Genomic DNA, 144,179 nt, shown 5'->3' on the forward strand with positions numbered 1-144,179 from the left:
GGAAGTTTTAGCCACAGCAATCAGAGAAGAAAAGGAAATAAAAGGAATCCAAATCGGAAAAGAAGAAGTAAAGCTGTCACTGTTTGCAGATGACATGATACTATACATAGAGGATCCTAAAGATGCTACCAGAAAACTACTAGAGCTAATCAATGAATTTGGTAAAGTAGCAGGATACAAAATTAATGCACAGATATCTCTGGCATTCCTATATACTAATGATTAAAAATCTGAAATTGAAATCAAGGAAACACTCCCATTTACCATTGCAACAAAAAGAAAAAAATGTAATAATAATAATATGCATGTTTTCTATTTAAGAATATAGTTCTACTTGATTCAGAAGTCAATGAAAACTGAGAAAAGCTCAATTAAGAAAAAATGACCTAAAATACCAATATACCAGAAGAATCATCTCTTTGGAATGAACCCTTCTAAAATTTTGCCCATGTCTATGACATATAATTATAGTTAAACTGTGTAAATTATGTAATACATAAACATATATATATATATATAATGTGCATAAACACAGATCACAAAACCTACCAGTCAGCATATATATTATTTATAATTACCTTTTTCAAAATATACATGTACACATATGTACTCGAAATACAGTTCATACAACTGTTATTTCAATGTTTTGATAAGCAACAGCAAATAAATATCATGATCCTTTAATTTTGTATGTTTAAACATAATTTTAATGATCATAGTATCTTCCTACTTAGTCTAAATGATTTCCACATTTTTCATTTACATTTCTCCTTATTACTATAAATAATTGAAACCTTCCAAAGGCAGTGCATTTTGGAGCATGAATTTTTATCTTATCTTTAAACTTGGATGCTGATCAATGTCCAATATATATACAGAAGCCTTGAGAGACTAGACAATGTCAGAGTACCATAAGTTCCAATGACAGCTACCATTTCTATGTCACTTTATATTTTATACAAAATATTTTACAATCACTATTTAATAATATCTCTGAGGTAGATATTAATAGTAGCAGAACTGTATGGATTTAGGATAGAAGCAGACCTGGTTGACATCAGCACTGAAACTTTCTGGTTCTACAATCTCTGATAAGTTTATTAGTATCTCATATCCTGTTTCCCTCTCCTTAAAATAGGATATTACCCATCTCCTGTATTCATTAGAGTGAATTAAAAGTGCATATGTGAATTGCTAGCATGAGTAAGTACTCAGTAAATGTCCTTTGTTATGACCTGCCTTTTTTTCCAGATGAGGAAATGGAAGTACGGAGAGATAAAAATCACATATCAAAACTTACTGAGTGGTAGTACCAGTAAAGTTGAACCTTGAATCCCAGTCTTGTGCACTGCACGCCATTTTCAAATATTGCCCTTTTAATGTTTAGTACTCTTTACTGACAGGAGGTATGACAGAGAAATGGTAGATCTAATTGTGGCTCTCAGCTTGAAATTGGAGAAAGAGGAGAATTGGATACTTTCCCTACTAAGTCAAATATAAAGGAGATGGCTAGAATCTTCAGTGTTTAAATGGTTCATAAATATAAAAAGGGATTAACAGAAATGGAATAAAAAACAAAAATGAGAGTATTTAGTTTTAATGCTGGTTCCAAACACATTGTCCTAAAACAATTTGCAAGGGTAGGAGAGTTTTGTATGTATGTCACTCTGTCCAATACCAAAACAATTCTGCACAACATTTTTCATCAGAATATACATTTGTTCAAATTCTTGATTTGGAATATTTTGCCATGTATTATTATAGCTTAATTTTTCTCTATATTACTCTAAGCATTGAAAATAATTTAATGTGATATAATTTAATGTGAAATATAGAAAAAAAAACTTCTAATTCTCTGGTTAAATGGATTAATGGAGTCTTGACTAAATTTGACAATGGATCATCTCTTAAAGAGGTGTTAACTGGCCTTATTTTGAAAGCAGAGATGACTTTAAAATTAGATTTAAAATACAGATCTAAAAAACCACATAATAAGGCAAAAACTATGTGTCAATTCTGAAGGGAAAACTGTAGTAAGCTTCAAATAAATAAATAGTCTTCTAAAGCTGTCGGTCAGCATGACTGAGATCTGAAAATCCATCTAACCCATCTAAATAGGGATCTGTGCTTACGTCGGGTGATATAAAGACTCAGTTGTCTAGTTTTTACTATAAAATAACGTTACCATAAAAATGATTTTGAACCTTCCTATAGCTCTATATTCATTCTTAACTTTATTAAATGCAGAAAAAGCAGAAAGATAAGGGAAAGAAGCAACAAGCTCAACTTGGCAAAGCAACAACACATGTGGTGGCCCTGTGGAATCATCATTAGCCAGGATGTGGTCCTCAATGTTTCCAGATTTGAAACTCTATTTTTGGGTATAGCCAGACTGGATCTGGTCTGAAGAGGCTGAATCATGCTAATTAACAAGATAATGATGTATAAAGCAGATTCCAATTCATTACTTAACTGTGGAAGTTGTATCTTTCCCAGAAAATTCATGTTATCCTAACCCACCATGCTTTATGTTATCAAGATCACAGGGCAACAAATTCATAATCAGAATCTGTCAGTTGTGTTTGAACATAGTAGCCCAAAAAAGGGATACACATGGTTGTGAGCAGAAGGTCTCAAATGGAGCTGATTTGACCATGAGTCAATCTTCAACACACCTGGGGAGATAATATAGCTGCTTCACTTCATTCTCACCCTAACACTTCGTAGAAATTCAGGGGGGAAAAAAAAACAATTTTTTAAAGAATTCTTATACTGTAATCAGCACGTGAAGTTTGAAAAAAAAATTAGGTGATTATGATATGCAGTTTGAGAACTACTGGTTTTGAGAGATATTTCTTCCAGGTCATGGGGAAACCTGATTAAAATATTCTCTAACATAGCATAGTTATTCTAGTATAGTCATACTAATCTCTGCCAGATAGTCAGGTCATACCTTACCTGATCAGCATTTGATAAACCTGATAAACTTATTTCACTTTTATGGCACAACATTCCTTTTTATTGAGTATTTCTTTTTTTTTTTTTTTTGAGGTATGCGGGCCTCTCACTGTTGTGGCCTCCCCCATTGCGGAGCACAGGCTCCGGACGCGCAGGCTCAGCGGCCATGGCTCACGGGCCCAGCCGCTCCGCGGCATATGGGATCCTCCCAGACCGGGGCACGAACCCGTATCCCCTGCATCGGCAGGCGGACTCTCAACCACTTGCGCCACCAGGGAGGCCCCTATTGAGTATTTCTTAACTTCATTTTATAGATGATGGATTTGAAATAAAATATGTTCAGTAACTTGGTCACTGTCACATTGATAATAAGTACCATAACTAGGATTCAGACACTTGTTTGCTTAAAACTTAAATCCTTACAACCCACTTGCCCTCACTAGGAATAGTGTTTGATGAAACAAGTTATTTCACTGAGTACTATTTTTTACACCTGACAAATACTCTCTCCATATTTATTTACATATTTTCTGTAGACATCATCACGTGATTTTTTTTCATATAACACTATAATTGACATTTTGGTCATGTTTTAATTCTGATGATAAACCTTAGTTGGAGTCCAGGAACTCCTAAATTTTCATCACATTAAAAGTAGTTTTGGTTGGCAGACTAGCCAAGATGGTGGAGTAGAAAGACCCTGAGCTCATCTCCTCTCATGAGCACACCAAAATCAAAACTATTTGCAGAACAACCATTGATGAAGAAGACCAGAATCTACCAGAAAAGATCTTCTACAACTAAAGACGTAAAGAAGGAACCACAATGAGACAGGTAGGAGGGGTGGACTCGTGATATAATCAAGTCCCATACCCCGAGATGGGCAACACACAAAATGAAGGATAATTATATTGCAGAAGTTCTCCTCCAGGAGTGAGAGTTCTGAGCCCCATCTTGGGCTCCCCAGCTTGGTGGTCCTGCAATGGTAAGAAGAGACCCCAGAGCATTTGCCTTTGAAAGCCAGGGGGGTTTAATTTCAGGAGTCCCAAAGGACTGGGAGAAGTAGAGACTTCATGCTTAAAGGGCTCACACAAAATCTCACACACACTGGGACCCAGGGCAAAAGCAGTAATTTGATAGAAGCCTGGGCCAGACCTACATGCTATTCTTAGAGAGTCTCCCAGAGAGGCAGCAGGGTGATTGTGACTCACACTGGGGACACAGACACTGGAAGAAGCCATTTGGGGGAGCTCCTTCTAACCCACATGGACACTGGTGCTGGCAGGCACTGTTGTGCTATACTCTCTCTAGTTCATGAGCTCCAAAGCCTGGCTCCACCCAACAGCCTATAGATGTCAGTGCTGGGACACCTCATGCCAAGCAACTAACTGGGTGGGGACACAGCCCCACCCATCAGCAGACAGGATGATGCCTAATGACTTCCTGAGCCCACAGCTGCCTCTATACATGGTCCTGCCCACCAGAAGGCCAAGACCCAGCTCCACCCACCAGTGAGCAGGCACCAGCCCTGCCCTTCAGGAAGCCTGCACTAGCCTCTGGACCAGCCTCACCCACCAGGGGGCAGACATCAGACACAAGAAAATCATAACCCTGTAGCCTGCAGACCCAGTCTGCCCACAGCAGGTCAGACCTTGCCATTGTACCAGCTGGGTCTTTACGCTGTCCACTAGCAGGAAAACACAAGCTTCAAGACAACTTGGACCCCATACCCAACTGTGTCACAAACTGGACACCCACCACCAGCAATCTGACACTAGCTCTGGGAACCCTGGGCCCTGCAGCCAGACTCCAGGACCTGGCTCTGCCTGTCAATAACCTGGCACTAACCCAGGGACCTGGTTTCACCCACCAGTGAGCAGGCAACAGACTCAGAGTCTTCTGGACCCTGACACCACCCACCAGTGAACCAGCACTAGCCCCAGGGCCCCCTGGGGTTCTGCAGTCAGCCACCTCATGACCAGGCCCCACCAACAGCAGCTGGCAGCTTCTGCACAAGGCAAGGCCTGGCAACCAACTGGACTAGGGGCTAAAAAATACTACCAGACTACCCACAGAGTCAGCCTGCTACAACAGAAGGACTCACATGGCCTTCATAGGGAAAACCTCTAGACATTATAGCTTGGTAACAAGGAGAGTGCACTGCTGGGATGCATAGGATGTCTCCTACAGAAGGCCAACGTTGAGAAACATAACTAACCAACCGGATACATAAAAATACAAACAGCAACTTAGGCAAAATGAGGCAGCAGAGGGACATGTTCCAGCTGAAGGAACAAGATAAAACCCCAGAAGAAGAACCAAGTGAGGAGATAGGCAATCTACCTGAGAAAGAGTTGAGTAATGATTGTGAAGGTGATCAAAGAAATATTATGCTAAGTGAAATAAGTCAGGCAGAGAAAGACAAATACTGTATGACATCACCTATATGTGGAATCTAAAAAGTACAACTAGTGAATATAACAAATAAGAAGTAGACTCACAGTTACAGAGGACAAACTAGTGGTTACCAGTGGGGAGAGGGAAGCGGGGAGGGGCAATATGAGGCTAGGGGATTAAGAGGTACAAACTATTATACATAAAATAAGCTACAAGGATATATTGTACAACACAGGGAATATAGCCAATATTTTATAATAACTATAAATGGAGTATAACCTTTAAAATTATGAATTACTATAATGTACGCCTATAATAATTTTACATAAACTATACTTCAATAGAAAAAGCAATTTGGATGGATTACTCTTATAAGCAGAACTGAAAACATACCCAACTAAGGTTAAACATCAGTAAAACAAGTGATTAATATATTAGCAACCGGGCGTAATAGAATTGGGTAGGGGCTTGAAGAAGAAATCACTAGAAGACACTTCAGAGTACATTTTTGGCCTTAATCTTAGAAGGACAAGTGAACAGCATTTCTAATTAATTGTCACTTTCAGATAGCAGAAGAGAAACGGCAGTGTAGAATTCAGCTCTTCTGCAGCATTCTGAACAACTTCAGAAGACAATTTTTCCCCCTGAATTAACTATATACATTGTTAATCTCTGGAAAGCTGTTCACATTTACACAGTTCGATTGTCTATCTTGTGAAATGATAGATATATTCATGTCATTGGGAATAAGTAGGAGCACACAGGTTTTTCGGAGACCCACAAGAAGGTAGTTTAATGCCACTTCTATGTATCAATAAAACAAACTCTTGATCTCTAGCAACAATAGATTGTTTAAAAACATCTGTACTTTCAGTGGGTTATGTGAACTTTCATTAGGAAGGCTGCATTATGTCTTGTAACAAAATCCAGTGATAGAAGTACTCTGACAGTATCAAAATTCTCTTTGGAAAGGTTTCTGAAGTTCGTAAAAAGGTAAAGTCTAGGGCATTCTCTCTAAAGGGTCTTAGTCTCCACTGACTCTGACACCCCTGCCATGAGCGGATACATTCTTTCTTATGGCATTTGAATGCAGCACAATATCAATTTCACATAATTTAAATGAGAACCGTGTCTATTGCATTTGTGCTTATGCCGTAAAATCAAGATTCATGAGGGCTCAAGGAGAATCAGGCTATGAATGTGTTATAAGTGAGATTGCTAAAGGCTGTAAAGCTAAGGAAGTCATGTTATGGCAGTTTGTGATTCCCATTACAAATACAAATTTGAAAAATATATGCTATGTTGTTAAAGACTATAATAAATACAAAAATTATATTCATTTAATTAGACTTTTCTAGGATTTGAAAGAAAAACATTATTTCAAAAATCTTCTCCCAAAACTGACTGCCAAATATCAAAAGGTTTGTGATGATTTATAGCTGAGGTATTTTTGTTCTTCACAATGAAATGTGTGTGGGCTTTAGCTGACTTTCCTATGTAATTGATCTATACTAAAATATACCTTTTTAAGTAAGAAGATAGTTGCCTTAGGGTATAGCTTTCTGAATTCATACAGACACAAAAGAAAGGTCTCAATTCTTAATTCTACTTCCAGTGATTAAGATACTAACTCTTAGATTTTGTTAAACTTTTACATTTACTTTATTTCCTCTGCCAGAATCATACACTGTTAATCACAGAGCTCTTTTGTGGCATTTCTACTAAACAGAGTATCCTTGTTACTGAGTGCAATTTTGTTTTGTTGTTTCAGACACACAAAGTAGTAGAGTGCCTTTTCTTTTTTTGTCAATACGTTTTGAATATATTATATTGACTTTAAATAATGTATCTTTTATTTCTGTATTTTCCTTTATATGTATGAATAATTATTTATCACTGACATTGTACAGATCTTGCCAAAACTGCATTTGTTTTATTAGGATTGGTTTTGGGTGGAAGCTATGATATTTTAAGTCATTTTTTATTAATTCTGTTTATATGACCACAGGCAAGTGCTTTAAATCAACATATTTAGACAAAACATTAAATAATTATATTCTCCATTAAAAATATTTCAAACCAATATACACTGACATATTTAAAATTAATTTCCACTATAAGTGTTTACCAGTGGCACATGCTTGACATTGATAGTACTTAGTTTGATAATGGCCTTTGAATTTTGTAACTGCATATTGTGAAACAGTGACGGCTAACTAAAAACTTGATGGTCTTGCGTTGTCAAAATGGTTTAAATGTAAAAAATTCACATGTATAGCCTCTCAGTCTGCACTTTCTGCCCTCTCTTCTGACACCTGTGTCATGGATGGTTGCTCTAAGTCTCTCACCTATAGTCATAATAACCCTGTGCTCCTGCCCAATCCCTTTAACCTAATCACATGATAAACTCTCCTCCATCAAGATGATCTAGTATCATTTTTTTGGTGTTTTGTTGTGTTTTAATGTGTCTCATTACCCACTTCTTTCAAACTCAAGGTTTTTACAACCACTGTTTCCTCTGTGTAGACTTCTCTGACCCACTCTTCCCTTGGCTTTCCCTGCTCTTCCAGTAGGTATTTGGTTAAATATCACTTCCTTAGAGTGACTTTCCCTGTGTTCTCAATATTGAATCAAGTTTCTCTTGCTATCCCCCCTCAAATTAAACTGCTCTTTTCCTTTATATCACTTACATCATTTATAAGTACATATCTATTCAACTATTTGGTTTAAATCTATTTCTTTTACTAAAAAACAAAAGCCAAATGAAACAGAAAAAGGTCCCTGTGGACAAGTTCCATGTGTTTTGGTTTTACCATTGTACTGAATACTCAGCCCAGGGACAAACTGTGAATGAAAGAATGAAATAGTTTTGGTATGAACATTACCTTGATGGTCAAAACAATGCCCTGGGAAATATCTAGAAAAACTGCTTTATGGATTATACTCAAACATGATCCCTAGGGAGGACTAATAAAGTTAGGAGAGATTAAGATTTTTGATAGTCATTTGAATCCTAGTTATAGTAATTATTAGCTACATTAACACTGATGAAACAAACATTTTATTCTAGTCTCCTACCTATAAACGGAAAAGATCCAGCACAGTGCCTCAAATATAATAGGTACCAAATAATCAGCAGCTATTAATATTGTAGAAATGTATTACAATAGAACTATACTATAAGATCTTTGTCTTTTCCTAGATTTCACATTAATAACTGAAATAGACTCAAACTATTCAAAATTATTATGCTGGTCACTACTGCTTCAGGCAAGTCATTTAGTGATTTTATCTTACTTGTAATTTCTATTCCAAAATGATGATCTTAACTAAAAGTCAATGTTTTGTCAGGATTATGAGGTACTCTATTTTACAAATAGGTTTATAGATCAGGTTTTGCAAACCTGAAAAAACTATTGAAAAAATTAGTTGTGCTTTTTTTTTTATACTATCTTTCACAATGATCACCCTCTTTTTATTGTGTGAGCTTTCAGTGTGGGTGTATGAATGACCTGGGGTACATAACTGTTGAATCTGATGATTTGCTGAGGTGGCAAATGTTCTTCTGGGAATTTATTTCTTTTTGTTGGGATTTAGCTAAAAAAAATAAAATCAAGCTGATTTAAACATGTTTTAACAATGAATTTTTGTGCAAATTTCATGTTCTTAATCAATGACATATGACCTAGTAAAAATGAGAAGTGAAATGTTTAACATTTTTGTTTCAGTGATTGTTTTGTTTTAACATATGTTCCTAGAGTTGTTTGGAGAATTATCTGCTGCAGTTTCAGATATTCTACATACTAAACTTTTCTTTCTTCTTTACTCCAATTAAAATTCTCATTTCTGTTGTATGATCCCAGGTAGACATAAAGAAGACAGCAACCTGTATAAATGATTAGAGTAAGATACATTAAGATATTAAATCTTCTCCTACACAGGAGAATGCATTTAAAAAAAAAGAAATAATTTAAATCTAATAAAGCTGCTGAAAACTATCTGTGAGAAACTTTTTCATAAAATCTATCTGATTTACCTTATTATTTTCGGTCCCTTTAATATAAGAATGTATCACTAATGGGGTGTTGCACTTCTGAGAGACTTCTCAGATTACTACCTTATTTTATATAACAAGTACGTTATAATGCTTATGTTGAACTTTAACATGAAATTCATAGGTGATTACTTTGAGAATTTGTGAATTCCTTTAGCAAAGCAAAAGTAAATACATAAATATTTTTAAAAACTTAAAAAGGGGGAATTTCTTTTATTTTGCATTGTGTAATATGTTTCCCAGCAAGCCTAAGTCATTAAAACACACACAGGCTGCCACTTGATCTATTTTTTCCCCTTTGAAAAAGAGTTGGCAAATTGAATGTTTTTGTAGACAGACCCGTCAGCACTATACTGAGCTTTCTTTCTTTGGTTCTCTTATCAGACAATGACAATGATTAAAAGTGATGGATAGCAGATGCATTTGAATCTATAATTGAACTTTTTTAAGCATAATGACATTTTCATTTGGCTTGTAGGATCCTTCTGTTCAGCAAGAGCAAACATTCATCCCAGAATGACTTATCTGTGGTCCTAGGTTGACTCCTCCAAACACTCTTGTTGCAGCTGGCAACCTTTAAATGGGAGACTAAAGCCAAATCAGAAGAGAGCTGAAACTTGTGTCATATTGAAATGCAAGATATGTACTGGCCTCGAAGTACATATTATGCATTTGCTTTTTAGAGGATTATGTTTTCTCCTGCATTGATAGGACCAGATGTTGATGTTAATACATCTGGGAAACACATTTTTCTTTGTTTTGTGTCAGATGAGAGGAGGCTGTCAACTCTGGCAAAGTGCCAACTGATGCTTCTTAAGCTGCTGAAGGCACTAGGAAGGTAGACACTGATTAATCACAGAATGCAATTATGGTGTTTTGGGTTATTGGAACTTTGACCAAGGATTCACATCACTATACACTGCGTTAAGGGAATCCACAATCCTCAGCAATTTTCAGTGAGTACTGGGTGATGTGTCTTTTTCTGAGGTTGTCAGTATATTGCCTAAAGTAGATTTTGAACATGGCAATCATCTGAATTGATGACTGAATTGGATGCAACCAATGATCATTTATCTGTTTTCCTTCTACACACTGAGACTTAAGTGCGCTGGTTGTTTGTCTCTGTGAGACAACAGGGTACATTGGGAAAAGAAAGATATATATCTGTGTGTGTATGTGTGTGTGTGTGTGTGTGTGTGTATATATATATATATACACACACACACACACACACACACACACATACACACACATACAGGCAATCAGAATACCAGAGTTTTAGTTCTACTGTGAGACTTTGGCTAGTGGCTTTCTCAGTTCTTTGAATTATAAAAGAAGGAAGCTGACAAAATAATCGGAAATCCTTTGATTTCAAAGAATCTGTGATTTTCTTTATCTCTGACATTAAGACAGAATTGTAAACTTATAGCTCATATGTCTTTTGAACAGAAAACACCATATTTAGATGCTTCACATTTTCTGCCCCTTGTAACTATCTTTCATCCTTCTGTTTTGACATTTAAATTGAAATGTGTTTTCGATTCCATAGAATTTTTAGTATGCATTTTCTTATTTTCTTACACCAAAATCTACAAAAGTATGTATAGCAAAGATTAGTAGTATGTTATTTTGATTAGCTACCATTATTATTTTATGATTCTTCTTATAGAGATAAGGCAATTGAATGGTTAAGTGAATTGTTTAAAATTTCTCAGTTAATACCAGGACTAGAACACAGTGTTGAATCCAGGTCATTTGTTTCAAACATTCAAAGCATATTAGTTGCCGCTTTAACTCGGATCTAAATAAAGTAATAGCATGAAATTCATTACTCTGTCTAAATCCTGTCCTCTGGAAAACTGAAATCTAAGGTTCTCAATGCTATTCTTGATCTAGGTAAAGCATATACACAAACTCTAAAAACACTAAAGAAAAACAGATGCAGACAGTAAGCAATAAAATGGGTAACTGGTAACAGCAAAATGAAATATTAGGGAGAATTACAAGCTATAATTACTACAGCATTATTAGTCATATAGAGTTTTTTTCACCTTCTGTTAAATAGTGGAATCTTCAAGTAAGATTCAAAGTTCAGAAATCATTTATGAGAAGTTCAAGTAGTAGTTAAAGAAAAGCAAATTTGGAGCTCTAGACCTGTGGTCTCAGGCTAGGTGTTTGCTGCCCAGGGTAAGTTCAAGCCACTCTAGACTGTTTTTTTTTTTTCATTTACAAAATAAGGATTACACTAAGAAATATTAATTCTCCTTAACTCCAAAGTTTTGTGACACTTTTTTAAAAAAGCTCAGTAGCATTTCCCCTGACCTGGCTCTGATCCTTCTCCCTGACTCCCATGCTCATTGGGTTATTGCTTCAAGTGAATGGAAACTCCAAAAACACAGAGATCCTGTCTACCTTCTTAATGATGTATCTCTGACACCTAAAACAGTGACTACTACTAGTAGGGGATCAAAAAAAATTATTCTATTATAATGAATTAAATGTACTCAGATGTAAGGTATAAAAATAAACAGCGAGGAGGAGACAAGATGAAGAAGCAGAAGGATGTGCGCTCTCCCTTCTTACAGAAACACCAAAATCACAACTAACTGCTGAAAAACCACTGACAAAGAAATGCTGGAACCTACCGAAAAAGATATCCTACATCCAATGAAATGGCAGGAGGGGCTCAACTGCAATAAAATCAAATCCCACATATGCTGCATAGGCAACTCAGAAACTGGAAAACAATTGTACCACATAAGTTCTCCCACAAGAGTGAAAGTTCTGAGCTCCACACAGGCTCCCCAGCTTGGCGGTCTGGCAATAGGAGGAGGAGCCTGCACAGAATGTGGCTTTGAAGACCAGTGCGATTTGATGTCAGAAATTCCTCAGGACTGGAAGAAACAGAAACTCTACTCTTGGAGGACACACACAGGGTCTTGTGCACATCAGGACCCAGGGAAAAAAAGCGGTAACGTCATAAGAGAGTGGGCCAGACTTACCTGCTACTATTGGAGGTTCTCCTGCAGAGGTGGGGGGGGAAGCTGTGGCTCACAGTGGGGACAAGGACACTGGCAGTGGCAAGCAGGGAAGAAAAAGAAATAAAGGGAATCCAAATAGGAAATGAAGAAGTAAAACTGTCATTGTTTGCAGATGACATGATACTATACCAGAAAACCCTAAAGATGCTACCAGAAAACAACTAGAGCTCATCAATGAATTTGATAAAGCTGCAGGATACAAAATTAATGCACAGAAATCTCTTGCATTCCTATAGACTAATAACGAAAGATCAGAAAGAGAACCTGAGGAAACAATCCCAGTTACCATCACATCAAAAAGAAAAAAAATACCTAGGAATAAACCTACCTAAGGAGAAAAAACACCTGTACTTTGAAAACTATAAGATGCTGATGAAAAAAATCAAACATGACACAGAAAGAAAAATATACCATGTTTTTGGATTGGAAGAATCAATATCGTCAAATTGACCATACTACCGAAAGCAATCTACAGATTCAATGCAATCCCTACCAAACTTCCAATGGCATTTTTCACAGAACAAGAACAAAAAGTTTAAAAATTTGCATGGAAACACAAAAGACCCCAAATAGCCAAAGCAATCTTTAGAAAGAAAAACAAAGCTGGAGGAATCAGGCTCCCTGACTTCAGACTATACTACAAAGCTGCAATCTTCAAAACAGTATGGTACTGGAATAAAAACAAACATGTAGATCAACAGAACAGGATAAAAAGCCCAGAGATAAACCTACACACCTATGGTCAATTAATCTATGGAAAGGATGCAAGAATAAATAATGGAGAAAAGACAGTCCCTTCAATAAGTGGTGCTGGGAAAACTGGACAGCTACATGTAAAAGAATAAAGTTAGAACATTCTCTAACACCATACACAAAAATAAACTCAAAATGGATCAGAGACCTAAATGTAAGGCTGGAAACTATAAAACTCTTAGAGGAAAACATAGGCAGAACAAACTTTGACAAATATCACTGTCAAGAGTAATGAAAATAAAACCAAATATAAGCAAATGGGACCTAATTAAACTGAAAAGCTTTTGCACAGTAAAGGAAACCATAAACAAAATGACAACCCACAGAATGGGAGAAAATATTTGCAAACAATGGGACCAACAAGGGATTAATCTCCAAAATTTACAAACAGCTCATGAGGCTCATATCAATAAAACAAACAACCCAATCAAAAAATGGGCAGAAGACCTAAATAGACATTTCTCCAAAGAAGGCATACAGATGGCCATAAAGCACATGAAAAGATGCTCAACATCACTAATTATCAGAGAAATGCAAATCAAAACTACAATTAGGTATCACCTCACACCAGTCAGAATGGCTACCATCAAAAAGTCTACAAACAATAAATGCTGGAGCTGGTGTGAAGAAAAGTGAACCCTCCTACACTGTTGGTGGGAATGTAAATTGGTAAAACCACTATGGAGAACAGTATGGAGGCTCCTTAAAGAACTAAAAGTAGAGCTACCATGTGATCCAGCGCTCCCACTCCTGGGCACACATCTGGAGAAAACCATGGTTCGAAAGGATACATGTACCCCAATGTTCACTGCAGCACTGTTTATAATAGCCAAGACATGAAAGCAACCTTAATGTCCATTGACAGAGGAATGGATGAAGAAGATGTGGTACATATAAACAATGGAATATTATGAAGCCATTAAAGAGAATGAAATAATGACATTTGCAGCAACATGTATGGACCTGGAGATTATCATACTAAGTGAAGTCAGACACTTATCATATGATAAGTGTCAGACAAATATCATATGATATCACTTATATGCACAAACTAAAAAAATGACACAAACTTATTGTACAAAACAGAAATAGATTCACAGACATAGAGAGTGAACTTATGGTTACCAGGTGGGAAGGGTAGCAGAAAGGGGTAGATTGGTAGTTTGGGATTGGCATGCACACAGTGCTATACTTAAAATAGATAACCAACAAGGACCTACTGTATAGCACAGGAAACTGCTTAATACTCTGTAACAGGGACTTCTGGGGAAGATGGCAGAAGAGTAAGACGCAGAGATCACCTTCCTCCCCACAGATACACCAGAAATATAGCTACACGTGGAACAACTAATACAGAACACCTACTGAACGCTGGCAGAAGACCTCAGACCTCCCAAAAGGCAAGAAACTCCCCACGTACTTGGGAAGGGCAAAGCGGAGAGATTCCCGCACAGAGGATCGGTGCCGAACGGCACTCACCAGCCCGAGAGGCTTGTCTGCTCGCCTGCGGGGGCAGGCGGCGCTGGAAGCTGAGGCACAGGCTTCGGTGAGAGCGCAGGGAGAGGACTGGGGCTGGCAGCGAGAGCTCAGCCTGAGGGGGGCTACTGCACCACAGCTAGCCGGGAGGGAGTCCGGGAAAACTCTGGAGCAGCCGAAGAGGCAAGAGTCTATTTCTTCCCTCTTGGTTTCCTGGTGCGCGAGGAGAGGGGATTAGGAGCGCTACTTAAAGGAGCCCCACAGACGGGCGCAAGCTGCGGCTGAAAGCATGGAGCCCAGAGACGTGCGTGGGATGCTGGAGCTGCTGCTGCCACGGCCAAGAGGCCTGTGTGCGAGCGCAGGTCACAGTCCACGCCGCCCTTCCGGGAGCCTGTACAGCCTGTCACTGCCGGGGTCCTGGGATCCAGAGACGGCTTCCCTGGGAGAACGCACGGCGCGCCTCGGGCTGGTGCAACGTCACGACGGCCTCTGCTGCTGCAGGCTCACCCCGCACTCCGTGCCCCTCCCTCCCCCACGGCCTGAGTGAGCCAGAGTCCCCGAAGTGGCTGCCCCTTTAACCCTGTCCTGTCTGACCAAAGAAAAGATGCCCTCCGGCGACCTACATGCACAGGCGGGGCCAAATCCAAAGCTGAGACCCGGGAGCTGTGGGAACAAAGAAGAGAAAGGGAAATCTCTCCCAGCAGCCACAGAAGCAGCGGATTAAAGCTCCACAATCAACTTGATGTACCCTGCATCTGTGGAATACATGAATAGACAACAAATCATCCCAAATTGAGGAGCCAGGAGTCAGTGCTGTGCCTCTGAGGTGGGAGAGCCAACTCCAGAACACTGGTCCACAAGAGACCTCCCAGCTCCACATAATATCAAAAGGCGAAAATCTTCCAGAGATCTCCATCTCAACACCAGCACCCAGCTTCACTCAAGGACCAGCAAGCTACAGTGCTGGACACCCTATGCCAAACAGCTAGCAAGACAGGAACACAACGCCACCCATTAGCAGAGAGGTGGCCTAAAATCATAAAAAGTCTGCAGACACCCCAAAACACACCACCAGACGTGGACTTGTCCACCAGAAAGACAAGATCGAGCCTCAACCACCAGAACACAGGCACTAGTCCCCCCCACCAGGAAGCCTACACAATCTACTGAACCAACCTTAGCCACTGGGGACAGACACCAAAAACAACGGGAACAACGAATCTGCAGCCTGCAAAAAGGAGACCCCAAACACAGTAAGATAAGCAAAATGAGAAGACAGAAAAACACACAGCAGGAGAAGGAGCAAGATAAAAACCTACCAGACCTCACAAATGAAGAGGTAATAGGCAGTCTACCTGAAAAAGAATTCAGAATAATGATAGTAAACATTATCCAAGATTCTATTTCCAAGATCCAATATCTTGGAAATAGAATAGACAAAATGCAAGAAACAGTTAACAAGGACCTAGAAGAACTAAAGATGAATCAAGCATCGATTAAAAACACATTAAATGAAATGAAAAATACTCTAATGGGATCAATAGAAGAATAACTGAGGCAGAAGAACGGGTAACTGAGGTGGAAAATAAAATAATGGAAATAACTGATGCAGAGCAAAATAAAGAAAAGAAAATGAAAAGAACAGAGGACAGTCTCAGAGACCTCTGGGACAACATTAAATGCACCAACATTCGAATTATAGGGGTTCCAGAAGAAGAGAAAAAGAAAGGGACTGAGAAAATATTTGAAGAGATTATAGTTGAAAACTTCCCTAATATGGGAAAGGAAATAGTTAATCAAGTCCAGGAGGCACAGAGAGTCCCATACAGAATAAATCCCAGGAGAAATACGCCAAGACACATATTAATCAAACTGTCAAAAATTAAACACAAAGAAATCATATTAAAAGCAGAAAGGGAAAAACAACAAATAACACACAAGGGCATCCCCATCAGGTTAACAGTTGATCTCTCAGCAGAAACTCTACAAGCCAGAAGGGATTGGCAGGACACAATTAAAGTGATGAAGGAGAAAAACCTGCAACCAAGATTACTCTACCAGCAAGGATCTCATTCAGATTTGATGGAGAAATTAAAAGGTTTACAGACAAGCAAAAGCTGAGAGAGTTCAGCACCACCAAACCAGCTTTACAACAAATGCTAAAGGAACTTCTCTAGGCAAGAAACACAACAGAAGGAAAAGACCTACAATAATGAACCCAAAACAATTAAGAAAATGGGAATAGGAACATACATATCGATAATTACCTTAAATGTAAATGGACTAAATGCTCCCACCAAAAGACACAGAGTGGCTGAATGGATACAAAAACAAGACCCATATATATGCTGTCTACAAGAGACCCACTTCAGACCTAGAGACACATACAGACTGAAAGTAAGGGGATGGAAAATGATATTCCATACAAATGGAAACCAAAAGAAAGCTGGAGTAGCAATTCTCATATCAGACAAAACAGACTTTAAAATAAAGACTAATAGAAGACACAAAGAAGGACACTACATAATGATCAAGAGATCGATCCAAGAAGAAGATATAACAATTGTAAATATTTATGCACCCAACATAGGAGCACCTCAATACATAAGGCAAATACTAACAGCCATAAAAGGAGAAATATACAGTAACACAATCATAGTAGGGGACTTTAACACCCCACTTTCACCAATGGACAGGTCATCCAAAATGAAAATAAATAAGGAAACACAAGCTTTAAATAATAAATTAAACAAGATGGACTTAATTGATATTTATAGGACATTCCATCCAAAAACAACAGAATACACATTTTTCTCAAGTGCTCATGGAACATTCTCCAGGATAGATCATATCTTGGGTCACAAATCAAGCCTTCGTAAATTTCAGAAAATTGAAATTGTATCAAGTACCTTTTCTGACCACAATGCTATGAGACTAGATATCAATTACAGGAAAAGAGCTGTAAAAAATACAAACACATGGAGGCTAAAAAATACACTACTTAATAACGAAGTGATAACTGAAGAAATCAAAGAGGAAATTAAAAAATACCTAGAAACAAATGACAATAGAGCCACGACGACCCAAAACCTATGGGATGCAGCAAAAGCAGTTCTAAGAGGGAAGTTTATAGCAATACAATCCCACCTTAAGAAACAGGAAACATCTCGAGTAAACAACCTAACCTTGCACCTAAAGCAATTAGAGAAAGAAGAAGAAAAACATCCCAAACTTAACAGAAGGAAAGAAATCATAAAAATCAGATCAGAAATAAATGAAAAAGAAATGAAGGAAATGATAGCAAAGATCAATAAAACTAAAAGCTCGTTCTTTGAGAAGATAAACAAAATTGATAAACCATTAGCCAGACTCATCAAGAAAAAAAGGGAGAAGACTCAAATCAATAGAATTAGAAATGAAAAAGGAGAAGTAACAACTGACACTGCAGAAATACAAAAGATCATGGGAGATTAATACAAGGAACTCTATGCCAATAAAATGGACAACGTGGAAGAAATGAACAAATTCTTAGAAATGCACAACCTGCCAAGACTGAATTAGGAAGAAATAGAAAATAGAACAGACCAATCACAAGCACTGAAATTGAAACTGTGATAAAAAAACTTCCAACAAACAAAAGCCCAGGACCAGATGGCTTCACAGGCGAATTCTATCAAACATTTAGAGAAGAGCTAACACCTATCGTTCTCAAACTCTTCCAAAATATAGCAGAGGGAGGAACACTCCCAAACTCATTCTACGAGGCCACCATCACGTTGATACCAAAACCAGACAAGGATGTCACAAAGAAAGAAAACTGAAAGCCAATGTCACTGATGAACATAGATGCAAAAATCCTCAACAAAATACTAGCAAACAGAATCCAACAGCACATTAAAAGGATCATACACCATGATCAAGTGGGGTTTATTCCAGGAATGCAAGGATTCTTCAATATATGCAAATCAATCAACGTGATACACCATATTAACAAATTGAAGGAGAAAAACCATATGATAATCTCAATAGATGCAGAGAAATCTTTCGACAAAATTCAACACCCATTTATGATAAAAACCCTGCAGAAAGTAGGCATAGAGGGAACTTTCCTCAACATAATAAAGGCCATATATGACAAACCCACAGCCAGCATCGTCCTCAATGGTGAAAAACTGAAACCATTTCCACTAAGATCAGGAACAAGACAAGGCTGCCCACTCTCACCACTCTTATTCAACCCAGTTTTGGAAGTTTTAGCCACAGCAATCAGAGAAGAAAAGGAAATAAAAGGAATCCAAATCGGAAAAGAAGAAGTAAAGCTGTCACTGTTTGCAGATGACATGATACTCTACATAGAGGATCCTAAAGATGCTACCAGAAAACTACTAGAGCTAATCAATGAATTTGGTAAAGTAGCAGGATACAAAATTAATGCACAGAAATCTCTGGCATTCCTGTACATTAATGATGAAAAATCTGAAATTGAAATCAAGAAAACACTCCCATTTTCCATTGCAACAAAAAGAATAAAATATCTAGGAATAAACCTATCTAAGGAGACAAAAGACCTGTATGCAGAAAATTATAAGACACTGATGAAAGAAATTAAAGATGATACAAATAGATGGAGAGATATACCATGCTCCTGGATTGGAAGAATCAACATTGTGAAAATGACTCTACTACCCAAAGCAATCTACAGATTCAATGCAATCCCTATCAAACTAACACTGGCATTTTTCACAGAACTAGAACAAAAAATTTCACAATTTGTATGGAAACACAAAGGACCCCGAATAGCCAAAGCAATCTTGAGAATGAAAAATGGAGCTGGAGGAATCAGGCTCCCTGACTTCAGACTATACTACAAAGCTACAGTAATCAAGACACTGTGGTACTGGCACAAAAACAGAAAGATAGATCAATGGAACAGGATAGAAAGCCCAGAGATAATCCCACACACATATGGTCAACTTATCTTTGAAAAAGGAGGCAGGAATGTACAGTGGAGAATGGACAGTCTCTTCAATAAGTGGTGCTGGGAAAACTGGACAGGGACATGTAAAAGTATGAGATTAGAGCACTCTCTAACACCATATACAAAAATAAGCTCAAAATGGATTAAAGACCTAAATGTAAGGCCAGACACTATCAAACTCTTAGAGGAAAACATAGGCAGAACACTCTATGACATAAATCACAGCAAGATCCTTTTGGACCCACCTCCTAGAGTAATGGAAATAAAGACAAAAATAAACACATGGGACCTAATGAAACTTCAAAGCTTTTGCACAGCAAAGGAAACCATAAACAAGACCAAAAGACAACCCTCAGAATGGGAGAAAATATTTGCAAATGAAGCAACTGACAAAGGATTAATCTCCAAAATTTATAAGCAGCTCATGCAGCTCAATAACAAAAAAACAAACAACCCAATCCAAAAATGGGCCGAAGACCTAAATAGACATTTCTCCACAGAAGATATACAGACTGCCAACAAACACATGAAAGGATGTTCAACATCTTTACTCATTAGAGAAATGCAAATCAAAACTACAATGAGGTATCATCTCACACCAGTCAGAATGGCCATCATCAAAAAATCTAGAAACAATAAATGCTGGAGAGGGTGTGGAAAAAAGGGAACACTCTTGCACTGCTGGTGGGAATGTTAATTGGTACAGCCACTATGGAGAACAGTATGGAGGTTCCTTAAAAAACTACAAATAGAACTACCATATGACCCAGCAATCCCACTACTGGGCATATACCCTGAGAAAACCATAATTCAAAAAGAGTCATGTACCAAAATGTTCATAGCAGCCCTATTTACAATAGCCTGGAGATGGAAACAACCTAAGTGTCCATCATCAGATGAATGGATAAAGAAGATGTGGCACATATATACAATGGAATATCACTCAGCCATAAAAAGAAATGAAATTGAGCTATTTGTAATGAGGTGGATGGACCTAGAGTCTGTCATACAGAGTGAAGTAAGTCAGAAAGAGACAAATACTGTATGCTGACACATATATATGGAATTTAAGGAAAAAAATGTCATGAAGAACACAGGGGTAAGATAGAAATAAAGACACAGATCTACTAGAGAATGGACTTGAGGATATGGGGAGGGGGAAGGGTAAGCTGTGACAAAGGGAAAGAGCGGCATGGACATATATACACTACCAAACGTAAGGTAGATAGCTAGTGGGAAGCAGCTGCGTAGCACAGGGAGATCAGCTCGGTGCTTTGTGACTGCCTGGAGGGGTGGGATAGAGAGGGTGGGAGGGAGACGCAAAAGGGAGGGGATATGGGAACATATGTATATGTATAACTGATTAAATTTGTTAATAAAAAAATTAAAAAAAATACTCTGTAATAACCTAAACAGGAAAATATTTTGAAAATTTATATATATATGTATATATAACTGAATCACTCTGCTGTACACCTGAAACTAACACATTGTTAATCAACTATACTCCAATATAATTTTTTTTTTAATTTTAAAAATAAAAATAAAATCTTAGTAAACTTCTCAGAGAATATATCAGGAAGGCAGCAGAGAATTAACTATTAATAGTTCAAGCCCTGATTCTTGAATGCATCTGTTAGTAACTGTTGGACCGTACTAAGCTTTTCAAGCCTCAATTTCTTCCACGATGAAAATTGGGATGACATTAATATTGTCTCCCAGAGAGTTTTGTGATGATTAAATGAGATATTACACGTAATACTTCCAGAAAATTGTCTATAATAAAAATATCTAAGATTTAGTGAATGTTTACTAAAGACAATAATCTTTCAGAAAATTAGCTATTATTTTTACTTGGGAAAGAATATAATTTTATCAGCGTATTCACAGTAGATATACAAAAATACAGGCTGACTACCTTATGTAATGCTATTCCTTGTTCTTGGACCAGTCTTTCAGGCAAGCTTCTATCATTTTCTCTTTTCCTTCCCTCAATGATTTCTATAAAATATCAGTCAACTTGTAGATTTTCCTATGGTTTTGATACAAAAGGTGATTTCTTCCTTTGTCAGTTTTGCTCTGCACATAACATAATTTACCTATTCTTCTTTCAGTGTATTTGTTAGTTTCATGTTGGGCTTAACCTCTAAAATTTCCTCTTTAAAAAATTTTTTCATTTGTTGAAATTTCAAGGTAATTTTTAAATTTTCATTTTTAATCTACTTTCCACACTAAGAAGCAATTCATCCTTCCTGAAACCTTTTCTTTGGGTTTCTGTGACATTGGTTTCCTTTGGTTCTCTTATTTATCAGATATTCCTCTTCAACTTTATGTACTTGCTCTACTTTCCTCTTCCCAACTTTTGAGCATAGGCTTCCCTTATTTTGCAAGCTCTTTTAATCCCAAGACTTCAAATATTAATTTTAGGTAGCTGGTGCCAAAATCTATGCCTCTAACCCTTGGCCCATTCCTGAACTCAGATGTACATTTCTAAAAGCCTGTTAAACATTTTCTCAAAAATCTTATAGATGCCATTCAAGTATTTCAAGCTCAATTTATCCAAATAGGACTCAGTTTATTTTTCAATCCACCCTTTCCTTCAAATATTATCCTATTCCCTAATTTTCAATATTATTTAATGGCATTTTATTCTACTCTGTTCTGCATTTTGTATGTTCTTAAAAACCATAAGTGTTTAAACTGACTTAAAATATACAGTTACTTCCATTTGGTTATTCAATAAGTGATAATGACTGTAATAATTTTATTTATTCATCTTCTGGATTATTCTAAAAATATTTTAAAAGGCACCTACAAAGTACCTATGATAGAGTTAAACTAGTTTTAAAAATTAAAAAATGAGTTAAACTGTCATAGTGGTTTCAACCATATGCCTATGGTACAAATCTCATTATAATTTTAATTTTGTTACATAAATGCCCTTATAAGTAGATGTCTGATGTAACAGATACATTTAAACTATAATTGATGTCTTCCTAATTTTAATAAACTATACAAAATTATTAATAACTAAAAAATGTCAATAGTTATAGTTTATGTAATAGGTGGGTTCTAACCTATATATGATTTATGAATTCATTTTATTTATATAGCTTTGATTTATTGATTGATTAAAATATATTTGCTTTACAATGTTGTGTTAGTTTCTGCTGTATAGCAAAGTGAATCAGTTATACATATTCATATATTCACTCTTTTTTAGATTTCCTTCCCATTTAGGTCACCACAGAGCACTGAGTAGAGTTCCCTGTGCTATACAGTAGATTCTCATTAGTTATCTATTTTATACATAGTAGTGTATATATGTCAATCCCAAACTCCCAATTCATCCCACCCACCCCTTCCCCCTTGGTAATTGTAAGTTTGTTTTCTACATCTGAGACTCTATTTCTGCTTTGCAAATAAGTTCACCTGTACCATTTTTCTAGATTCCACATACAAGCAATATTATACGATATTTTCTTTCTCTTTCTGACTTGCTTCACTCTGTATGACAATCTCCAGGTTCATCCATGTCACTGCAAATGGCATTATTTCGTTCCTTTTTACAGATGAGTAATATTCCATTGTATATATGTTTCACATCTACTTCATCCATTCCTCTGTCGATGGACATTTAAGTTGCTTCTATGTTCTGGTGCTTGTAAATAGTTCTGCAATGAACGTGTGGGTGCAATGTATTCTTTCAAATTATGGTTTTCTCCAGATATATGCCCAGGAGTGGGATTGCTGGGTCATCAAAACAGTATGGTACTGGCACAAAAACAGAAATATAGATCAATGGAACAACATAGAAAGTCCAGAGACAATGGAGATATACAATGGAGAAAATATACAATGGAGAAAAGACAGTCTCTTCAATAAGTGGTGCAGGGAAAACTGTACAGCTACCTGTAAAAGAATGAAATTAGAACACTCCCTATCACCATACATAAGAATAAATTCAAAATGGATTAAAGACCTAAATGTAAGGCCAGATACTATAAGACTCTTAGAGGAAAATATAGGCAGAACACGCTTTGACATAAATTGCAGCAATATCTGTTTCAGTCCACCGCCTAGAGTAATGAAAATAAAAACAAAACAAACAAAAAAAAAACAAATGGGATCTAATTAAACATAAAAGCCTTTGCACAGCAAAGGAAACCATCAACAAAATGAAAAGGCAACCCTCAGAATGGGAGAAACTATTTGCAAACCAAGCCACTGACAAGGGATTAATCTCCAAAATATACAAACAGCTCATGCAGCTCAATATCAAAAAAACAAACAACCCAATCAAAAAATGGGCAGAAAACCTAAACAGACATTTCTCCAAAGAAGACATACAGATGGCCAGGAGGCACATGAAAAGATGCTCAACATCACTAATTATTAGGGAAATGAAATCAAAACTACAATGATGTATTACCTCACACCAGTCAGAATGGCTATCATCAAAAAGTGTACAAACAATAAATGCTGGAGAGAGTGTGGAGAAAACAGAACCCTCCTACACTGTTGGTGGGAATGTAAGTTGGTACAGCCACTATGGAGAACGGTATGGTGGTTCCTTAAAAAACTAAAAATAGAGCTACCATATGACCCAGCTTTGATTTACTTCAAAGAGTTTTCACTCATAAATGTGAAAATATTTTCCTTTTGCAGTTTAGATTTATAGTTTTTGAAGCCTAATATAATGCTCATCTTTCTTGATAGGCATTTAAAATATTATATTCATAGCCATATTTCTAAAAATATTCAATATTTTATTATTAATTTTCAAAGCACTTTCAAGGTCTTGTTATTTAAAACCACTTTGTGAATGGGCATTATTAAAATTTTTACACTTTTAATTTATAGATTTACATTTAAAGTGATATTAAATAACATGGCCAAACCCACACCATTAGTAAATGGCAGAATTAGGACTTAACATACATCTTAAGATTCCCATGCTCCATCTTAATACTCCAATGCTCCTTCTACTCTATATGTCAAAATATTCTGGGACATATGTTATCTCTTACCTACTTTATTTTTGGAAGAAAAATATCTTAAAAATTTTTCAATTACAATATGAATCTGGCACCATAGCCAGAATAATCATACTAAATCCTAAACCTAATCAAGTCACTTCACTTCTGGGTCCATTTTTGCCCTTAGATAGTCCAACCTCTGCAGCACAGGGCACCAGATCACTTCTCCAGCTTCCTGTAACACAGCCTCAACAAGTGAGCATGCTGTTACACACTAAACATTTTCATTTCTTTAATTTACAAGCTTTCCTAGCATGCAGATTTTTCCATATGTTTTCTTTGTCTGGGGGAGAGATTGAGAGATTTCCATGACTGGACTCTTCAAGCTTCATTTATATATAATTTGGGGGGAGTTCTTTCTTGACTACCACCTCTTCCGACTAACTTAAATCCTAGTATTTCATTGGTGGGCTCTCATAAGACTGTACTTCCTTATCATAGTACTTCTCACATTGTTTTTAATTCCCTGCTCACATTACTGAATCTTTACCTAGACTTTATTCAATTGTCCTTAGTGTCTAAGAGTACCTAAAGTAGGTACTGAATTAATATTCTTTGAATTAATTACAACTTTCTTAATCTGCTCTAGTTTTCTCATTCAAAGTCATTTAAGTATTGGTGAACTCATAATTTTTTGCTTATTCTCCAACTTATGATTTGACAGTTAAAGGATGAGTGATCTATAAACCAGAAACCTGTCCTTTGAGCTAGACATTAGGATCACATTTTGAAGCAAATACAGTAGAATCTTGTTATTCATGGGTTTAACATTGGCAGCTTCTACAATGTTGTGCTGATCTACAATGTTGTGCTGATCTACCAGAAGGTTAGTGAAATACAGTAACAACCACATCAGTTGAAGAAGGAATTGAAAGAAAATTCAATTTCAAGATAATGTGAAAAAAGGAGTCACTTAACTAGTTATTGAGCTATTGACCTCCCAAATTCTGCATCCCAATGTGGCTTTGTATTTCTATAATGTAAACATCATCTTTTTTTTTTTTTAATTGTCTGAAGAAAAATCCAGCTGTCAGGCTTTGAGATGGCTGAAGCAAAATTTAAGAGGTCTGGTTCTTAGCTTAAAGGAGAAGTTTTATGAAGAAAATAATAAGGCATAGATGGTATTAACTCACCTCTAGTCATTTCTGGAACAAACAATATAGATAAATAAGAGGGAAATGGTAATATTTTACAAAACTGATATTCACAAAGATACATCAACTACAGATATCAAAGGCGTATTTTACAATAGCACAGTTGGTATTATTTTTACCCCAAACAATAAATGTTATAAAGAGTGAAAAAAAACAGTATAATGTATTCTGATCATTTGTGTGGGTATTTTTTTGTTTGTTTTAAAATATTTTTGAATAGGTCTATAAAGCATTGTAAAGTCAGTAGTGTCAATTTTAATGTTAACTTAGCTGAATCTCTTTGTGTTCAACTTCATTTTCCTAATTTCCTCCTCTTTCTTCTCTCACTGACTTCACTCCCTTGCTCAGTGAACTATTCCTCCACTATCACTTCACCTACCACATGTCCATCTCCAGATCTGGACTGTCTCTCTGCTGCTGATATTCTGAATAAAAATCATACATTTCCTTCTCTACCATCTAAACATGTTACTCATTTCTTATTTCTTCCCTTGACTAATAATATCATCATTTATCCAGTTACTCAGATTATGAATTGTGATACTATCCTTGGCTGTCCATCTTTCTACTTGCAATTTATCAGCAAATAATCATGTCAGTACCATCCTAAATTGTCTCATATGTCTCCTTTCTAAGATCCTGTTTGCTAAAATTCATCATCCTTACAATCTTTCTTTCAAACAACTTACCATAATTTTCCTGTTGCTTTTTCCCTTTCTATTCCAGCCTCTACATTAATTACAGATTTTCCAGATGACTTTCCATTTTTAAAACTTGTTAGGAAATTTCATTCAGCTAACAGTATCTTTAACTCTTTCCTAAAATGTATTATCATTCATAGAATACACAATATATAACATCTGAAATCAGCCTATTAACAAAATATTCATGAAAGCTATGCAAAATGCATAAAAATGATGTAACTAGAAAGAAAAATACAACTGAGGACTCATGTATGTTCTTAATAAAATAGAGATTTGAAAAAAAGGAAAACAAAACAAGAGAAATAGACAAAAATGCTCCTGAAATACACTCTCATGTGGTACTACTTTTCTGGTGACCATGGAATTTTTACTCTGTCAGTAATGCACCTCCCCACCCCCTAATTTATTCAGAGACTTCAACTTTTGGCAAATAAAAAGGCATTAATTGGTGACTGAGTCAGGGATTGTAGGTAGTAATCTATTGAAACTTGGAAAAGGTTTATTAACTAAAGATTAAGTTCAACAGCTTAAGTGGTGAATGTGAGAGAAGTAGAATGGATTCTCATAGAAATGCAGATTTTATTTAAGGATACCAAAAACTCTACTTTGAAATTAAGAGAATGTCACTATCACACATGGATTCAGCACTTCTACATCAGGCAGAAAAAATGCTAGGCCTTAGAAGCTGGGTTAGGAAAGATGCATTTGACAAGTTATTAATTTGAGAAAAGCTTTCATCAAGTGATCAAAATTATAATGAGGACAAAGAATAGTCCATACATCTTCTCTGTTGACAAACTTTGAGCCATATTTGAGAATAAGCAAATAGAGTTGACCCATGAACTTGGGGGCTAGGGGGCGGTGACCCTCTGCACAGTCAAAACTGTGTATAACTTTACAGTCGGCCCTCTGTATCTGTGGTTTTGCATCTGCAGATTCAGTGAATCATAGATTGTGTAGTACTGTAGTATGTATTTAGTAAAAAAAAAAAAAAAAGAAAAATTGAATATAAGTAGACCTGCACAGTTCAAGTCTGTGCTGTTCAAGGGTCAACTGTAGGAAAAGCAAAAACAAAAGCAAACCAACAAAAAAAGTAAAGGATGTAAGTAAAAATGGCAGAGTAAGGGAATGCAAATATCTGCCTCACCACAGAGCAATAAAAAAAAAAAGGCAAAAACTGCCATAGTCAACATTTTGTAACTCTGAAAACTAACCAAAAGCTTGCAGCAATTTGGGAATTGCTCCTTTAAGAAAAATGGCTGAATCTCTGTAAGAACATAAGAGTTGTTAGCATTTTAACATGAACTTGTCCCTTTCCCCACTTCCCACCTCAGAGGTACAGTTGAAAATAACAGAAAACATTTCTGGTACCAAAACTGGAAAGAGCAGCATTGACATGGTTCCCAAATAATTGTCCTTATTTAATCTAACAACTCCCAGGAAAACCCACTCAAAATGTTTGTCTTTATCTTCCTTGATTCAGAACTCACCCTGCACTAAAACCATTACCTTGGAGGCATTTGTCAAAACATTTGTAGGTAGATATTTTAGTCACTGAGATAATGGATAGAAATTTTGGCAAACAAACATTAATCAAGAATGTTGGAAGACGTGTATACACTGCTATATTTAAAATACATAACCAATAAGGACCTACTCTATAGCACAAGGAACTCTGCTCAATATTATGTAACAACCTAAATGGGAAAAGAATTTGAAAAAGAATAGATACATGTATGTGTATAACTGAATCACTTTGCTGTACACCTGAAACAAACACAACATTGTTAATCAACTACAGTCCAATAGAAAATAGAAAAATTAAAAAAAGAATCTTGGAAGAAAAGGCTGGAGAATGAGATGATTTGGGGGAATAAGGACTTTAAAAAGTGGGAATCTAGAGAGCTACATGTATGCCCAGGTTCTGTGCATGCTCAGGAAAGACATGATAAGATGCTAAGCATTCACTTCTAGCAAAAATTGAGGCACTCTGCATGCAAAAATTGAAGACTAAGGCAGAGTTGTAAATTGCCTGCCTGAGCATTGAAGGTGTGCCCCCAGCACATTCACAGACTGCAAAGACTGGGAAATATTTTGGTTCCAGGCATATAAGAAAATCTCTCTCCAATTATTAGCTTACCATGAAGCTAATACAGCAGAGACTTCAGAGACTACACATGACAAGGAATACAGACTTCATAAAATTAGTTCAGAAAAGACATTAAACAAGGAAAGAACAACAACAAACTACATCAAAAACAAATCCTGGGGAAGAATCTTATTTCCAGAGTGGTCACATTATATATTCAAAATTTATGCTTCTCAACAAATAATTATGAGGCATGCGATGAAACAAGAACGTCTGGTCCATATGCAGGAAAAAAAGCAACCAATAGGAACTGTCCCCAAAGACACCCAGATGTTGGACCTATGAGACTTCAGATAATCTATTTTAAATATGTTCAAAGATCTAAAGGAAACTGTCTGAATAAGTGTAGCCATGGCTATATATCTGTATATCTGTATTTAAACCTTGAAATATTACACTGAAATACATGTGCACTCGCATACACACATGCACACTCAAATGCTATCCCCAAAATAGATATTTTATATTTCATTTCTAGTTTCTTTTTTAAAAATTTACATAGTTTTTATTTATTTATTCCTTTATTTATTTATTTATTTATTGACATATAGGTGATCACTAAGTATTAGTTTCTGGTGCACAGCAAAGTGATTCAGTTATATATATATATATATATATATATATATATATATATATATATATATATTCAGTTACATATATATATATATATATATATATATATATATATATATATATGTTACTCTTTTTTGTATTCTTTTCCATTATGGTTTCTCACAGGATATTGAATATCGTTCCCCGAGATATACAGTAGGACCTTGATGTTTACCTATCTTATATATAGTGTTTTTTTCTGCTAATACCAAACTCCTAATTTGTCCCTCCCCCAGCCCTTTCCCCTTTCGTAACCATAAGTTTGTTTTCTATGTCTGTGAGTCTGTTTCTCTTTTGTAAATAAGTTCATTTGTGTCCTATATTTGATTCTGCATATAAATGCTACCATATGGTATTTGTCTTTCTCTTTCTGACTTACATCACTTAGTATGATAATTTCTAGGTCCATCCATGTTGCTGCAAATTCTTAATGGTGCTTCTAATCCATGATATTAAAAAATTAATTAGAATCTATTTTAAGTGGGAAAATGTCACCCAAGACTATAAGATGGTGACATAGCTAGTAATAAATACTAGGTTTTTAGACTCCCCAATACAATGTGGTTTCAATAATATCACGTCTTCTTGTGACTTGTATATTATTTCTACAATCCTGTCTACTGTAGTATAATTTTTTATTTCTTCATTTATTTCAACTTGCACCTCTCAGACAGAAGATACTTTATAGTATAGTATCGGTATAGTAGAATTTCAGTCCTGACAATGTAGATCATCCAGTAAGATTTATCTTCTGAGACCATTCCAGTTATCTAACTGGATCCCCAAGACTGAATTTCATTTTTGTTTTGTTTTATAACTCTAATGATCTAAGTCTCAACAGCTTTTTAATTCTCACATAAATTTATTATAGATATTTTTCAAAATATATTTTTAAATATATTTCTACAAAATTATAATATCAATCTAAATTATAATAATTCTGTAAGCCTAGATTATACATACTATTATTATGTCACAACTATAATACTTAATGGGAGCCTGAACCCAAAGGATTGAGACCCCAATATCATTTTGAAAAAGAAAATACTTATATAATATTTCAAGGTTACTAATTTTAGGATTGCATTTGGTATCGTTTGGGAACTAGGCCCTATAAATGTTTCATATATTTCAAAGTTACTTTCTTTTCCATCTGTCAATGTGAATAATACCCAGAAGCAACAAAGTAAGATTCATAACCTAAATTTCAATAATAACTATAGTTGTTATTCAAGATTTAATACTTTAAAACAAAGGTCAGTATCCTGAAAATTAGGTTTTGGTGTTCCAACAGGGAAATTTTTATTTCTCTGTTACATTTCTTTGTTTTAATTTCAGGTGATATCCTAAAGGGCAGGCACACATTCACTCTTGAAGGAATGATATTTTTCCCCATAATTTCATGTACAGTTTTTCTTTTTTGATTAAAAAATGTACTTTAAATTATTACTCTTATATAGTTAAATAAATTGGGGTAAAATTTCCCTTGTAGGTATTCAAAGTGAGAAACCAATAACATTTTCTGTTTCTTCTTTGAGTCATGAAAGTATATGAAATGATACATCAAAACAATTTTATTGCTATTCTTCTCTCTTCATAATTTTGCTTACACAGTAATTACAGACTTCATACATTGTATAAACATCATCTAAGTAACAAACTCAAGGTAAAATTTGGAGGTTAAGTGGGTGTTTAAACTGCATTGGATGGAATAATATCAATTATAAAAATGGTATACATTAGATATTACTTTTCTATTGATATATACAATATTTTCATGACATAATTAAAAACTGTTAATCAAGGTCCAAATCTCTAAAATTATCTTTCTTATGTGTTTTATAATGTTTTACTTACTACTTTGAGATAGTATAGAAACTACACAAACACCAAACAGTATTAAGCTAACATTTTCTTAATTCATAACTAATTCTTCATAATGAGCAATAGTATATATTTCAATCAGTTATTGTAATTATTATGTTACAAGGACTTCTTTGTATAAATACATCGTATTTTTTTCAATTAATGAAATAGTTATTTCTTTATGGCTTGAACCTTCAAAATCACCAACTAGGTTAAAAACTGAACATCCTGGGTTTAAGGGTACCTAACTGCAACTAGTAAGTATATAAGGCTTGGAGATCTAACACACAGTATACAATAATTATAGACAAACTGTATGTAATTATACAATAATTATAGACAAATGTATTATAAGTATTAAAATTTCTAAGAGTCTATCTTAACTGTTTCTACCACTAGAAGAAATAATTACGTGGCATGACAGAGGTGTTAGCTAAAGCTAGAGTGGCATACATATTGCAATACAGCAAATGTATCAAATCAATAGGCCTATACCTTAAACTTATACAATGTTATGTCAATTACATCCTAATAATTTTTAAAAGAATGAACATCCCAGATAGGGAATAATATAAGAGAATTATGGGAACAAAGTCCTCCAACTTTAATTAGGCCCCACCATATCAGACAGCACCCATCTTTTATTTTAGACTAGAGAGACAATGAATACCAGTCCAGTAAGGTCAATATCAGTTGTTATCACTGAGCCCAAGACTTTTTCCATATCACAGTGTTATACAAAAAAAGAAGTCTGTTGTAAGTACCTAGGTTATATGTCTGGCAAATCCCAATATATCTCTTTGATGAATCAGTTTATAAATCCTGAGATGATGTGCTCATGTACCACCAAGTTTCCTGTCTCCTCCATATTTCCAACCAGATGTCTTTTGAGGGTCATGATTCAGTTGAAATTAGTGGCTTTCTTTGTTCCCCCTCTACCTTCCGGTAAATGAAATTGGAACATAATACAGTTAAGAAGTTAGTAATCTAAATGTATCCATTTTCAGCAAACTTATTTCTCTGTCACTTAGTTAAAATGGATAAGAGAAAATCATTGTCAAATAAGTACAATGTTAAAATGTTCCAAGATACTCTCCATTAAGAGTACCAAAAATAAATTAAAAATCCAAAAAGATAAGTCAAACCTGGCTTTTTCCACTTGCAGGAATATGACTTTAGGCAAGTGATTTATTTACCCTAAGCCTCAGTATTTTCATCTTTTAAAACTTGGAGAGGGTTATTTATACATTCCTTGAAGGTTTGCTGTGATAATTAAATAAGTCAATAGCACGTACAATGACATAGATAAAATGTATTATTAATTAGTCACTAATTTAATAATCATATATTCGAAAGAGACTCACTTATTAAAGATCTGTGCAAATGCTTACTAACAAGAAACATTTGGGGGAAAAAATGAAGGGTTTTCATGTATTTCTATGTTTTAGTACTGTTTTATTCTACAGAGGAATTCCTATCTGTACTTTCCTCATGGTATGTGGTTCAGCATCTACTGCTGAGTAGGGAGGAAATCTTTTATGGCTACATTAACATCTTATGGCCAGTAAGGGTTTTTTTTACTCTCTAGTCAAAATTTATTATATTAGCTTTTTATTAGTTTGAAGAAGTCAATACCAGCATTCCCAAAGCACTAATATGGTCAAGCTCATTGTTGGGAAATAGCTATGAAATTTTCAGTGAATAATATTCTATAAAAATAATTGATAATGTTTTAATAGCAAATGCTTGGTAATAATTATGCTTTCAAATGTGCTGAGTAGAAAAACTCTTTAATGTGCTCTTGAGATCTTAATTCTGCAAGATGACTCTTATGAAGTATCTAGCAGCAAGTCACCACCAGGAAGTTAACTTTATTATGTGAGTATGCATGCATTTTCCAAACACTGAATCATATTGCCTTATTTATAATAGATACAGTGGTTATACCACTTAATTACATGCTTATTAAGAATTAATATGACAGCAACTGCCACAGACACAGCAGTGGTAGATAATTTCCTGCAACATTCTTTATATCTGTTGCATTTAAGTTTCTCAAATAAAAAATATTCTAATAAGGTATTATGTAAAATCTTAAAACCTAGTCACTGAAATAAGAAAAACCAATTATTTATGAAAGTTGACACTTAATATTATTTTGGAACTCTAAGGAAAAGTCCCAGCCTTTAAAATTTATATCTCTATGTCTATATCTATACATACCATATTTAAGATGTTACACTAATTTATATATACATATGTATTTAATATAACATTTTAAATTTAAATTCCCTTTATCACTTTATCATACATTACCCAGATAATTTCTCATAAACATTTTTTGCCAACTATTAAAATAGAATCTACCCCAAAATAAAATTGAAGCAAATTTATTGTCCTTTGGTAAACACAACTTCTGTTACTTCACATATCAAAGGAAGCTTTGTATCTAATAATTTTAAAGAATAAAAAACTTTATTATTTAAAATTCCAAAACCATTTTACCTGCTTCCCTTAGGTCTTTAAATTTATACCATATTTCTTTCCTTTACTCCTTAGCACAATAGCCTAAAAACAAGTTTCTTAATTTTTAATTGATCTAAAAGATAGCTTTTAAAAGTAATAATAGTAACAGCTTATTGGGTGCTATAGCATAGGGATAAGTGAAATGAATGACAGCAATGTCACAAAAGCAAGGAGGGAAGAATTAGGAATACTCCATTATCTAGTACCTTCTGTACACATGAAGTGGTACAGTATTAGATGAGGGTAGACTTAGATTAGATAAAAATATATATATTGGAAACTTTATGACAAACACTAAGAAATACTGTAATTGATACTTGAAGGGAGAGTATAAAATAGAATCATATAAAATGCTTGATTAAACTAGGGAAGGCTGGAAAAGAAAATGAAGAAATAAACAAATGCAATAAACAGATATAAACACAGTGGATATTAATCCTACTATATCAATTATCATTTTATAAGTAAATGGTCTAAATGCAGCAATTAAAAGATAGACTGGAAGAACTCATTAACAATAAAGGGGATGCCGGAGGAAGATGGCGGAAGAGTAAGATGTGGAGATCACCTTCCTCCCCACAGATACATCAGAAATTCATCTACACATGGATCAACTCCTACAGAACACCTACTGAATGCTGACAGAAGACCTCAGACCCCCCAAAAGGCAAGAAACTCCCCACATACCTGGGTAGGGCAAAAGAAAAAAGAATAAACAGAGACAAAAGGATAGGGATGGGACCTGCACCAGTGGGAGGGAGCTGTGAAGGAGGAAAGGTTTCCACACACTAGAAGCCCCTTCGCGGGCGGAGACTGCAGGTGGCGGAGGGGGAAAGCTTCAGAGTAGCGGAGGAGAGCACAGCAACAGGGGTGTGGAGGACAAAGCGGAGAGATTCCGGCACAGAGGATCGGTGCCCTCAGGCACACACCAGCCCGAGAGGCTTGTCTGCTCGGCCGCCTGGGCGGGCGGGGCTGGGAGCTGAGGCTCAGGTATCGGCTTTCAGTCAGAGCGCAGGGAGAGGACTGGGGCTGGTGGCAGGAAGAGAGCCTGAAGGGGTTAGTGCACCATGGCTAGCCCGGAGGGAGTCCAGGGAAAAAGTCTGGAGCTGCCGAAGAGGCAAAAGACTTTTTCTTCCCTTTTGTTTCCTGGTGCGCGAGGAGAGGGCATTAAGAGAGCTGCTTAAAGAAGCACCAGAGACAGGCGCGAGCCACGGCTAAAGGCGCGGACCCCGGAGACGGGCATGGGACGCTGGGACTGCGGCCTGTGTGCAAGCTCAGGTCATGGTCCACCCCGCCTTCCGGGGAGCCTGTGCACCCCGCCACTGCCGGGGTCCCGGGACCCAGGGACGGCTTTCCCGGGAAAGCGCACGGAGTGCCTCGGTCTGGTGCAATGTCACGCCGGCCTCTGCCGCCGCAGGCCCACCGCACACTGCGCACCCCTCCCTCCACTCTGCCTGAGTGAGCCAGAGCCCCCGAATCAGCGGCTCCTTTAAACCCGTCCTGTCTGAGCGAAGAACGGATGCCCTCCGGGAACCTATGCGCAGAGGCGGGGCCAGGTACAAGGCTGAGACCCGGGAGCTGTGAGAGCAGAGAAGAGACAGGGAAGTGTCTCTGTGCAGCCTCGGAGGCAGCGGATTAAAGCTCCACGGTCCGCTTGATGTGCCCTGCGCCTGTGGAGTGCATGAATGGACAGCGAATCATCCCAAATTGAGGAAGTGGACTTTGAGGACAAGATTTAAGACTTTCCCCCCTTTTCCTCTTTTTACAACGAATTATCCCAAATTAAGGAGGTGGACTTAGAGAGCAAGATTTCAGACTTTTCGCCCTTTTCCTCTTTTTACAATGAATTATCCCAAATTGAGAAGGTGGACTTGGAGAGCAAGATTTTTTATTTTTCCCCCTGCTCTCTTTTTGTGAATGTGTATGTGTATCCTTCTGTGTGAGATTTTCTCTGTATAGCATTGCTTCCACCATATGTCCCAGGGTTCTATCTGTCCGTTTTTTTTTCAATAATTACTTTTTAATTTTAATAACGCTACTATATTTTATACTTTATTCTATTTTACTTTACCTGCTCTTTCTTTTTTTCCTACCTGCCCTTCCTCCCTTCCTCCCTCCCTCCCTCTGCCCCTCCTTTCCTTCTTTCTCTCTTTCCTTCCTCCCTCCCTCCCTCCTTCCTTTCACTCTTTCTTTTTCTTTCCTTCCTCCCTCCCTCCCACAATTCTTCCTTTCACTCTTTCTCTTTCCTTCCTCACTCCCTCCCTTCTTTCTTTCTTTCCTTCCTCCCTCCCTCGCTTTCTTCCATTCACTCTTCCTTTTTCTTTCATTCCTCTCTCCCTCCCTCCTTTCTTTCTTTCCATCCTTCCTCCCTCCTTCCCTCCTTTCTTTCTTTCTTCCTTCCTTTCTTTCCTCCTTCCTTTCTTTCTTCTACTAATTCTTTCTTTCTACTTTTTCTCCCTTTTATTCTGAGCCGGGTAGATGAAAGGCTCTTGGTGCTTCAGCCAGGAGTCAGTGCTGTGCCTCTGAAGTGGAGAGCCAACTTCAGGACCCAGGTCCACAAGAGACCTCCCAGCTCCACATAATATCAAGCATCGAAAATCTCCCAGAGATCTCCATCTCAACACCAGCACCCAGCTTCAGTCAACGAACAGCAAGCTACAGTGCTGGTTACCCTATGACAAGCAACTAGCAAGGCAGGAACACAACCCCACCCATTAGCAGAGAGGCTGCCTAAAAACATAATAAGGCCACAAGCACCCCAAAACACACCACCAGACGTGGACTTGTCCACCAGAACGACAAGATCGAGCCTCAACCACCAGAACACAGGCACTAGTCCCCCCCACCAGGAAGCCTACACAACCTACTGAACCAACCTTAGCCACTGGGGACAGACACCAAAAACAATGGGAACTACGAACCTGCAGCCTGCAAAAAGGAGACCCCAAACACAGTAAGATAAGCAAAATGAGAAGACAGAAAAAGACACAGCAGGAGAAGGAGCAAGATAAAAACCCATCAGACCTAACAAATGAAGAGGTAATAGGCAGTCTACCTGAAAAAGAATTCAGAATAATGATAGTAAACATTATCCAAGATTCTATTTCCAAGATCCAATATCTTGGAAATAGAATAGACAAAATGCAAGAAACAGTTAACAAGGACCTAGAAGAACTAAAGATGAATCAAGCATCGATTAAAAACACATTAAATGAAATGAAAAATACTCTAATGGGATCAATAGAAGAATAACTGAGGCAGAAGAACGGGTAACTGAGGTGGAAGATAAAATAATGGAAATAACTGATGCAGAGCAAAATAAAGAAAAGAAAATGAAAAGAACAGAGGACAGTCTCAGAGACCTCTGGGACAACATTAAATGCACCAACATTCAAATTATAGGGGTTCCAGAAGAAGAGAAAAAGAAAGGGACTGAGAAAATATTTGAAGAGATTATAGTTGAAAACTTCCCTAATATGGGAAAGGAAATAGTTAATCAAGTCCAGGAGGCACAGAGAGTCCCATACAGAATAAATCCCAGGAGAAATATGCCAAGACACATATTAATCAAACTGTCAAAAATTAAACACAAAGAAATCATATTAAAAGCAGCAAGGGAAAAACAACAAATAATACACAAGGGCATCCCCATCAGGTTAACAGCTGATCTCTCAGCTGAAACTCTACAAGCCAGAAGGGAGAGGCAGGACATAATTAAAGTGATGAAGGAGAGAAAACTGCAACCAAGATTACTCTACCCAGCAAGGATCTCATTCAGATTTGATGGAGAAATTAAAACATTTACAGACAAGCAAAAGCTGAGAGAGTTCAGCACCACCAAACCACCTTTACAACAAATGCTAAAGGAACTTCTCTAGGCAAGAAACACAGCAGAAGGAAAAGACCTACAATGAAGAACCCAAAACAATTAAGGAAATGGGAATAGGAACATACATAGCAATAATTACCTTAAATGTAAATGGAATAAATGCTCCCACCAAAAGACACAGAGTGGCTGAATGGATACAAAAACAAGACCCATCTATATGCTGTCTACAAGAGACCCACTTCACACCTAGAGACACATACAGATTGAAAGTAACGGGATGGAAAAAGATATTTCATGCAAATGGAAATCAAAAGAAAGGTGGAGTTGCAATTCTTATATCAGACAAAATAGACTTTAAAATAAAGACTATTAGAAGAGAGAAAGAAGGACACTACATAATGATCAAGGGATCGATCCAAGAAGAAGATATAACAATTTTAAATATTTATGCACCCAACATAGGAGCACCTCAATCCATAAGGCAAATACTAACAGCCATAAAAGGGGAAATCGACAGTAACACACTCATAGTAGGGGACTTTAACACCCCACTTTCACCAATGGACAGATCATCCAAAATGAAAATAAATAAGGAAACACAAGCTTTAAATGATACATTAAACAAGATGGACTTAATTGATATTTATAGGACATTCCATCCAAAAACAACAGAATACACATTTTTCTCAAGTGCTCATGGAACATTCTCCAGGATAGATCATATCTTGGGTCACAAATCAAGCCTTGGTAAATTTAAGAAAATTGAAATTGTATCAAGTATCTTTTCTGAACACCATGCTATGAGAATAGACATCAATTACAGGAAAAGATCTGTAAAAAATACAAACACATGGAGGCTAAACAATACACTACTCAATAACGAAATGATCACTGAAGAAATCAAAGAGGAAATAAAAAATACCTAGAAACAAGTGACAATGGAGACACGATGACCCAAAACCTATGGGACACAGCAAAAGCAGTTCTAAGGGGGAAGTTTATAGCAATACAGTCCCACCTTAAGAAACAGGAAACATCGTGAGTAAACAACCTGACCCTGCACCTAAAGCAATTAGAGAAAGAAGAACAAGAAACCCCCAAAGTTAGCAGAAGGAAAGAAATCATAAAGATCAGATCAGAAATAAATGAAAAAGAAATGAAGGAAACGATAGCAAAGATCAACCAAACTAATAGCTGGTTCTTTGAGAAGATAAACAAAATTGACAAACCATTAGCCAGACTCATCAAGAAAAAAAGGGAGAAGACTCAAATCAATAGAATTAGAAATGAAAAAGGAGAAGTAACAACTGACACTGCAGAAATACAAAAGATCATTAGAGTTTACTACAAGAAACTCTATGCCAATAAAATGGACAACCTGGAAGAAATGGACAAATTCTTAGAAATGCACAACCTGCCAGACTGAATCAGGAAGCAATAGAAAATATGAATAGACCAATCACAAGCACTAAAATTGAAACTGTGATTAAAAATCTTCCAACAAACAAAAGCCCAGGACCAGATGGCTTCACAGGCGAATTCTATCAAACATTTAGAGAAGAGCTAACACGTATCCTTCTCAAACTCTTCCAAAACATAGCAGAGGGAGGAACACTCCCAAACTCATTCTACGAGGCCACCATCACGTTGATACCAAAACCAGACAAGGATGTCACAAAGAAAGAAAACTGAAAGCCAATGTCACTGATGAACATAGATGCAAAAATCCTCAACAAAATACTAGCAAACAGAATCCAACAGCACATTAAAAGGATCATACACCATGATCAAGTGGGGATTATTCCAGGAATGCAAGGATTCTTCAATATATGCAAATCAATCAATGTGATACACCATATTAACAAGTTGAAGGAGCAAAACCATATGATCATCTCAATAGATGCAGAGAAAGCTTTCGACAAAATTCAACACCCATTTATGATAAAAACCCTGCAGAAAGTAGGCATAGAGGGAACTTTCCTCAACATAATAAAGGCCATATATGACAAACCCACAGCCAGCATCGTCCTCAATGGTGAAAAACTGAAACCATTTCCACTAAGATCAGGAACAAGACAAGGCTGCCCACTCTCACCACTCTTATTCAACCCAGTTTTGGAAGTTTTAGCCACAGCAATCAGAGAAGAAAAGGAAATAAAAGGAATCCAAATCGGAAAAGAAGAAGTAAAGCTGTCACTGTTTGCAGATGACATGATACTCTACATAGAGGATCCTAAAGATGCTACCAGAAAACTACTAGAGCTAATCAATGAATTTGGTAAAGTAGCAGGATACAAAATTAATGCACAGAAATCTCTGGCATTCCTGTACATTAATGATGAAAAATCTGAAATTGAAATCAAGAAAACACTCCCATTTTCCATTGCAACAAAAAGAATAAAATATCTAGGAATAAACCTATCTAAGGAGACAAAAGACCTGTATGCAGAAAATTATAAGACACTGATGAAAGAAATTAAAGATGATACAAATAGATGGAGAGATATACCATGCTCCTGGATTGGAAGAATCAACATTGTGAAAATGACTCTACTACCCAAAGCAATCTACAGATTCAATGCAATCCCTATCAAACTAACACTGGCATTTTTCACAGAACTAGAACAAAAAATTTCACAATTTGTATGGAAACACAAAAGACCCCGAATAGCCAAAGCAATCTTGAGAACGAAAAAGGGAGCTGGAGGAATCAGGCTCCCTGACTTCAGACTACACTACAAAGCTACAGTAATCAAGACACTGTGGTACTGGCACAAAAACAGAAAGATAGATCAATGGAACAGGATAGAAAGCCCAGAGATAATCCCACGCACATATGGTCAACTTATCTTTGATAAAGGAGGCAGGAATGTACAGTGGAGAAAGGACAGTCTCTTCAATAAGTGGTGCTGGGAAAACTGGACAGGGACATGTAAAAGTATGAGATTAGATCATTCCCTAACACCATACACAAAAATAATCTCAAAATGGATTAAAGACCTAAATGTAAGGCCAGAAACTATCAAACTCTTAGAGGAAAACATAGGCAGAACACTCTATGACATAAATCACAGCAAGATGCTTTTGGACCCACCTCCTAGAGAAATGGATATAAAAACAAAAATAAACACATGGGACCTAATGAAACTTCAAAGCTTTTGCACAGCAAAGGAAACCATAAACAAGACCAAAAGACAACCCTCAGAATGGGAGAAAATATTTGCAAATGAAGCAACTGACAAAGGATTAATCTCCAAAATTTATAAGCAGCTCATGCAGCTCAATAGCAAAAAAGCAAAAACCCAAGCCAAAAATGGGCGGAAGACTTAAATAGGCATTTCTCCACAGACGATATACAGACTGCCAACAAACACATGAAAAAGTGCTCAACATCATTAATCATTAGAGAAATGCAAATCAAAACTACAATGAGATATCATCTCACACCAGTCAGAATGGCCATCATCAAGAAATCTAGAAACAATAAATGCTGGAGAGGGTGTGGACAAAAGGGAACACTCTTGCACTGCTGGTGGGAATGTGAATTGGTACAGCCACTATGGAGAATGGTATGGAGGTTCCTTAAAAAACTAAAAATAGAACTACCATATGACCCAGCAATCCCACTACTAGGCATATTCCCTGAGAAAACCATAATTCAAAAAGAAACATGTACCAAAATGTTCATTGCTGCTCTATTCACAATAGCCTGGAGCTGGAAACAACCTAAGTGTCCATCATCGGATGAATGGATTAAGAAGATGTGGCACATATATACAGTGGAATATTACTCAGCCATAAAAAGAAACGAAACTGAGCTATTTGTAATGAGGTGGATAGACCTAGAGTCTGTCATACAGAGTGAAGTAAGTCAGAAAGAGAAAGACAAATGCCGTATGCTAACACATATACATGGCATTAAAAAAAAATGTCATGAAGAACCTAGGGGTAAAACGGGAATAAAGACACAGACCTACTTGAGAATGGACCTGGGGATACGGGGAGGGGGAAGGGTAAGCTGTGACAAAGCAAAAGAGAGGCATGGACATATATACACTACCAAACGTAGGGTAGATGGACAGTGGGAAGCAGCCGCGGGGCACAGGGAGATCAGCTCGGTGCTTTGTGACCACCTGGAGGGGTGGGATGGGGAGGGTGGGAGGGAGTGAGATGCATGAGGGAAGCGATGTGGGAACAGATGTATATGTATGACTGATTCACTTTGTTATAAAGCAGAAACTAATTTAAAAAAACAATAAAGGAACCATCTACAAGCAACTCATAAATATAAACACTCAGACTCACATACGTTCTAAACAACAGGCTGGAAAAAATACACTGTAAATGAATCAAAGAAAGTGGAATTGGCTATTCTAATTTCAAACATAGCATATTTCCAAACAGTAAAATTATCAGAGAATAGAAAGGTATTCCATAATAATTAAAGGGTCAATTATCCAACAAGACAATACTAAGTCTGTATATATCCAAGAGCAGAACATCAAAATGGATGAAACAAAACTGACAGAACTTAAGAAGAGATACACAAGTCTACTATACTTGGGACTTCAACACATCTCTTTCAGTAATTGCTATATCAAAAAAGCAGAAAGTCAGTAAGGATATAGTTGACTGAACAAGATTATAAATCAACTCAATCTAATTGACATTTATAGAATAGTGTTTCCAATAACAGCCAAATACACATTCTTTTTAAACTCACAGGGAACAATCACTAGGATGGACCACATTCTGTGCCATAAATCACACCTTAACAAATTGTAAAGGATGAAAACCATACAAAGTGTGTTCTCAGACTACAGTGAAATTAAACTAGAGATTATCAAAAGAAAGACAGCTGGATAATCCCCCAATATTTGGAGATCAAGCAACACACTTCAATATAAGATGAAGAGCAAATGAGGTCTCAACAGAAATTTTAGAATATTTTAACTAAATTATATGATAATGAAATTACAAAGTTTATTGGATGCAGCAAAAATGGCATGTAGAGGAAAATTTATAGCACTATATATTAGAAACAAAGAAATATAAAGTCTATAACCTATGCTTCCATCTTAGGAAACTAGAGAAATTAGAGTTATTTAATTCTAAGGCAAGCATTACAAACAATACAATTAGAGAAGAAATTAATGATAGTGAAAATAGAGAAAACAAAAATAAATCAATGAACCCAAAAGCTGGGTGTTTGAAAGAGCGATGAAATTGATAAACTTCTAGTTAGGCCAAACAAGAAAAAAAAAAAAAGAGGGAATGCAGATTACCAATATTAGAAATGAAATAAGTGTTAACACTACTGATCCTTTGGACATTATAAAGAAATTAAAAGAATATGATGAGCAAACTCTATGGCTACAGGTTTGTAACTTAAATGAAATGGACTAATTTCTTGTGATACTCTTCCAAATCTTACAGTGAGGCCACACCTACCAGGCTGCCCATAGTACTCAGCCTATGTAACTCATGTAGGGGGCACCCCTAGAGCATGTATCTCAGGTTACCAGCAAGAAGTGCACTGCTGGCACACATAAGATGTCTCCTACAATAGGCCACTTCTGAAAGGTCAGGAAATGTAACCAAATTCCAAATGCATATAAATAAAAACAGCAAATTAGGAAAAAGAGGTGACAGAGAAATATGTTCAAAATGAAGGAACAAGATAAAACCCCAGAAGAACTAAGTGAAGTGGAGATATGTAATCTACCTAATAAACAGTTCCAGGTAATGATCACAAGATGTTCAAAGAACTCAAGAGAAGATTGGATGAATAGATTAAGAAGTTAGAAGTTTTTAACAAAGAGATAGAAAATATAAAGAACAACAAAACACAGATGAAGAATAAAATATCTGAAATTAAAAATACACTAGAAGGAATCAATAGTAGATTAAATAGAGAAGAACAGATCAGTGAGCTGGAAGACAGAAGCAGAAATCACTGAAGCTGAACAGAAAAAAGAAAAATAATAAAAGGAGATGAAGACAATTTAAAAGACTTCTAGGACAACATGAAGCATATTAACATTTGCATTATGGACGTCCCAGAAGGAGAAGAGAGAAAAAAGGGGCAAAAACATATTTGAAGACATAATAACTGAAAACTTCCCTTACCTGGGAAAGGAAACAAACATACAAGTACAGGGAGCACAGAGAGTCCTAAATAGGATCAACCTAAAGAGGACCACACCAAGACACATTGTAATTAAAATGGCAAAAATTAGAGACAAAGACAGAATATTAAAACAGTGAGGGATAAGCAACAAGTTACACACAAGGGGACTCCAATAAGGCTATCAGCTGACTGTAGGCCAGAAGGGAGTGGCACAATATACATTTAAAGTGATGAAAAGGGAAAACATGCAATGAGGAATATTCTGCCCAGAAGGGCTTTCATTCAGATATAACAGAGAGAACTAAATTTTACAATCAATCAAAAGTAAAGATTTCCACACCAGCAAACCAGCTTTACAGGAAATGTTAAAGGGACTTCTCTAAGTAGAAAAGAAAAGGCTACAACTAAAAATATGAAAATTGCAAAAGGAAAAATCTCATTGGTAAAGAAAAATATACAGTGAAGTTAGTAAATCAGCAACATATAAAGCTGGTAGGAAGGTTAAAAAACAAAAGCAATAAAATCATCTATATCCACAATAATTAAAGGATACACAAAAAGAAGTAAAACATGATGTCAAAAATATTAAACATGGGGGGGTAAAAATGGAGATTTGTTAAAATGTGTTTAAATTTAAGAGATCAGCAACTTATAATGATCATGTAATACAGACTGCTATATATATATATATAAACCTCATGGTTACCACAAACTAAAAAGCTATAATAGATAGACACATACAAACAAACAATCCAAACATAGCATTAAAAATAGTCATCAAATCACAAGGGAAGTGGGCAAGAAGAAAGAAAAAAAGAAGAAAAACAACATAAAATCAATTAAAAAGTGGCAATAAGTACATACCTATCAATTACTGCTTTAAATGTCAACGGACTAAATGTTCCAATCAAAAAACACACTGGCTGAATTGATACAAAACAAGGCCCATATATATGCTGCCTATAAGAGACTCAATTCAGATCTAAACACACATACAAACTGCAATTAAGGAGAGGGAAAAAGGTATTCCATGAAAATGGAAATGAAAAGAAAGCCAGATTAGCAATACTTACAAGAGACAAAATAGACTTAAAAAAATACTGTTAAGAGACAAAGACAGACATTACATAATGATCAAGGGATAAAGCTAAGACGAAGATAAAACAATTGCAAATATACATATACTCAACATAGAAGCACCTAAATACATAAAGAATATATTAAAAGACAAAGAGAAAACTGACAGTAACACAATAATAGTTGAGGACTTTAATGTCCCATATATCAATGGACAGATCATCTACACAGAAAATCAATAAGAAAGCATTAGCCTTAAATGACACATTAGACAAACAGGATATATATATATATATATATATATATATATATATATATATATATATATATATATATATATATATATACCTTCCATCAATAAGCAGCAGAATAAACATTCTTTTCAAGTGAACATGAAACATTCTTCAGTATAGATAAAATGCTAGACCACAAAACAAATTTCAGTAAAATTAAGATAACTGAAATCCTATCAAGCATCTTTTTTTCACCATAATGCTATGGCACTGGAAGTCAACTACAAGAAAAGAATTGAAAAAAAGAAACATGTGGAGGCTAATAATATGCTGTTAAACAACCAATGAATCACTGAAGAAATCAAAGAAGAAATAAAAAAAAAATACCTTGAGGTAAATGAAAACAGAAACACAATGATCCAAAATCTATGGAAAACAGCAAAAGCAGTTCAAAGAGGGAAATTTACAGTGATACAGCCTACCTCAGGAAACAAGAGAAGTCTCAAATAAACTACTTAGCTTTACACCTAAAGAAAGTAACTAGGAAAAGAACAAAAACCCAAAGTTAGTAGAAAGAAAGAAATCATAAAGATCAGAAGAGAAATTAATGAACTAGAGACTAAAAAAACAGTAGAAAAGATCAATGAAACTGAGAGCTGGTTTTTTGAAAAGATAAAATTGTTAAATCTTTAACCAGATTCATCAAGAAAAAAAAGGGATCCAATCAATAAATGAGAAATGAAAAAGGTGAAGTTACAACCGACATCAATGAAATACCAAGGATCAAAAAGATTACTGTGAACAACTATGTGCCAAAAATGGACAACCTAGAAGAAATGGACAAATTCTTAGAAAAGTACAATCACCCAAGACTGAACCAAGAATAAATAGAAAACATGAACAGACCAATTACCAGAAATAAAATTGAATCAGTAGTAAAACAACTCCGAACAAACAAAAGTCCAGGATCAGATGGCTTCACGGTTGAATTCTATCAAACATTTAGAAAAGAGTTAACATCTATTCTTCTCAAACTATTCCACAAAACTTCAGGGGAAGGAATGCTTCCAAACTCATTCTGTGAGGCCAACCTCACCCTCATATCAAAACCAGACAAATATATCAGACACATACATGCAAAACATACAGGTTAATAACAATAATGAACATAGATGCAAACATCTTCAACAAAATATTAGCAAACTGAATTAAACAATACATTAAAAGGTTCATACATCATGATCAAGTGAGGTTTATCTCAGATATGCAAGGATAGTTCAATATCTGCAAATCAATGTGATACACCACATTAACAAAGAATAAAAAACATATAATCATCTCAATACATACAGAAAAACCTTTTGTCAAAACTCAGAAACTATTTATGAAAAAATGTTCAACAAATATGTATGGAGGGAACATACATCAACATAATAAAAGCCATATGTTATAAGCCCACAGCTAACATCATACTCAACGTGAAAATCTGTAATCATTTCCTCTAAAATCAGGAATAAGACAAGGATGCCCACTCTTTTCACTTTTATTCAACATAGTATTGAAAGTCCTACCCTTAGCAATCAGACAACACAAAGAACTATAAAACATCCAAATTGGAAAAATGTAGTTAAACCATCACTGATGGAGATAACATGATACTATACATAGAAAATCCAAAAGATGACACAAAACAGTTACTAGAACCCAATGGATTTGGTAAAGTTGCTGGACACAAAATATATAGAAATCTGTTTCATTACTATACACTAACAACAAACTAACAGAGAAATTAAGAAAACAATCTCATTTACAACTGCATCACAAGGATAAAATATGTAGGAATAAATCTAAATAAGGAAGTAAAAGACCTGCACTTGGAAAACTATGAGAAACTGATGAAAGAAACTGAAGGTGACACAAACAAATGAAAAGATATCCCATGCTCATAGATTGGAAGTATTAACATTGTTAAAATTACCAGACTAACCAAGGTGAGCTACAGATTCAATCCCTATGAAAACACCAATGGTATTTTTCATAGAACTAGAACAAATAATTCTTAAATGTGTATGGAAACCCTAAAGACTGAATAACCAAGACAATATTGAGAGAGAAAAGCAAAGCTGGATGTATCATGCTCCCTGATTTAAAACTATACCACAAAGGTACAGTACTGAAACCCTATGGTGCTGGCAGAAAAACAGACACATATCATTGGAACAGAATAGAGTCCAGAAATAAACGCACACTTATACAGTTTATTAATATATGACAAGGGAGGCAAGAATAATGGGGAAAGACAGACTCTTCAATTAACAGTGTTGGGATAACTGAACAGCTATATGCAAAAAAAAATCAAACTGGACTACTCTCTCATGCCATTCACAAAAATAAATTCAAAGTGGATTAAAGACAATGTAAAACCTGAAACCATAAAATGTCTAGAAGAAAAAATAGTCAGTAGGCCCTTTGACATCTTTCTAAGTATCATCTTTTTCTGGATAAGTCTCCTCAGCCAATGGAAACAAAAGCCAAAAATAAACAAATATGGCAACAATATAAAAAGCTTTTGCACAGTGAAGGGAAATATCAGCAAAACAAAATAGCTGCCTATTTAATGGGGGAAGATATTTGCAAACTATATATCCAATAAGGAGTTAATATCCTAAATATATAAAGAACTCATACAACTCAACATCAAAAAAATCAAACAACCTGATTAAAAAATGGGCAGAGGATATGAATGGACATCTTCCAAAGAAGACATACAGATGGTCAACAGGCACTTAAAAGAAGCTCAACATCACCAATCAGGGGAATGCAAATCAAAACCACAATGAGATATCACCTCACATCTGTCAGAATGGGTTTTATCAAAACAAATAACAAGTATTGGAGAGGATTAGGAGAAAAGGGTACCCTCATGCACTGTTGGTGGTAATGTAAATTGGTATGACCACTATGAAAACAGTATGGCAATCCCTTAAAAAATGAAAAATACAACTACCATGTGATCCAGCAATTCCACTAATAGATATTTTTCCAAAGAAAATGAAGATGCTAATTCAGAAAGTTATGTGCACTCCTATGCTAATTACAACATTATTTACAACAGTCAAGATATGGAAGCACACTGCCATCAACAGATGAATGGATAAAGAAAATGTTTTATATATATATATATATATATATATACACACACACATGTATATATATATATATGTGTGTGTATATATATATATATATATATATATATATATATATATATACACACACACAATGGAATATCAGCCATAAAAAATGAAATTTTGCCATTTGTGACAACATGGACGCACATAGAAGAACTATGCTAAGAGAAATAAATCAGACAGAAAATCAAATACTGCATTATTTTACTTATATGTGGACTCTAAAAAACAAAACAAATAAACACAACCAAACAAACAGTTATAGATACAGAGAAAAAAACAGGTGGTTGCCAGAGGAGAGGTGGGTGGAGTGAGGAAAAAATATAAGTGAGGGAGCTCAAGATGGAAAAATTTCCAGTTGCAAAATAAATGTGTCACAGGTATGAAAGGTACAGTGTTAACCAAGGAATATCAATAACTACATAATATTTTTGCATGCTGACAGATCATAACCAGACTTATCACAGTGATAATTTTGAAATATATAGAAATATTAAAACTCTATGTTGTGTAACAGGAACTAACAGTGTTGTAGGTCACTTATACTTCAAAAACAAACTCACAGAAAAAGAGATCACATTTGTGGTTATCAGAAGCAGGGGGTGGAGGAAAGAGGAACTAGATGAAGGCAGATAGAAGGTACAAACTTCTAGTTATATGATAACGAAGTACTAGGGATATAATGTATGACATGATAAATATAATTAACACTGCTGTATGTTATATATGAAAACTGTTAAAAGCAAATCTTGAGTACTCATCATAGGGAAAATACTTCTTTCTATTTATTTAATTTTGTATCTATATAAAACAATGGATGTTCACTAAACTTACTGTGATAATCAGTTCATGATGTACACAAGTTAAATCATGCCATACACCTTAAGCTTACAGAATGCTGTATGTCAGTTACGTCTCATAACTGGTAGAAAGAAAACTTATAAAATGAGAAATATATAGTCTGAATAAGCATATATTTAAAAAATAAGTCAATGACTAACAATGTCCCAAAAGAGAGAGCTCCAGGCTCAGAAGGTCTCACTGGTGAATTTTTATAAACACAGAAGGAAGAGATGATTTCAAATATCCACAATGTTTTTTTAGAAAATAGAAATAAGAACTCTTTCTGTCTCATTTTTATGAGGCCAGCACTACCTTACTTGCAAAAGAAAGAAGCAGCAGAGACTATATTGTTCATTAACGTGGATGCAAAAATTCTGTACCTAATATTACCAAATCAAATCCAACAATGTATAAAAAGAATTACATTTCATGAAGAAGTATGATTTATCCCAGGTATGCAAGGCTGGTTCAATATTTGAAAAAAACATCAATGTAATCTACTACATCAACAGGATAAAGAAGATAAATCATATGATCATATCAGTTGATACCAAAAAAAAATGAAAAAATTCATTCAGAATTAAAACCACCAGAAAAATACAGACATACACAGGGCATCTTTCTCAATGTGATAACGAACATCTACAAAAAGCCTACAGCTAACAGTACACTTTACCTCTAAGCTCCAGAACAACATAAGGATGTCCTCTCTCACTACTTCTAGTCAATGTCACACTGGAAGTTTTATCTGATGCAGTATGACAAGAAAAGGATGCAAGATTTTATAGATGAAACTATATTACATGTGACGTGACTGTCTACAGGAAAAATCTTTAAGTCTACACAATACACTACTGGAATGAATCACATAGATCAATCACATTTCTATATACAAGCAATGAACAACTGAAATTAGTATTTTAAAAATACCATTTAACATAGCACTAACAAAGGAAATTCTTAAGTATAAATGCAACAAAATATTTACAGAATCTATATGTGGAAAACTTTAAAACTCTGATTAAGAAATCAAAGTATATCTAACAAATATAGAGATATTCCATGTACATGGATTAGAAAAATAAACATTGTCATTATGTCCATATTGATCTATAGATTCATTGCAATCATATTCAAAATCCTAGCAAGCAATTTGTAGCTGTCGACAGGTTCTAAAATTTATATGGAAAGGCACAAGTCCTATGACAGATGACACAATGCTGAAGAAGAATAAAGTTGGGGGACTCAGAATACATGATTTTAAGATTTATTATTAAATTACAATATGCAACACAGCATGATCCTGGTGAAAAAACAGACTTTCATTCTAATGGAACAGAATTTAGAACACAAAAATAGATTCTTTTAAATATAGACAACTGATCTTTGACAAAGGAGCCAATGAAATTCAATGAAGAAAGGATGGTCTTTGAACAAATGGTACTGAACAGTTGGGCATCCATATGCATTCATATGCCAAAAAAATAAACCTAGACACAGACCTTACATCTTCCACAAAAATTTACTCAAAATGGATCACAGGTATAAGTGTTAAATGCAAAACTATAAACCTTCTGAAAGAAAACCTAGGGGAAGGCAGCTATGCTCACCACTATACCACCAATGCTGAAAGAAAACATAGGGCAAAATTTATGCAATCTCAGGTTTAAATATAATGTCAAAGCTTGATCCATGAAAAAAAAATTGTTAAGTTGGATGTTATTAAAATTAAATACTACTTTGTTAAAGATACTATTAAGATAATTACGCGGGAGAAGGTGTGGAGAAAAGGGAAACTTCTTGCACTGTTGGTGGGACTGTAAATTGATACAGCCACTATGGAGAATAGTATGGAGTTTCCTTAAAAAGGTAAAAATAGGGCTTGCCTGGTGGCGCAGTGGTTGAGAGTCTGCCTGCCGATGCAGGGGACACGGGTTCGTGCCCCGGTCCAGGAAGATCCCACATGCCGTGGAGCGGCTGAGCCCGTGAGCCATGGCCACTGAGCCTGCGTGTCCGGAGCCTGTTCTCCGCAGTGGGAGGGGCCACAACAGTGAGAGGCCCGTGTACCGCAAAAAAAAAAAAAAAAAAAAAAAGGCTAAAAATAGAACTACCATACGACCCAGCAATCCCACTACTGGGCATATACCCTGAGAAAACCATAATTCAAAAAGAGTCATGCACCACAATGTTCACTGCAGCACTATTTACAATAGCCAGGACATGGAAGTAACCTAAGAGTCCATTGACAGATGAATGGATAAAGAAGATGTGGCACATATCTACAATGGAATACCACAGAGCCATAAAAAGAAATGAAATTGAGTTATTTGTAGAGAGGTGGATGGACCTAGAATCTGTCATATAGAGTGAAGTAAGTCAGAGAAAAACAAATACCATATGCTAACACATATATATGGAAACTAAAAAAAAAAAAAAAAAAAAAAAAAAAAGGTTCCGAAGAACCTAGGGGCAAGACAGGAATAAAGACACAGATGTAGAGAATGGACTTGAGGACACGGGAAGGGGGAAGGGTAAGCTGGGATGAAGTGAGAGAGTGCCATGGATATACACTACCAAATGTAAAATAGATAGTGGGAAGCAGGCGGATAGTATAGGGAGATCAGCTTGGTGCTTTGTGACCACCTAGAGGGGTGGGATAGGGAGGGTGGGAGGGAGACATAAGAGAGAGGAGATATGGGGATATATTTATATGTATAGCTGATTCAGTTTGTCATAAAGCAGAAACTAACACACCATTGTAAAGCAATTATACTCCAATAAAGATGTTAAAAAAAAGATACTATTAAGATAATTAAAAATTAACCCACAGACTTGGAGATTATATTCACAAAACACATACATTATAATGCACTGGTTTCTAAAACCTTCATAGAATTTTAAACTCAATAGTAAGAAAACAGGGCTTCCCTAGGGGCGAAGTGGTTAAGAATATGCCTGCCAATGCAGGGGACACAGGTTCAAGCCCTGGTCCAGGAAGATCCCACATACCGTGAATCAACTAAGCCCATGCGCCACAACTACTGAACCTGTGCTCTAGAGCCCGCGAGCCACAATGAATGAAGCCTGCACACCTAGAGCCCGCGCTCCGCAGCAAGAGAAGCCACCCAATGAGAAGCCCCATGCACCTCAACGAAGAGTAGTCCCCACTCGCCGCAACTAGAGAAAGCCTGTGCACAGCAAAAAAGACCCAATGAAGGCAAAAATAAATAAATACATAAATACATAAATTTAAAAAATAATAATACGAAGAAAACAAACAATGCAACTTAACTGACATAAGATCTGAACAGACAACTCAGAGAATATATGGAAAGGAAAAATAAGCAAATGAAAATATGCTCAACAACATTTGTCATTAGGAAATGCAAATCAAAATGATATTAGAATGTCTAGAACCAAAAAAATAAAAATAAAATAACTAACAATACTAATTGCTGGTGAAGAGGCAAAGCAACAGAAAATCTCATTCACTGCTGGTTGGAATGCAAATCGTTAGGTCACTTCGGAAGATATTTTGGCAGTTTCTTACAAAGCTAAACATATTCGTACCATTTAAACCAGCAATCACACTCCCAGGTTTTTATCCAACTTATTTGAAAATCCATATCCACAGAAAATCCTGCATGTGAATGTTTATAGCAGCTTTATTCATAATCGCCAGAACTAAAAGCAACCACGCAGTCCTTCAATAGGCGCATGAACACAGAAATTGTGGTATATCTATACAATGGAATATTATTTAGTGATAAAAGCAAATGAGCTATCAATCCACAAAAACACATGGTTGAACGTTAAGTGCTTATTTCTGTGTGAAAGCAGTTATTCTGAAAAGACTACATACGGTAAGATTCCAATTATATGACATTCTAGAAAAGACAAAACTAACAATTAAATATATCAGTAGTTTTAGAGGCTAAGGGAGATGGGAAGAAGGGTTGAATATGTGAAACAATTTGGGGCACAGTGAAATTATTCTATATGACACTGTAATGGTGGACATATGACATTATAAACTTCATAGCACAAAAAGGGGATCTTAATTTATGCAAATAAATATATCATTTAGGAGACTGAGGGATCCCAGGATAAAATGTCGAATGTGACAAAACAATCTAACTATATTACAAATGTATGAAACAAACTCACTGAAGGTTGGGGTGGGGGGAAGGTGCTGACCTAGGTAACTGTACAAATGAGTGGAACAGTATCATTTGATTTGGACTATCTTTTCAATAATGTTTATTTACAAAACAGCCTTGAAGATAAACTACCTTCCTATGGGGCAAAGGGCAGATATGTGTACTATGCAGTATAATAAACACACTTTCTCCCTCTAGGACAAAATCAAGCAGGCTTACCACCTAAAAAGACTCAGAATCTCTAAGCTTGTGTTTTCATGTAACACAATCCCCAATTGGGAAGACACCACCTGGCTCCCTTCCCATTACATTATCCTGTAGGAATTGGGACTTTGGCTATTGATATTGCTGTGAGTAATAACACCCTATATCTAGGTTCTTTTTTTTTTTCTTTTTTTTTTTGGCTATGTATGCATATGGATGCTAATTTGTTCCAGCACAATTTGTTTGAAGACCATCATTTGTCTCTAACCCAAGTCCTAAGTATTCTGCCAGCATCCATGAAATTGTTGCAGACTAACTAGTTAACTTGCAAGTAGTGTAAAATATCAGACACTTCACAGTTCTTTGTATACGTAGCTAGATGAACATGGCTATTAGCTAAATTGAATTTCAATAAGTTAGAGATTTTTTTTTTTTTGACGCAAAGAACTGGAGCACATATTATGGTTCTCATTCCATAGTCTCTGTGAGCCAGATATATTCCTTAAACTTCAACAAGTATTATTAAGAATTACAGTAGTTGATTTGTAAATAACCATTGATTGGTTACACTGTAGTAGGTACATTTGTTTTCTACTGTTGCCATAGCAAAATCACAAGTTTAGCTGCTTAAAACACCACAAATTTACATTTCACAGTTCTTTACATCAGAAATCCTGTAAGGTCAGCTCATTCCTCTGTACCAGGACCCACAAGGACAAAATCAAGGTGCCAGCAAGCCTGAACTGTTATCTGGTGGCTCTGGGGGAAATCCACTTTCAGGTCATATTATTAAAATGTAGAACTAGGTCCCTATTCCCTTTATGATTGTTTGCTGGTGCTTGCTCCCAGCTTTTAGAGACTGCCTACCTTGCCTGGTCTGTGACCATCTTTCTCCATCTTTAAAGTCAGCAATAGTTGGTTGAGTCCTTCTCAAGGTTTGGATCTCTGACTTCTCCTTATTGTTCAGTTCTCCTGCTGCTTCTTACACCATATCTCTGACCGACTCTGCTGCCTTCCTCTTCTGCGTTTAGGGGTCCATGTGATGACACTGGGCCCATATCAATCATAAAACATAATTTTCAATTTTAATGTGAGTTTATTAACATTATTAATTCTATCTACAGATTTATTTTGCTATGTAACGTAACACATTTGCAGGTGTAATAACATCATGGAAAACAAAATCCTGCCTACCACACAATGGAACTGAGAACAGATCTAGCCAATAGCTTGAGGATGTTCTATGGGAATTTTGGAAAGGAATCATAGAGGAATCATGATGAGAAGTTCAGTTTGGTAAACAAAATTAATTTTTTCTGGCAGGTAAAGTTAAATGTTAGTATGCATTATTGAAGGATTATCTAATCTTTCTGGGAACTTCAGAAGACAGGATTAGACGCTTGTCTTCTAGAATGGCTTTAAGGCAGTTTCCCTTAAAGATTGGAAACAGGTTGAATTCCCTGTCAAATATATATACCAGTTAGGCATTTAGAGTTTAATCAAACTATGAAAATATTTTTTTAAAACTGTTTTTTTTTTCTTTTAAGCAGACTATAAATTCAGTGTCCTCTTAACACTAATATATTCCAGAGAGGTAATTCAGAAGAAATGTTGTTCTGTACCAGATAAAAAGTTATTTAAAATCTCATTTTTTGTATCTGTTTTCATCTTTAACTTCCATAATTGGAAGAACATTTGAAATTGAGTATTAAAAAATGAAGTAAAATTCTAGAAGATAGAGATCAACATTCCTATATCTTAGCCTTCAAATACTTTAGAATAGGAAATAGATTTAAGTTCACTGTCTTCCAAAAGTATAAAACCTCATTTGACTTAGAGTTGGTTTTACGTGATCTTGACTCCCCTTTGGGGGGAGAAGTTTTGAATTTTGTCAGTTTTCTTTTTCCATTGCTTCAACTGCATATGTTGTTTCATACAGCTGATTTCAAAACCTTCTTTAAACAATGTTCGCCAAAGTTCCTTAATGATAGGAATCACCTGGGTAATTAGAAATATAAACACCTGGGAGAAACCCAAAGCCTCATAAATCACAGGTAAGAGGGAATCCGCAAAGCTATATAACAAATGTCCCAAACAATTCTCATCATCAAGGCTAGTTTGGTAAATACTTCTAAGAAAGTGCCAAAATGAAATCAAACATTTAGAAATATTTTACCTCTAAAAAATTCACCATATTTGTGAAGCTGTAAGGTACAGTCTTATTTTTCTTATGCATGGTGATCTGACACTCAGCCAATTTAGAAGAATTCTAAAAGATTTTGGTGCTTTCTAGTGAGATAAAATAATTTTGGACATTTATATTTTTTTTCCTCGCATAGTTTACTTACTGTTGTGCCAAGTTTAGTTTTTCAAAACTCAGATGTTTATAAAATTACTGAGAACTATATATTTCATTTTTTCTTTCCATCCCTCATAACTTTTTCACTCTGAATTTAATTCAGTATGATATATAGTACTCCATTCTACTTAAAATTTAAATAATGTTTCATGTTTTATTATATAATTTACACTTTAATAACATATCATTTATATATATTCATATATATAATTTTTTCTCCCATTAGCTAGATGAAAATGCACAAAGATTTTCCATTGGTTATTGAACTTACTCTAATAGTTCCTCCTAGAACATAGAACCCAGAAACTGGGTTAATGTGAGTTAGTGTCTGTAAAATGGATTCATTTTCTTTCAAAGTAAAACATGATGAAAATTTAATTAAAAAGCCCCCAAAGTTGATGTTCTAATAATAGAAAGCAACACTGTTGTCTAGGCTTGTATACTCTTCCTACCACATGCATTTTTAAGAGAGCATTTCTCTTTGGTTAAATAGCTAACTAATACCTTTTTAAACTACAAAAGTATGTGTACTCGGTAAAGATTAAACTAATTCAGAATAAAAGAAACCACGCCACACTTGCCCTCCTCCCATCTCTGGAGATAACTAGAGTTAATAATTTGGTCAGCTTTCTTCAGACATTTTTACCATATATTTACAGACAACTATGTACACACTCAACTGTTTATTTTTCTTGAGTGTAGTGTGGGTTAGAATTCTGCTGCTATTTTTCCAAAACCAATCATCAAATGAAAAGAATTGAAAGATTACAATGATGGCAGATATCATTGTGTTGTCTTGGAATTGAATAAGAATTATTTCTAGCATTTTACCAATGAAGTTTAATATTTGTATTAGATACTTAGGGTACATTTGACATTCCTATAATGATTTATGTTCTTTCTTAGCTTGCCAAGGTTTACAATGAATATTTTGCTTATCAAAACTGTCATTCTTTTTCTGTTGCCTGATAATATAGTGAATAGATTTCCAAGTGTAGATCTAATCTTGCAATCTTGAATTTCTCATTAACATGTAATATTCTTTTTTAAAAAATAAATAAATTTAGTTTGAAAATATTTCATGTAGTGTTTACATGTGTATTCAAAATAAATTTCTCCTATGTTTTTGTTTTATTGCATGGTAGTTTTCTGCTATTTCTAAAGTTTAAGAATGTTTAGAAATTTCCCTCTAGCAGTTATTTTTTTAAAATTCTATTCACAGTCAATTGCTTGTAAATATTAAACAAAAACTCTATTTTACTCTCATAATTAAATGTTTCTTTAGTCACTTACAATATTATAAGGTAAAAAAGTGTTTTCATTGTAAAGTATAATACCAGTAAGATTCTCCTTCTATGTAATTAATCTGTTTATTTATGCTGGATGGTTTAGTATTTTTTCCATATCCCTAGATTAGAAAAAAAGTTTCAAAGGACATATCTGAATAGAAATTTTTTTATTAATCTTTCTTATGGTTAGGCTCTTTCAATCAGAATCCTAAGGTTTTTCTTCAGCTGTCAGAAATTATCTTTACCATTTCACTGGTTCTATACTTTTGTCAATGTTTTCACTTCTCTTTATTTAGAGATCCAAAGAGATGGATTGTTAAAATTGCTGGTTTTACCTATCACACCTTCAAACATTTCTTTGTTACTTTCCATTAATTAATAATTTTGTAATATATTCTCAGAAACTTTATTAGCTGATCTTCCAACTCAAAAATTTGATTATATATTGTTTTCTTCATAGCTAAATCCATTTAAAAGTTTTAAAGTTTTTGCATAGCATTCAGTTATTGTTTTATAGACACTTTCTTATCCCTTGTAAGGCACTAATTAAACCACACACATCAAAAAAAGTCCATTTTCCATAAACTTTTTGGATGGTCTTTTTAAGAAAAGTTGTTGGCAAAATTGACTTAAAACTTAGTGTATACTTGACCACACAATCAAAGAAGAAACTGAAGGAACTGTCAAAGACTTATTAGTAAAAATACCACAGGTGATATAGTTTTATAGGTATAGGCTATATTTAAATTTAAAAATTGAAGCACATAATTCTATGATATTCAAACTAATATAGAGAAAAAGAAAGCTTACTAAATTATTTTATGAGGCAAGTAATATCCATTATTAAAAACTTATAGAACATAAGAAAATATAGACTCTAATCCATGTATAAAGATGCCAAATTTTTAGTACACCAGTAGTAGAGCGAATACAGGGATGAACTGAAAAAATAATACACCATGGCCAAGTCTCTCTCCTCATCCCACAAATGTAGGAATGTTCAAAATTAGGATATAAATTACTATGGGGAATTTTTACATTAATAGCTTAAAGAAGAAAACTAGTGTCGTATCAACACATTTACAAAAAATAGCTGGTACCTTTCAATAGTACATAAAAAATTCTGCATAAATTATGAAAGAAATGTGTCTTAATATAATCACACAATAAGGAGAACCTACCAAGATTGGTTGCAAACATTAAACTAAGGAGCAAACATTCTGGGCTCAAATGTGGCTGCTCCACTTTCTAGCTTTAGTATTTTGGGCAAATCATTTAACATGTTTTGCCTCAGTTGCTTCATGGTATTCTTGGGAGAAATCAAAGAAGTAATACATGTAAAATGTTTGCAACACCTTGGCACATTGTAGCACTATTAAGTTTCAATTGTTGCTGTTGTTATTATTATTTTTGCCACTAAAGACAAGGACATGTCAGTTGAAGTCTGCCATCAACACTCTCATTCAACATCATTCTGAAGACTTTAGCTAATGTCATGGGATGAAGAAAATAAAAGAAATGCACACACTGAAAAAAAGAGACCACTATTACACATATTAAAACATATCTGTATCTTATGGATGGAAAAGTGACTTCCTATGTCTGAATTAATCAGTTGAAAAATGTGATAACGAAATAAATCTTTCACTGGAGATATAATTTTTATTTCTAGATACGAATATAAGAAATGTGCAAGATCTATATGAGTAAAACCAGAAAAAATGCTGACATATATATACACTTATATACACACATATATAGGTACATAATTCAGAAATACACTAAGTTTTTGCATAAGATGATTCAACAATTTAAGATATAACTTCTGCCAAAATTCATAAGTACATTTAATGCAATTATAATCTGATTCCCAATATTGGGGTTACAACAGATTGCTTATAAATTTCACCTGATAGAAGAGCTAAAACCGTTTTTTAATAAGAACAAAGGGAAGAAATCCAGTTTAACCAGAAGAGAAGGAACATGTCTAAGATAAATAGTAGTAGGTAAGACTGTTCTTTGAATCAGGGAACAGTACAAAGATTTGTAAAAAAGAGCTCTAATATTAGACAACACTGAATAATTGTCTATTTTTGACCATAGCATTGACATGTTTCAGATACCTAGGTTAAGAAATTAAACATTTACCTTTAAAATATAGCATTGATCCTGAAGGCTAAGGAATCCTGAAAGTCAAGTCTCTAACACAGTACACCAGACCAACCTGGGTTATATTCACAGAGCTATCGTGAGACCTCCTGAGTCAGAATTTCCCACGCGGGAATATGGTAATCTGCCTTTCTAACCAGCCCTCCTGGTGATTCCAATGAGCAGGGTTTTGAACAATAATCTTAGCTCTCAAAGGTCATCATGCATGAGCATCACCTGAAGAACTGGTAGAAAATGTAGATTTCCAAGTTCCTCCCCAAGAGATTCTGCCTCAAGAGATCAAAGCAGGAAAACAGGACTCAAAATTTTAAAATAAGCATTTTAAATTGGAGCAGTAAACTCTAACAGAAATATAGCTTTATCTTATCATTTGACTAATAGTAATTTTAATTGTAAATTTTATCTCCAAGTTAACTATGATTGCTCTGTGCAGACAATAAGCTCAGGGAAAGATTAGAGGTGGGTTTTAGGATGCAATTCTAACAACGTGGGTCCACGATTATTAGGAACAGGTAATTTGATACAGATTGGCTTTAAGGGTTTGGATAGAATTTACAGCATTTGGTATCTAATCAGTGTCACCTGTGAGAAGGAGTTGTCAAGCATGGCAGTTGGTGATGAAGTCAAAAGAATATTCAGGTTTGGGGAAGTGAACATATATCTGTGTTAGGTTTATAAACTTTATCAGTTAATAGAAATGAACAGGTCTAAAAGCTTCCAGGTAATGTAAGGTCATCTTTAAAAGAACAGAAATAACATTTGAAATATTTGAAAGGAAAAAAGACTGATGAAGAAACAAGCTTAGGATGGAACTTTTGAAAATGTAAATCTCTTAAGAAGTAAGAAGCAAACACCACAAATTTATAAAATGAATGAGAATGCAAAGTATTTGAAAATTAATTAAATTTACATTGCCTTAATTCCTCAGAGAAAAGCTGAACGTAGCTGCCCTTTACCCTAATATTTTTTCCCTCACATGCACAAAGAATATGCCTATTGTATCATTTCCCACCTGTAACATAAACTTCCATAAACTTTAACTCAATTACTTACTGATTTGAAGTGTTATTTCTTCCTCCATTAACTGTGTTTGGAAGCCAAATATAGTGTGCAAACACTTGAATAACCTGTATTTAACCTCAAATAGGTATTAAGTTACAAATTACATATGTCCAATATCAATCAGTTTTAGCCTTTGAAATATCCTTTTACAGCTACCAAATTTACCTTGGACCACTTTTCATCTGTGTTGAAAACAAAGATATTTAGTATGTTAGAAATTGTTCTTTGAAATATGTGTTCCAAAAGAGCTCTATGAGAATCTGATTTTATAAACTGAATAATATTTTAAGTGAATAGAATGTTTAAAAATTCTTTCCAGTGAATCAAGCTGTAGGTGAAAGAGTTTTATAATGTGCTCCTTTTCATCTTTTTTTATGTTCTACTTTTCATAATTGAATTTTTTATATCATTAGTTTACAAAAATCATAAAATGAGATCTCTTAGGCTAATCTCCTACACAATTAAAAAAATCCCCCAAATTGAGGAAGTTACATCAGCAAGAGACATACGTAAATACTTTGTACATCAATTTGGAAGTATATTTCATATAAAATTGATTTATTTTTCATTATAACCAATTACTTTTTGCTTAACTTTAATAAATATACTTAGAAATTATCTATCAATTTATGGTGTAATGCATCTTTAATTTTTATGCTACATGTTTTATTAAAACCCCTGGAATATTCTATGACTATCTATTTTGAAGCACAGAAAGACTATTAAGAAATTAAAACTTCTGGATCAACTTTTTTCCTAGTAGATTTTTTTTCCTTTTAATCAGTACATTATTAATATTGTATTTCTTGAAGGTTCAGCTCTTGCTTCTATATTTCTCACTGGATTATGAATGGCAGGTTAGGTAAGACAACTGTGAACTTATCCCAGGGTGAGCCATCCCTTTGAATGTTGTGAGCCACTGGAACCTGATTAATCTTGTCTGTCTTAGACTAACATATTTTCATCAGAAAAACAAAAAGAAAAACAAACAAACAAAAAGATATTTATCTTATCCTAGCCAGGAGGTCAATGAGAACTAGAGCTGATGATGTTTGGGGGCTTCTCTTCTCATAGTGCTAATGTTGAATTTAGACTCAGCAAGAGTATGTAGGCACATTGTCCATGCAAAACTCTAACCATATGAAATGAACAATCTGAGCCACCCTGTATTCTGATTTTTTTTTTTTTTTTTTTTTTTTTTTTTTTGCGGTACGCAGGCCTCTCACTGTTGTGGCCTCTCCCTCTGCGGAGCACAGGCTCCGGACGTGCAGGCTCAGCGGCCATGGCTCACGGGCCCAACCACTCCACGGCATGTGGGATCCTCCCGGACCGGGGCATGAACCCACGTCCCCTGCATCAGCAGGCGGACTCCCTACCACTGCGCCACCAGGGAAGCCCGTATTCTGATTTTTAATCTATTTCTTTCTGAACATGGATCTTGGCCCCAGTGGCCTAATTTCATCTGAAGATAAACCCTACCAAATTTTAGGTACTTCTTGTTCTGTGTTTATATCAGCAAAGTTGCCTACTAGATTAAATTTCTTTAATTATTCAAACATGTCAAGCAATAAGTTCACGTTCACCAGATTTAAGACAATTTCATTTTGGGCCACTGCTCATTCCTTAGAAAAAAAATGATACCCCTACAATCATTAATAGTTCTTAAACTCCCTACCACCTGAATTTAACTGTAATTCTACTTACGTTATGTCCTGGCTTCATAACACCAGCATGATTTAAAACTGCTGGCATAACTCAAAATTTTGATTTGTGACTTTCTTCTTCTTGGAATAAATTCTTCTCTGTAGGAAGTGTTAATTAATCTTATTTCATCTTATTAATAAGCCATTATTATTAATCTTTTGTAGTTGAGCTAATTGCTTAACTAGCAATTCCTTTTTAAAAAATACATTTTTCATTGTTTATCAGGTTGAAATATAAAATTTATTCCAATTCTCATTTTTCCTTTCCATTAAGTCTTTCAATAACTGATTCTCTGAGTAAAACTGGAAAATGCTGTTCATTCATTTTCTACTATCATTGACATGAAACAATAGCAACAAACCTTAAGATGTAATTAGCAACTGCATTTCTTAGTGTATATGTGGTTTGCTTCACTAGTTATTAAATAATAAAAATTAGAAATGAAATGTTTTTAGCCACAGCTATAACCTTTTCCTTACAGTGGGACATTTAATTGAACTGGTCCCATATTACTTTTTAAAAAAATTTCCAGACATAAGCAAAAATAAATTTACAAAACTTAGAACTCATGCTGACAAAGAGTACAGCATCAGTTAATAATCAAATATATTGATCTATGCTTTAGTGGCATGGCTCATTGAGTTTTGATTCCTATGGCATCTGTATAAAAATGTTCTTTGAACTTACTTTTGAATATAAATTGACTGAAAATAGGCAAACACCCCCCTACTAGTTTCCTTGTCTAATGTTGTTCTTACTTTTTTTTTTACATTTTGTTATCCTCAGTTCATTTTTTATATTACCTAATGAGTTTCATATAATAAATACCAGATGTGTATTTTCTTCAGTGAAATAATAATACTTAAAAAATTGGATTTATGGGCCTCCCTGGTGGCGCAAGTGGTTGAGAGTCCGCCTGCCAATGCAGGGGATACGGGTTCGTGCCCCGGTCTGGGAGGATCCCATATGCCGCGGAGCGGCTGGGCCCGTGAGCCATGGCTGCTGAGCCTGCGCGTCCGGAGCCTGCGCGTCCGGAGCCTGTGCTCCGCAACGGGGGAGGCCACAACAGTGAGAGGCCCGCATACCGAAAAAAAAAAAAAAAAAAAAAAAATTGGATTTATAAATGTTCTACTCCCACTTGTTGTAGGCCTCATTGTATTTCTATATCATATAATTAAATACAATTTTATAAAGTTCAAATGACTTTAAAGAAACATTGCTGTGCCCATTGAAAGCTTCTTTTATTAAAAGTGAAATTAAGTTACCATGAATTTTAGACAAATGGGGGAATGAAAAGTTTACTACTTGATTATAAGCTCTTATTCCTCTCTTCCATCTCTATGTAGGTCTTATAATATGCTGCTTTGATTTTGGAGATTTTTAGAACCAAAGGAAGCAAAAATAGAAATTCAGTTTTTCCTACCTGTACCTCACAGTATAGAATAGATAAAATAAGATAAATCATTTATCTAGATATCCGAATCATTGTATCTATAAGTTTGTAGGGGTTTCATTGTTTGATATCTGTTCACCTTTAGGCATTTATTTGAATGTCAGGCTCAGATAATTGAAATAATCATGCCCCTCAGGTTGTGGCACACTTTTATCATTTGTTCATTCATGGGCCCTATCTTTTTTAATTTATCAAAATATCTGATTCTGAACACTTTTTGTAACCTCAAATGCTATCACTATGTTTCAAACTATCATCATTTTTGACATGAGTTAATGTGTTAATAGTCTCCCTTAGGGCACTGCACTGGTCCTGTTCTCTGACTGGAATGTTCTCCCAGATGTACTCATGGATACATCCTCCAATTTCTTCAAAACTTTGGTCAAATATCTATCTCTCAGTATCTAACATATTAATCTGTACCCCACCCTTGCCAAATATATTGAAACTTTTTTTTTTTTTTTTGTGGTATGCGGGCCTCTCAGTGTTGTGGCCTCTCCCATCGCAGAGCACAGGCTCCCGACGTGCAGGCCCAGTGGCTATGGCTCACGGACCCAGCCACTCAGCGGCATGTGGGATCTTCCTGGACCGGGGCACGAACCCTGCATCGGCAGGCGGACCCTCAACCACTGCGCCACCAGGGAAGCCCTATTGAAACTTTTTATCTTGCTCTATTTTTTAAAAAATACTATGACACTTTTAACTTTCTGTAATAACTTATTATGTTTTCTATTTATTATCTTTTGCCTTTCAGCCAACATTGTCTTTTTTTTTTTTTTTCTTTTCTCAGTTATGTTAAAGTGCTTAGAAAAATGTCTGGCCTTCAAATGAGTGGATAAATAAAGCTTTTACCTTACGTGTAAACATGTATCTTACCTAGACTTTTGGGGCAATTAATACTTTTTTGTCAACAGATATATCATCATGGCACTATCAATGTAGTGGACAAATATGATCAGGCTCCATGTTCTCCTTCTGAAATCATTATATGACATCCCATTCTATGGTGAATAAGCTTTTTGTATGCTTAACCTTCTTACATATCATTCTTTGTACCTCTCTGTCTTGAATAATTCCTGACTTTCCTCCAATTACACAATTTTGCCTGCAGCTTTTTCAGATGGAAACTGTTTCTGCTCCCATAACTCACAAAATCTCCCATTGTAATTATCCATAGAGTCAGATATGAGGTCAGACCCTCCTTATTCTGCATTGTGTCTTCCAGACCATTGCTTTTCCAACAGCAAGAAAATCCCAGCTCCTCTAAGGCACATGCCTTTATTGAAGTCATACTTATGCAGCAAATTATGTAGCAAGCATTATGATCAAAATTGTACAATATAGTTAATGAAATCCACATATGTCACACTCCATTATTCCTCTCCATTTGCATTTACTAAAACCCTAGTTATTTACCATCATTTTATAAAGTTTTAATTTCTCCTATAGCTATTATTCTGAGTGACCTTCAAAACCATACACAAATAGCTCAATACTCAAATCCTGACCTTCTCTGTTTCTCTTCCTTCATCTTTTTCTCTGTTTTTACTGTAGACACCACTCTCACTGTCACCCCTAAGGCTTTTTCATCACAAGCCTAATAGCCTATATCCGAATGTCCACCAAGAGATTACTTTCCCCTGACCTTCAAGTACTCTCCATTAGTTCAGCCTTCTACATTTCTGAAATCTCCTGTAGACATTTGGTCCCATAACCCTCTATGTTTTACTTAACTATGACATTTATCCCATAATATTGATTATTTAATTATCTTTTCATTTGCTTTACAAAGCAATCATCATCTTTTATCTCCCTATTAGCCCTCTCCTGCTCTTACATTCTACTTATCCAGCACAGATTCTTCAGCCCTTTACTCTAACTAATCTGTAGTCAGTTTTTCTAACTCACCCATTATCATTTCATAGCATCACATTCCAATTCTGCATAATTTTATACATTATTGTATCCCTTTCCTATTCATAGTCAATTGAGAGCCGCTGAGGAACATTTATAATAATGATAGATAACATTATTAGAATGCTTACCCTGTACCATTTGCTATTTTAAGTGCTAATATATACCAATTTTATAATCCTCAAATCACATAAAGTAAGCACTACCATTAATCCATTATTAAAAAATGAATACCTGGAGATAAAAATAACAAGTAATTTGACCAAAATCATACAGCCTTTAAGCAGTACAACCAGGACTGAAATGCAGGCAGCCTGGTTCCATTGTCTGTATTCTTAACTACAATATCCTATCACTGCTTACTAAAAAAAACCAAAAAAACAAAAAAACAAAAAACACATGCCCAGACTGACTATAGATAACCATAGTTTTATAATCTCTCATTTCAAATGAGTCTTTCATACTGCCAAGCAGTCTATCTCTTTTTAACCGTTTTGTCAAAAAATTCAAACTTGACACAGAGAAATCAAAAGTTGACATTTTGCTTCCCCATTAAAACTCTTTTAAACCTACTATTTTCTAGGTTGAAATTTTTCAAATCACACTCAGACAATAAAAAGCCCTCTGATAACTGTAGTTACAAATAACAGTTTAATTTCAGTAAATGATAATTCAGTATCATATAATGATAAAACCTCTAATATTCATTTTAAATTTCCCCCTCCCTCATTTTTGGCTTATTTCTAGATCAAGCCTACAGTTAAAAATGAGAGAAATTTGGGCTCTCTTATATTTCACTGGCTTTCCTCATTCCCTTTGCTTGTAGATTTATAGTTGTGATTTGTAGTAGTTTCAGCTCAACAAAGAGATAGAAAAGGTATAATAGTAAAGAAAGATCTTACTTGCCTGTTAATATCATGACATGACACTAGTCCTTTATTGATTTGGAGGATGTTAACAAATCTTAATATTTTGATGTGATCTGTTTGTTCATACTCTCTCCCTGGATATTTCTCATTTGTCTTCCCTTAATAAGGGTAAAGCCTCCTCTGGCTCACTTCTTTTTGTTTAGTGTCAGCCTCTGGTTTTTGGTGGTCCACCCACACACTGTGAAGATCCCATTGCTCATTCAGAAAGCCTTCTAAGGCAGAGTACCTTCAAGACGGCCACAGAATGGCTCTATAACTCCCACTTGGCTCATATCTAATGCACAGGAAATATATATGCTCCTTTACCCCAACAAGTTCTGGGAATGCAGACCAATTCTAATGTAGACTCTTCTTTCTCCACCATCAGAGCAGTAAGGCAGGCTGCTATTCTCATGAGTGATGAATGAATCAAACAGTAAACTCCCACTGTCACTTACTCTGGGAGACATATTAAGCTTTCCAGGTAATCTTAAAGCTCTTCTCTAAGATTTAACTTTCATTCTTTTATATGTTGATATGAAGTATGAGCTAAATACTAAAACATTCTTTAAACAATCACCCTTGCAATACCTAAAGAAGTTTTCAAACATCTTTAGAAAGAAATGTCGAATAAATTGACCTCTATTATTTTGTACTTGGACTTTGGGTCTTTAGCCAAAACAGAGTCAGAATGGTTCGCATTCTGTTATGCTGTTCATACATTTCTTACTTAGCATCTTGAAAACCTCAATAACTATTTTTTAAGATATGTTTATTGAAGCATATTTTACATACTATAACATGTAAGTGTGCAATATAGTGATTTTTAGTAACTTACCAAGTGGTTAATCATCACCATAGATCAGTTTTAGAACATTCTCATTCCCCCAATAAAATCTCCCATGCTTATTTACAGTTAATTTCTGCTCCTACCTTTAACACTGGTGACCACTAATCTACTTTCTATCTATAAATTTGCTTTCTGGACATTTCATATAAGTGAAATTATGCAATATGTGGTCTCTTGTGCCTGGCTTCTAGATTTTGAGGTTTATCTATAAAATACCATCAATAGTTTGTTCCTCTTGTTGAATGATATTCCCCTTTATGGATATATACCATATTTTATCTATCTATTCACCAATTGATAGATATTTTGCTTGATTCCAAGTTTTTGTTATTATGAATCATGCTATGATGAACATTCCTATGCAAGTCTTCATGTTTTCATTTCTCTTGTTTACATACCTATGAGTGAAATGACTGGGTTGTAAGGTAGTTTTATGTTTAACTCTTTGAGATCCTACCAAAATGTTTTCCAGTGTAGCTGCAATACTTTCCTTTCCTTACAGAAATATATGAAGGTTCCTGTTTCTCCACATCCTTGCCAATACTTATTATCTTTCTCTTTTTTATTATAGCCATCCTAGATGGTGTGAAGTGGTATCTCCTTGTGGCTTTGATTTGCACTTACCTAATGACTAAGGATGTTGAATATTTTAATATGCTAATTATACATTTGTATATTTTCTTTTGTGAAATATCTGTTAATATGTTTGCCCAACTTTTATTGGGTCATTGTCTTTTCTCCAGTTGTAACAGTTTTGTATATTCTGTATTCAGGTCTTTTACCAGACATGTGTTTCTCCCAAGTCTGCTTATGCTTGTCCCTAGCAGTTATTTTAAACTTTTCTATGATACTCAAATCTTTAATCCTACCACCCACCTTATTTTCCCATCATGCTGAAAAAAAAATCAGTTTTCTTTTTCCAGAGAATCTATGTGCTGTCAAACTAATAATACTTATTTTAATGCCAATGCACTGACACACATAATTGCATCTTCACCTATGATTTCTAAGTTTCTCTTATTACAAAGTGTTGATTCTTCTCTTAAGTTTAGTTTTCAGTTTATGCTTTGGGTTTTATCCCTTCATACTCTCTCTGGCACATAAATCTATCAGTCACCCCTTGTCTCTTGTTTCTTACAGTTTTCTGACCCAACTATCTTCTTCCTGCTAGAATTCAAATATGCTCAATTCTCTTCAGTGTTTAATTTTTAGAACTAAACTAAACTCCCTCAGTTCCATGTCTTCCTAAAACCAAGGCTGTCTCTATTTTCTTTCGTAATAAAACTTCTTTCATGAATTTTTTTCACTCTCACGTCTCCAGTTACTCATCCATCACTTTCTTTAACCTGATACTGCTCAATTTACCATAACACTGAAATGTCTCTCAACAAAGTCATTAATAAACTACTTTTATTAATAAAAACAATGCATCATTTTGTTTTCATTTTATTTGACCTTTACCCGTATGTGATAATATTGAATTCTTGCACTTCCGTTGGTTTCCATGATATTACATGCTTCTAACTGTCCTCTTCCCTCTCTGCACTTCTTCTACGTGAACTTCTTTACAAGCTCACCACATAAAATTTGCATTGTTTATAATATTGTCACATTTTTATCAGTTTATACACTATTCACTTAGATGGTTTCAATTATATATTAATATATTCTGAAGTCTCTAAAATCTATTTTCAGTACAAATCTTTTATCAAGCTCTAACAGACTTTATAATCAACTACCCATATCTATTTGGATGTCATTTTATCACCACAAGTTTATCATTTCTCTGAAACAAAACTCATCACCTGGACTCAGAAATGCCTCCTTTCCCTGCCTACCTGATAACAATGAGTATAACATCACCATCCAAAATTTGCCTCTAATAGAATCTGGACATCAGAGACCTCTAGAAGCTTAATAATTCCATTGTAAATGGGTAAAACTGTGAAAAGCCATTTCACTAAAGAAGAATGCATTTTGCCAATAAGCATAAGAAAATAAATTTAAACTTATTTAAATTCACTGGCAACTAAAATGCTAATTAAAATAATAATAAGATGCAACTTATTGTCTATTTATTGGCAGAATTTAAAGAGAATTATAAATTCATACAGTTACTGCTTGAAAAATAGATACCGTCTTATGATATTGGTACTAGTAAAAATGGTAACCTTTTCTAGAGAACAATTTTGCAAAGTGTTTTTTGATCCATGTCATCTATATTTGTACATGAAATTATAACAGTATTAATAAAATATTTTAATTATAATGACACTACTCATCTAACAAATGTTAAATTTGACTATAAACTTAGTAGACAATTGTGTAGTCAGTACTTACTAAAGATAGTTTAAAATTTTCATGTGTTTAATGTGTCTGCATATTAAAAATCCAACATTACCTTTCTGATAATGTTGCATATTTGAGTTACAATATTGTCCAACATGAAAATACTATACTACAATTAAAAAAAATCTTATATTCCAAATTCCATCACAAACCAGATGGTATACTGACATGGAACAATTAAAGAGGATTGAATAAAGTGGCTATTCACAAAGACATGGTCACAGTGAAAGAAAACAAACAAATAAAGGTGAAGCCTCCAGGTTAGTCCCAATAGGGAAAGGAGTATCATCAGCTCTAGTCTTCAAGGGGTCGAGACGATGGAGAGGTTACCAGAACCTGAAGAGAGTGCTGTAGACTAAGAGAGCTACCTGACGGAAACTGGGCCTTGTGTTCAGAACACAGCCACAGTAAATCTGTAGCGAGACAAAAACAAAGCCAGAAGAATATATACTTCATCCTCACTGACACCTTATCCACTAATTTCCTTTCCTATAGTCCTGAAACCAGTGGAAAGTCCAAGTGCAAGAGAGCCTGTTGACTCAGTTCATGATGTTCAGCCTTCTCAGGCACAGACCAGGATGCATAAAGGTACAGAATGACTCTGGAGTAAATGGACAATACTGATGACAAATATTTTCAAAATATCAAATGTAAGTAAATTTTTTAAATGTTTATTGTATTCTTAGAACAAATTCAATGGAAAATGCTACTGAATACTAGAAGACATTAATTTTGTTTTATGTAAGTATAATTTTCCTATATGGAAGTTTATATTTTGCTAATTACTACACACAAAAATTTTAAGTTAAGCTTCTGCTACACTGAGGCAGAGATTAGAAATCCTTTGCATTAACACTTTATTGCTTGATAATTAGTCATAATATTTTTTATGTTTATTTTTATTTATTTTTCTTATTAGTCATCCATTTTATATACATCAGTGTATACATGTCAGTTCCAATCCCCCAATTCATCCCACCACAACCCCCACCCCCCGCCGCTTTCCCCCCTTGGTGTCCATATGTTTGTTCTCTACTTCTGTGCCTCAAATTCTGCTCAGCAAAACAGTTCATCTATATCATTTTCTAGGTTCCACATATATGTGTTAACATACGATATCGTTTTTCTCTTTCTGACTTACTTCACTCTGGATGAGTCTCTAGATGCATCCACGTCTCTACAAATGACCCAATCTCATTCCTTTTATGGCTGAGTAATACTCCATTGTATATATGTACCACTTCTTCTTTATCCATTCGTCTCTTGATGGGCATTTAGGTGGCTTCCATGTCCTGGCTATTGTAAACAGTGCTGCAATGAACATTGGGGTGCATGTGTCTTTTTGAATTATGGTTTTCTCTGGGTATATGCCCAGTAGTGGGATTGCTGGGTCATATGGTAATTCTTTTTAGTTCTTTAAGGAAGCTCCATACTGTTCTCCATAGTGGCTGTATCAACTTACATTCTCACCAACGGTGCAATAGTGTTCCCTTTTCTCCACACCCTCCAGCATTTGTTGTTTGTAGATTTTCTGATGATGCCCATTCTAACTGGTGTGAGGTGAAAACTCATTGTAGTTTTGCATTTCTCTAATAATTAGTGATGTTGAGCAGCTTTTCATGTGCTTCTTGGCCATCTGTATGTCTTCTTTGGAGAATTGTCTATTTAGGCCTTCTGCCCATTTTGGGATTGGGTTGTTTGGTTTTTTTAATATTGAGCTGCAGGGGCTGTTTACATATTTTGGAGATTAATGCTTTGTCCAATGATTCATTTGCAAATATTTTCTCCCATTCTGAGGGTTGTCTTTTCGTCTTGTTTATGGGTTCTTTTGCTGTACAAAAGCTTTTAAGTTTCATTAGGTATCATTTGTTTATTTTTGCTTTTATTTCCATTACTCTAGGAGGTGGATCAAAAAAACTCTTGGTGTGATTTATGTCAAAGAGTGTTCTTCCTATGTTTCCCTCTAAGAGTTTTATAGTGCCCGGTCTTATATTTAGGTCTCTAATCCATTTTGAGTTTATTTTTGTGTATGGTGTTAGGGAGTGTTCTAATTTCATTCTTTTACATGTAGCTGTCCAGTTTTCCCAGCAGCACTTATTGAAGAGAATGTCTTTTCTCCATTGTATACCCTTGCCTCTTTGTCATAGATTAGTTGACGATAGGTGCATGGGTTTATCTCTGGCCTTTCTTTCCTGCTCCATTGATCTATATTTCTGTTTTTGTGCCAGTACCACATTGTCTTGATTACTGTGGCTTTGTAGTATAGTCTGAAGTCAGGGAGTCTGATTCCTCCAGCTCCCTTTTTTTCCCTCAAGACTGCTTTGGCTATTCAGGGTCTTTTCTGTCTCCATACAAATTTTAAGACATTTTGTTCCAGTTCTGTAAAAAATGCCATTGGTAATTTGAAAGGGATTGCATTGAAACTGTAGATTGCTTTGGGTAGTATAGTCATTTTCACAATATTGATTCTTCCAATCCAAGAACATGGTATATCTCTCCATCTGTTGGTATCATCTTTAATTTCTTTCATTAGTGTCTTATAGTTTTCTGCATACAGGTCTTTTGTTTCCCTAGGTTGGTTTATTCCTAGGTATTTAATTCTTTTTGTTGCAATGGTAAATGGGACTGTTTCCTTAATTTTTCTTTCAGATTCTTCATCAATCGTGTATAGGAATGCAAGAGATTCCTGTGCATTAATTTTGTATCCTGCAACTTTACCAAATTCATTGTTTGGATCTAGTAGTTTTCTCATGGCATCATTAGGATACTCTATGTATAATATCATGTAATCTGCAGTGACAGTTTTATTTCTTTTCCAATTTGTATTCCTTTTATTTCTTTTTCTTCCCTGATTGCCGTGGCTAGGACTTCCAAAACTATGTTGAATAATAGTGGTGAGAGTGGACATCATTGTCTTGTTCCTGATTTTAGAGGAAATGCTTTCAGTTTTTCACCATTGAGAATGATGTTTGCTGTGGGTTTGTCCTACGTGGCCTTTATTATGTTGAGGTAGGTTCCCTCTATGCCCACTTTGTGGAGAGTTTTTATCATAAATGAGTGTTGAATTTTATAAAAAGATTTTTCTGCATCTATGGAGATGATCATATGGTTTTTATTCTTCAATCTGTTAATATGGTGTATCACATTGATTGATTTGCATATACTGAAGAATCTTTGCATCTCTGGGATAAATCCCAATTGATCATGGTGCATGATCCTTTTAATGTGCTGTTGGATTCTGTTTACTAGTATTTTGTTGAGGATTATTGCATCTATGTTCATCAGTGATATATGTCTGTAATTTTCTTTTTTGTAGTATCTTTGTCTGGTTTTGGTATCAGGGTGATGGTGGCCTCATAGAATGAGTTTGGGAGTGTTCTTTCCTCTGCAGTTTTTTGGAAGAGTTTAAGAAGGATGGGTGTTAGCTCCTCTCTAAATGTTTGATACAATTCACCTGTGAAGCCATCTGGTCCTGGACTTCTGTTTGTTGGAAGATTTTTAATCACAGTTTCAGTTTCATTACTTGTAACTGGTCTGTTCATATTTTCTATTTCTTCCTGGCTCAGTTCTGGAAGGTTATACCTTTCTATGAATTTGTCCATTTCATCCAGGTTGTCCATTTTATGGGCATAGGGCTGCTTGTAGTAGTCTCTTAGGATGATTTGTATTTCTGTGGTGTCTGTTATAACTTCTCTTTTTTCATTTCTAAATTTGTTGATTTGAGTCCTCTCCCTCTTTTTTTTGATGAGCCTGGCTACTAACGGTTTATCAATTTTGTTTATCTTCCCAAAGAACCAGCTTTTAGTTTTATTGATCTTTGCTATTTTTTCTTTGTTTCTATTTCATTTATTTCTGCTCTGATCTTTATGATTTCTTTCCTTCTACTAACTTTGGGTTTTGTTTGTTCTTTTTCTCATTCCTTTAAGTGTAATGTTAGAGTGTTTGTTTGAGATTTTTCTTGTTTCTTGAGGTAAGCTTTTATAGCTATAAACTTACCTCTTAGAACTGCTTTTGCTCTATCCCATATGTTTTGGATTGTCGTGTTTTCACTGTCATTTGTCTCTAGGTATTTTTTGATTTTCTCTGATTTCTTCAGTGATCTCTTGGTTATTTAGTATCGTATTTTTTAGCCTCCATGTATTTGTGTTTTTTTTGTTTGTATCCATGTAACTGATTTCTAATCTCATAGCAATGTGGTCAGAAAAGATGCTTGATATGATTTCAATTTTCTTAAATTTACTGAGGCTTGATTTGTGACACAAGATGTGATCTATCCTGGAGAATGTTCCGTGAGCACTTGAGAGGAAAGTGTAATCTGCTGTTTTTGGATGGAATCTCCTATAAATATTAAATGTATCTGGCCTATTGTGTCATTTAAAGCTTCTGTTTCTTTATTAATTTTGTTTGGATGATCTGTCCATTGGTGTAACTGAGGTGTTAAAGTCCCCCACTATTATTGTGTTACTGTAAATTTCTTCTTTTAGAGCTGTTAGCAGTTGCCTTATGCATTGAGGTGCTCCTATGTTGGGTGCATATATATTTATAATTGTTATATCTTCTTCTTGGATTGATCCCTTGATCATTGTGTAGTGTCCTTCCTTGTCTCTTGTAACATTCTTTAAAGTCTATTTTCTCTGATATGAGTACTGCTACTTCAGCTGTTTTTGATTTCCATTTGCATGGAATATCTTTTTCCATCCCCTCACTATCAGTCTGTATGTGTCCCTAGGCCTGAAGTGGGTCTCTTGTAGACAGCATATAGATGAGTCTTGTTTTTGTATCCATTCAGCAAGCCTGTGTCTTTTGGTTGGAGCATTTAATCCATTCACTTTAAAGGTAATTGTCAATATGTATGTTCCTATGACCATTTTCTTAATTGTTTTGGGTTTGTTTTTTGTAGGTCCTTTGCTTCTCTTATGTTTCCCACTTAGAGACGTTCCTTTAGCATTTGTTGTAGAGCTGGTTTCGTGGTGCTGAATTCTCTTAGCTTTTGCTTGTCTATAAAGCTTTTGATTTCTCCATCGAATCTGAATGAGATCCTTGCTGGGTAGAGTAATCTTGGTTGTAGGTTCTTCCCTTTCATCACTTTATGTATATCATGCCACTCTCTTCTGGCTTGTAGAGTTTCTGTTGAGAAATCAGCTGTTAACCTTATGGGAGCTCCCTTGTATGTTATTTGTCATTTTTCCCTTGCTGCTTTGAATAATTTTTCTTTGTCTTTAATTTTTGCCAATTTGATTACTATGTGTCTCGGTGTGTTTCTCCTTCAGTTTATCCTGTATGGGACTGTCTGTGCTTCCTGGACTTATGTGGCTATTTCCTTTCCCATGTTAGGGAAGTTTTTGACTGTATTCTCTTCAAGTATTTTCTTGGGTCCTTTCTCTCTCTCTTCTCCTTCTGAGACTCTTATAATGCGAACGTTGTTGCACTTAATGTTGTCCCAGAAGTGTCTTAGGCTGTCTTCATTTCTTTTCATTCGTTTTTCTTTACTCTGTTCTGCAGCAGTAAAATCCACCATTCTGTCTTCCAGGTCACTTATCTGGTCTTCTGCCTCAGTTATTCTGCTATTGATTCCTTCTAGTTTATTTTTCATTTCAGTTATTGTACTGTTCATCTCTGTTTGTTTGCTCTTTAATTCTTCTAGGTCTTTGTTAAACATTTCTTGCATTTTCTCAGTCTTTGCCTCCATTCTTTTTCCAAGGTCCTGGAACATCTTCACTATCATTATTCTGAATTTTCTGGAAGATTGCCTATCTCCATTTAATTTAGCTGTTTTTCTGAGGTTTTATCTTATTCCTTCATCTGGTACATAGCCCTGTGCCTTGTCATCTTATCTGTCTTTCTCTGAACGTGGTTTTTGTTTCACAGGCTGCAGGATTGTAATTCTTCTTGCTTCTACTCATAATATATTTTTGTTGTTTCCCCATTTCATGGAAATGTATACCTATTTTAATTGATTGGTATTATCAACTATCAGTGTATACCTATTTTAATTATTGATAAGTAATATTTTAAAAATTTAATTAGGGAATTGATAATTAGTTAATCCAAATAAATTATATGATGTCTTTCTTATGTTTTTATTCCTTTCTTTTGCTTTCCCTATCACTTCTAATTTCAAGAATATGTTACATCTGTTAGAGAAGGCAAAAATGAATCTGATTGCAAAGTGAAAATCTGTCAATTTTTTAGGCCTTTTCTTGTCATTGAATATTTGTAATAGATAGTCCTAATTAGCAAATAATTGTGGTGGTTTATTTGTTGTAATGCAGATATTAGATGTTATGTAGTCTGGGAAATCTCTTTAGTAGCTATGTGATAAGCAGACACAATTCAACTTTGACAAGAAAACAAATCTAATACCAGAATAATTAGCATGAAATATTTTATGTATTATAAACTTTACTCTATTTCACTGATAGCCATAATATATTACAACAAAACTGATTTCAAGAGCCATTTTTAAATTTCATTTTGTACCTAATTATTGATATATCCAATTATAAGTGTTATCCTTTGCTCAATACCAGAGTCAAATGCTTTATTAGAGCAGGAGATGATAAGATTTCTAAAAATACTAGGTCAATAGTGAACATATTTATTGCTGAGTAGCTTATCAAACATGAAGGATTTAGCATGATTACAAATTTGACCCCAGATAATTCATATTGAATTTAAATCACATAAGTTCTCATCCATCAAAGACAGTAGAAGAAAAAAAAATGCAAAATCATGTTTCTGAAAATAAGTTCAATATTCAGTAGAATTTTATTGAGTACATGCTTTCTATAATAACTGAAGCAGGAATATAAACAAACTCAGTTTGAAAAAACAAGCATACTGTCTTGAAAGACCTGAAAGTCTACAGAAAACATACAATTATGGTCCTATATGGAACTAATTAAAATAATGTATTGAGAAAGCATACATAATGCCCATTGAAAATATCTATTAATATATCTTCTTCCTTTTTCACTTTTCTGACACCCTTGTGATATTTACTCAGCCTCTTATTCCTATTCACAGGCACCAAATTAATGTTCACAAACAAATTATATTATGCCTATTTATTCTCAAAGTAAATAACATCCAGTTGCTCAGGGTATCAAACCAGCTTCAAGTGTTCATTGCAGATTTATCTTACTCTCTTCTCCAAAATCAGTTATCTGACTCAGCCATGTCATCCTGTTTCATTAGCATAAAAATTAACTGCATCATTTCCCTTGATAGTCTACAAGGAGTTATTTAGCAATAAACATAGGGCAGTGTTGGTGTACAGCGTTAAGACAGCTGTAATGCAGTTGGATTGTACTTTGATTTACAGTGATATTTTCATCTCACTGTATTCACTTGAATTAATGTTGCTACAAAGGGTTAATATTACAAAAATATTATATCAGTTAACCAATATGAAACCGTTTTGGTTCTGTTAATGACCACCAGTCACCAAAGACCACCAGGAACATCTGCTGCCAAATAGAGTTGATATTCATTTCACCAAAAGAGGCTGCAGACCATGTGGAACAGGGGATGTCTCAGAAGCTGGTAGAATAGGCTTGTTATAGAACTTGGGGTTGTGTTAAATCATTTGGAGGAGGGTTTACATATTATTTGCTTTCTTTTCTCATATGAAATTTTTTTGACATTGTCTCATGACAAAGAGTATATATTTTCTTATTTCCTCAATAAAGCCTGCTTTAGTACTATGTTAAGCAATTAACAGATATTTGCTGATTTCAATATGCATTTCTGATTTCAACATTTTATTGCTTTATTTTGAAGGAAGGCATGTTTCATGTTACGCAAGTAAAACTTAAGACAATATGTGAAAATCATATTATAGTTATGTTCAGAGAAAAATAATCAAGATTCTTACTTTAAATATTTAGTTTAACCCATGCAGCCACCATCATAAAATGAGAGCAATAGAAAATCTTAAAAATTGAGAGTACTATTTTATTGTTACTATTCTAAAGTAGATTTCCTATTTATAGACCTTCAGAAAGACATTCATGGAATGACGTATTTTATTAAAATACAAATGATTTAGAAAAAATTTAGAATGTATAAGCTAGTTATATCAGTTAGAATTACTTTATTTGGAAATACCAGAAAATTGTAATACAGTGCCTTAAACAATAATGGGTTTATTCATCTTAATAATGAGAAGTTCAAAGGAAGACAGGCCAAGGTGTATATGGCAGTCCAGTGATGTCATAAAAGACCCCAGCTCCTTCTCTCATCCTGCCCTTCCATTCTTGGTGTGTGTTTTTTTTTACAAGATGGCTACATTATCTCTTGACTTTGCATCTACATTGCCGGAAAGATGAAAATGAAAGGCACAAACCATCTCCTCTTTAAATTTTGTTTGTTTGTTTAAAAGAAAAAAGGCAACCCACAATAAATACTTCTTTTTATATCCAACTGGCCATAACTGTGATTCCTGGCCATCCCTAACTGCCAGCCAATTTAAAAAGAGGAATATATTATCTTTCTTATCTCTGTAGTAGAGGAAATCAAGGGAAAGAGTAGGTTGTAATTGAGTTTAGGAAACATTCTATAGTGGCCATGCCAAATAAAATAGACATACACACATACACGATTTAACTACATATACATGTTAACTTATAAGTTCTCAAAAATTTCAAAATGATTTGTATTTTAATCAAAGATACTTATACATGCCTTCTTGAAAACCTATAAATAGGGAATACACTTAAAATAGTTATATATATATATATCTTTAAAGCTATATTAATGTATATAAAATTATATTTGTATATAGACATACACAAAGAAAAATCTATTGTGTTGAAATAAATTATTGAAAAATTTAAAAATATATCTTTAAAAATTAATGATTATGTCTTTATTTTCATATCAATATAAAAAAAAAGAAATGCAATTATCACATTGCTAAGCAAAGTTTCATGCCTCAGTCTGTGTAAATCTAGGAGATACAATTTTAAAATAAAGTAATAAATACTCATAAAATGAGTAGGTAAGTTTTAAAATTACACTGAAATTTAAAACCTGAGAGAATAATTGCAAAATTGGATTTTGGAAAAAAATTAAATGCATCCCATTTAGCTTGTTCTGCATTATATTTCCCTAGACTCTATATTTTGTTATATTTTGATAATTCATTCTAGAACTAAGAAAAATTAATTCAGACTCCTTATTGGTAAGAATAGAAAATGTGTGTTGTTTATTGTTTATTATCCACTAAGGATGTTCAAATATCCTTCTCTGGTCCGAGCTCAGGTTCCAAGTGCACAGCCCCCTCCATCCCTAGTCTAATATTGCCTACCAACAATTTACCCATTGTGCTTCAGTGGGTCGACCTCATGTATATTAACCCCTTCTTATTTCCCACTTAATTCTTATGTAACTTATACATTTGCATGGGTTCAAAGAGATGACGTGCTGTGTGAGGAAAATGAAATTTTATTTTCCATCTTTCCCAACCCTCAAAAGACACATAAAAATAAATTGCCACCCATATTCTGATTGGTACAGAGATAAGGTCTTGTAAATATCAGAATGTTTCCATTTAATCTAGCTTCATCTGCTTTATATTTATAGTGAATTCCCACAATATTATGTGTATGTTTTCTGTTTCACTTGAATTTTATTGCTGTTAGATAGTGCTTCTTTTCTCCATTTCCATAGAGGGGTTTTTTTTTGTTGTTTTTTTAAATTGGGAATTAAGAGAGGCTGGTTTGAATATGAAAGTTCTAAACGATACTTCGGCAAAGAAAGTGATGACAGCTAGCTTGAGGAAAATGAATTGAAATTAACGTGAAAGAAAACAGGAGGATAGAGAAAATTTAAATTTATTAAAACTCGGAAAGTTTTGAAACTACAAATAAAGATGATCAAATCCATTGATATTAAATAGAAGTGAACCTAAATGTGTTCCAAATGGGAGAATAAGAGTTTAGAACAAGATTATATAAATATTCAATCTTCTTTGTAGCTAATATCTAGATCTGTTATGGGCATATCCAAGTAATTCCCAGTAAGTTGGTTTTGAAAATTGTTCTTGTTAAGGGGTCCTATTGTTGGATTTACTAGCCTTACTGATCTGGGAGAACCTAAATACTGACTCTCAAGTCACCACGAAAGATATGATGACATAATGAGCCAGGATTTTCTGGTTTTGATTACTTCAATACCTTAAAAAAAAAGAAAAGAAAGGGAGAAAGAAGAAGGGAAAGAAAGTAAAGAAAGAAAAGAAAGAAGGAAGAAAGAAAGAAAAAGAAAGAAAGAAAGAAAAAGATTGTGAGAGAAAGGGAAGGGGAAATGTTACCAAAGGACAATTTACTTAGTCTACATTACAATATATAAAGTTGAAATTATTCTTTGTTCAATGACTGGACTTCCTCGCATCCTATTTAATAAACTGACTTTGAAACTTGTGTGAAAGTATTAAAAATTCAAACATATTTTGATGATTACCTCTTAGATTGGCACTGCTAAAAAATGTCTGAAACAGAGATAAATTTTAAGGAGGGTATAGTAGTACTCAAAGGCAAGCTACATCAATGATATGAGGTTTTATTAATTGATTTTAAAAGGTTTGGAATGTCTTTTACTTGCAAAACGTGGTGCATACAATACTCTTACAGCCACGTTGTATTGATTGGAATATAGACTAGGATATGGTTCAAACTGGCAAAATTTCTAAACCAAAGGCATTAGGTGAGACAGGATGAAATAAAAATGTTCTTCAGTCTGCAAAACTTCTAAGAAAAGAGACTGAATGAGATAAAATAAAAATAACAGATGAGACTCCATTGTCATATTTAATTATGTACTTTGGGTACTCTTTCCATGTCATTTTGGCAGGGATGAAGGATGCTAATAAGGAAAAAAAAATCAGACAACACCAATTATTTTAAGGGCATGCAGTTAGGTACACAGCAGCTAACCTGAAGCTTTGTGGATTCCAGATGGGACAAGTAATCAGATTACTTGCAGGTGTTTTAATAGTACCCAGAGGGTATCATAAAATCACTCACCATATGCCTAATACCCCTATAGCTCTGTTTCTTTGAACTGTTACTTTAATCTTCCTTTTTATTTACGTTTTATTGCCATACACTTAAACTGATGTCTTTTCTTATCTACAGATAAACTTATAGGCAATATGTGAATACTCATGCACATCTCTTATCTCTCATTTTACTGTACTTCCTACTTTTTCTATTGATATTTTAGTTGTCTGCCCTATAATGCGGCTATCTCTTAAGCTTTATGTTAGAAGATTTCCATTTCTGTGTCTGTTTGCTGAATTTACTCTTGTTTTTGCGATTAGGAGTATAAAGGTCAGAAACCAAATTGTGATGGCTTGGAAAAAAAATAGAAGGTATAGAAATATAGAAAGTGAGCTTAAATTTTATGTAAATCTATCAGAAAACTTTAAGTGGTTCTAAGTCACATTTAATAGGGTTGTTTTATGCATGCATGTGAGGCTAGCTTATATTATAATGGTCTAAAGTAATATGTTCCCATGAATTGCATAGTTGTTGGTAGGGTGACTGAAATAGCATTGCAACTTTTTTTCTGATAAATGGGGAACATGTTTTCAAATCAAACTGAGGTGGGGGGGAAGTGTTTGGTAGCTGGAAAACAAATTTAAAAAGTGTATTAGGGAAAAGGTATTATCAACTGTGTCAAATGCTATTTAATAGGCCAAGTAAAATTAAAGTTGAAATTGGGTATTGGATTTAGCAATTTGGAGGTCATTGATGAACCAGATACAATCAATTTGTTTGAGTAACAGGGATAAGAAACCTGTTTGGAACAGGTTCAAAATGCAAAGATAGAAATTAGTGAGTATTTTCTGAAAAGAAAAAGCAGATAAATTGACACTGAAAATTTTATCAGAATTATTTTTGTTTTGATTGCTTTACTTTTTGTTCTTTTTTCTTTCTTCTTTTTTTCTTTTTCTTTTTTTTTTTTTTTAGAATGGAGAAACATCAGGATGTTTATATGCTGATGATAATTATCCAATATAGAGTTGGGAACTGAGGAGTGAGTAGATGACAGGGATGTTATCTAATAACAAGTAAGGAATTGTCTTAAGAGATGAACACTAATAGTTCTATTTTAATAGACAGAAAGGTAGAGTATATGGGCAAAGATGCTGATAGTTGTCCATATGTGGTGTTAGGAATCTATTAAGGTTTTTAGAATTACTTCAGCTTGCTTTGTGAAGTAAGAAGAAAGGTCATTAACTAAGAATAAGAGAAGAAAAACATATTCTTTTTTTTGGAGGGTGGGGAGAGTCACAGCATAATTTTATTTTTTTCTTGAAGTATAGTTGATTTACAATATTATATTAGTTACAGGTCTATAGCATAGTGATTTAATATTTTTATAGATTATACTCCATTTATAGCTATTATAAAATATTGGCTATATTCCCTGTACTATACAATATATCCTTGTAGCTTCTTTATTTTATATTTAGTAGTTTGTACTTCTTAACCCCTTATTCCTGTATTGCTCCTCCCCCATTCCCTCTCCCCACTGGTAACCTTTAGTTTGCTCTCTATATCTGTGAGTCTGTTTCTGTTTTTTTTTATATTCATTTGTTTGTTTTATTCTTTAGATTCCACATATAAGTGATAGTATACAGTATTTGTCTTTTCTCTGTCTGACTTATTTCACTAAGCATGATACTCTCAAGGTCCATCCATGTTGCTAGTTTTTGAAGCGACTAGAGAAGGTATAAAAGAATGCTTGAGGGAAATGGGGGAAGTGATGCTAAAGATAGTAATGTGGTTTCTAAATAGCCTTAAGCCCCCTTGAGGTTGTGGTCATGATTTTTAAAGGGAGACCAATTAGTGTGACTGCTGTTTTTCTTCTAATAAGTTTACCTGTATACATTCAGGCTCAAAGTAGGCAGATAATTACATTTAAACAATGTTATGGATATTTCATGCATATAAGGCCAAGTGAGAGAGACATTAAGGAGTTGAAATAAGTGAGAGGAAGTAATTATGAGAACTAACCACAAAATTAACCTGGATAATCAGGAAAGAGAGGTCACCAAGATGGTCAATGTGTGACAGTAATTGGTAATGTCAAGGTATAGGATTATCTCTATGGAAATAAGTGGCTTAGGCAGAGTGAAATTTGAATACTTGAAGGTAAAGAAGAATATGGGTAGCATGATTCAACTATTGTTTTTAAGGAAGGCAGGGGGGAAAATTGTTTGCCAGAGTCAAGGAGGATAAAGAAGGAGATTATTCTAACTTAAACATAGTGCTATGAAGGAAATGGGAGAAAGAACAGTAACTGTGTTAGAGGGCTGCAGCAGAAGCAGTCTAAACGTTGCCCAGGTTTAGAGCAAAAGGGGATAAGGATTCTCAGAAAGTGTTTGAGAATGTAGAGAAATTTGTTGTGTATGGACTGAGAAATTAAGGGCACTGTGTCAGGTTTTCATGAGTTAGGGCAGAGTGGAAGATGGAAAGAGTGAAGAGGATGTGCAAAGATTTTAGGGTGGGAGAGATAAGGGTGGCCTGGAACTCTGAGCTTCTGGTGTCAGGTGTCAGCACATACACAGAAATAAAGGATATAATGAGATTAATTCAGATGACCTAAAGGTATGCGGTAATGGTGGTGATGTGGATAGAGGATGGCTGGAACCTTTCTAGTTGATGTAGTTTAGGGTATCTGTGAAATCAGGATCTTTCATCTCCTCTTTCTATGTGGGTCAATTGTTTGAGGGTTAAATTGAATCAAAAGAAAAAATGCTTGTATTTAAGTCATCATGTGTTCTTAAAACCCTTAAAATTTAGAGCTAATTGAAATCTCTGCATACTATCTAGCAAAAAAAGAAATATAGTAGGAAAAAAATTTAGGTCAAGTGAAATTTGGAACTGGATTATGAAGAATTAAATAGCTGCCTTGGAAACCAGCACTATTTAATAGCGGAGTGGAGGTAATATATGCCTGATCCATACACACTTCTTCAAATATTGTGTAATACTTATCTTAATATTTTAATAAAGTTTGTTAGGTGTTTGATAAAGCATATTAAATTAAGCCTGTTCAAGAGTATTGACTCTATAGCTTTACATGCTTTTAAATTTCAACCCATATGAACATATTTTAATTATTACCTGGGATAAGTTGCCTTGTAAAGAGTAAGTATAGTTATGCCACCAAGTACAATCTATGTTACTTGGATTGTTACATGCATTGGTTACTTTTGATGTCACTTTTTATGAGGTCCAGGTGACCTGCCTGACAGATTTGACTTGGTAAACAGAACTACTTTGCAATGGTAAAAGTTATTTTTTCTCTTTGAGACATGTTAAAGGTCATGATGTTCAAATGTTTATCCCCTGAAGATCTCAAAGGTAACTTACCTATGGGGACTCATTATTTCTCTCCCTGTTGAAATTCATGTTTTTATCTTTAGACTTGCATCTGTAAAAAGTTGGCATGGAGAAAAGAACTGTGTCTAGTGCATAATATAGTGTATAAAGAGGCAGCAAAACAAGTTTCATTGCCATTTTGGTCACTAACTTTGTATTGAAGGCATTCAGGCTATATTTATATTTTGTAACCTAAAGCTAAAATCTCAAAATTATTTAGTTAAAATTTTTTTTACTGCTTATTATGTGTATTAGTATAGGTCTATTATGCTCTAGTAACAAACTCATAATTTCACTACCTCAAATTCATAAAAGTATATTTCTTGCCAAGGATTGACTGTTTTCTTTTATTTCTGTAATGTCCTCACTGCAGGGTCCAGTCTGGTAGAATAGACACTCTAGAACACTGCTAGTCATCAAGACAATAGGAAATAAATTTTGGAGAGGTTTACTGTGCAATTGTAAGCTCTAGTTGGGAGCCACACATATCACCTCTTTGTTAATCACCACTCCCAAGTAACCCAGAAGTCCAATCCTACGCATATGAGGAAGGTAGAGGGAAGTAACTATTATATAGTTATATAATACTAATAACCACTATATTGGTGTCATTATTCACTGCATTTTCTTTTTAAGAAAATTTGAGGTTTCTAAGGGAGCTGATAATAGCACTATTAGAATATGCCTATAGATTATACTTGTACTTGAAAAGACAAATCAAATGAGACACACCATTAGTGGGGATAGAGTGAATACAGATATTAAAGAATTTTTTTGTCCGGAAAAATCTTAACTTGTTTTGTTAATAACAAGAAGGACAAAGTTTACACTTTGATTAGGTCTATGCTAAATCTACATGTTAATATGAATATAAACATAGATTAGGGATTAAACAATATATTGCATAAAATAACTTACATAAGAATTGTAAAATTTGTGATTTTGGTTTTATTTCTGTTTTGATTTTTTCATAGCTTGTAAGCAAACAGATGTCAGGCTTGCTCATTTTGAATTTTGTAGGACTCTGGGAGCAGATATTCATTCTGAAAAAGCACATAGTAAATTAAGTTGCTAAAAATAGAGAAAATGGTCTTAATTTTCCCCCAAAGTACAAATAGAACAAAGAGGAATACAAATTATTGACAATAAAATAGTTGACTTGATTTAAAAAAGAACTACTCATATTAATCTAAAAGTAAACATTGGTTTTGGCCATCAACCAAAGGAAAAATATAATTCAAATATGAATGTATTTATTTATATACAAGTTTATGAGAATAAGTATATTAATGTGTCACAATGTGTATACATTTTAGAATGTTTAAATATCACAGTCTCTTTTTCTTCTAAGATATTAGAGAAAAAGAAAAAGTAAACATTTTTTTAAGTGTCTGTAGTATACCAAATATAGATTTCTTTTTTAAAAAAAATCTAGGTTTTTGAATATTTATTTTTATCTAAACCCTTCATCTGGGAAAGAATTTGTGATATGTAATTAAAACTTTGTAGAAATTATGATGATGAATTTTTACTTTCTACCTTGTTAACCCATCTTACTCAAAGCTGCATTTGAAAGAAGACTAACTGCACGAACAGACTGTGACTGTAGGATGGAGTTTTTTTGAAATAAGATGGTGCATTGTTTGAACATTATCTTGGCCCATTGGTACTGTGCTATCCCCATTTGTATAGAGAAAAGCAAGAAGAGGAACAATTAATCACATTCCTGTTCTCCACAACAGACTCAATGAAAAGGAGAGGACCAAAAAAACATGAGTGCAATCTCTCTGAAGTGCTTTCATAAATAATTAGGAAGGAACTTTTAGTAATAATCTCTTTTTCAGAGTCAGCTTGACAAACTAGGAGAATTAGGAGTCCAGAAGTTGATCTTGCATTATAAGTCTAATTTTTCTATCTTCTATTTTTCAACATTTGCTTCAGTTTTCATTGCTTAAAACCCTCTAATGACTGCTCATTGCTTTAAGCACAATTCAGTATTCTTTTTTTTTCTTTCCAGTTCTATTGAGATATAATTGACATACAATAGTATAAGTTTAAGGTATAAGCACAGTGATTTTAGTTACTTACATACCTTATGAAATGATTACCACAATAACTTTAGTGATCATCTATTATCTCATACAGATACAAAATGAAAGAAAAAAAATTTTTTTCCTTGTGATGAGAACTCTTAAGATTTACTCTCCTAACAGCTTTTGTATATAACATATAGTGGTGTTAACTGTGTTAATCATGTTGTGTCACATTCCTAGTACTTATTTATCTTATACCTAGAAGTTTGTATCTTTTGACCACCCTCACCCTATTCTCCCTACTCTCACCCCTCGCCTCTGGTAATATAATCCCTTTTTCTATGAGTTTATTTGTTTGTTTTTTAAAGTATAATTGACCTACAACACTATGTTAGTTCCTGGTGCACAGCACAGTGATTTGATATCTCTGTACATTACAAATACAGAACAATTCAATATTTTTAATGTCAAATACTAAGTACTAAGTTATCTGACCTCTGATTATGTCTGTGACCTCATGTCAAGATTTGTACACACACACACAAACACACACACACACAATGGAATATTATTCAGCCATAAAAATAAGGAAATCTTGCCCTTTCCAACAACATGGATGGACCTTGAGGGCATTACATTAAGTGAATAAATCAGACAGAAAAAGACAAATACTGTATGTTCTCACTTACATGTGGAATCTGAAAAAAGTCAAATTCATAGAAATAGAGATCAGAATGGTGACTACCAGAGGCTTGTAGGGTGGGGGAAATGGGGAGATTGTGGTCAAAGGGTATACACTTTCAGTTGTAAGATGAATAAGTTTTAGGGAATCTAAGGTACAGTACAGTGACTACAATTAACAATACTGTATTATATACTTGAAAGTTATTAAGAGAGTAGATCTTAATGTTATCACTGCAAAAAAATGGTAAAAAGGTAATATATGAAGGGATGGAGGTGTTAACTAAATCTTTTGTGCTATTCATTTTGCAATATATATTGTATCAATCATCATGTTTACATCTTACATTTACATATGTTATATGTCAATAATATCTCAATAGAGCTGGAAAAAAATGATTCCATGTGCTTCAGGATTTTCCATCTCTTCCCTCCAACTCCACCACCTCCTTTCCTCTACGTCAAATACCCTTTCCCATCAAATGCCTATTTATCCTATGCAGTCTCATATTTAGCACTCTCAGAAAACTTATTTGAACCCTAAGGCTAAGTTAAATCTCTTACTATAAAGCAACATAGCATTTGGTACTACAGATTATACAATATTGTATAGTCAAGCTCAAACATTCTGAATCAAGCAGCAAAAGAAATAACAGGAAACAGAATGGACTGCTGTGGCAGTAAATAAACTGCCAATTAATGCTTTTGTATTCTGAAAACAAACTGAATTACTGGATTGCATAGTATTCTATCTCCACTCAGGGCTTATTCCTTTTATTTCCTTTGCTTCTAGTTCCAGGAAACTACAAAATGTTTTCAGCAAACAAAAAGAATAGCCAGTCTCCTCAATTAACATCAAACCAAATAAATTATCCTTTTGAGATATATAATCTCTTTCCTCATGCTCCACACTTTAAATAATTAAATGAGGGGCTTCCCTGGTGGCACAGTGGTTAAGAATCCACCTGCCAATGCAGGGAACATGGGTTCGAGCCCTGGTCTGGGAAGATCCCACATTCCGTGGATCAACTAAGCCTTGCACCACAACTACTGAGCCTGCACTCTAGAGTCTGCAAGCCACAACTACTGAGCCCACGTGCCACAACTACTGAAGACCACATGCCTAGAGCCCGTGCTCTGCAACAAGAGAAGCCACCACAATGAGAAGCCCACGCACCACAACAAAGAGCAGCCCATGCTCGCGGCACCTTGAGAAAGCCCGCGCACAGCAACAAAACCCAGTGCAGCCAAATATAAATAAATAAAATAAAATAAGTAAATTACAAATAAATAAATAAATAAAATAATGAATGAATGAATGAAAGGAAGAATAAACAGTTGAGTCTAGAGTGTTCATATTTCTATAACCTCACCAAGTCTGGAGTTAAATCAAGAAAGTTGAGTGAGTAAAATGTTTAGGTCTGAATGATTAATAACGCTTCTCGAAATAATCCTTCCTAAATAAGGAATGTCTACTCAAAGGACATATTTCTGTACTCAATTCTCTAGAGTCACAGGAAGCAAATTTTGGCTCTCAGGTGCTAAGGACTCAGAAATATTGAGGATTTTTTTCAGAGAATCCTCCCATGTAAACCAAAGAAAATACTTTCCCAAAAATGAAATCATTGGCCCTACTTACCCCATACCACCACTCATTTTATCATATAAAAAGTCACACTGGCAAACTACCTTGTAGGATACTGGGAACCTAACCACTTTATCTCTTCTTTTCTTTAGCAGAAATCATAGCACCTACAATTATGCATTTAAGCCTAGGTGCTCCAATAGAATGTAAGTTCCATGAAAGCAGACTATGTGTATGTCTTGGACACAGCTATGTGCCATTACCCTGCCAGATGCTGGTGATATAAGTACTCAAAAAATATTTGTGGTTGAATGAATGAGATTAATAAAAGTGTGCACAGATAAGCGAAAAGCATGTTTATAATACAATAATGCTACAAGCTATTTTTTCCAGTGTCATCATTTGTGATGACATTTATTTTTTTTCTAAAGAGACATTTTAGTACAAGGAAAGTCTTCATTTTTGAAAATGTTTCTCAGTTGACATTTCTTTTGCGAGCATGAATTACAGCTCAAGAGAATTATTAAATCATCTATTGTGTGCCTTACTAAACTTTGTTTCCCCATTTCTTATTTTAGGGTCTGCCATAATTTATGCATCAATATAAATTTGCTAAATATTTATTTGTATGTACTTTAAAAAGTTAAATAAAAGCAATTTTAGAGGGTGTATTGATTCTGATATGGGTTCACTGACAAATTATCTTTTCCTGTTTATCAATATTGCTCTACAATTATCAACAGTACAAATTATATTGCATCTTATTTCAGAACCTTAGTACTCTAAGTATATAAACTACTTTATACCTCCCACTGCTTTATAATTACTTGAAATTCTCTAACTGTATTGCTTTTGTACTTTATATACATTTAACTGCATTGTAGAGAGAATTTGCCTGTCTAAAATGTATTTTCCTGATACAGAATGAAAAAGTGTTTTGACATCAGGAAAATATGTGGTTTGGTGATAAACAATAGCTATACAAAGTGCAAATGTATTTGAGGTGGATCATAAGATACAAACTCCACACAGCGGTTATTTCTGAACAATCCATATTCAATCAAATACTTAAGACTACCACTTTTTGAAGGAACAAAGATAGGACTCTGATTTGCTTTTGTACTGAAAGATGCAACTGTGACACTTTGTAGCAAATAACTTTGGTTTGAAGTAGAAAACTAATTAATAAAGCAGGCGGAAACAATTTCTGAGGCCATTTTTACTGCTTTAATTGGCAGTATTAGAAGCTTTGGTTAAAAGGAAATCCCTAATAGGAACAAAGAAGGAAATATAGAATGAAATAATTTCTAAGGTTGCACTAACTTCAATTGTGTGTTTACTCCTTGCATATTCCTGCATGATAAAATTCTATTAGAGCCATTTCTTTTACTAATCACTGCATTAATTTTTAGTAAACCCCTATGTAAGTCCAGTATGTTTATTATTATTCAATACCATAAATTAAAAACATGAACCCTTTTGCCACAATTCATGTTAACCAATGTTGTTATACAAGGCAATAATTTCACTTCAATGTAAAAATGGAATTTACTTTATACAAAGAAAAATTGCTGCCTTTCCTACAAGAGAACATATGTGGAAAATGAATAGTCCTTTGGACTGAAAACCTAAATTTATTTAGTCATAGAGAATTTGGATATTGAAACAATAAGCATCTAAGCTCATAGGCTGATTCTCATTTCCCAGGCAGTTTCTGTCTTCATTGGAAACCTGAAGCTTAACCCACATTTATTATTGTAACCACAAAAATTTTGGAGGTTACTTACTGCACAGCTTCCATGGTGTGAATATTGCTGTACATCTGGCTGTCATCCCATTCTTTCTTTCTTCTCACTTAAGGAGCCAATGGTTCTTAAGAATTAACAATTCTTGGGGTTATTTAGTATTCTCTCAATAAAATGGTTTTTTTATAACAAATTTAATCAGTTATACATATACATATGTTCCCATATCCCCTCCCTTCTGCATCTCCCTCCTACCCTCCCTATCCCACCCCTCCAGGCGGTCACAAAGCACCAAGCTGATCTCCCTGTGCTACGCGGCTGCTTCCCACTAGCTATCTACCTTACGTTTGGTAGTGTATATATGTCCATGCCGCTCTTTCGCTTTGTCACAGCTTACCCTTCCCCCTCCCCATATCCTCAAGTCCATTCTCTAGTAGGTCTGTGTCTTTATTCCTGTCTTACCCCTATGTTCTTCATGACATTTTTTTCTTAAATTCCATATATATGTGTCAGCATACAGTATTTGTCTTTCTCTTTCTGACTTACTTCACTCTGTATGACAGACACTAGGTCCATCCACCTCATTACAAATAGCTCAATTTCGTTTCTTTTTATGGCTGAATAATATTCCATTGTATATATGTGCCACATCTTCTTTATCCATTCATCTGATGATGGACACTTAGGTTGTTTCCATCTCCAGTCTATTGTAAATAGGGCTGCTATGAACATTTTGGTACATGACTCTTTTTGAATTATGGTTTTTCTCAGGGTATATGCCCAGTAGTGGGATTGCTGGGTCATATGGTAGTTCTATTTGTAGTTTTTTAAGGAACCTCCATACTGTTCTCCATAGTGGCTCTACAAATTCACATTGCCACAAGCAGTGCAAGAGTGTTCCCTTCTTTCCACACCCTCTCCAGCATTTATTGTTTCTAGATTTTTGATGATGGCCATTCTGACGGGTGTGAGATGATATCTCATTGTAGTTTTGATTTGCATTTCTCTAATGAGTAAAGATGTTGAGCATCCTTTCATGTGTTTGTTGGCAGTCTGTATATCTTCTTTGGAGAAATGCCTATTTAGTTTTTCTGCCCATTTTTGGATTGGGTTGTTTTTTTGTTATTGAGCTGCATGAGCTGCTTATAAATTTTGGAGATTAATCCTTTGTCAGTTGCTTCATTTGCAAATATTATCTCCAATTCTGAGGGTTGTCTTTTGGTCTTGTTTATGGTTTTCTTTGCTGTGCAAAAGCTTTTCACTTTCATTAGGTCCCATGTGTTTATTTTTGTCTTTATTTCCATTTCTCTAGGAGGTGGGTCAAAAAGCATCTTGCTGTGATTTATATCATAGAGTGTTCTATGTTTTTTTTTTTTTTTTTTTTTTTTTTTTGTGGTATGCGGGCCTCTCACTGTTGTGGCCTCCCCCGTTGCGGAGCACAAGCTCCGGATGCGCAGGCCCAGCGGCCATGGCTCACGGGCCCAGCCGCTCCGCGGCATATGGGATCCTCCCAGACCGGGGCACGAACCCGTATCCCCTGCATTGGCAGGCGGACTCTCAACCACTGCGCCACCAGGGAGGCCCCCTGCCTATGTTTTCCTCTAAGAGTTTGATAGTGTCTGGCCTTACATTTAGGTCATTAATCCATTTTGAGCTTATTTTTGTGTATGGTGTTAGGGAGTGATCTAATCTCATACTTTTACATGTCCCTGTCCAGTTTTCCCAGCACCACTTACTGAAGAGACTGTTCTTTCTCCACTGTACATTTCTGCCTCCTTTATCAAAGATAAGGTGACCATATGTGCGTGGGTTTATCTCTGGGCTTTCTAACCTGTTCCATTGATCTATCTTTCTGTTTTTGTGCCAGTACCATACTGTCTTGATTACTGTAGCTTTGTAGTATAGTCTGAAGTCAAGGAGCCTGATTCCTCCAGCTTCATTTTTCGTTCTCAAGATTGCTTTGGCTATTCGGAGTCTTTTGTGTTTCCATACAAATTGTGAAGTTTTTTGTTCTAGTTCTGTGAAAAATGCCAGTGGTAGTTTGATAGGGATTGCATTGAATCTGTAGATTGCTTTGGGTAGTAGAGTCATTTTCACAATGTTGATTCTTCCAATCCAAGAACATGGTACATCTCTCCATCTATTTGTATCATCTTTAATTTCTTTCATCAGTGTCTTATAATTTTCTGCATACAGGTCTTTTGTCTCCTTAAGTAGGTTTACTCCTAGATATTTTATTCTTTTTGTTGCAATGGTAAATGGGAGTGTTTCCTTGATTTCACTTTCAGATTTTTCATCATGAGTATATAGGAATGCCAGAGATTTCTGTGCATTAATTTTGTATCCTGCTACTTTACCAAGTTCATTGATTAGCTCTAGTAGTTTTCTGGTAGCATCTCTAGGATTTTCTATGTATAGTATCATGTCATCTGCAAAGAGTGACAGCTTTACTTCTTCTTTTCCGATTTGGATTCCTTTTATTTCCTTTTCTTCTCTGAAAAATGCTTTGTTTTAATTAATATCATTTTCTTTTGCTTGCAACTAAAAACTCCCAGAAGTATGGTCTTATATTTCTCATTTAAATAACAGCAAAGATGAAATCTAATGTGTAGAATAGAGAGGTATGGGCTAAATGTATGGCCCCAGTTGCTTTCTACCTACCCGTACTTGACAGAAGGCAACACACAGGATGAGCTGGGAGACTCAAGACAGATTAGCATTTGAGGTATGGTTTAAATAATATGGAATTTAAATATTCAGAATCTAAAAGAATATCAGAGAATAACAAGTGATTTGGGGAGATTGGAGCAAAGATTATATGAAAAAACGAAATGGAAAATGATACTAGAAAGGTGAAATAGGTTACAACTCTGCAAGTCCTTGAATGACTTATAAGAATATTTGAATTCCAGAAATAAAGGTGGACAATGGAAAGTTTTCATGTAGAGGAAAAAAAAAATAGAAACAATCACCTACTCCTAATTACATAATGTATTCATCAGGCAATATTTTAAAACAGTTTAATCATACATTCTACTTTTCATTGAAGTATAGCATACTTATAGAAAAGAGCACAAATCATAACTGTAACTTCATGAATGTTCAGTGTTGAACATGTTCAACTAAATAGAATCCATTTCAGAATCATAGAAGTACTCTTCATCCCCCCTCCAGTCACTATGTCCTCAAATGTAATCCCTCTCCCAATTTCTAAAACATAGTTTATTGAACATCATACAAATAGAATATACATCTGTACTTTTTTTCTTTGTCTCTGTTCTTTCAACATTGTATTTGTAAAATGATCAATATTATTGTGTATTTGGCAGTTTGTTTTTCTCATTGCGATATTGTGTTCTACTGTTGAGTGTACCACGATTAATTCATTTTGCTATTGATAATATGGATGTTTTGAATGAAGCTACTATGAATATTTTGTACATGTTATTTAATGAAAATAAGTATACAAAATATTTTTTAACATCAGTAGGATGAGCTTGGACTGAAATCTCTATTATTGATAAATATTCTGATTGATTCTACTAGTCATTTCATATGGAGATATCAAAAATATATAATTCATTAACTGTGTCTCTGATAAAAAAATTAGTGGTCATATTTTATATACTAAATCAGTTTTAATAATAAAATGTACATAGAGTTGAATTTGTTGTTTTATCATGACCTGAGTTGAATGCTGAAAGCAGTGTACTCTCCTGGGTCTACTGGTTACATTGAACTTTACGAAAATGATGCTGCTCATAAGATTGTTTCAATAAGCTGTGATATCTGCTTCTGCCTTTTAATCCAGGGAGGAAAAAAAAATGAAAAACTATGCTAGACATTTACTAGGTTTTGCCTTGCATATATTTGTATCTCAGGGAGTCGTCTCTCCTCCCTCTTCTCATGCAATCCTATTATGGGAGATTTTTTTTGTCTGTTATTAAATCAACATACTTTATATATATTTAAACAAGTACCTGTCCTTCAACACTAAAATTTTATCCAGAGCCACCTCAATAGGGATGTTTCTAATTAAAAATAATTTTAGGGACCATCCAGTTTCACTTGTGACAAGTAGAGAGCTTGGAAATAATCACTCATCTTTACAACAAGAGAATACCAGACAAATGGAAAATCAATGAGTTTTCTTGGAATAATCAGAGAACTGGAATTAAAGGGAAAACTTCCATCCTGAATTCTGGAGAGACAGATGAATCTAGATAGTCACAGCCAAGATCTGCTTCCTTGGAACAAAAGCTGTAGGAGCCATAAACTCTAGGAAGACTTACCTAATAATATTGAACAATGGATGGTGCTGAGTGTGGACTAGCATGAGATTCAGAAGCTTACAATGTTGTGGGGAGTATGTTTCTGTGAGCTTTACCTCCAGGAAACTCACAGTGATAATCCAAGAAAGATTCACTTCTTTTCATGCCTAGACCCTTCTCTATAACTAAAGCCTACTCTCCAAGAAGGGCTTTGACAGAGTGCAACTCTGAAACTTTATCCGAGCTCAGGAAAAGGAACTGCTTCTCACCTCATGTCCCTTTTATACTTCTAGCTTCACTTAAGGGGAAAAGAAAATAACATAATCAACACGTACAGGAATTCTAAATGAATGAATGAATGAATGAATGAATAAATAAGGAAAGCTGCAGCCAGGGAAGGGAGTGGGGGACAAGGAGAAAAATATTATACCATCAGGGGAGGTACAAAAACACTTGTGAAGACCACAGTGCAAGACACAGGCACACTAGAAGACTGAGACTTAATCAGAAGATAATATAAACACCCCCTCCCCAACACTCTGCCACTCCATTTACAAACCTCAGTATAATAACAGTATTACACTTGACAGAGCTTCCATACACAGACTCTTTTTGATGAACAGTGTATAGGGAAACCCTCAAGCCAAGATTAAAAAAAAAAAAAGACACTAGAGAAATTTGAAAACTTTGGTACCTATATCACAACATATATAGCTAGATTAACATAAAATACTAAATACCTGATACAACATGACCAGATTTCAAAAAAATATTACAAGATATCAAGATATTATGAAAGGCAAGAAATAACACAGTCTGAAGAAACAAAGAAGGCATCAGAATCAGACCCAGATGAGACACAGATGGAATTATCAGACAGATGTTATAAAATAATTGTGATAAATATGTTAAGGGTTCTAACAGAAAAGGTAGACCACATGAAAGAATACATGGATAATGTAAGCAGAGAGATAAAAGCTCTAAGGAAAAATAAATCCAAAGAAAATGCTAGAAATAAAAAACGGTATAACAGAGAATGCCTTTGATGGGTTCATCAGTGAACTACACACAGACAGTGAATGAATATGTGGACCCAAATATAGGTCAATGAAAACTTTGCAAAATAAAATTCAGAGAGAAAAAAACAGAAGAGATCATCTAAGAAATGCAGTATAATTTTTTTTTTAAATGTAGCCTATGCAGACATGAAATATAAAAAGTAAAAGAAAGAACAAAGTGGGAGAAATATTTGAAATAATAATGATGGAGAACTTTCCAAAATTAGTGACAGACTTCAAACCACAGATCCAGGAAGCTGAGAGCATCAAGAAGGATAAATACCAAAAAATACTTCTGCATATTCAAACTGCAGAAAATCAAAGAAAAGGAAAATCTTGAAGAGAGCCAGAGGGAGATGCAGAAAAACAACTTATCTATGGAGGAACAAGCATAAGAGTTATAGCAGACTTTTCATTTCCACGCAAGCAAGAAGAGAGTAGAGTGCTATCTTCAGAGTGTTGAAAGAAAATAACACCAACCTAGAATTCTTTATTCAGTAGAATTATTCTTCAAAAGTGAAGGAGAAATAAAGACAATCATGGATAATCAAAAGCTGAGGGAATTTATTTCCAGCATACTAATTTTACAAGAATTTTTAAAAGTTCCTCAGGCAGAACAAAAATGAGATAATGAGAAATTCTTCACTCCTTAAGTGTGAGTGGTAAATATTGACTTCTTTCCAAGAGAACAGTATGTAAGGGGAGGAAATAGCAATTTTACCCTGGAAAAACCTGACAAACACTGCCTCAGCCAGGTCATTAAGGTTAACATCATCAGGGATAAGTTCTGTTGACAGTATGTACGTGATGTGATGAGAATGGCATCTTATTTCTGTTGTGCCTATCGCCTGAAAACCAACAAGCCCAGTCTAACCTTGGGGAAACATCAGGTAAATCACAATTAAGGGATATTCTATAAAATGCCTGATAAGGTCTCCTCAAGACTGTCAAGGTATTCAAACAAGGTAAGTCTGAGAAACTGCTGTGATCTCTATGTATCTAAGGAGACGTGATGACAAAGGAGACTTGATATCTGAATGAAATGTAGTATTCTGGATGGGATACTAAAACAAAAAAAGACATTCATTAAAAATAGAGGAAATCTGAATAAAGTACAGACTTTAGTTAATAATAATGTGTCAATATTGGTTAATAAATTGTAACAAATGTACCACACTAATGTAAGACATTAACATTACGGGAAACAGTGTAGGCTATCTTGGGGTCTCTGCATTGTCTTTCCAAATTTTCTGTAAATTACAAGTTATCATAAAATAAAAAGTTTACTTTTGAAAACAAAGCAAAGGTGAAATAAAAAAGCAATTCCAGTGGCTTTATAAGTATTAGGTTGGGCACATTTCACTACGTCTTTTGGATTTGGAGCTGCATTATATTCCTGACTGTAGGAATAAGTCAGTTTATAAGTAGTTTATAATAAATAGTTTATAAGGATAAAAAATATTTTTGTCTGAAAATCTTTGATAAAGAACTCTTCACTCTTTTAAGCATAATTCCACATCTCTATTTTCTATCTAATGGTATATACACAGAATTGAAAAAAAAGCATGTTGGGATTTCACTTTTAATACAAAATAATGTGAAAAAGTTATAGCATGCAGTGATATTATCTTATTAGAAATACTACAGAATTAATGCACTAATAATCTTTGCTTTTAAATTTCTTTAAAAAGTTGATAACAGGGCTTCCCTGGTGGCGTAGTGGTTGAGAGTCCGCCTGCCGATGCAGGGGACACAGGTTCGTGCCCCGGTCTGGGAAGATCCCACATGCCACAGAGCGGCTGGGCTGTGAGCCATCACCACTGAGCCTGTGCGTCCGGAGCCTGTGCTCTGCAGTGGGAGAGGCCACAACAGTGAGAGGCCCTTGTACCACAAAAAAAAAAAAACCTTGGTAAGAGTTGTTCTACTCTACTTTTAAAAGTGTGTAAGCTTATTTAGCATCTCAGAGGAAATTAAACATGTTTCAAATTATCTAAAATAGCTTTAATTTGGAGAGTTCTAAAAAATTATTTAAATAATAAACCAGATTTTGAAATAGTGAGATAAAAATCCTTGATTATGTACATCTGGAAGGATTTTTTCATGAACAAGATGGAGGTTAATTTGGTGCCTTGATTAGAATACCAGTCATAAGGTCTAGGTCTGACATTTTATCCATATGTAGGCCAGCTGACTTTGCTACATAAACTGAACAGTGGCTACTCCTCTGATATTGATTAGCAGGGTATTTTAGAGATTGGACTCTCATGGTCAGGATTCTGGTAATCCTCACAACTTCTATGGGGAGTTCTGTTATTTACAGATGAAGAGATTCTGTGATGCAGCGATGTTCAAGAGAATGCCATGCACTCTGATTAACTGGTAGAGTCAGTCTGAATTGAAGCTCAGTTCTTCATCTCTACGTAAACTGCCTCCCCAAATTTTAGAACCTGGCCCAGTTCTTATGTTTCTTGTGCAATATATTGGGAATAAAACTGTTAGTTGAATTATATCTCCTCCTCACCCTTATCACCCCTGACATGTTGAAGTCCTAACCCCAAGTACCTCAGAATGTGACTTTATATGGAAACAGTGTCTTTACAGAAGTAATCAACTTAAAATGAGGCCATTAGATTGATCCTAATCGAACATGACCAGTGAACTTACAAAAAGAGGAAATTTGGACACAAAGATAGACATGTATAGTAGGGAGATGACGTGAAGACACCAGGAAAACACCATGTGAAGACAGAGGCAGAGACTGGAGTGATGCTGCCCCAAGCCAAGGAGCACCAAGGATTGACAGCCACCATCGGAAACTAGGAAAGGCAATGAAAAATTCTCTCTTACAGGCTTCAAAAAGAGCCTGGCCCTGCCAAAATCTTGATTTTGAACTTCCAGCCTACAGAACTGTGAGAAAATACATTTCAAGCTGCCCAGTTTTTGATATTTTGTTATGGCAGCCCTAGGAAACTAATAAAAAAACCAAAGTAAATTTTCAGTTACACTGAATAGTCTTAGACTGCTATACGATCATTTCACTCAACTTTCTACTTTATTTGCTATAACTTGATATAGAGTCCATATTAAGAATTTTATCAATTTTTTCCCATTATCCAAGTCTATTCATATTTTTTTCATGCAGTCAGTGTCTTCCTCAAATTAATGGCTTTCCCAGCCAATTCTGAGGAGCATGCATTTTTTTCCTTATTGTTTTAGATGTTTCTTAGCCATACGTGGAATGTTGCTTGCCTCTTCATACAAATTGAACTCTCACTTGATTTCTCTATATTAGTTTTTATTTTTTAAAGACTTTACTGTGCCATTATTTTATACCTATCTTGCTTTCCAGTTTCTTACATAGTTCTTGATCCTACCTTTGCAATGCTTTAGATAAAGAATTAAAACAGTATTACTGAAGAATTCAGTAATATTGGGAATATTGTTATCTTGCTTCGTCACAATGTGGGTGTGTGTGCACACACCCAAGTACTTGTATATATGTGTGTTTTCATATGAGCATGTATGCACCAAATGTTTATACTGCTAATGACTTTTTCTTTAATTGTTAATAATGTTAATTCAAATTCTCCAAGTATACAAATCTAGGGAAAGTAGCAGAGAAGTTTGCAGAGTGCCAGAAGTCTGACTAAGGCTACATATTTGCTGCAGTAAGTCCACATATGAATATTTCAAAGTTAAGTCTTACTTTAGTACACTAAATGATAGGTCAGTTGACAAAGGTTTAATACATTTTAAGAAATGAACTAATTTTGCTCTTTTATCAAGAATTTTTTTCTCCAAAATTTAATTAGATATAGCATAGTAGCTTACTTCAAGATTTGTTATAATAAACCCTAACAAGTGAATTATCAGACTTATAATTTGCATAATTGAGTTATTTCACTGATATACATATCCCTGAATTTAAAACTTTTATTTTACATTTTATTTCAATAAGTTATGCTGCAATGATTTCTAATAGTTTTATCTAATAGTTTTATTTATTTCTAATAGTTTTATCTAATAGTTTTATCATTTATCACTATAAATTTCTTAAGATCCTAACTGGCAGGGGCTAATGAAATTGCTAAAGATACATCACTTCTACAGCTTTTTCAGTTACAGCCATTTAAAAAGAAAATATATTATAGCAAAAACGTTCTATTATGTTCTATCAAAGACAGTTCGTGTAATTTTCATTTTTAACAACAAAAAATACTACATGTGAATCTTTTATCCACTAATAAACATAATTTGGTACTTGTGCTGTACATCACTGTAATTACAACAATATCTTTTATGCTAAAGACAGCCTCAAACTATGGGTAAGAGCAGGAATTTTTTTCTTTCGTGAGAGGGTTTAATTAAGTAGTCTCAGAATTGTCACTGTTGCTTAGTATTTGCCTTCCTTTCAAAACACAATATTCCAATTTATCAAGTAATCATTCTACCTGCTCTTTTATCTCTAATTTCACATATTCATCCAAAAGTTTTAAAAATAATTATTTTGCGATATCTGCATTTGTCTTTCTTTCAACTTGTATGATTCATTTCTGAGTGCTTTCTGTTCTAACCCCTACCACTAGTAAGACGTGTACAACTTCCAAAACACATGAATATGTAAAACACATGAAAGCTTTTATAAGATAAAGTTATAAAAATCATAAATCAGAGGAAGAGGAATGAAACCCATACCCTTTATCTGACAGTTACTGCTTTGAATTGTACGACTTAATTGTATATAGTATTAGATAATATATGACTACTACAATTTTTGTTCTTTTTAGCATAAGTCTGATGAAGGAAAAGCACTATATAACAGTTCATTTTTTAAAATCATTACAAATTAATTAGACATCTTTTAGTAAATTAGTGCTTGATATTGCGGCATTTGTAGTATTTCTGAATTCTTATATCTGATTCCCCCCACCTTCATTCTTTACTGACTGTAAGATTTTTTTAAACTTATAATTTCTGTATTTTAAGTACATGACAATTGTTAACATTTTTATTGTTTTTAATAAATCTTACATTGTTATCAGTAATTTACAAATGTGTCCTACTAAATATTTAAAGACATAATTTTTGGAAAGATGTAAGCTGGTTTGTATCTTACATGTTATGCAGCTTTAGGTAAGTTTTATAAAGTCTGTGAATCACAATTTTCTCACCAGTTAGATGGAGATAATTTAGGCAGAAAATAAGCATTAAATACCTGCTACCTGTAAGAGCTCTTCTGGGTGCTGAGGATACCATTTTTAATAAAATCAGCAAATCTCTGCAGTCCTGGAGCTTACATTCCAGAACACATAAAGTGGTTGAAAGCAAATAACAAAAAACATAAACTACTAGGAACTATAGATGCAATGGAAAAGAATAAACAGAGTATGCAGTTAGAAAGTTAGATGGCAAGATGCTATTTAAACTAAGGATGGTTGGTAAAGACTTTTTGCTCTGGTGACATCTGAGCAGCAACCAAAAATAAGAGAGAGCGAATTAAGAAAGTATCTGAGGGAGATGGAAGCAGTAAGTGCACAGTTCCTGAGAAGCATGTTGATGCCTCCAAACTGCAGCCAACAAGCTATTGTCAGAGAGGAAGAAATTTTCCTCTACCCTTGTAGGTTCTTCCAGCTGGTCTAACAGTCAATTAAATTGACATGAGACAGATTAACGGGAGAAAACCAAATAAAAGTTTATACCATGCATACGTGGGAGAGACCCAGGAAAACTGAGTAACTTAAAATAGAAGAAACCCTCACCTTAAATACCATCTTCAACGAAAGACAAAAGAGAATATTTGGGGTGGTGGTTTGAGACTTCAAAGGGGAGGAGGGCGATTCATATGAAGATGGAAAAGCAAATGTTTGGTGAACAATTTTTTGCCAGGCCATGCACAAATAATGGGACATAGAGTGGACTCTGATCTCTAGGCCAGAGTTTCTCCACCACATCTAGCCCATATTCTTTGCAGATATCTCTGGTGATAGCTTTATTCCAGGACCAGGTCTTTTATCTAAACTTATTTTTAGTTAGTTAGGGGGAAGGTAAAATTTCTTCCTGAGTTCTTTGGGCCTCGATTGTTTTCAGCTTGAAATAATTTGCATGCCAACGAGACCATTTAGGGTGGCAAACTTTGCTCCCCTACGCTATTATGGCCACAGCTGAATGACCAAGGATGAGAATGGAAATAACTGAACCCCCCACCCTTGATATCTGATCACCCTGGCCTGTTTTCTGCAAGAATACTCTTAAGTTGATTTAACCAGAATCTCCTACTCTTGATGTCTCCTCTAAATAATTTTATATTCACAAACCACCTCACCCAGCTTTGTGGCTATAAATCCTCACTTGTCCTCATTATATTTTAAGTTGAAGCTGATCTCTCTTCCCTATTGCAATACTATTTCTGAGCAATTGGATTAATATTATTCATTATTATTTATAACTTAAGTATAAATAAATTTCTACCTGTATTATTAAAAGTTTTTTTTAAATTTAATATAGGTAATGGATTCTGAGGTGTAGTTATGATAAACAAGTTTGCTCAACAATTTTTTTCCATTGAAAAATAATGAAATGCCTGTTTATTTAAAAAAGAAAGAAAGAAAGAAAAAGAAAACTTTACGGAAACATCAAAATGCTGGTAAATTGAATAAAGAATTACTCAGCCCAAATCTTAGTGAAACAAGAGAGTTGAGAAAGGGAGAGCTAAAATGGTTGTTTTGCCCTGAGGATATTTTCTATTTCAGTATTAAAAGCCTTCAAATTTGAAAACTGGCTAGAAGGGAGACACTCTTCCCACTCCACATTTACATTAACATGTAAAGAAAATCAATGAGGCAATTTAAAAAATTACAAAAAAAAAGAACTTGACTATGTTTAACATAAAAACAAAAAAGCGGCACAATATCTTTTTTGTAGGAAGGATGGAAGGAGGAAATTACTAAAATTACTACTACTCACTACGCATAGGTTTCTTAGAAAAATTTGTATGATAAGGTCTAACCTCTTGTTTTGTGCTCAGTCCAGCGTCACTTGCTCACAGGGTGCCGCGCGCATCAGCCCTCCAGACCAGAGTCCGTAGTGTGAAACAGTCACGCAGACACCTCAGTTCGGGAAGTGCGCAGCAGCTCCCGCAGGCTACTTTGATTTAAGATGGCGGTGGCTGGGCATGCGCAGAGATGCTGCACCTGCACGCCTCTGGAGCCACGTGAGCAGCAGGCGAAGACTCCGCTCCCTCCCCCCTTCCCACTGAGGAGATCCCTATAAAGTAGCCCCGCCCAAGGCCTGTCTGGAGAGGCAGTTCGCCAGAGCGGGAGCTCACACCTCTCCGTTCTCTGCTCCAAGAATAAAACTTTCCTTTGCTTCAGAACCAAACTCAAAGGACACCAGGAAGGAGGGCCCTTGTTGGGGCTGAACTCCAAAGGGTAGGTAACACATGATCTATCACTGTATTTACTGATGACAGGACTTCACCAGCCGACCGAGCCAGCTTTCAAGGCTATCTTAGGATAACAATGCACACGTTTTCCTTGTGAAGCAATCAATGTAGAACGCTAGGTTGTTTTCCAAATTTCTTGAAGAAGTGTTTAAAAGAAGGTTATTTTTGTCCAAACTTATAATATACTGATGAAACAGACTAGATAATAGTGATGAGAAGAATACTAAATAAAAGGAAGAGAAATTTGTTCTTTGAAAAATCCAAAAAATAACATGGATGACATCAGGGAAATGTCCATACTAACCATGATTTTTGAACATGTGTATTAATAAAATAAGAGAAAAAAGACCAAAAAAGCAAACAAAACAAAACAAAGGATAGAAAGAAGAAGGAAAAATTGTTATATTAGTAATTCTGCCAGATTTTTTTTAATATATTAGTATTTGTCATTTTGTTAAGTCTTATATATTTTTTATGTATCATCATGATTCAATGATAATATTAAGACTTCGAAGTATTAAAAAATGATTTTCAAGGTTCCAGACTAGTATGTAGCACGTGTGAAGGTATACACATAGTTCTTTTTGATTCCAGTGCAGGTTTTAATGCATACGTTTCCCCATGTATATGTGCCTCATTTTGTAATTAAATTGTGCCATGCTCTTATTGATGGGAATGTTCTGGCCAGACCTATGGGCTCACTTGAGCCAAGACAGGTTAACTCTGCAATTTGTATGTACTCATTTTTATGCTTCCTATTATAAATGGCATTATGATGCTTATAAGGAAGTTTAAATATATGATTTTTGTCAACAGTGATACCTGCAGGACAATTTTCCATTTCAAACAAGTATTGGATTTTGCCATTCTGTCCTGTGGTTTTTGCCATCATTATTATCATTATTATTTTGATCATTATCATTGCCATTATTTTAATTTCAGACCCAGATGTACACCAGTAAATATAGTTCTTTTTTTTTGTGATGATTTTGGCATTATGGATAGAAATTGAGTATGTGAAAGTAATTATTTATCTAAGAAGTGTCAGTTTTAATTTTATATGAACTCACCTTGTTCTTGACTTAATGTCTTTCTCTATGACTATGTTGCTTAAAATAATATACCCTGCCATTATACTAAATAGTGAAGTATACTATCTACATTTCTCAAGTGAGTGAAGATGTACTCAGATCCAAGACATTTTGTTTTATTGAATTTATCCAGGTCTCTCAAAATAATCCTTAGAATCTAATTGAGTGTTTTTCTAATAAGCAGTGTTGTTAAAGACATATGTAAATGTTATGTAAGTTTTTAACTCATCAAAAGTTTGCTTTTATTAAACTTGGTGTAATGGTCTAGCTTATTTCCTACATTTGTCTTTTATTGAACAATGCTTCTTTTGAGTATATGCAATTTGCAAGGTATGTGATCAATTTGTTTTTAGCAGTAGTAAATAGCTGCAGGAGATCTCTGTCCATCTCAACAGAATTTCCATTGCAATTTGCTCTTAAGTTGAACATTAATAACAACTAAACAATACACTCTGTCTTTGGGGGGAATAATGAAAATTTGGATGATGTATTTGGATGATGTATTTAAGAATGCCTTTTCAGCCCTTACTGCCCCAGGTTAACAAAACATGATTTCTACATATAGCAAATTTCCTTTCTCTAATGATCTTACTTTGAAAGTGAAGTTTTAAATAATTTCACTGTCACTACTCCCTATGCTTCATCGTTCTTTTTCTTTCAAAAATAGAATCTGCTCCTTGAACTGATATTTTGTGGACTATGGATGGAAAATGCAGGCATCTTTTAATATGTTGTTATGCATCCTTTAGTGCTGAATACTACTTGCATATGAGTGAATAAACTGGATGGCTCTTTTTTGGCACACTAAAGAATACAGTTAGAATTTTCAAAATGGCATGTTGATTTTTTTGTTGTTGTTCATGTTGTGGGTGTCAAGCACTGGGGCCTAAGGACAAATCTGTCAATGATATGAATCCTAGAATGAGAAACAGAATCTTCATCATTTCCAGTAAGGCATTTTGCAGTTAGTCTACCAAAACCTCCACAGTGTCATTTTAAAATATCTGAGATCTAATTTTTTTACTACTTTGCACTAATCAATAAATTATTTTATCTTTCAGCAGAGTCAATGGAAATTGCTTTGTGGAAATCCATTTATAGAACATTTATGAAATTGTGTGAGATACAAAATAAAGAAACATTTCTGCAGAATGTTACCTCTCTCAGCCCCACAAAAGCTGCTCCACATACACACACATATGCACACAGAGTTTTGAACAAAAAAATCTGGAATATATTAAATACTACATACATCCTTAAAGACCTTAAGGCATAATATACATTTAAAATTTACTGAATCCAAAAATTTTCACATTGCTTGACCATTGTATCTTTTCTTCCCCAAGTCATAGTAACATAAATTCCTCATATAATGTTTTTCTAGGTATTAGGAAACCATAGAAGGTTTTGGGCTTCATGAGAACAAGGACACTATCTGTATATATTATAGCATCTAAATATTGCCTTGTGTGTTATAGGTGATTAATATATATTGGTGGAATAAAATGAATAAAAGGAGTAATCAGAACTCAGCTTTGCTTCAAGAGAATTAATCTTGCAATAATGTGTACAATGGAGTGGAGTGGGGAATATTAGAAGCAGTTGAAGTTGGACAGAAAGGTACTATGACACTTAAGACAGATGCTATGAGGTCACTATAAAAACTGCCTTGCTTATTCTTAATGCAATGCCTACTCTGTTAATATGCATAAGTTTCATAACTCCATTAATAACATCAGATTCAATTTATTCCCTGAGTTTTAGTCTTTGTACTCATAGTTTAATAAACACATTTGGTATGTTGTTCTGACACCTCAGGTATAGTTTGCTGGGGACATTGAATTCATATATCATTTCAGTTATTTTAAACTTCTCCATTAATACCACCAATGAGCCATACCTAATGCCACAGAGAAAACAAGATCACCAAAGAGCATTTACTCAATCACTGTCAAAACCATTTTTACTGGAACTCCTTTTTGCATCAGTAGACAGGTGAGACACCCCTAAGTAAATACTAAGTGATAAGTTAATGTTGAAAAATTGGAGACAAAGTAGATTGAAAAAATTGCCAAAGTACAAGATTAAGCCAGACTACTTTTTAAGTTACTTCATTTCCCTGCTTTAGATATCTTTTCTTATCAGTCTGTTGAAATCACATTCTTACTTTAAAATTCAGCTCAAATCCTGCCTGCTTTAAGATTTATTTTCAAATATATTCTATTGCAATGCACTGTTCCCTCAACTTTTTATTAACTTACTCAAAAAGTCTTTATTTAGCACCTACTGTTAGTTTGTTACTATTCTACATGCTGGAGAGTTAGAAGTGAACTAAATAGACCAAGAATCTGATATGGCTCTTACTTTCTAGTATGAAAGACAGACAATAAGCAATAAGGAAATAAAGTTTGGCAAGTAGTGCTAAGAGCTATGGAGAAAAAATAAAAGCAGGGTGAATGGGTGAAGCTTATTACAGAAGTCATGCCTGTTTGTGTGATAATCATGTGGGTTTATGTCAACAGCTTCCTGAGAGAATTGTAGTAATAAGTCTGACTCAACCTTTTGAAATTTGACCGCTGACAGCTTTAAGTCTCACACCCCTTCCTCCTCCCTGCCTCCACACATGGGCAAACTGATAAGAAAGTGCAGACATTCTTTCCTTTGGCACCAGTGGGAGTTTCAAATCATACAAGCCTCTGCCAAAAAGCAGGAATCCCATCACTTAACCACCATAAAAACCCCAAGTCCCTCTTCTTTCCTTGCTCTCTCAAGCCATTTTTGGACGAGCTTGGGAGGACAGATCTGATCTCTCCAGAAAAGCCTCATTTTTCTTTCTGTGTGACATCGGCAGTCTTAACATCCAAAACAAACTTCCAGTAGGGGTCTGTAGTAATTTTGTAGAATGGTTGCACCACTTGCAGATGTGGATGAGATGAAATATGAACAAAGCTCCAAAAGTATGACATGTCCTGTTGTTTGGGTGAACTAAAAGTTCAGTCTCACTGGAGTAAACGTTATGAAGTGTAAAATGGTGTGAGATGAGACTAGAGAGGATGGTATGAAATACGTGACTAAGTTATGACATTTATTTCTCGGTGAACAACTTGGCCCATATAGCAGGGTTGATGAGAGCATAAGATTTGGAGTCAGAGAAACCTAGAAAACAACCCTAGGTTAGTGATGTTGGGAGAGCCAACTAATCTCACCAAGACTCAGTTTGTTCCTAACAAGTTATATTGCATCCAAACTGTATTCATGACATTCTTTTTCCACAATACTGTAAGAGTGGTTTTCAAAAATATGCATATATGATGCAAATCCCTTGTTTATACCAGTCAAATAACAGTCTGATAGCTTTCAGGACAATATTCAAGCACTAACTAGGTCCTACCTGACTATTCCTTCTTATCTTTTGCCATTTCCTGATACCTGATTGATTGACTTGAATCATAATAAAACATTTAACCATCTTAGAATGTCATGGCATATTCTAAGATGTTCAAATCAGTGCCAGTGTGCCAACCGATCCTTTGTCTAGAATCCCCTTTTTAGCTTGCTTTAACAAATAAACAGTCCTTATTTGCTCTTCATGTTATAACTACAGTGACCTTATTTTTTTTTTTCTTGGAATTCTTTCTAGGCCACTCCGTTCAATCAGAGCGGTACCTCCTTTATGCTGATGTATGACTTTGTTTCATATTGTTTTTCATGCTATTTTATAGTGGATCATCTTTTGCATGAAATAACTTCTTTTAAAAACTATGCTTTAAAAAAACCTCTCTCTATTCCTGGTGCCTGACATATAATAAGTGGTAAAAAAAACAAGTTTTGATAAATGAATGAATGGATCAATGAACAATTCTAAAGTTACAAAATCAGATTTTGTTAGCAACAGGATGTGAAAAATGAAAGACAAATAGAAAAGGCTTTTCTTTTGAGTGTGTCTAGAGTAGAGCAGGCCAGGGATCAGCTTAGATAAATTTCTGTTTTAGTCATATCAGATGGAGTAGTTGGAAATTCAGAGCTGTAACTCAAAGAGGTTGGGTACAAAACATATGGCTTTGAAACTCAACTGTCTATACCTATTTGATATTTGAGGAATAATTGAGAACATCTGGATGGGAGATAGAGTGATGGTAAGCCACAGGAAATGTAGATATTTATATAAAAGTAAAAATTATCCAGTAATATGCCTCAGAAGAAATAGTATTATTTTATGTGTGATTATTAATTTATTGTTTATTTCTTCACCAAACTATAAGAGAGCTCTCCAGTGTCTGGACTAGATCAGGCACAGAGTAGAGTGCACAGTAAGTATTTGTGGAAAGAATAAGCTTCCAGAAAGTTGGGAGGAGAACCAGGAGGTCATATTGTCATAGGAACCAAGTTTTACATGGTTAGAGAGTTTATTTTAATGGTAATATTCATTGATAGGAATGCTTAAATGGTGTACCTCAAATCTAAACCATTTTTAATATGACATTTACTATAAATAAGCTAGTTTCTTTATCATTCAGCATTGCCCAATTAATAATATAAGTGGGTTTTGCCCCTCATCTCCAATAACTAAATATAATGGTTATTTTAGCATTTTTGGTTATTTCCTCTGGCCCTCAATTTTACTAGGCTGTTTTTACCTTATTATTCATATAAAATTATTCTCTTTTTTTATTGTGTATCTTAGTCATTGGTGTTTCAGAGAAGCATATTTATTGCATCTAAGCTGTATTTATTTGTTTATTTTGTTGTTGTTGTTTTTGCGGTACGCGGGCCTCCCACTGCTGTGGCCTCTCCCGTTGCGGAGCACAGGCTCCGGACGCGCAGGCTCAGCGGCCATGGCTCACAGGCGTAGCTGCTCCGTGGCATGTGGGATCTTCCTGGACCAGGGCACGAACCCGTGTCCCCTGCATCGGCAGGCGGACTCTCAACCACTGCGCCACCAGGGAAGCCCCTAAGCTGTATTTAACCAACAATAAAACATCAACATTCATTTATTATTATAAATGATCTCAGAGAAACTCATTAAGTAATACTCATCACTACTCCTACAGGTGTCTTAGCATTTGTTAAAAAAATAGCATTACGCAGTATTTCAAAACAAGCATATTTTTACCTTTTATATGTATTTTAATATTCTATGAACTTGGTTATTGTTATGGATTGAATGTTTGTCCCCTTAAAATTCATATGTTGAAACCATACTCTCCAGTTTGATAGTATTAGGGGGTGGGGCTTTCAGGAGGTAATTAGGATTACATGAGGTCCTGAAGGCTCCACACTCATGAATGAGATTTGTACCCTTATAAAAGTCACGAGAAAGCCCGTCTCTCTTTCTCTGTCAGCCAGGTGAGGGTGCAACTAGAAGACATCCATCTATAAGCCAGGAAGCAGTTCCTCACCAGACACCGGATCTGCCAACACCTCAGTCTTGGACTCCTCATTGTCCAGAACTGTGAGAAATAAATGTCTATTGTTTAAGCCACCCAGTCCATGATAATTTGTTAAAACAGCCTGAGCTGACCAAGAATTTATCTAGTCAACACGTGTCTTTTACTGGTCAGATAATCAGGCATTGATTCACCATGATACATTTGAGTTCATCTTTAAAAAATTTTGTACTGAATGAGCATGAAAATTAAATTTATTTAAACATACAACAATATTTCAGTAAATAACTGGGAGTTTATTCAAGCATTCAGTGTTTTGATGAATTGTTTTTTTCGACCAGGAGTTGACAATCATTGTTATAATCCTATATTATTTAAAATATGATCTTCTTAGCAGTTAGGTATTCAGTTTTCTATATAGAAATTCGTGACTATATATAAATCATAAATTTTTTTCATTGAACATATTTTGTATTTTCCATCAGAATGAGGGAGGAAATTAAAGGATAAACAATATTTACTTTATTTCATCATCACAAATTACAGTAAAGGGTACTTCAATTAATTATTAAAAGTTATTCTTTATTGAGTGTTTATTTGGGGCCAGAAATGGTTTAGGAACTTAGCATATTCTATCTCTTAAATCCTCACAATAGTATCATAAGGAAATAATTGCTTTCAGAGGAAACTGAGGCTTAGAAAATTAAATAATATGCCTATTTCTCCAGCTTCTGTGGTGGAACTGGGATTTATACTAAGTTCAGTCAGTAGAAGCAATCATTTCTGCTGGTTATTTGAATATTTTCTTTTTTAATTTTAGGTGAACGTATCTCTCTTAGAAACTGAACTTGAATGAGACAAGGATTTGAGGGCTAATAGATTATTTAAGAAGTGCACTGGAAAGTAGGACCTTTTGCTCAGGCTGGTGCCTCAGGGTTTCTTGTGCTTTGAAGTGTTTTTCTCACTTCTTCTAAGTTTCACTCTGGTGGCTGGGAGCAGCCTGGGCTAGCAGTGCCATCTGGGCAGAGTGCCACAGGCCCAGGCCACTTGGTGGCCAAAAGTGTTGTTCTTGAACTTTTAAGTTTTGTGGCAGTACTGTGTGATGGTGTATACTGAATTCCCACTGTGAATCTCATGGGACATGGTCCCTGTTTTTCCTTCTGGAGAGTTTTCCAACCTCCTACTTTTAAGTGTGGAGTTGACCAGGTGTACTGAGGTGCTCTGTGACTCCCCCCATAAAGTGTTCCCAGGGCCCTGGTTCCAGGAGGACAGCCGGGTGAAAAGACTGAATCTGCTGGTCAGCACAGTATTTCTTTCTCACTGTAGTATGATATTGGATGGTCAGAATAGTGTTGATGCACTGGTTCTTGATGACTCTCACATAGCACACAGGGTGAGGTCAGGGCTCTGGGTTACCCATAACCAGTATCAATTCTTGAGCTTCAGTTGGTGTGAGCCCACATGTCAGCTGTCACCTATGGGTGCTCTGAGCATGATGCCACCCTCATCTATAGCATTTGTGGTCAGTGGGGGTAGCAATAAGTATTATTTACCCTGTGAACCCCTAGCCATCAGCACCCAGAGCAGTCACACCACCTTCTCTGCAAGTTCTTGCTGTGTGTCAGTCAGTCCTACAGGACTGGCTGTACCTACCTCTTCTGTGGGCTTTAAAGATATTTCAACCCAGTGGGCCTTTTCAGTTAATCTTTTCTCTTGCCTCTATCGATGAAAAAATGAATCAGTAGTCAATCTAAGAGAAATGGAAAATTTTATTTGTGACAACCTGAGGATTATAACCCTGGAGACAGTCTTTCAGATAGCTCTGAGGCCTGTTCTGAAGAGGTAAGAGCAGGAGGCCTGTATGTATGTGATTTTGGTGAAGGGGTGCCTTCAATCAAGCACACATCTTGGTAGAAGGTGGTTATTATTTGTGAAGAACAGATATTTTAGTTAATGGATTTAGTGCTTTTCTAAGTATGGGAAAATGCAAGAACCTGTGTTCATAAAATTTTCTCCTGAAAATATCAAGCTATCTGAGGGCCAGTTCTGCCAGTTTTCCCAGAGCACAAAATGTCTCCTTCTGATCTTTGCCCTGAATCCCTTTCAAGATGTTCTGTAGGTCAGCGACTGCAGTGGCTAATGACTTGATTTTTATAGAACTGGATCATGGGCAACATTCTTTATTTTACAGTTCCCTCCCTTTTGGTCTTAATTTCAACCAAGGTTTGGAGGCATTTCGTGACCAATTTGTCCCACAGTGCTAGGAATGCTCATTCCTAGATTACGCGAGGATTTCATTGACAGGTCACTGAATGTACTATTACTGGACTAGGTCCTGTTAACAATAGCCAAATCCTCTGGACTGCCTGTCTTACTAGTCTGTCATGGTCCAGAAAATGATTTCCTCTTGTCATTTCTTTCCATTTCTAGAGTTACACTATTACAGTCGTTGATCTTATAGAACTATTTATTTGGTCAATCGTTTCAAGTCACCTAGTCATCATTACTTTTATCAGAAGCTCAGTCACACATTTGGTAGTTCAAGAAACAATAATCTGTAAAATAGGCTGGATACAAATAATATAGCCAGTAACATTAATAAGGTCATAAGTAAGTAATGTTATCTTATAAGGAGTTACAAGTCTGATGCCAGAAGAAGAAAAAATTGATCTTTATGGTTGCGCAGGTATTTCTGTCATTGGGGAGGTCTGGTTAATGCATAATGCAGATACATAAGGCACATTAGAGAAAGGGTGTGGAGGCCCAAGAAGCAGAGAAAACATTTTGTTTAATTTTTTTTGGTCTTGCCTTTAAATATGAATTTTATTTCATTATCTATGATCAGCGTGGCAATGTAATGCTCTTCTTGATCAGTCTTAAACTATGCTGAACTAGAGATGGATATTCAGTATTTGCATGAGTGGGACAGCTCTTCTTGATCCATTCATGAGCCACTCTGTGTATTCTCCCTTGTGGTAGCGGTGTGTGGAAGGCAGGGGAATGGACAAATTTAAGCTCTAGAAGAACAGAAATATTTTTCTGTTTCATTTAGTCCTGTTTCTTCAACACCTAAAACAATTCCTGGAATATAGTAGTAGTTTAATAAATGTTTGTTGAACAAACAAATTAATGAATCTTACTTGACTGCCTTCAGATTAGATTAATCCCAATTCATAAAATATTTTCTCTCTGATTGTCTTCTCTTACATTTATCTCTTTGTGCTTTTTTGTACCACTTAAACATTGGTTGATCCTTGCCTCCATTCTTCACTTCTTAGTCTCCTTGCACAGGCTCATCTACTCCTCTGTCTACAATTACTTTGCATCTATAAGATGATAACCCTGAAATGTGTTTTTCCAACTCAAAAAGTTTCTTCAATCTGCACACAGAATATATCAGATAGCTCCACCCAGATATCATACAATATGTCATCCCCATACATCTGAAACTCAACTCATATTCGTACCCATAACTTCTACTTTTCCTATGTTCCCTTTCTCAAATATTTGCTCAACAAAGCCTTTTGCCTATAAATAGAGACAATTCAGAATAATAGACTAAAGGTAATATTAAGGAATCTATCATGAAAAAGCTCTAATATGATAAAAATGTCTTCTGAATATTATAAAGGAAGGGGGTAGACCTGGCAGGTAGAGCCTTTTTCTCCTGTACATTGGCTAGAAATTTGAGCTGAGAGCATGAAAAAGAAACAAGATGTAAGATTTATGGTGAAGAGTCCAATGGAAGGAAGATCAATAATTCAGAGTTACTTAGCACACATTTCATTGTGTGGTATCATTTACTCTTTTCTACTTTCATCTGAGAATTATACTTTCACAGTCCAGAAACAATTTAAAATATTCAATTGAATTTGATTTGATTCAATTAAACAAATAGTTATCTTCCTGTTATCTTTCAGGTACTTTCCCACTGCATGTGAAAAATCGATACACAGAATAATCAGTAATCAAGACAGACATAGCACTCGTTAAAAAAGCAGGTATTAGAGATGATTTGCCATTAGTATTTTTGTGAATTCAAACAATGTGGTCAGGAATCTCCCTCTTCCTCTTCTAACTATGTTTTCCTTTTTATGACCATGCCTGAACCAGTCAATATGATCTAGGAAGGAAGTGCTCTGAATGGCTAGGTTCAGACCATTTGCACATTCTGGAACCTGGAGTTGGCATCAATCCTGTACAGATCACAAGGACGGAACATAGGTGAGGGATAGGTTCTGAAAGAAAGAGAGAACATTTGTTATCAGGAGTAGAAACACTCTATAGGCAAAAGCACAATAAACCAGCTATATTCTACCACTTTTATGGGGGCTCAGAACTTTTCTTCCTATGCATTTCATTTAAAAAATGTTCTCTCAACATAATGCAACTATCCTATAGGCAATTGAAAATTCACTCATCCTGTCCTCAGAGGAAAATAATACATAACCTGTCCAGTTCTACATCTAGGATGATTATCATTCCTTTTATATGGGTCCGGATGGAGCTCATCACAGTCCAGTAATCCGTGGAGAAATGATCAATTTTATAAACTCTTATACATCTAAAACACAATGGTGCAGGAGAGTGACAATAAAAGTTGCCACTTGGAACATGGTAAAGGAAGAATGAATCATACTGGTCTTTCTGGGCAAGGGTAAGTGAAGATTCCTGTCTTAAGAGGAAGAGTAATTTCTGAGGCAGCCAGGTCCGTTAGGCTGACCAAGACTCTTCTCAGTAGGAGTTCTTTAGTCTACTATCCACACATAAAATAACTGGAAGATTTTTCCTTCTGGAGCTGCATCACTTTATTACAATTTTACAATTTATTTGGGGGACTAGGGAATTTCAATGATGGTGAATCAAACCTGTGACAGATTTAGATATGGCCTTTGTCTTACAGTATAAGTTCTCAATTAATGTTAACTTGAATCCAAAGACTTGTAGCTTGAACTCTGAGAATTCTTTTTCTGTTAGAATATGTAATTCATGATGGCAGGGATTTTCATTTGTTTTATTCATTTTGTTTGTTGTATAGCCAAAGCCAGTAATCTTGCAGTAGTTCAATAAATGTGTTAGATGAATAAATTAGCTCTTCCTTTCTCTTCTGTCCCAAGTTCTATTTCTGCCCACTAAGTAGCTTTGAACTTGTTCACTTCTCTCTCTTTCCCTTTATCATCCTATCCCAATTCATCATCACCTACTGTCTAAAAATGGTCCCTCTTCCACAAGCCTTGTTCTACCCCCTTGCATTTTACACACAACAGCAAAACTCAGTTTTTAAGCATGGATCAGATCATGTTAATTCCAGATTTAACTGGTTTCCCATTGCTTTTAAGATCAAGTTTAAAATTCCTACCATGGCCTATAGTCTGCTTTGTCCATTCTCCGTACCTCTGCCCTGCCATTCTGCTGAGCTCTCTTTCTTCCTTGTTCCTTAGATTGCAACCATTCTGAACTTTAGTCAGTTTATTAAATATTCTACAACATTTCAAATTTTTTCTTTCATTTGCTATTCATTCTGTCTAAAATATCTCTTTTGACTTTCTCCCATCTCTCTGCTCTTTGGTAGATTCCTGGTTATTCTACACATCAGGAAGATTTTGACAAGCCTTACATTAAATTCCCTTGGTAATGAATTCTTAAATGCAATTTAATAATACGCATCCCTCTTATATTTACTTGCCGAATGTCTGCAAAGTGGACATCTGTGGCGTTAGCCTGTCCAGCACAGCTTCTGGTACAAAATCCTCCTTTCCTTTTGGGAGCCATCCATTCTACTGACATTTTTATTGCTGGTAGTTCAGGCAGGGTGTCCTGCACCCTATTACAGGGCAAGGCACGTGATTCAGATCTGGCCTTGGAACTCTGCTTTCCCTCTATTTCTTAGCTTTATGGTAGAGACAGGCCTCTGGCTCAGGACAACAGTAGGGTTAATTTGTTCCCTTCTCTCTAAGCTGCTTCCAAAAATGGTTTTATAAAAAGGAGACAATAATTATTATTTTTTCAATCAGAGGGTTTTGGGGGGAGGAATCTAAGAGGTCAAGCATTTCTTGGGCTTCCAAAAAGAAATAGTATGCTCCTAATACACATTTAAATCTTTGGAATTTTAAGACAGAAATACTGCTTTAATTTTTAATTCACTCCTCTTTTTAGCTTCTACTTGATAAGGTTTTAGAAAACAATTAGGATCCTTGCAGCATCCTCTTGTGTTTAAATTCCTAGTGTATAAAGTAGTGTCGAACAAATAATAATTACTTAGTACATATTTTTAAATTAAAAAGAGAACAAATGAATGAACAGCTCAACATGTTTTCCTTTTATCAGTTTCTTAGAGTCAGAGCAAGAAAAACTCATTTTAGAGATTATTTTTCCATTCAGACCTCATGAGGATGTTTTCATTAAGATCCTAAGAAACATATTCACCAATGGGAAAGATTAGGTTAATTTGAGATATGAGAAATATACACTTAATGGTTTTAATCACTGTCTTTATTTTCTAAGCTAGAACATATTAATGATAGATTTTTTAAATGAATTTGAGGAGCTAGGTGGTTTTAGAGTCATCATTAATTTCATAGTTTCTCATTTTTCACAGTAAGTCTTCTTTTTCCATATCCTATGATAAGAGTGAATTCACTTAATCAGTTTTGCTACTATTTAAAAATCTAGTTCAATTGCACATGTCTGTATTAGGTTATTCAAATCTTGGGTCACATAGTGTCTTTGAAATTTACAGTATACAGGTTGAAAAGAAGATGAAATGCCTATAAATCCATTTCTAAAGTTCCTTTTAAGTACCCAGGAAAATATTCATATAGGGAAAATTCCACTAAATTCTATAGCAGCTCTGAAAATACAAGTGAGAATCAAATATTTGTCAGAATCAAAGATGTTTTTAAACTAATTACATCACTGATTGGAACAGATTAAAAATGTCATCAATGTTTTCAATATGTCTCATTTCTGAAAAAAATTCATACAGATAACTTTATTCACTAGTAAATGTATGTTTAAAATATGATCAAAGATGATGTTATTTACTAATATGTATGGAGTATGAGTAAGTTATAAATTGTGTAAAGGATGTCTTATCCTGAATTATTTACTATGGTGCATTGTGCAGAAAAATAAGCAATGTAAAGTAAGTAAAACTATTCACCCTCTTGTTAGTTTACTCACTCAAAAATAATGGCCTGCTGTATGCTTCAGATATAAACTGCCCTAATGTTGTAAACAAATACAACATAGTTTATAAACGAGTGACTTATTTTTTAAACATACTCTTATATACTACAGGTACAAATGCACTGATAAAAATGAAGTAACCTTGAACAACTAGAACATAAGGTGTGTCTATGACACCCAGGCTCATAGGTAGTATAAAAAGCCCTCTATACCATTGAACATCAGTGAGCTACCACATTGGTCTTTGCAGCTCCTCAGAATATGGTGGGGATTTTCATGGACTGGAGTGAAAAATATCAGAGAATAAGCAACTCCTTGGGCAGATAACATTTCAGGTTATCAGTTAACAGAGGCCATTAGGCACCAGCTGGAAAGGAAGAGTTCTTCCAAGGGCCTAGAGAGAGATGGACCTGATCTGTCCCTATGATGACAGTGTGTGCCATACACTCCTCCCGATTCCTTTTCCTCTTTGTGAACTAACATAGCTGCTTAATTGCTAAATTAACTTAATTGCTTAATTGATTTGAAGGCTCAAAAAGCTTGTTGAATCATAATAAATTTATGTTCGTAAATGCTTTTTTGATTACCTCTTCCAACATCCTGAACTGTGTCTTTGCTATAAAGCTAGCCAAGATTGATTTTTAATGCAAGCACTTGAACATACTTATTGGATATTAGCTCAAATGCAATATATGAAAAAATACCACACCACAGAGAAAAAAATGCTGAAATAAAACAGTGTATAAAATTGTCAATGCTGTATGATCATATTAAGCAATATTAACCTGAAATAAATAATTCCAAAAAGCTTATCTCTGTAATGGGAGCATGGATTTAATTTTTCATTCTTTCTAACATCTATATTATCAAAAAATTAGTTATTTCTATTTCAGTTTAAAAGATTATGAGATTGTGTATATGCAATGCCTATTTTATGTCTAATTGCATAACACTTTCACAATTTAAGTATATTTAATAAATATGACTTTGATTCTGTTCTAAGACTCCATTATAGGTTGGGCTACAATGGAAAATATGTCATAGTCAGTTATGGAATGAGTAGGGAGCAGACTTGAAGTTACAGTGTCTTGCCTGATGCTACAGGGTTAGGTTTGTGTTAAGAAAATTTGAATAACATAAACATGGGCAAACATGACATATAGAAACTATAGTAAAAACCTATTAAGGTTGACAGATGTGAATATCATACTGTAATATTAAACGCATATATTAAAATGGAGCTAAAGAAAATAGGGTAATACCTGCTTCATGGAGTAATTTCAAATGCCAGTTCATTAATTAAGCTTTTTGATGCCTCTATTATTTTGACAAAAGTAATTATTTTAATAAGTATGAGTACTAATCTTTAATGGAGAGTTTAATTTTCATAAACATCTTTAAAATCAGTTTATTGATTTCATAGTCAAGAACTAAAATTAGTTATAATTTTACCTATGGATGTACATGATGAAGGCATGTGAGCTACTTTAAACTTAGAAATTGTAATTTTTAAGCAAGAAATTAATTTTAAAGCATTAAAATTTATAACTTGGGAAGCTGCTTTTTCAATATCTGTATATCATATTTGATTTCTTTTTGCTTTTGAGTAATTTTTAAGTGTTCAGTAATCCTGAAACCAAGCTCCCTTTAGTCTAGAATCAACTTTCCTGGCACATGCAAGCAACGAGTAGCCCCTAATGAATGAAGGTAGTGTTTTATTTGGTAGGGCTGCTGTGACAAAACTACAGACAGAAATTTATTGTCTCACAGTTTAGGAGGATAGAAGTCCAAAAGCAAGGTGTCTGCAGGTCTGGTTTCTTCTCTGGCCTCTCTAATTGGCTTGCAGATGGCTGCCTTCTTGCTGTGTCTTCGTATAGTCTTTCCTCTTTGTGTGTCCTAATATCATCTTCCTATAAGAATATCAGTCAGATTAGATTAGGGCACACTCTAATGGCCTCATTTTATCTCAATTACCCCTTTGAAGGAACTATCTCCAAACACAGTCACATTCTGAATAGTACTTCAGGGGGTTAGGAGTTCAACTTATAAATTGCAGTGGGACAATATTCAAGTCCATAACAACCAGGGAGCCCTGCATGGTCAGATTTTTCTACCTCCGTTAATTTATATTTCCTGGATTTGTAGTGGGGCTTCAATATAAATTTGAGAAAAAAACAAAACAAAAGTGTATGTATTTGAATATGTGCTAAGGTAGTTAAACTTCACATAGAGAAAGAGTTCATTAGATATGCTTTATACACTGTGGTCCTTATTTTGCCATCACTATTTTATCAGTAAAAATTAGCAATGAATATTTCACTTACATCAGACTCCTGGTTCTTCTTCTGGTACCTAATCATTTACAAAATATTATATTATCTTTTATAAACCTAAAGTATTAGCTTCTAGAGCTCCATATTTTTGGGGTTTCTGTGGTTCTCAGACTCCTATCTTTGTTTAGTTTTTGTTTAGTCACTATAGCATAAAGTTCTTCTATTTTAATTAGTAATACATGTTTCTTCTTTTAATGCTGTTTTTGCACCTTAACAATCATAGAGGAATAAGCAAATTATTTTCTATATTATTCTCCCCTTTTTTCGTGTCAAAGGGTAGGGCTAATGTTGATCTACTTCTTGAGGAGAGTCCTATGCTTCTGGTGGGAAATACTATCTTTTAAGTGGCTAATTAGTAAGCTGTCCTCATGAGTTAAAAAAATAGAAATGGAACACTTTATTGTCCTTAATATTCTTTTACTCATGGTATTTCAATTGCTACTATGTGGCAGGTCAAAAAGCAAGGCATACTAACTGGCAGGAAATTGTTCTTTCTTCTCTCATATATAACATGCATGATATTGCATATTACTGTACTATATTTTTTTTAATATTTTAGTTACCTCCTCAGTAATCACATCCCCAAGGGCTTCTGTAAAATTAAAATGAAGGCTGAAACCAAGCCAGATTCAAGAAATTTAGAAGAATTTATTGGCTTCTTGGAGATCACCAACATGGTATCATAAACTGCATGGTATAGGGTGCTTTTTGAGAGAAATGTATGTAGTTTCTGCAGGGAAGCTTTATTCAAGTAGTTCAAACTTCTCTGGTTTACATAAGAAGGGGTTTCCTTTCACCTTTGGCCCTCTCCTTACTCCTCCAATTTAAGGTAGAGTGAGTTAATTCATTCATAAATTCCAGCCATTGGTCTACATTTCTCAGTTGGATGGAGAAAATTTCAGTGTATATGAAAGAGATCCCTATTTATATCCTCTCCCATTTATCTGGAATCAGGTCAAGTTGGTGACCTGGGTAGATGTACCTTTTCTGAAAATTCCAACACTTCCTCTGATAGGCTGTTCAAGTGGACTGGAACATGGAGCTCTCACACTGAGGTGTGCACTGCAACAGCACTGTCAGGGATGAAGCAAACATTTCCTTCTCTTTCAGTTGATGCTTTCATGTTTTTTACTTGGTTCGGAACTTAAGAGGGATGCTAAGTGTTGAATTTCTCAAACCTCAACTCTTTTAAAACTTTCTTCCCCTTGGAAACATTTTTCTCAGTATTTTCCTATCAACACAACAGCTCAAACCACATATGTGAAGAGTGCCAGGTGTGGTAAATGTTGGGAAGGAATTATCTGAAGAAAAAGGGGAAGCAGTAGCAATTAGTCATATGCAACATATGACAATAATTGAGAAATATTATTCCTTGGAGGTTTTAATCAGTCAACTTACTATTCAGTACTTTGTTTGTTCTTGATTCCTGGTGATTCACCCACCACTAAAATCACTGGAGAAGTTTGTGAAGGAGGTGGCGGTTCTCAAAATCTTGACAAAAAGGCACAGCTTTGCCAGACATGTCCCTAATTTAAGTGATAAGAAAGAGAACCTTAATGCATAAATTCTACATATTATATAAAAGACAAAAGGTTAAAAAAAATTCTGTGGGCCTCCCTGGTGGCGCAGTGGTTAAGAGTCCGCCTGCCGATGCAGGGGATACGGGTTCGTGCCCCGGTCTGGGAGGATCCCATATGCCGCGGAGCGGCTGGGCCCATGAGCCATGGCCGCTGGGCCTGTGCATCCGGAGCCTGTGCTCCGCAACGGGAGAGGCCACAACAGTGAGAGGCCCACATACCGCAAAAAGAAAAAAAAAAAAAAAAATTCTGTGAAAAAAGACTATGAAATTATCACCAAATCTATCCACCCTTAGATAAGGAAAGTCATGACATTGGTGAACCTGGAATACTATTTAATATGGAGACTCCAGTGGCTAAAGCAGAGTAAGTGTTAATCTTTTAAGCTGAATGAATATAATCACCTTAACTCTACTGAGCACACACTTTTTAAGCCTGCCTTAATATTATTGATTTCCTACACTTAATCATTAGTTTTATTCTGTCTTGAAACTTCTGAACTGAGTATGGGTCTGGTACATAGAAAGTATTCAATAAAATTTGAAACAAATGAAAGGAAGGAGTAGGAAGAGAAGAGACAGGAAAAGAGAGAAGTAGTCTTGATTACTGTAGCTTTCTAGTATAGTCTGAAGTCAGGGAGCCTGATTCCTCCAGCTCTGTTTTTCGTTCTCAAGATTGCTTTGGCTATTCGGGGTCTTTTGTTTTTCCAAACAAATTTTGAATTTTTTTGTTCTAGTTCTATGAAAAATGCCAGTGGTAGTTTGATAGGGATTGCATTGAATCTGTAGATTGCTTTCAGTAGTAGAGTCATTTTCACAATATTGATTCTTCCAATCCAGGAGCATGGTATATCTCTCCATCTATTTGTATCATCTTTAATTTCTTTCATCAGTGTCTTATAATTTTCTGCATACAGGTCTTTTGTCTCCTTAGGTAGATTTATTCCTAGATATTTTATTCTTTTTGTTGCAATGGTAAATGGGAGTGTTTTCTTGATTAAATATATCCCTTTCTTTTACATCTGAGTTCCATAACACAAATATTAATTGAAGATGTGTATAAACATAAATGAGAATCTGAAACCTTTTCAAATACATAGAAATATACTTTTTTTCCCCTTAAATTAAATCTGTTCCACATATCTCAGTAAACATTACAAATTGTATTTTTGAGACCTGGCACTTATTACAGCTGAAGATCATGTGAGAAATATTTTAATATTAATTTGTAGTATATGTTTCTATCTTCATAGTTTAACATACCATAACATCTTGAAGTAGGTGTATCTCTTTAAACATTTAAGAAAACTGAGTTTTCTTTTTGCTGTCAATATAATACATATTTCAGCAACACATTAGAAGATTCTTTCTCTGTGAATTATCCCTAGAGATTAAAAATAAAAGTATGGTGGCATAGAAAGGCTGCGAAAGCACATTATGTGACTGTTCCTGGCTCCCACTCTATCTTTTTTTCTATCCAAATGAAGCATCTTTCTGCCAAAAAGATACAGGTGTGGACGCAGATCTTTCAGTCTCTGAACACTTGGGTTTACATCTGAAGAATGTATCTTATTTTAGAATATGTATTGATGGTTTTAAAAAAAATAGAAGTGGGATGTTCTTATGAAAATGAATAAGAAGGAAAACAGTTGTCACCCTTTTGCATTATAGAAAATCTCAGTTGGATATATCTGGGATATAACTACTCAGTTATGTTCAAATGTTTGTGATGCAATATTGTGTGTCATGATCCAGATACACATGTTGAGTGTTAAAAAATAGATCTTAAATACAATCTGCAAAACCTGCACAATATTATACTAGTTCATAGAGATGTTTGGAAAAATCAATGCTTATAAGTGACTTGTGTTTTGCCAAGAATGATTAATGTGACGTTATGGTATTTTTGCTGAATAGTCTAAAAGCATTATATTCCAGTGAAAAGAAGCGATGATTACAATAGATCCTGGCAGAGGAATGAGAAAATATTCATATAAGAATCTCAAGATCATTTTAGGCATAGTTAGAAATGTGTGCTTATTGTTGGAAAAATACAGCAGTTAAATTGTTGAATAGCAGATATTCAGATTCATGAAATGTCATTATTTTTGATTCAGTAGTCTTGTCCGATGAACTGCTTTATAAACAATATGTGTGTCTATATATTAAATTCAGCATTACAATTTGAATGATAACCATGGCCAACTATCATAGGAAGCAACATGTAGGATCCAAAATGGTCCATGGTATGAAATGGTCTCTTTCTCTCTCTTTTTTTTTTTTTTTTTTTTTGCTGTACGTGTGCCTCTCACTGTTGTGGCCTCTCCCTCTGCGGAGCGCAGGCTCTGAACGCGCAGGCTCAGCGGCCATGGGTCACAGGCCTAGCCCGTGGGATCTTCCCGAACCAGGGCATGAACCCGTGTCCCCTGCATCAGCAGGCGGACTCTTAACCACTGCGCCACCAGGGAAGCCCTGGTCTCTTTTCTTAATCTTTAGTTTAAAAATATTTTTCTGGTTCAAAAATAAAGAGAAATTTGGTTCTCACCTCTCTAGTGTTTACTGAAGTGAGGTCATGTCCCTTATTCTGAAGTTCAAGTTCTACCACTTTTGGTTCCCAACTTATATTTTCATTTTTATCCTCCACTCATCTTCACTTGAGCACACAGTTCATCTTAATGATCTTCTTCACATTTTCAATAGTGTGGAGATTAGGTCAGGTATCAACATATTAACAGTGTACATAGTGCATGTAAATATTAGAACAGAGAAATTATAAGAACAGATAAGAGGAAGAAATTACTCTTCACCAAGGTGATCAGAAAGTACACTTAAGTAGAAGAAATATTTGAATTGAACTTGAAGGAAAATTTCATTTTGACCATCAAAAATGTTGGCAAAATAATATTTCTGGGGCCTCCCTGGTGGCGCAAATGGTTGAGAGTCCGCCTTCCGATGCAGGGGATACGGGTTCGTGCCCCGGTCTGGGAGGATCCCATATGCCGCGGAGCGGCTGGGCCCGTGAGCCATGGCCGCTGAGCCTGCGCGTCCGGAGCCTGCGCGTCCGGAGCCTGTGCTCCGCAACGGGGGAGGCCACAACAGTGAGAGGCCCGCATACCGCAAAAAAAATAAAATAAAAAAAAAATAATATTTCTGAGAGAGGAAAGGATGAGTAAAGATGGAAAAATGAAAATTATACGTTGAAGTATATTTCTGAGGGCTTTTTTTGGCAGGAGGGTGGGGTGAGAAATTACGTTAAAAAGGCAAGATTAAGGTAGTGGAAGGAGTGTGTCAGTTGCCAAGATTGTCCCAGCAAATAGCAGGGGAAAAACATGCATCTGTCTTTTATTTTAAAGGAATGTAGTTCATTTCAGTAAATTAAAGTTGTATTTGTAAAAATTGTCAAGAGGATTTATAAAGATAATCATGCTTGTACATATATTTCTAGCAACAATTTAAAAACCAACTAAATATGATTATTAGAGTTAGTTTACAGCCAGTTGTTCGACTAACCTATTAATATTTCTTATTAGAGTAGACGCAAAACAACAAAAAAAATACATCAGTGCAAGGGAAAAAACACGATAAAAGTTGTTTTCTTAATTGTGAATATGTTAAATTATATAGGCATTTAGGAATGGTACCATCATAAGAAGAGTTCTGTTCACAGAAGAACAGAATTGGGAGTTAGGAAACTAAAGTTCTTGTCAAAGTTGTGTCATGATGTAGCTAAGTTATCTATCTTAATTATTTTTAATTATATCATCTGCAAAATATTGATTCAGGCTCAGTGACTTTGGCTGTTTTGGGCTATACATATTTAAATAATTAAATATACATTTACATATAAAGTATATATTTTTTGTTACAGGAATTCACATCAAAATATGCTCACTAATAATTTATTACTGAACCTTGAGCATGATATATGTCGTTGATATTTTCAGTTTAATTAAAGAGAAGACAGTTTAGCAAATTTTCATCATTTCTGAACTTTCTATCTCAAAAACATTCATTGGCTTATACAATTCATTGTATTCCCTTTAAATAAAATCATATCCAAACTAACAAGCACTTATAGTTTATAAAGTCCCAATATAACCTATATATTTATGTGGATATTTTATTGAAATATTATTTTATATTAAATATGTATTAGGATAATTTATTGATATATCATCATTCTAATTACTGAATATTAGCTATATTTTCCTTCTCTACACCTAAAATCTTTTCTGATTGGATTTGGGGCTTTCTAAACTACAGGAAATGTTTTCCTTGCTTGGAGTTAATGATATGGAAATGGAAAATTTATAAGGTATTGGGAAACAGCCCCCTAAACAGGTTTCTGTTTTTTAGGAGTCAACTCTGTCAGATGTCCAAGTAAAAATGGATAGCAATCAATTTAGGATAATTCAAGGAAGATTTATTACCAGGGGTTAGTCATAAGGTGTGGGCAAGGGTGCAGGGAGACCTTAAGGAACAGTGAAAACACAGTGCTGAGTCATAGTTCTCAAACTCTCAGTTCTATTCAGCTTTACTTTCAGCACCCGCAATTTTCTTAGCCTCCTTATTTCAAACTAAATGCAAGAACACTGTACCTTACACAGTGTCTGCACTGATTCTTCCCTCAATAAATGGTTATTTGAATTGAACTAGATTAATAAAACACACAAATCAAGAAGGCTTGATTAAAACCTAATTCACTTGAGGCTTAATTTAACATATGTAAAATTTTTGAATAGTACAAAGAAGATATTAAAAAGTTATTGCTTTATCCTGGTAAAACACAGAGCATTAGAGAATGTCTAAAATGTATTTTCACATTAGTAGTTGAAATAACCAATACAATATAAAATTAATCATTAATATTGTCAGATATATATATCATGGACATATAATTCACTTCTTTGGGGCCAGTAAAATCTCACATATAATACCCCAGGAGGTCTACTTCTGCCTAGGAACATTGTTACTTACAAGTAGAAATGGATAACAAGTGCTCTAGAACCCTGTAAAGAATTTGGCTATTTATCTAATGTCAAGAAAAGAAAATTTATCCATGATTACACTTCTATATTATCTATCTTGATAAAATATTCCCTTTGGTTTTCAAATGAAATAACTTCCAAATTTATCTCAGTTCTTATCTGACATTTATTGTTCATTCTGCTGTCCCTTTAGTACATATCTAGCTACCCTAGACACTAGGTGTTCAAAGTCATCCAGTAGCTTTCCAACTATTCAGTCTACTTTTACAATTCAACTGCTTCCACTGAAGTCACCTTGTCTTTGTCTTTATTGAAAGATATATCATAATTGGAAATGCTATTGATATAATTCTGAGCATTTATTTGTATCGACCAGTGTTTAGTAGCAGTCAGTTAATTGCTGCTGGGTTAACATATGCCTTAATTACATATTTACATTCCTTTTTCTTATATGAAATAGGATTATTTTTAGTCTTAAATATATTTTTATGAAATTTGATAATTTGATATATATTCATGCTAAATAAAAGCTTGATGCAATGGGAAATTTGATGGAATTTGATAAATTCTTTCAATTTGAGGACAGTTGGCATAATACTATTCAGTAGTTGCTTGCAAATGCCCCTGTACATTGTCTGGAATAGTTCATATATTCTAGGCTTTTGAAAGAAACTGAAAAGTGATGTAGGTCATCTCTGGTTGAAAATGTTTTCAAGTATACTCAAATATCTATACTTTATCAACAGAACAGTGATAAAGTCCATAATGGTTTTGATACTTAAATTATGTTTAAGGAGTACTTTTCAGCAGTGGAATCAATGGTCAGACACAAAGCAAAATGGGGTTTGCAGAAAGCAAAAAGTAGAAATGGAAGAGCATGTCTTTTTCTCAATTTCCACTTCCCAATTAAGATTCCCTTTTTATGAAACATCTCATTTATATACTTCCTTTCCTCAGGTTCATGCTGCTGAGTGTCCTTGTGTTTTCTAGTTCCTCTCAATTTTTTAATCCTTAGGAAATGATCTCATATCAGCCATTTATGTTTCCTTATATGAAAGGCTTTCTCCCAATTAAAGGAATTACAGGCATGGGAAAAGATTGTTGGAGAAGCAGTAAGATCTTCCCACAGCCTTTAAAATCACAATGTGTGGACAGGTGCTTGCTGCACTAATGAGGAAAAAGTGGCCTTGCTCTTGATGTGTGAAAAGCTCTAAGGACAAGATCAGCATAAGTGCAGCAATTATCTCTATTTCCCCAGATGTGTGGATAGGGAAGGGGGGGGGGCTTTTGAAACAGGCAATTTCAATGCCAGATATTGAGGAATTACTTCTGACCACAGTGAGTGCAATGAAAATGTAACACTTTAAAAAGAGTGTTGACACATTTATTACCTATATAAGAAATGATCGATCATTTGGGATGTTGAAGAAGGGTACTTGGGAAGGAGAGGAAGTGTGAAATATTAAAGTACTTGGAACCTACAGCAGGAAAAGACAGAAATCAATTTATTCCACCGCAACAGGTGGTTAACTGAGGGTGGTCAGACAAGAAGTGGAAGCCAAAGGAGCAAAATCTGTAAAATGAGAAACTGATTGACATGAGGATGTGAGGGCTGCAGAAACAAGAAACGGGGAGCCAAAGACAATTGAGTTGAGACAATGATGCAAAGAGGAATGAAAAAGGATACTACATATACTTATAAGCCTCAGAAAATGATCTGTTTCAGCTCAGTTTTATCCAATTCCATAGTCACAAGAGTGATAGACTCCTCCCCACCATCTCCAGTGTTATAGTTGCTCTAAAACCAAGAATGCTTAAGGAAATTGTGGTCTGTATAAATATCATTCCAAGAGTAACATCTTGCAGAACTGATAAGGTTAATAATGTGACAGAATCTCAGAGTCATTTGTGGGTGTTTCAGTGGGTGGGTTGAAGCCATAACAATTTTTGAACTCCTCTATGAAGGAGGCCACTGAAATATTCTTTGATGGATTATTGTTATGGCTGTGCCTTTATAATCATAAATAGAAAATTACAAAGTGAGGGGAAAAGGTATGGGCTTCCAGACACCTGAATAAGAAAATGGGTATATTTTATATTCTGTTAATAATGAGAAAAGTACGCTATAACTAGACCAATACTTTAGATGCATTTAACCGTCAGTAGATGGGTAATAAGTTCACTTGATTTGTATTTAAATTGTTTTGGAGACAGATTAAACACACACACAAACACACATGCACATTTCCAAGAAGTGTTTTCTTTTTATAGGGCTGAACCTTTGTCACTGAATTTAAGATAAAATTTAGACTTAGATGAAAAATCTAGAGAATATATAGTAAACTGCTCCCCTGCCATTCCTACCTTCTATATAATAGATGGAGAAACTGAAGCCAAGAAAGTTAAATAAATCTCTAAATGACTTACAGTTATTTAGAGTCAGAGGCTTGGTTTCTTCATTCCAAGCTAATTTTATTTTCTATTTTTACCATACTACCTCAGTCAGTATATAAGCAGAAAACATTTAAATTTGGTTCTTATTTATTGCCATATTTTTTCAAATGGTTTGGAAATTGATAAAACAATAGCTTTTTCCCTTTTAAACACATAATCATATATATTCTAGTTTTTTTAAATTTGAGAGTTTTTTTAATATGAATTAATAGTATTAATTATTTACTTAATGGACACAGTCAAGGTTAGCAGCACAGGTAACATTTTAAAATCTATCTGGAAATGTTTGATAGGTATGGTTTAAGTTTGTGGCATTATAATTCACTGAATCTTAGACAAAAGTTATTAAATATCCTGTGTTACCTTTTTGGGGGAGAGATGGGGAGACCAGTATTGGAGAGAGGAATGGTAAGAGTTAACTGTTCTGTAAGAAATGTAACTCCGTTTCCAGAATGCATTCCAAAGAAGAAGTGACGGTTTCTGCCAGAGGGTGTATCAGCCCTTTCCCACAGCTCACAGGAAAGTGTTGATGGTGGTAACACAGAGAGAATGAGTCCTCCATTAACATATAAAACAGAAAGTGCTGCAGTGACAGAGACAGGCTTTTGGGGTTTTTTGGGTTTTGTTTTGTTTTTTAAGTACAGTGCAATGATTCACAGAGTCAGTAAGTTAAAGATCAGGAACAATCTGTGGTCAACAATAAAGGCCATGAGACAAGTAAACATCTGGAGTATGGTTGAACCAGAACATAGTGGGGTGCACAGAAGTGGAGACAGATTGTGACAGTGCTATTACCAGAATCATTAAATGAACCTGTTTCTAAAATACCCAGTGATTTAAGAAGTTTTGACTTTGGTTAGTTAATTTTTTAAAAATTTATTTTTATTGAAGTATAGTTGCTGTACAATATTATGTAAGTTACAGATGTACAATATAGTGATTCACAGTTTAAACCAATATAACACATTATTTTTAATGTGTTATATTGGTTTAGAATATATTTAATACATGTAAAACCCACTGGAGCATTTCAGACAATCAGTTTTTTATCTTATCCATGGAGGTTAATCATTATCAATAGTTTCTTATTGAAGGGTAACTGAAGGCATATGAAGATCCACTAAAAATTATTTTTTATATGTGGCATATATCTGTATGGCATATATCTCTATGAAGTTCATTAGGGTATGCACTGTATTTGTTAAAGATTGACTACCCAATACCTAGCGCAGGATTAGATTTCTGAGACACTTCAATAATAAATTAATGAATAATGAATAAATTACCTGGGCCAGGTTTAATCCTTCTTAATTAAATCTTAGGTTAAAGAAACCATCAATGTATTCTTAAATGTAGATAACGTATTTGGTAAAATCTATTAGTGTTGCTATATTTAGAAGTAAGAATACAGGATGTACAATTAAATCTGAATTTCAAGTAAAAAACAAATTTTTAGTATAAGTACGTCCCAGATATTGCATGGAACATATTATACTTAAAAATGTTATTTATCTAAACCTCAAATATTAACTGGACATCTTGTATATTTTATCTAGCAATCATAAACTTTCCCAGCTATTAGATTAAGAATTCTATTTGTAGTATGAAAACAAGGTTAGTGGAATCCTTTATGGAATGCTGCGTTTGAAAAGACCTATTTCTGTCAGTGTTTATTATATGTGTTAGTCCATCACTCAGACATTGAAATACTTCCATGCTTACTTCTATTCTAGACTATGGATGTTCTTTTACATTATTATGAATACTTGCCTTTCTCACCCCTCAGTTTCTGGTACATAATATGCTATTAATTCCCATTTCATTTTATAAAAGAATCATTTTTTTTAAACAAGAAAGGATACCAGGGATCATCAGGTTCAATATGCTTCTTTACCAAATGAGTATACTCAGTTTCAAAGACATAAAGGAATTTACAATAGTTTGTATGTCTAGTTAGTAAAAGAAGTATTTTTATTCCAGTTCCATGGACTATCCATCTCACTCCAAATGGCGGTTCACTGAATAAGCAAAAACAATTAGGCTGAAATTTAAAATAAATAAATAAATTCAATTTGTCCAATAAGATTAACAAATTTAAGGAGAATAAAGGACACAAATTTATTTGGCTAATACTATGTTCCAGACTATGTGTTTCCTCATTTAATCCTCTCAAAAATCCTGTGAAGTAATTATTATCCTTATTTTATAATTTCTCAAGAGGTTCAGAAAGTATCATTTGGAAGGTTTGAGAAATTATCCCCCAAATACATAATTCAAGTCCAGTTCTGTATCTACCCCCAAATTTTTCTTTCGTCTCCTCAGAATTTGGTGTTCTAACACATTATCAGCTAAGAAAGTATCAGGTTGTCTGGAGGTATACACTGAACTAAAATTACAGGTATTTGTCTGAGCAGTTTCAGATGAAGAAAATACGTAGAATTTAGCAGGGGAGACACCAGGAGACACTATTTCATCAAGTAGATCGCATATACTTTGAACAAAAGAGCAAAGAGTTTCCTGTCTATATGCTGCCACTGTCACTCTTAGTTTTGGAAGCAACTTCCCACGGAAATTAAATTTTTCTCTTCATGGGTCCAAAGGATCGTTCTACATATTACTTTTTTAAAAAAATGTATTTTATTGAAGTATAGGTGATTTACAATGTTTTGTTAATTTCTGCTGTACAGCAAAATTATTCAATTATACATACATATACATGCTTTTTCATATTCTTTTCCATTATAGTTTATCACAGGATATTGAATATAGTTCCCTGTGCTATACAGTACGACCTTGTTGTTTATCCATCCTATATATAATAGTTTGCATCTACTAATCCCAAACTCCCAATCCATCCCTCCCCCTCCCACCTCCCTGGCAACCACAAGTTGTCTAGGAGTCTGTTTATGTTTCGTAGATAAGTTCATTTGTGTCATATTTTAGATTCCATATATAAGTGATATCATACAGTATGTCTTTCTCTTTCTGACTTACTTCACTTAGTATGATAATCTCTAGGTCCATCCATGTTGCTGCAAATGGCATTATTTCATTCCTTTTATGGCTGAGTAGTATTCCACTGTATGTATATACCACATCTTCTTTATCCATTCGTCTGTCAATGGACATTTAGGTTGGTTCCATGTCTTGGCTGTTTTAAGTAGTGCTACAGTGAACAGTGGGGTGCATGTACCTTTTCAAATTATAGTTTTCTCCAAATATATGCCCAGGAATGGGATTCCAGGATAATATGGTAACTCTATTTTTAGTTTTTCGAGGAACCGCCACAATTTTTCCATAGTGGCTGCACCTATTTGCATTCACACCAACACTGTAAGAGGGTTCACTTTTCTCCACACCCTCTCCAGCATTTGTTATTTGTGAACTTTTTAATGATGGCCATTCTGACTGGTGTGAGTTGGTACCTCAATGTAGTTTTGATTTTCATTTCTCTAATAATTAGCAATATGGAGCATCTTTTCATGTTCCTGTTGCCATCTGTTACATATTGCTGTTTTTAAAATAAATTTTTATTTATTTATTTATTTATTTATTTATTTATTTTTGGCTGCGTTGGGTCTTCATTGCTGCACAGGGGCTTTCTCTAGTTGCGGTGAGCGGGGGCTACTCTGTTGTGGTGTGCGGGTTTCTCACTGCGGTGGCTTTTCTTGCTGCAGAACACGGGCTCTAGGCATGCAGGCTCCAGCAGTTGCAGCGTGTGGGCTCAGGAGCGCAGGCTCAGTAGTTGTGACACATAAGCTTAGTTGCTCCGTGGCATGTGGGATCTTCCCAGACTACGGCTCGAACCCTTGTCCCCTGCATTGGCAGTTGGATTCTTAACCACTGCACCACCAGGGAAGTCCCCATATTGCTTTTTTAAAGACGCCATTTGGGGGCTTCCCTGGTGGCGCAGAGGTTGAGAGTCTGCCTGCCGATGCAGGGGACACGGGTTCCTGCCCCGGTCCGGGAAGATCCCACATGCCGCGGAGCGGCTAGGCCCGTGAGCCATGGCCGCTGAGCCTGCGTGTCCGGAGCCTGTGCTCTGCAACGGGAGAGGCCACACCAGTGAGAGGCCCATGTACCACAAAAAAATTAAAATAAAATAAAATAAAGACAGCATTTGACTTCAAAAAGTCACCACCATTCATTAAGTCTTTCCTTTGAAGTTATTTAGCTATGTAAAGAGCAAATAAGATCATGCCACTTTCCTGCTTAAATACTTTTATCATAAGTCAAGTTTTAGTGTGAAAGTCACTTCTTGAGAGTCAACCCTAACCACTTCCCACAGCTCAGACTTGAAGCATCTGTACTTACTCTCATCCCTATGGCAGGTATGGCAATTACTGCACTTAACCAACTTGTCTGCCTCCCACACTAATTTCCTTGAAGGCAGAGACTTTGTCATATTCTTCATTGTGTTTTGAGCATCCTGCATAATCCTAGTGGTGAGTAAGTGCTCAGATTAGCTGTTGAATGACTATTGAGTCTGCAAGTTAGCTATGTTTATGTACATAGACAAGTTTAAATTTTTTATACTTCTTTTATGTTTTTCAGCTAACAGAGGACAGTACTGTTCAGAATCTGCTTTTAACTGTAGGCTGGACTTTAAGCATTTTTTTTCCTAAAGTGGCTTCATCCTTGATATGTATTCTCTCATTTTCCTCTTATAGGTGTTATACATACCTGAGTAGAAAAAAAGAGCTATTAATGAGGTACAATAGGGATTAAACCTTCAAATAAAAGTTACTTTACATTTCTTAGGAATCTCTAGGCTAGCTATTTTAATACCCAACAAAGTCATCTCAGATCATTTCATTACACATTCACATGAATTGTCAGTTTGAGATTTGCTTTAGATACTTTTACACTTCAGAAATAATCTTAGGATGAGAGATTTTTTAAAATGATAAAATGACACAAAGTATATTGCACACATAAAACTAAGTGGAAATTTTCAATAGAAATTTAAATTATTATACTCTTTATTTTTATGTCCCTCTACAAAGTACCTGATGAGTTTGAAATTAGCATCTTCTTTATAGGCAAGATGTAAGCAACTAAGATTGAACCCTGATGTTGCAGTTAACGGCATTTATCTCTGTTCATGGTTAAGTTTTTCACATACTCTGATATTTAAAGGAAAGATACTGAAGGTAATACATTAAACTATATATGGCATTTTTAAGAATTGCAACTGCACATCACAGAAGAGTGCATCTCAAAACACAATGTGGCTATTTACAATCAGAGTCTAATGTGGAATGTGATGGCTCATAAAATATAAATACAAATCTTAGTGGAGAAATGTGCAATCTCTTCAGTACTAAATTTCCACTCTGAAAAATTAGTGGCTGTTCAGAAAACTGGTTCTCTTCCAGGAGTGGGAGTTTTCAATTATTAGAGGATAGATCAAATCCTGTGATAATTTAGCATCAGCACATTTCTGATTGAAGGGTCTTTCCCATAAAGCATCTGACAAGGTCAAGAGGTTTCATTCTGTGCTGTTTACTCACAATTGATTTCTTCCCTCACTTCGCATGTTCAAACAATTAATATTTTTCCTGTACTAAATGTATTCTACTCCCCATTGTTTCCCTATCAAATTCTCTATTTCATGAGTGAAGAAGAAAGAAAAAAGAAAAAAAAAAGGAAATGCAGGATAAATATGTTGAAGTGGAAAAAAACATGAAGCTTCTGTTTAAGGAAAATACTTTTGTATATCTAAGTTAGTCAGGCAATGTTGTTTTAAAATTACTTAAGCAATTTCTTCAGTTCTCATTAATTTGGGTATATGTTCTCATTTTTTAATTACCTAAAGACTTTCTGAGTTATAACTTTAAAGCAACCTTAAATCTTGTGTTTGTGGATTTTATTACTTAAAAAATCCTTTAAAGATCACGCACTCTTAAACTCTAACAAGCATTAATGTCTGGAGGTGAAAGATCTAGAGGATAAAACACTTCTGAGAAAAATTTCAAGGACATGTAATTATTTAAGTAATTAATAGGGGACTGGTGGTTTTCATTGTGTCTGTTCTGTAAATAGATCTAGAGAGAGAGAGAGGGAAATTGAGAGAGAGAAATATTTTTAACTGAACCCATCGGTCAAAGCGTATAGAAATTTTGACTAGGACTTCCCTGGTGGCTCAGTGGTTAAGAATCAGCCTGCCAATGCAGGGGACAGGGGTTTTAGCCCTGGTCTGGGAAGATCCCACATGCCGCAGAGCAACTAAGCCCGTGTGCCACAACTACTGAGCCTGCGCTCTAGAGCCTGTGAACCACAACTACTGAGCCTGCGTGCCACAACTACTAAAGCCCGCGTGCCTAGAACCCATGCGCCACAACAAGAGAAGCCACCACAATGAGAAGCCCACGCACCACAACGAAGAGTAGCCCCCGCTCACCGCAACTAGAGAAACCCCCCGCTAAGTAATGAAGACCCAACACAGCCAAAAATAAATAAATTTATTTTTTTTAAAAAAAGAAATTTTGACTAGAAAAGAAGTAACCTGTAATCTGCTCACCTATATTTTAATCTCAGTGACTGATTTTTGTTCATCATGATGAGAAATTTCAGATTATCAAATCTTTTACAAATGACAGAAAGCAAGTAGGTTATCTTGTCCTGATATTTTCCCCTATTAAGAGAGTGTTAGAAATATAGCCAATGTATGACAGTCTCTGTACGTTCTGATGTTTTTCCATGAAAAGCCCTGTGACAAACTGACGACAGAGCAGATTATGGAAAGGTTTTTCATAAATGTTTTATGTTGTGAAATTGATTTCCATAATTAAAAAAACACTAAATACTTACAATTTTCTTTTTGAAAGAATATTTTCTTCCAAACATTCATGCTATTATATAATACATTCAATGTTTATATCAAATTTTGATTAAATATGAAAAATGAGTTATAAAAATTTAATTACATTTTATTCAAGATGGTGACCCACTTGATTAGCCAATTATTTTCATTTTGGAACAAAGTACATTTTAAAAAAATTTATGCAGCCCCTTTCACCATGTGAGGATACAACAGACGTGTGCAGTCTGGAAGAGAGCCCTCACCCAATCGTGCTGGCACCCTTACATCAGACTTCCAGCCTCTAGAACTATGAGAAATAAATGTCTGTTTTATATAAGTGTAAATAGATAGATAGATAGATATTTTATGACAGATTATTTCTGACACTTTAGTAGAATAGACTTGGTTCACTTCCGTCTTCTCCAGCATTTAGATGTGCTCCTGTCCCCAGATGAATTAGAGGAAATTTATATACTAAGGAAAAATATTTGAGCACTTGCTTTTGTGTTTCTTTATAATTGCCTTGTCCTTAGGTGTCAAAGTGTCTGTCAGTGAACCTTGACTTAATACTCTTAACCATTTTCATGGCAGTTCTGGTTATCATCTAATGTGGTAGATCAATGAGAGACATGATAACAATTCTTTATGTTTTTACAGAGGTCAGGGTAGAAATCCTCTTCTCACTAGAATCTATAGTGGTCACTCAAAGTCTCTGCTGTCATATTCCCAAATTCACCTAGACTAAACCCTCTTCCTCCATTCTGAGAATGACTATTCTTTTCATGGACTTAAATGCTCACCCTTGCTTATAAAATGCCTGTTGTTTATCATGGAAGTAGAGTTGAAAAACGTTGATTGGTATATAATCAACAATGGGATACAAAATAAAGTAAATCAGCAAAAGAAAACCACATACTATTCAACACACACACACACACAATCACACACACACCAGCATTCTCCTTTAACCCAACACCTAAAGGGCTTATGTGCCTTGAAAGTCCCACTATCCTGTAAAATCAGTAGGACTTCTGTGCTTGAATTAACCCTTCCAGGTCTGAGACAAGTGAAAAAACCACCCACATTTTTTCTGGATGCTTTTCTAATATACAACTCTAACTGCTTCAGTACTGTCTTTTGCTGAATATACCCCACCATTTCTTTTTCTTAGGATATCCCCATAAAAGAGAGAATACAAAGCATTTCTAAAGAAGACAGTGGGTGTTTCAGAAAGGAGGTAAGCAATTTCACAGAAGGTGGAAAATACTTAAGCAAGCAAATGATTGGATCAATGCCTGGGACTGTAAGGGCCCTGATGGAGGTTAATATGAATTAGATGTTATGCTTCATTGACTAAGTTTACCTAATTCTTTATACATCAATATTGCTTTTTATGATGCAGTTGCCTAACTTTGTTGCAAGTTGCTACCTAATCTATAATGCTATTATTACCTCAACAGTGATTGGGAAAGCAGCAGGAGAATGCTCTGATTAAACCTTAATTATTATACCGCCGTTACTATATGTACAGTGAGAATGTATGATCTCTACCACCCCATTACTCTCAGCTTCTTACTTCAAAGCAGCAGCTAAAGACACAACATCTGTTTAAAAGTAAATCTGCTGTTAGTTTTCATAATGAACTTCAAAATCACAGAGGTTTTTTTATCCCCTCTTACCTTAGGCTCAAGAGAAGCCCTTAGTTAAACAATAATATATTACACAATGTCATAGAAAGTAGAAGCTTCATAAATGAAAAATGTTCTGGTTTGTTTATTTTAAGATATAGCTAAAAGCTTGATTTTGTATTCTGTCAGTTTCTCTAGTTAAAAGCTGTATTAATGTGGCTGAAATACTTTGAAATAAGTAGAGCTAAAAAAAAAAATCAGCAGATATTTAAACTGAGGACTATGAGGTAGAAAAATCACCACTTTCCCTTCAGGTAGAGGCCTGAAAATATATCTTTCTTAATGAGGTTTCATGCTGTCCTACTGGATCCTTAATCATTTAAAATGCAAATTCCAAAGAATGATGTAAGAGCTATCACATATATAAGAAGGTAGCTAAGTTTTTAATAAAAGATTATGCCGTCTGCTTCCCTCATCATTCTACTGACTGTGAAACTCCACCTATGCAATTAAATAAACTTGTAAACTATAAACAACATACCTCAGAAGTCAACAAATGGAATATCACTTTTCCTGGATTCCCTGCCTCCTCCCATAGTTTAGAGTTTGTTCATATTGTCAGGCACACAGGAGAGTAAGAATTACCTTTTCTGAACACTGGACATTCTGCTTTTTATGATTCTTATTATTTTTTAATCAGTAATTTCTGAATGAATTAGAAGAATTATTTTAAAGTGACCTACTTGAGATATCTTGAATACATAGAGAGCTTAGCTCTGCCTGAAAATTTTTTCAGGTAATTTTGTATGAAATCAGGAATGCAGGAAGAGGACTTTGTGTTTTCAGAGGGGGATTTTTTTTCTCAAGGAGAACTCGGGGTTAACTTACACTCCACTTTCAATGTCACCTGCCTCTAATGTACTTGATGAGTTTCTTTTTATTTCCAGTTTTCTTCTTTTGTTTTTTAATCCCACTCCTGACTCAATCCATGCTGCAATCTCCTTCTCTCTTGTTACCTTGCTCTTAACAGCTACTTTTGGGACTGTTTTGAGTCTCCCCTTATCTCCCTGCTGCCCTCACCTTGAACTCTGGAACCACCATATTTTCATCTTCATTCTGACCCTAGCAAGGGCTGAGTAGGCTGTCTTTACTGTCATTGGCAAATCTCTTAATTCTTCTCAATATCACTAACACACGTTCAACAACAAATCAAAGCAATATGAAGCAAAGAAATAAACTAAGCAATAAAACCATTCTAGAGTTGAGAAAGAAATAAACACCGAGTCTTCACAAGACAATAGCTCTGGATGCATTCGATTTGTTATCTGACAAGTAAGTACAAATTATTTGTCCTCCTTAGAGACCTGGTTTCTTAAGAACTGTTTGTTTGGTCTTGGAATCCTAAAGGCTCACTTGTGCTTGAAATATCATATGTCTTTAATACGTATTTATAAAATAATTGAATGGTTTAAATTTTTTATTATACTTTGTCCCAACATAAAATGGTGAGGTTTTAAAAATATCTATCATAAGTTAATGTGTTAATGGACTCCCCAAGAGATATGCATTTTTGAACTGCTTAAATAAAATTAAAGAGGGAGTGTTGAAAATTGAAGCTGGGTAATGTAGGGTAAGACTGAGGTCATGAAAGGCCTTGTATTCCAGGGTGAATTTGGAGTTTCTTTTGATGAAAATGGACATTTATAAAAATATTTGATATAAGGAAAAGTCTATCACATTTGCAATATTGAATAATCACTTATAATGGCAGTAGCTGGGTGTAAGATAGGTTAGGAAGCTATTTGGGTCATACTGGTAAGAATAATGACCATCTGTTTATGACAGTATGTGTTGGTGAGGGGGAGGATATCTTAAGGAAGCAGCTGAAGAGAGAAGAGTTTGATTTAAAATTCTCAGAATGTAAGTAACAAGATTTTGCCTAACTTTTCAAATTAAGAAACACTCAAAATTGTCCCATATATGATGCTATCCTGCATATAATGTTCAGCTCCTAAGTCTCAGTCTAATACCTAAATAGGTGTTCAATCAAGGCAACTTCCATTGTTTTCTTTTCTCTGATATTTAAATCACATCATATTTGATTTCAGTGTTTCTCTGTCCAAACTGACTTGCAGCATTCTGTGTAAATGGCAATAAAATAAATCTGATTCCCTTCCGAAGTTATATAGCTTTACATTATTTCAAATCTCCATATCATGCAATATAATTAAAAAGCACTTATATATGTAGGCTATTATATACAATTTAATATTACTATTTAAAATACAATGTTTCAAGTAGTTTGCATAAACTAATTGTGTGTGTATGTGTACCTATGTGTGTATTGGTGGTCTATTTTACTTTTCATCAGTGTTCCTAAATTAAAATAGGAGGGCCGGGGCTTCCCTGGTGGCTCAGTGGTTGGGAGTCCGCCTGCCGATGCAGGGGATGCGTGTTCGTGCCCCGGTCCGGGATGATCCCACATGCCGTGGAGTGGCTGGGCCCGTGGACCATGGCCTCTGGGCCTGCGCATCCGGAGCCTGTGCTCCGTGGCAGGAGAGGCCACAACGGTGAGAGGCCCACATACCACAAATAAATAAATAAATAAATAAATAAATAAATAGGAGGGCCAGCTTTTTGTTTATTAATTTTTTAATTTGTCACAAGAAGTGTCTTGTCTTAAAAACTAACGTGATAAATCTATTATAAATATGAAAAACAGTAACCTATTTTAAGTATTTCTAAGAAAAAGCAGTTAAAAGGAATTAGCACAAATGTACAATTATGTAGTGTATAAAATGGTATTTCAAAAGCTGCTCATGCATTGATTTTGTCATATAATCCCCAATACAATTCTCTACATGAATCTGAAAACTTTAAACTCTGATTTATAATGAAAGCTCAGAATTCTATAAAGTAGATTATGTGAAGTAATAAGAAAAAGCCTATGGACGAATTATTTCTTAGTTAGAAAATTGCAAAACTGCTTCAAGCTACTCTCTGTAGAATGTCAGAGGTAAAAAAAAAATTAGAAGAGTGAATATGAAGTTGTTTTCATGTTTTTAATAAATAGAAAATAGTTTCTTTCTCTAGAATGATTCACGAATGTGTATTCAATCAATAATAATTTTGTGTCTACTCAGTCTATGTCACGATGCTAGCTAGCACTGTGGGGACACAAACATAAACACTGTCTCTCCTTCCTCAGCTTGTAGCATAGCAGGGGACACAAAATTATTAAATAAGAGAGATTGTCACATGCCATAAGAGACACTGAAATATGTCTTTAAAACTTCAGAGGAAAAATAAATTACTTCTGGTGAGGGTGATGGGGAAAGAAATCTAAAGGAGGTAACATTTGAGGTGATTTGTGAAGAATGAACAGGAGTCAACAGTGGAGAGATGGAGAAGAAAAGACATTGTAAAATAAACAACATGAGAAAATGTGTGGCAGTGAAAGAATATGGAGAAAAAAATGGGAAATGACTGGTGGCAACAAAACACATGAACTTTACAAACGCCATATGATGCCTAGGGCAATGGAAAGGTGATAGAATTGTGACGAGGATGATCTTGAGTGATGAAGTAAAGAGTTTGGACTAAATTTTTTAGTCAAAAGAAACTGGACTAAGGAAGTGGAGGGACTGATGGGGAGCTATTGCAAATAGTAAAAAGGTGAACATGGAAGTGAAAGAATTATGCTTTAGGATGAATTAGTGAGCATTAAAGAGAGATGTTAGATAAGTTAAAAAATAAGTCAGAAATTTACTGTATTATCTAGATGAGAGCTATTAAGGATATAAACAGCATAGGTGTTTATATTAATTTTTAACAAGAAAATACCACCTTTTGGAGGAATTACTTTGGTACAGAGTCTAAAATGAAGGAAATGTTGCCTTATATTTTATTTTATGAAGAAAGGAATAGAAAAGAGAATGGCAGATCTATTGATGACCCATATCTTATTGTGCACTGGGAGTTACTAATTCATATTAAGTTTTGCTAGTGAATTATCTATGCAAACAGGCTTCTGGGAAAAGTACTTCCTATTAAATAGCCATGTATTCTGAGTGGAAAAGTTAAGCAAGTTTGGGGAAGATGCAACATTTATTCAACATTTTCAAATCATCCACTTTATTTAGCATGTTTCGTATGAGATTTGAGATATATTATTTAAATATCAAAATCACCAAATTTGAAAATCACCATTTCATATTTATCTAAAAGATTGCAGGTATTTTAAACTAATAAAAACTGAGATATTTTCTGAGCCCCATAATGTTATCAAGTAATGGCCAAATTAATGTTTCTAGAAAAGAAATTACATGCTATTATATGCCATCCATATTTGTCATCTCATCTTATTTTCTAGAGACTCCAAATATCAGTGATAAAAGGAAAAGTGTCCATTTTTTCCAAAAAACTACTCATATTTCTGGTACTATTTGTATGCAACATCCGGGATGTTTATTTTATATTGCTAGATGTAAAATTCAGTTCTCTCTAAATAGATAGGTAGATAGATAGATAATAGATCAATTGATATAGATATGTAAATATAGATAGATAGAAAGAGATTATATATATATATATATCCTCATGTGTTAAAATATTATGAGTGGCTCTCTCAATCTCTATGTATCTTTTATTTGGAGGTTTTGGAATGCTGAAACCTACATTTTCTAAACTCCCTTGCAACGAGAGAGAATTCTACTTATGAATTAGTGCTCACCAATTAAGTGTGCTCCCATAAAATTTGAAAGTCAAAGTCCAGGAAGGCCCTGTTCCTTCAACTCTGGCTACACCTGCTATTTAGGAAATTCATGACTCTCTTGCATGGGGTGTCCAGTGCTTATTCTTCAGGTTTCTGAAAGAAGCAGTAACCTCTTGATGTTACTGCTTACTCTTTGGGTTACAGCTTTGTGTGTTATTTCAGTTTGTTGCTATTCAGAGCTTCTCTGGAAGTAGAAAAGGCATTATGGCCCAACCTAGAGCAGCCTCGCTTCAAAAGCGGGCTGGTTCTAGATTCTTCTTTGTATCACCCTAGAACCCCAGCCTTGAACTGGCTCCTTTAGCCTTTTCAACAATTTTGTAAACAGTTAATTCTAATACTAAATTCTTTTTTCCTTAGAGTGAGTGGTTTCTGTTTTCTGTCTTGGGCACTACATGGTACAGCCAGTATTCTACTGAAATTATATAAGTATGATTATCTCCAACTTTACCTCTTGATATTTTCTGAATTTGTATAACACAGTTCTTCAAGTGAGTGCTATTCACCCCAGACTAAGTAACTATGGAATGGGGAAATATGCTTTGTAGGAATGCTTTGTCTGAAAAAAGTTATCAAAGCTAAAAAAGGTATGGTTAATTCTATTGGGCATGCATTTTTGTGTGGATGGCCATCCTTGTGTGTTCCTTGCTTTTGGACTTAGAGTTTGCTATGTTTTCTTTCCTTCTTTCCTGTGTTCCTCCTTTAAGCATTCTCCCTCTCTTCTCCCCTCTTCTTTTTTTATTACTCTGTTTTCTCATATTTCTATTATTTTTTCAGTCACTCTTTCCATCCCTGTCACAATTCTCCCTCACAGTAGTCCAATCAGTAATTTTTATTTTGCACTGAGAACAGGTTCTTTTGGTTCAAGGCCTGAAAGAGCTGTCAAAAATCACAGATATTCTCTAAATGTATCCTCAAATTTACTGATTTGTAGGGTGCCAGAATCATTGCTTTCTCTTAAGGTTCTTTTCCTCTAATAGAATAAAATTCTGAGATTGTGTTTGGTTTTTTCATTGTGTAAAAAAGAAGTTGATATGTACACAAATAAAAATGGCAATAATGATTGCTTTAAAGAACATAGGAAGAAGTAATATAGAAGCAGCTATCTAGACATAATTGAACTTTAGAAGCCTCATGAAAGATTTAAGAAGATTTAAGATGGCTATTGAAATTGTCTTGCTTGCTGGGGGAATTCACTGATTAGTTTTACGAGAGGGGTCAGGAAATTTTGGCCATTTTCTCATATTGCTACATAAGACCTGTTGTGATTCAAAGGAAAGGGATAATTAGGTCAATGGGGAAACCTAACAACATATATTTGTCAGATGAAAGGAAGTGCCTTGAAGTTTTATAATATGCTTTCTAGATATATACTCAGTTCACAGAGTTAGAAAACTTACCATGTAAACTCAAGGATTATGGAGAATATCTTCCCTATAAATGCTGGCAATATAACGTACAAAACTCATAGACTTACCTTGCCATTGGTTTGTATAAAATATTATTATTTTCATTACTAGAACTGTGCATATCACAATTATATTAAACAGACATGAGAAAGAGTAGATACACGATTATGATAGTAAAATGACATGAAAAAGGATAACATGTGATGTACATCTTAATGAAAACAATCCTTATGAAATAGCTAAATAAGGCTTTTTCTGATTTAATTGTGCAAAATTTGTCTATTCATACCAATGTGATCAATCTAGTATTTGAGATATGTTCATGATTATTATTTTATTTTCTGAAAGTTTTCTTTGACATTTAATTAAAATCCTCAGTGCAATTAGCAAGAAATTGATCAACACTGTGAAGGCTAATTTTATGTGTCAACTTGACTGGGCTAAGAGACACACATAGCTGGTGAAACATTATTTCTGAGTGTGTCTGTGAGAGTGTTTCTTGAAGAGACTAGCATTTGAATTGGTAGACTGACAAAGAAGTTCGCCTTTACCAATACAGGTGGGCATCATCCAATCCACTGAGGGCCTGAACAGAATAAAAAGGTAGAACAAGGCTCTATTTGCTTTTTTTCACTTGAGCTGGGACACTGATATTCTGCTCTTCAACAATGGTGCTCCTGGTTCTCAGGCTTTTGGACTTGGAATGAGACTTACACTAGCAGCCCCCACAATTCTTGGGCCTTTGAACTCAGACTGAATTACACCACCAGCTTTCCAGTTCGCCAGCTTGCAGATGGCAGTTTGTGGGACTTCTCAAGTCTCCATAATCTATTCACGATAATTTTAATTCTCAGTACCTGTTTTATCAATGAGTTAATAATTATCCTAATTGTTAATATAGATTATATTATTTCTAATGGGGAAAATAATTCTATGCATTGAGTATTTTTAATTTAAAAATCATGTAAAAGTTGGGAAAAAAAAACTATATCATATATCTCTGCATGGAACAACATCTGGCAAACACATGATGGTAATATTCCTTTAGTCCTGGACATCACATGCAGGTTCAAACCTTTAGCATAAATTCTCTGGAGCAAGAACACAGAAGAAAATGTTAAGGGGTTTATTGCATCTAACTGGACATTTTCCTTTCTCCTCATTCCTTTCTCTTGTTACCTATAATGAGACACTGGAGCTCACCACAGTTCTTAAGGCTACATGGTTTACAGTCCTCAGAGCTGGTTCAGCCATTTGCCCATAGGAAGCCTCTGCACTTCCAGCTGGAAACTATCATGCTAATGATGACACTAAGTACTAATTAAACTAGTCCATGGCTTTTTTTCCTCTTCTTCTTTCAACTCTCTTTGTGATGCCTCCTGATGAACAGAATTTCTTAAAATTAAGAGGTTATTTTTTAAAATATATTATTGGCAAGCAATAAAGTGTACATGTTTAAAGTATAAAATTTAAAAAAATACATATGTATACCCAGAGAAACCATCAACAAATTTAAGATAATTAACATATTAATCACCCTAAATTTTCTTCATGCCCTTGGTAGTTCCCCAGAAAAATAGTGATCTAATTTCTCTCATTAGAGATTAGGTTTCATTTTGTAGAAATGAACAATATATAAAAAGACTAATAGAGTATGTCTCCTTTTTTCCTTTTTTTTTGGTTTGGTTTGTATTTTTTAATTTTTTTAAATTTTTTTGTTTATTTTTAACAACTTTATTGGAGTATAATTGCTTTACAATGGTGTGTTAGTTTCTGCTTTATAACAAAGTGAATAAGCTATACATATACATATATTCCCATATCTCCTCCCTTTTGCATCTCCTTCCCACTCTCCCTACCCCACCACTCTAGGTGGTCACAAAGCACCTAGTTGATATCCGTGTGCTATGCATC

The sequence above is a fragment of the Mesoplodon densirostris genome, chromosome 1 (genome assembly GCF_025265405.1).
Source record: "Mesoplodon densirostris isolate mMesDen1 chromosome 1, mMesDen1 primary haplotype, whole genome shotgun sequence".
NCBI classification, from domain to species: domain Eukaryota; kingdom Metazoa; phylum Chordata; class Mammalia; order Artiodactyla; family Ziphiidae; genus Mesoplodon; species Mesoplodon densirostris.